This window comes from Erinaceus europaeus, chromosome 11 (genome assembly GCF_950295315.1).
Source record: "Erinaceus europaeus chromosome 11, mEriEur2.1, whole genome shotgun sequence".
Taxonomy (NCBI): domain Eukaryota; kingdom Metazoa; phylum Chordata; class Mammalia; order Eulipotyphla; family Erinaceidae; genus Erinaceus; species Erinaceus europaeus.
In genome coordinates this window covers 15,666,834-15,811,012 of record NC_080172.1, presented here as the reverse complement: position 1 = coordinate 15,811,012, position 144,179 = coordinate 15,666,834, and the positions used below count along the sequence as shown (strand labels likewise).

The following is a 144,179-nucleotide window of genomic DNA, read 5'->3' as shown; positions in this document are numbered from 1 at the left end:
TTTTACCATTTGTGACACCCAGGTTTAAGCCCACGCCAGCTGCACTGAAGGAAGTTTCAGTGCTGTGGTTTCTCTCTCTCTCTCTCTCTCTCTCTCTCTCTCTCTCTCTCCTCTATCACTATCAAAAGAAGGAGGGAGAGGAGGAGAGGGATGAGAGCGAGAAAGAAGAGGAGGTAGGTATGGTGCAGAAGCAGTGACAGCAACACTTCCTTAAAGGACCTATGTTCACGTTCACATAATACAAGCATAACCAAATGGGGTTGGGTAAAACATGTAGCTTTTAGTGGGAAAATAACCCTAAATTAGATCCTGGTGTGTCTCCTAGTTGCCAGTCAAGCAGAGATGAAAGGCAGTGCTTATGTGTTTAAGTATTATACTGTCAACCATCAACCCCCACCCCACCAATAAAAAAAGGTAAAATTTAACTGATACTGATGAACTGTTTTCCAGAATGACAATAGTTTTCTGCATTTCTAAGTGCAATAGCTGAAAACTATCCCCATATCAACAGCTTTTAAAATGGCTGCTTCCAGTCTAATGAATCTGAAGGAATATTTCATGGTTACTAGGTTTCGCACTTCACACAGTACTAGTAGATCTGAGCACCATTTTTATATATCTGTTAACTATGTTGATTTACAATCTATAAATTATATTTTCATATTCTTTGTAAAAAATATAATAATAACCCCGAACCTACCACTGTGTGGAGCTTTAGGTTTTATTTAACATCTGCATGTCTAATGCAGCTCTATGAAATTGAAAAATGACAAATGTATATACCTGTCAGGGTCTTTGTAGGAATTTAATAGGTCATACCTATTTATAAAAGACATTATATAAATAAACATTAAATAATAGGTTGCTTTTAATACTTTTACATGTATTTTGGAACTGCCCTTCCAACTTTGTTTTCCACAAACCCAGAAGAAACAGATGAAGACCATGCTAATGCTTTTAATGTATTTCGAAGAGGATTGTACTGCAAATACTATGTACCAAGTAGATGGTGGATCTCCTCCAGGTAGGAGATATTTAATTTTTATTCGTGGTTTAATAATAATTGACGAGATTGTAAGATAACAAGGGTGCAATTCCATACAGTTCCTACCACCAGAGTTTCGTGTCCCATCCTCTCCCCTGGAAAACTTCCTACTCTTTATCCCTCTGAGAGTATGGACCAAAGATCTTTATGAGGAGCAAAAGGTGGAAGATCTGGCTTCTGTAATTGCTTCTCTGCTGGACATGGACGTTTGCAGGTCAATCCAGCAGAATTTGGACTGGGTATAGAGTGCTACACCAAAGTAAGAGACTCAGGGGAGAAGGGTGGATTTTCAGTTATACTACAGAGAGTTGAGGATAGGGGCATAGATCTTTGGTGGTAGGCATGGTGTAGGAGATATTTTAATGTATCAGGACTTGGCTGAAGAAAGTTCCCACTGGAGGGTGAAATTTTTATTTCCTTAGTCTATAAAGCCTCTTAACTGCCTAGAGTGGTATCTTATTTCTAGCAGGTAACAAAATATTTATTGAGTTACTATGAGATTAAATAAACATAAAATATACTGATGTGCTTTTTACTGCTTTTCCATTTCAAAGAGATTTATTTTTCCTTAAGAGACAAAGGACTCCTTGATATATGAATGTATTGAATGATTTGAGTGGCTGCTGTAGGAACAGAAAGATATTTCACCAGGTAGGGTGTGTGCATTACCATGTGTGTAATTGAGGTTCAAGACATGGCACCACAAAGAAGGTGCTATGACAGGGAAAAGCTTGGTATTGTAGTCTCTGTATCTGCTTCCTCTCTCTCTCTCTCTCTCTCTCTCTCTCTCTTTCTCTCGTTATCTCTTCCTATCCCTAGTGAAAAATGCCCCCAGAGCAGTAAATTAGTACATGAATGAGGCTCTGTTTCATCAGATATATGCATACATGAATACATATATACGTACATATATGCATCTACTGTGGAGTTCTCAATATGGATTTTGTAAGAACATCACAGTTGGCGCATCTGATTGAGTGCACACACTGCAGTGTACAAGGACCCAGGTTCAAGCCCCTGTTTCCCACCTGCAGGGGGAAAGCTTCATGAGTGGTGAAGCAGGGATGCAAGTGTCTCTCTGTCTCTCTCCTTCTCTACCTCCTGCTTCTTCTCAATACCTCTGTCTCTGTGGAATAATAAATAAATATTTAAAAAAAAACATCACAGTTGTGTGTGCAATTAATGGCACTAAAGTGCACCCACAAAAATGATTAAAACAGTAGTTTGTGTTACTCATACTTAGCACAATTTTTTAAGTTTCCACTATAGATCCACGGTAAGAAGAAAAGAAAGTTGTGTCTTTGAAATACAAGATCATGAGAACCAAATATTAATGACCTACCAATGTCCTGTAATAAGAGGAAGATTCACAAAAAGTTTTGCTCTCTTGCCCAGCAGATTTAGATCACAACTTTTCCTGATGGGAACAGTGAGGCCCAGAATGTCCTTCATATTTCTGTTATGAAATAAAGCAGTGCCATCATGTACTTGTACTGAAGATGGTGGTTAAGTCCTGCCAGGAGAAATTTTACAGCTTGATTCCTATTACAATCAATTCTAATATCACAGGTTACAAAATATACAAGGAAGTGCTGGAGAATATTAAAAAAGAAAGATGTGTCATTTACTACCCATTTTGGATAGGCAGCTGTAAGATTCATTTCAAAATAACATGATTTTTTTTCTATTTCAGCTCTAGCTGTATTTGAGTTTATGTGTCTCATTACAAAGTAATTCTGTAAGAGTTGAGGGATTAGAAACTGGAGTCATTAACTCTTCAGAGGAAAACACAATAACCTTCAAAGAATGAAAGCTGCAAATAAAAATTCTATATTTAATATACACCCAGGAGTTTATTTTAAAAATACATATTTCTATTCACCTTCTAATCAGTCTTCTTGTATCTGAGTACTTTTCATCAATTTTATTTCTTGATTGTCTGGGTTAAAATAAATGATGGCATGATCCTGAGAACTTGGCAAGAACATCAGTGGTTTTACATCTGGCATCACACACCAGCTGCATGAGGGAACACAAAGCATTTCTAGTACTTTACCTTGCTTCATTAGTGAGTAGGTGCTGATGTATGTGTTACCGCGCATGTGGGCTCAGCTCCCCATATGGAAAGACATCAGCAATGTCACAGAACTCATGCTTCATTTGCTGTGATGCCAAACCTTCAATATTAATATATTTGCATGAAATATTTTTATCTATAAACATGCATTTGGTTTTGGTTTTTATTTGTTCGTTTGTATTTTGTATCAGTAGAGCCATACATTTAATGTATATCAGGACCTGTTGCAAAAATCTAATGGAGAAATAATTTTAGCTGTCACAGCTGAACATATGTACAGTATGGTATCCATCTTCAAGTCATCATACAGTAAAAAAAAAACAACAATGATTTCTTTGCCAAATCTATGTCCGACACGTTTTTCACTTAGTAACGTGACAACGATAGCACTTACTGGGAAAAATATCTGCACTGTGAGCTTTATGACTGTCTAATTAAAGGAATCTTTACACTGTCCTAAATCCCATCATAATGACTTGCCCTATTCTGCATATCATAAATTTAACATTTTTTTCTCTTTGTATTAGTCATCTATGGCACTGTGACAAATTATTTCCCACTCTGAATGCCTTAAACCAACAATAATAACGTTTCTATGGGTCAGAAGAACTGAGGTGGTTTGGTTGGATGGTGATGGTTTGGGATCTCTCCTGAAGTTACAATTTATGTGTCAAAGCTTCATTCATCTTCAGATCCAACTGTGACTGAAAGATCCACTTCCTCAAAGACTCACTCATATGACTGGCAAGTTATTGCTGATCCTTTGGCAAAAAAATATATATATCAGCTTTAAGAATGTGGTATTCTCCTAAAATCTCTTTGGATGTTCCCATGACTCAACAGCAGAACTTCTGAGGAATGATTGACCCAGAAAAAAAAAAAATATATATATATATATATAATATATATATCACTCTTTTTTATTGACCATTCTTGGACTCCAAACCACCATCACTTTTCCCACATCCTACTGCTCAGACAAACCAAAACTAGTTAATGTTGGGGAGGAGGGAGGGATTACACAAAGCCTTGATAGTTCTAAGTGAAATTGGCTAAGAGTTACCTTACAGGCTAGTTGTCACACCTCTAAATAAATTAAAACTGCTAAATGTATAAACTTTCACTATACAGATTTTTAGTTGAAGTCTGCTGTTACACATGTTCAGATTTCTGTTTTGGGTGAGCATAAAAATAGTGGCATAAAAGTAAAAATAGAAGTAAGTTCTCAACTATAATAACTCAATCAATCTAAAAAATGAAAATACTTCTACTTTTGACTAAATAAAAATATATATTTAGTCAAACTCCAAAGCTGTGTGTATCCCATTGAAACCATTTATCTAAAAATGAAAAAAAAAATCTTTCTTAAATGATTGGCTTAAAATTATAGGTCAGGAAACTAATTATTCAGTGAGATTTTGCTGTTTTGTCTTATCTAATATCCCAAGACAATAATAATCATTAACCTCAAATTATTTTTAATCTAAAAAAATATTTCAATTAATAGCACATTAAGGTAAAAAGAATGCTTTTGTGAGTTTTTTAAATCATAACAAAAGACATGTTTACTCAGTACTTATAGTCGTGCTATTTGTAGGTTATCTAACTTGGCACGCAACCTGTTCTTTAAACAAGTGTGTCTGAATATGTACTGCATTGAGCTACTCTAGAAAAAGTAGGCAAGTTCTTTATTCTCAAGGGATTTATATAAGGCTGTTCACATACACTTTATTTGTAAATACTAAGAAATAAAAGAAAAAGAGCATATGGAAATTATCTTGAATGAAGAAATTATAGTACGTTGCTTTGCTATTTCCTGGCAGAAGACTGCCCAGAAAGAAACAAGAAATTTGTGTTCCTCTGCTGAAGACAGCAGAAACACGTAGTGTGCTTTTGCTTTGCTTGTTAACTGCTGGTAAACAACTCATCAGAACAAATATGTTTTAGCTAGCATGAAATAACAGTATAGGTCATTTCTTAAAAGTAATGCCAGTGACCACAATGCATGTCTTAGAAATAACACAAATGTACCACAAATTGTCTTAGAAATAACAAGTGTAATGACAAAACATGTCTTAGAAATAACGTAATAATACTTGTAAAACATGTTAATTCTAAGATTATTATTCAAATAAACATGGGTCAAAAACTTAGGTCACAGGGCAAGGTGGTGGCGCACATGTTACAATGCTCAAAGACCGGATTTGAGCCCCCCCAATGTCAACCTGCAGGGGAAAAGTTTTACAAGAGGTGAAGCAGTGTTGCAAATGTCTCTCTGTATCTTTATTTTTTACAATTTTTAATTTGCATTTATTATTGGTTAGAGACAGAGAAATATTGAGAGGGGGAGAGAGAAAGGTAGAGAGACAGAGACACCTGCAGCCCTGCATTACCACTCGTGAAGCTATCCCACTGCAGGTGGGGACCAGGAACTTTTTTTTTTTTTTAATTTTTTATTTAAGAAAGGATTAACGAACAAAACCATAAGGTAGGAGGGGTACAACTCCACACAATTCCCACCACCCAATCTCCATATCCCACCCCCTCCCATGATAGCTTTCCCATTCTCTAGCCCTCTGGGAGCATGGACCCAGGGTCATTGAGGGTTGCAGAAGGTAGAAGGTCTGGCTTCTGTAATTGCTTCCCCGCTGAACATGGGCGTTGACTGGTCGGTCCATACTCCCAGTCTGCCTCTCTCTTTCCCTAGTAGGGTGGGTCTCTGGGGAAGCGGAGCTCCAGGACACATTGGTGGGGTCTTCAATCCAGGGAAGCCTGGCCAGCATCCTGGTGGCATCTGGAACCTGGTGATTGAAAAGAGAGTTAACATACGAAGCCAAACAAATTGTTGAGCGAGTCTGGGGACCAGGAACTTTAAACTGTGTCCTTGCACACTGTAATGTGAGCACCTAATCTGTTACATCACCACGTGGCTCTCTTCTTTTTCAGGAGCTTCCTTCGAGATTTCTGGCTGTGTCTTTCAAATAAATAAAGATAATTTTTTTTAAAAAAATGTAATAAAAACTCAGGTCCACCTCAGGTCGCACAGTAGGTCTACACCATTCACCTCCCCCTCTGTTTTTCCAGACTTTCTGTGAGAATCTTAGGTAATCATTCTAATTGCCATTGTGACTTTTGCTAGCCAGCAAGACAAAATGCTGTGCAACAAGTTTTAACTACATGTTAACAGACAAAGCTAGTGTACCAGACTTGCACACCTGAGGCCTCAGGGATCCCAGGTTCAGCCCCCAACACCACACTCCATGTCAAAGCTGAACAATACTCCAGCTCTTCCACTGCTACTCTCTCACACAAAAATAGAATAGAATAATTTTGAAAAAATAAAAATGTTTGAAACAAAAGGAAAAAGACCAAATCCAGCAAACTATTATGCAGTATTGACCTTTCATATGATTCTTTAGAGGTGAAGAGATGTTAACAGTGGGAGATAATAAAGTGATTATGACAATGATAGGAACAAAAAAATTAAAATGCTATTGAAGGAAACTATGAAATTGCAAGCACACATGAAATCCTCCCTAAAGTGTGTACATTCTCCCATCACTGCCGTGTTTGTTTGTTTGTTTTTATTTCTTTATTGGGGGATTAATGGTTTACATTCAACAGTAAAATACAATAGTTTGTACATGCATAACATTTCTCAGTTTTCCACATAACAATACAACCCACACTAGGTCCTCCGCCATCATGTTCCAGGACCTGAGCAATATGCCAACTCCATTCCAAGTTCTGCTTAGTGTTTTCCTTTCTGATCTTGTTTTTCAACTTCCCTCTAGGAGTGAGATCATCCCATAGTCATTCTTTTGTTTCCACTTATCTCACTTAACATTATTTCTTCAAGATGAGGTGAAGAAGGTGAAATCACCATTTTTTTTCTCCCAATAGTGAGCCCTAGATAAGTTTTAAAGTTTATGAAATGAAGCTCTGTGTATCAACATGGAGAAATCTGAGAAATGATACAATCTGAGCCTAGCCTACATGTGGATCTTTTGAAAAGACACTGAACAATAGGACATATTGTTGGTAGATGCCTCCTGATGGGGAGAAAGGAGGAGCTTGAGCCAAGCTCAAGGGCAGCATGGACTTTGGGGGTGGGCCTGGAACTAGGTTTTTTTTTTGTTTTGGTTTGGTTTTTAATTTCTTTACTGGTGGGTTAATATTTTACATTCGACAGTAAATACAATCTTTTCTACATGCATAACATTTCTCAGTTTTCCACATAACAATACAACACCCATTAGGTCCTCTGTCATAATTTTTGGACCTGTACTCTCCCCACCCCACCCCAGAATCTTTTACTTTGGTGCAATACACAGACTCCAGTTCAAGTTCTATTTGTGTTTGCTCTTCTGATCTTGTTTTTCGACATCTGCCTGAGAGTGAGATCATCCCATATTTATCTTTCTGTTTCTGACTTATTTCACTTAACATGATTTCTTCAAGCTCCATCCAAGATGGGCTGAAAACAGTAAAGTCACCATTTTTAATAGCTGAATAGTATTCCATTGTGTACACATACCTCAACCAGCCACTCATCTGTAGTTGGACACCTGGGTAGCTTTCAGGTTTTGGCTATTACAAATTGTGCTGCTAAGAACATAGGTATACACAAATCTTTTTGGATGGGTGTGTTGGGTTCCTTGGGATATATCCCCAGGAGAGGAATTGCAGGGTCATAGGGTAGGCCCATTTCTAGCTTTCTGAGATTTCTTCAGACTGCTCTCCACAGGTGTTGAAAAAATTTACATTCCCACCAACAGTGCAGGAGGGTTCCTTGGTCCCCACTACCTCTCCTGCATTTGTTGCTATTACCTTTTCTAATGGATGACATTCTCACAGGAGTGAAGCAGTATCTCATCGTTGTCTTTATTTGCATTTCTCTGACAATCAAAGACTGAGCATTTTTCATGTGTTTCTTGGCCTTTTGGATCTCTACTGTGGTGAATATACTGCCCATGTCCTCTCCCCATTTTTGGGTGGGGTTATTTGTTTTCTTATTGTTGAGTTTGGCAACCTCTTTATATATTTTATTATTAAATTCTTGTCTGATGTATGGCATGTAAAGATCTTCTCCCATTCTGTGAGGGGTCTCTTTCTTTAGGTATTGGTTTATTTTGCTGTGCAGAAGCTTTTAAATTTGACGTAGTCACATAGGTTTATACTTGCCTTAGTCTTCTTTGAATTGGATTCATTTCATTGAAAATGTCTTTAAAATTTATGCGGAAAAGAGTTCTGCCAATATTTTCCTCTAAGTATCTGATAGTTTCTGGTCTAACATCCTAGTCCTTGATCCACTTGGAATTTACTTTTGTGTTTGGTGAAATATAGTGGTTCAGTTTCATTCTTCTGCTTGTTTCAACCCACTGTTTTCAACACCATTTGTTGAAGAGACTCTGCTTTCCCCATTTAATAGTCTGGGCCCCTTTGTCAAAGATTAGATGTCCATATGTGTGGGAGCTTACTTCTGGGCTCTCAATTCTATTTGACTGGTCAGTGTGTCTATTCATGTTCCAGTACCAAGCAGTTTTGATGACAATGGCCCTATAATACAATTTGAGATCTGGGAGTGTGATGCCTCCAGTTCTGTTCTTTCTTCTCAAGATCGTTTTGGCAATTCTAGGTCTTTTCTGGTTCCAGATAAACATTTCTAGTGTTTGTTCTGTTCTCCTAAAAAATTTTGCTGGAATAGCATTAAATTTGTGTATGGCTCTAGGTAGTATATTCATTTTAATGAAGTTAATTATTCCAACCATAAACATGGAATATCTTTCCACTTCTTTGTGTCTTTTTCAATTTCCTTGAGTAGTAACTCATAATTTTCAGTATGTATACAAGTCTTTCATTTCTTTGGTTATGTTTATTCCTAGATATTTTATTGTTTGTGTTGCTATAGTAAAAGGAATTGATTTCTGGATTTCAATTTCTTCTAACTTAGTGTGTGCATAGAGGAATGCCACTGACTTTTGAATTTTAATTTTATAGCCTGACACCTTACTGTATTGCCTAATGATTTCCAAAAGCTTCTTGTTAGATTCCTTAGGTTTTTCTATGTATACTCTCATGTCATCTGCAAATAAGGAGAGTTTGACTTCTTCTCTTCCAATCTGTATCCCTTTAATTCCTTGCTCCGGCCTGGTTGCTATGGCAAGACCTTCCAACATTATGTTGAATAGTAATGGTGATAGTGGGAAGCCCTGTCTAGTACCTGATCCGAAGGAAAGTGCTTCCAGTTTTTCACCATTGAGTATGATATTGGCTGTAGGCTTGCTATATATGGACTCCACTATCTTGAGGAATAACCCATCTATTCACATTTTTTGTAGCATTTTGATCATAAAAGGATGTTGGATTTTGTCAAAGGCTTTCTCTGCATCTACTGATATGACCATGTGGTTTTTGGTCTTGCTTTTATTGATGTGCTGAATCACGTTGACTGATTTATGTGTATGAAACCAACCTTGCTTCCCTAGGATAAACCCCACTTGATCATGATGAACAATCTTTTTAATATACTGCTGTATTGAGTTGGCTAGATTTTTTTTCAATATTTAAGCATCTATGTTTATCAGAGATATTAGATATTGGTCTGTAGTTTTTTTTTTTTTTTTTGGTTGTATCCCTGTCTGCTTTTATATCAGAGTGATGTTGGCTTCATAGAAGCTGGAAGGGAGTATTCCTGTATCTTCAATATTCTGGAAGACTTTTTAAAGTAGAAGTACTAGTTCTTCCTTGAAGGTTTTGTAGAATTCACTTGTAAAACCATCTGGTCCAGGACTTTTATTCTTGGGAAGGCTTTTGATAACTGTTTCAATTTTGTTGGTTGTGATGGGCCTGTTCACATTATATAGTTCCTATTTATTTAATTTTGGAAGTTCATAGGTATCTAGGAAATTGTCTATTTTTTCCAGGTTCTCTAGATTGGTAGCATATAGTTGTTCATGGAAACCTTGCATGATATGTTGAATTTCTGCTTTGTCTGTTGTGATATCTCCTCTTTCATTTACAATCTGATTTATTTGGTTCTTCTCCCTTTTATGTTTTGTGAGTCTCGCTAAAGGATTGTCAATTTTGTTCACTCTTTCCAAGAACCAACATTTACTTTCATCGATCTTTTGTATGGTTTTCTTATTTTCAATGTTATTGATTTCTGCCCTAACTTTAGTGATTTCTGTCCTTCTGGTTGCTTTAGGGTTCCTTTCTTCTTTTTCTTCTTCTAGATCTTCAGGTGTGCAACCAGGTTGTTTGTTTGTGCTTTTTCTTGTTTCCTAATGTGTGCTTTTATGACTATAAACTTCCCTTTCACTACTGCCTTAGCTCTGTCCCAAATATTTTGATAGATTGTGTCTCCATTTTCTTTTTTATTTTTTTAAGTTTTTTTATTATTTATTTTCCCTTTTGTTGCCCTTTTTTATTGTTGTTATTATTATTATTGTTGTTGTTGCTATTGATGTCATCGTTGTTAGGTAGGACAGAAAGAAATGGAGAGAGGTGGGGAAGACAGAGAGGGGAGAGAAAGATAGACACCTGCAGACCTACTTCACCACCTGTGAAGCAACTCCTCTGCAGGTGGGGACCCAGGGCTCAAACCAGGATCCTTAAGCTAGTCCTTGCACTTCATGCCACCTACGCTTAACCTGCTGCACTATCACCTGGCCCCCATGTGTCTTCATTTTCATTGAACTCTTGAAACATTTTGATTTCTTCCTTTATTTCCTCTTTGATTCAGTAGTTGTTAAGTAGTGTACTGTTGAGCTTCCACATTTGGGGACTATTACTAATCTTTTGTTTATTGTTAAGTATTAGTTTAATTCCACTATGGTTGGAGAAGATGCTTGGGATGATTTTCAATGCTTTTGAATTTTCTGGTGCTGTCTTTGTGGCCTAACATATGGTCTATCCTTGAGAATGACCCATGTGGACTTGAGTAGAATGTGTATTCTAGTTTTTTGGGGTGAATGATTCTGAAAATGTCCAATAGTTCTAGTTTATCTATCTCCTCATTTAGCTTCCTCATGTCTCTATTGATTTTCTACCTAGATGATATGTCAAGTTGAGAGAGTGGGGTGTTGAAGTCCCCTACTATTACTGTGTTGCTGTTAATATATTGCTGTAGCTCTTTCAGTAGATATTTTATATATCTTCTCATTGGGTGCATAGATGTCAATAATTGTTAAGTCCTCTTGATTGACTGATCCTGTGAGCATTAAGTAGTGTCCATCCCTATTTTTTAATTTTATTTATTTTAAAGTCTATCATGTTATGCAAAGTCTATCGTGTTATGCAAAGTGGTTATGCAAAGCGACTCTCACACCCCAAAGAGTCAAAACTCCAGGCTCAATTCAGCTTCTCTGCCAAACCAGGCAGCACTGCTGAGCCCTGTGAGTTTCCAAACAAGTATTGTTTATAATCTGTAGGTTCTGAGGTAATTATTCATCATGTTCTCATCAGGAGAACAATGTGTAAAGGCTCCCACTTTACAGACTTACTGTTAGGCCACCAAGGTGTAGCTCTTCTCCTGAGTTTCCTGGTCAGTTCTCTGTTTCCCAGATGTCAGCACAGGGCCTCCCCACTGCTGCTCCAGCCTCTGAGGGCAGTAGCAATAGAGACTCACAGCTGTATTTGGTGAGTCTTTGGGGAGTCCTCTCCTCCCTTCAGCAGTTCTTTTTTGTTGGTGAAACAGACTGGAGGTTGTGCCTCAACTGGTAAACTGATGACTGTTACCAGCCATTCTATCTCCACCTTAGGCTTCTCCCTGTCCATGAGCCACACGTGTTTTCACTCACCAATGGTTTGGTGAGTTCGTGAAGGCATTCTAGTCCTGCCTTGTTTCGGTCCCAGGTGGTCTCCTGTTATTCCTACTTGACCTGAGAGAGGAGAGAAGAGAAACACAGCTGCTGCTGTTCACAGCTCCGCCTCCAGGAGTCCTTGATTTTTTTATTTTATTAGTGATTTAATATTGATTTACAGAATTATGAGATAACAGGTATGTAATTCCACATGATTCCACCACAAGAGTGTCCCTATTCCCTCTGATTAGGAACTGCAGTTAGTTCTCCCAAGGTCACAGATATGGGTTGACTATTATTTCTATAATATATATATATACATTTATATATATAAATGTATATATATAAGTGTATATGTATAAATATATATACATTTTTTTCCATGATCCTGCCTTGTCTTCCGTTCTAAGTCACATTTCCACCTATTGCTACTTCCAAACGTCCTTCCTTTGTTCCTCTTCTTTCTCACAGTCCTGATGGAATAGGAGTCCAGAGCCCTCTGGCCATTTTCCCTAACATTTCTCTCCCTCTGGGAGGTTATGGACCAAAATTCTTTTTGGGCTTCAGAAGGTGGCAGTTCTGGCTTCTGTACTTGCTTTTCTGATGGACATGGATGTTGGCAGGTGGATCCACACATCTAGTAAGCAACCTTTCTTTTTTAACCTTTTATTTTTTTTAATTTATTTAGTGGAGAATTAATGTTTTACATTCAACAGTAAATACAATAGTGTGTTCATGCATAACATTCCCCAGTTTCCCATTTAACAGTACAACCCCCACTATGTCATTTATCATCCTTCATGGACCTGTATTCTCCCCACCCACCCACTCCCACCCCAGAGTCTTTTACTTTGGTGCGATATGCCAATTACATTTTAGGTTCTACTTGTGTTTTCATTTCTGATCTTGTTTTTCAACTTCTGCCTGAGAGTGAGATCATCCCATATTCATCCTTCTGTTTCTGACTTATTTCACATAACATGAATTTTTCAAGGTCCATCGAAGATCGGCTGAAAACGATGAAGTCACCATTTTTTACAGCTGAATAGTATTCCATTGTGTATATAGACCACAACTTGCTCAGCCACTCATCTGTTGTTGGACACCTGGGTTGCTTCCAGGTTTTGGCTATTACAAATTGTGCTGCCAAGAATATATGTGTACACAGATCTTTTTGGATGTGTGTGTTGGGTTCCTTAGGATATATCCCCAGGAGAGGAATTGCAGGGTCGTAGGGTAGGTCCATTTCTAGCCTTCTGAGAGTTCTCCAGACTGTTCTCCACAGAGGTTAGACCAATTTACATTCCCACCAGCAGTGTAGGAGGGTTCCTTTCACCCCACACCCTCTTGAAAATTTGCTACTGTTACCTTTTCTGATGTATGACATACTCACAGGAGTGAAGTGATATCTCATTGTTGTCTTTATTTGCATTTCTCTGACAATCACAGACTTGGAGCATTTTTTCATATGGATCTCTTCTGTGGTGAATATTCTGTCCAAGTCCTCCTCCCATTTTTGGATAGGGTTATTTGTTGTCTTATTGTTGAGTCTGGCAAGCTCTTTATATATGTTGGTTATTAAACTCTTATCTGATGTATGGCATGTAAAGATCTTCTCCCATTCTGTGAGGAGTCTCTTGGTTTGGGTAGTGGTTCCTTTTGCTGTGAAGAAGCTTTTTAATTTGATGTAGTCCCATAGGTTTTGCCTTAGTCTTCTTTGCAATTGGATTCATTTCATTGAAAATGTCTTTAAAATTTATGCAGAAAAGAGTTCTGCCAATAATTTCCTCTAAGTATCTGATAGTTTCTGGTCTAACATCCTAGTCCTTGATCCACTTGGAATTTACTTTTGTATTTGGTGAAATACAGTGATTCAGTTTCATTCTTCTGCATGCTTCAACCCATTGTTTTAAACACCATTTGTTGAAGAGACTCTGCTTTCCCCATTTAACAGTCTGGGCCCCTTTGTCAAAGATTAGATGTCCATAGGTGTGGGGCCTCATCTGGGCTCTCAATTCTATTCCACTGGTCAATTCATGTTCCACTACCAAGTAGTTTTGATGACAATGGCCCTATAATACAGTTTGAATTCTGGGAGTGTGATGCCTCCAGTTCTGTTCTTTTTTCTCAAGATTGTTTTGGCAATTCTAGGTCTTTTCTGGTTCCAGATAACATTTGTAGCATTTTTTCTATTCTCCTAAAAAATGTGCTTGGGATCTTGATGGGGATAGCATTAAATTTATAGATGGCTCTGGGTAATATATTCGTTTTGATGATGTTAATTCTTCCAACCCATGAACATGGAATATCTTTCCATTGCTTTGTGTCTTTTTCAGTTTCTTTGAGTAGTGACTCATAATTTTCAGTATATGAGTGTTTCACTTCTTTGGTTAGATTTACTCCTAGATATTTTATTGTTTTTGTTGCTATAGTAAAAGGAATTGATTTCTGGATTTCAATTTCTTCCAACTTAGTGTTTGCATAGAGGAATGCCACTGACTTTTGAATTTTAATTTTATAGCCTGACACCTTACTGTATTGCCTAATGATTTCCAAAAGCTTCTTGTTAGATTCCTTAGGTTTTTCCATGTATACTATCATGTCATCTGCAAATAAGGAGAGTTTGACTTCTTCTCTTCCAATCTGTATCCCTTTAATTCCTTGCTCCAGCCTGGTTGCTATGGCAAGAACTTCCAACATTATGTTGAATAGTAATGGTGATAGTGGGCAGCCCTGTCTAGTACCTGATCTGAGGGGAAATGCTTCCAGTTTTTCACCATTGAGTATGATGTTGGCTGTAGGTTTGCTATATATAGACTCCACTATCTTCAGGAATTTTCCATCTATTCCCATTTTTTGTAGTGTTTTGATCATAAAGGGATGTTGGATTTTGTTAAAGGCTTTCTCTGCATCTATTGATATGACCATGTGGTTTTTGGTCTTGCTTTTGTTGATGTGGTGGATCACATTGATTGATTTACATATATTAAACCAACCTTGCATGCCTGGGATAAACCCCACTTGGTCATGATGAACAATCTTTTTGATATACTGCTGTATCCAGTTGGCTAGAATTTTGTTCAGTATTTTTGCATCTATGTTCATCAGAGATATTGGTCTGTAGTTTTCTTTTTTGGTTGTGTCCCTGTCTGCTTTTGGTATCAGAGTGATGTTGGCTTCATAGAAGCTGGCAGGGAGTATTCCAGTGCCTTCAATCTTCTGGAAGACTTTTAAAAGTAGAGGCATTAGTTCCTCTTTGAAGGTTTTGTAGAATTCATTTGTAAAACCATCTGGTCCAGGACTTTTATTTTTGGGGAGATTTTTGATAACTGTTTCAATTTCTTTAGCTGTGATGGGCCTGTTCATGTTATCCACTTCCTCTTTACTTAGTTTTGGAAGTTGGTAGGTATCTAGGAAATCGTCCATTTTTTCCAGGTTCTCTAGCTTGGTGGCATATAGTTGTTCATAGAAGCCTCGCATGATATGTTGAATTTCTGCGGTGTCTCTTGTGATATCTCCTCTTTCATTTACTATCCAATTTATTTGGGTCTTCTCCCTTTTATGTTTTGTGAATCCGGCTAAAGGTTTGTCGATTTTGTTTACTCTTTCGAAGAACCAACATTTACTTTCATTGATCTTTTGTATGGTTTTCTTATTTTCAATGTTATTGATTTCTGCCCTAACTTTAGTGATTTCTGTCCTGGTTGCTTTAGGATTCCTTTGTTGTTCTTCTTCTAGGTCTTTAAGATGTGCAATAAGGCTTTTTATTTGTGCTTTTTCTTGTTTCCTAATGTGTGCTTGTATAGCTAAGAACTTCCCTCTTAGTACTGCTTTAGCTGTGTCCCAAATATGTTGATAGCTTGTGTCTTCATTTTCATTGAATTCTCAAAACATTTTGATTTCTTCCTTTATTTCCTCTTTGACCCAGAAGTTGTTAAGAAGTGTACTGTTGAGCTTCCACATTTTGGGACTGTTACTAATCTTGTTGATTGTTAAGTTTAGTTTAATTCCACTGTGGTCTGAGAAGATGCTTGAGATGATTTCAATGCTCTTGAATTGGCTGATGCTATCTTTGTGGCCTAATATATGGTCTGTCCTTGAGAATGACCCATGTGGATTTGAGTAAAATATGTATTCCAGTTTCTTGGGATGAATCACTCTGAAAATGTCCAATAGTTCCAGTTTATCTATCTCTTCACTTAGCTCCATTATGTCTTTATTGATTTTCTGCCTGGATGATATGTCAAGTTGAGAGAGTGGGGTGTTGAAGTCCCCTACTATGATTGTGTTGCTGTTAATACATTGCTGTAGCTCTTTCAGTAGAAGTTTGATGTATTTAGATGGCTTCTCATTGGGTGCATAGATGCTACTAATTGTTAAGTCCTCTTGATTGACTGATCCTCTCAGCATTAAGTAGTGTCCATTCCTATCTTTTTTAATCTTATCTATTTTAAAGTCTATCATGTCAGATATGAGAATAGCTGCTCCTGCCCTTTTTTGTGGGCCATTGGCTTGTATGATAGTTTTCCATCCTTTCACTTTAAATCTGTGTTTGTCTTGTTGAGTTAGGTGGGTTTCCTGTAGACAGCATATTGTTGGGTTGTGTTTTCTGATCCATCTTCCTACTCTGTGTCTTTTAATAGGTGAATTTAGGCCATTGACATTTATTGATATCAAAAATTGAAGATATTTTAATGCCATTCTTGTAAAGTTTTAGAGTGTTTTGATATATGTCCTATTTGTGGTGGTCTGATTGTTTATAGGAGACCTTTCAGAACTTCTTTCAGGGCTGGCTTGGTGATACTTGATTCCTTCAACTGTTGTTTTTCTGAGAAGGTTTTGATGCCTCCATCTAGTCTGAATGACAGTCTGGCAAGATATAGTATTCTTGGTTGAAAGCCTTTCTCATTGAGCACTAGATAGATATTTTGCCATTCTCTTCTGGCCTGTAGTGTTTGTATGGAGAAGTCTGCTGCTAATCTTATGGGTTTTCCTTTGTAGGTGACTCTTTGTTTTTCTCTTGCAGCCTTCAGGATCCTTTCTTTATCCTTATTCCTTTCCATTCTAAATATGATATGTCTTAGTGTCTTTAGGTCTGGGTTAATTCTGTTTGGGACCCTCTGGGCTTCTTGAATCTTTATGTCTTTGATGTTCTCTAGACTAGAGAAGTTTTCAGCTATTATGGCCTGAAGAATGCTTTCTTCCTCTCCTTCTCTTTCTTCCTCTGGTATGCCAATAATGCGTATAGTGTTTCTTTTAAAGTCATCCCATAGGACTCTGTTGTTGTTTTCAGCATCTCTTAATCTCTTTTTGAGATCTCTTACTTCTTTTTTAGTTGTCTCTAATTCATCCTCAATCTTGCTAATTCTGTCTTCAGCCTCATTGCTTCTATTCTCTCTGTCCTCTACTGTTTTCTGGAGTTCATCTATTTTGTTGCCCTGTTCTGATACTGTTTTAGCTTGTTCAATGAGTTGCGTTCTTAGCTCAGCGATTTCAGCTTTCAGCTCTCTAATAACTATGAGATAATTAGTATTTTCTTGCATAGTCTCATTTGTTGTTCCTGTATTTCTGATTACAATTTTTTCAAATTCTTTACTCACTCCTGTTATTATTTCCTTAGCTAATGTTTGGATGTTGGACTCGTTATTTTGTGCTTCACCCTCTGGAGGACTTTTAGCTGGACTCTTGTCCTGGTTCGATTCTCCAATATTTCTTCTTGTTGTTTTAACCATTTTATATATTATGTTATGAGTTCCCTTTATCAGTACTTTTCAAATTACTGATCGCTATTGCCTGGATTGACTTGTGTCTAAGTAAGTTAATTAAAGGGTTCACAGTGGTGGAAGTTAACAGTTGTTTCAATAGTATTTTAATCCCTGAGTTGGAGCTCAGTGGTTTAAAAGCCTCTTTTTTTTTTCTTCCCTGTAGGCTATGGGAGTCTGAGGGCTTTTAAACTATCAATAGGCTTCAGCTTAATCTGACTCCTGACCAAGAGATAAAGCAGGGTGTGGCAGAGATAATCCAGTGGTTATGCAAAGAGACTTTCACAGCTCCTCAGCTATGCCACCGAGGTATAGGTCTTCTCCTGAGTTTCCTGGTTAGATCTCTGTCCCCTGGTGTCCCTCCCTGTTGCTGCTCCAGATTCTGAGGGTAGTAGCAATGGAGACTCAGAGTTGCACTTGGTGAGTCTCTGGGGAGTCCTCTCCTCTCTTCAGCTGTCCCCTTGTTGGTGAAGCAGACTGGAGGTGGTGTCTCAACTGATAAACTGCTGGGCTGTTAGCAATCACTTTATCTCTCCTTAGGTTCCTCTCTCCTCTCTGTCACCAGCCACACGTGATTGTACTCACCGGTGATTTAGTGGATTCCTGTGGTCATTCTAGTCCTGTCTTGTTTCAGTCTGGGTGGTCTCCTTTGGTATTCCTAGTTGATCTGGGAGAGGAGAGGAGAGGAGAGGAGAGGAGAGGAGAGGAGAGGAGAGGAGAGGAGAGGAGAGGAGAGGAGAGGAGGGAAAGGGATCTGCTGCTGCTTGTAGCTCCGCCTCCGGAAGTTTCCCAGCAATCTTTTTCTAATGAGAAATATGCCAAAGGAACTTTACTCTTGTCTATATCAACTAGTGAAGGGCAAAGATGATCTAGTTACATTTAAATTTTCCAAGAATATATTGACATTATTAAATGAGAAGTTACTGCACTATAATTTAAAAATTATATTTTTAAGCTCACCTATACTGAGCTGTCAAGTCACCACCAGAGTGGGAACTGCCTAGTTGGGCCCAGTTAAGTCCAGAAACATAAGAGAAAAATAAGATTTGTTGTTGTTGTTGTTTAAATTTATGAGGCTGTGGAGTGATTTGTTTCATAAAAGTAAAGAATTAAAAAGGGAGCCAGTCAGTGGCGCACCTGGTTGAACACACATGTCACAAAGTGCAAGGATCCAGGTTAGAGCCCCTGATCCCCACCTGCAGGGGGCAAGCTTTGCGAGTGGTGAAGCAGTGCTGCAGGTTTCTCCCTGTCTCTCATCCTCTCTATCACCCCTTTCCCCTTCTATTTCTGGTTGTCTCTATCCTGTAAATAAATAAAATATTTAAAAGTGGGACACTGACTTAACAAAATCCAATGAAAGTTTGCATTGTCTGTATGATAGGAGTAGGAGCAAAAAACAGGAGGATACTGACAAACCTGTTAGTAGAAACCCAGAGAGCCTCCATGAAAGTGTTAGTGGAAACCTGAAGGTCTCAGGGGTCTCAGAAAAGTCATGCAAAGTAAGGAAAATGCTGCTGGTTGCAGAAGGGAAGGAGGCAATTGTTGAGATGGAAAGTTTGGAAACACTATGGGGTATATGCCTAATGAACTTGGAGATCTAACAAGTACAACTACTAAATAAGATGATAGAAAGAAGGGAACTGAGGGCTGGGTGGTGGTTCACCTAATTAAGTGCACTTGTTACAGTTCAAGGACCCTGGTCCACACCTATAGGGGCGAAGCTTCACATGTGGTGAAACATGGAGCTGGTATCTCTCTTTCTCTTTCTCTCTCTCCCTCCCTATCTCTCTCTCCCTTCTCAATTTCTCTCTGTCTCTATCTAATAAATAAAATATTTTTAAAAGGAAGAAAAGAAAAAATGGAACAATTAGGCACTATTGGTAAAATATATATATGTTATAAATTGGTGCATCAGTCTGAAAAGCAGTATGATGTGACTCCTCAAACAATTCAGAATTTTGTATTGTCCATTCATCCTACTTCTGAGTATCCCTGCCCCCAGACACATTTTTTAAAATACTGATTCAATGGGCTGGGAAGTAGCATAGTCAGAGTCCAGACCTTGCAAGCAAAAAGTCCTGAATACACTTTCTAGCATCCCATATGCCATAGTGATACTCTGCTACTCTTTCTCTCTCACTCACACTCACACAAATAAATCTTTTGAATAAACATTGCTTCAAAGAGATATGTGCATTGTCATCTTTATTGTCTCATTTTTAAACAAGCTAGGTAACCATTGGCTGACAAATAATATGTGTTGTATATATAAACAATGAAATATTACTCAGCTACAAAAAAAAAAGATGAAGTCCTGTTATTTGAAATAATATGAATGGACCTAAAAGGTATTATGTTAAGTGGGGGGGGGGACCAGATGGAAAAATATAAACACCATATGATGGCACTCATTTGTACTATATAGTACTAGCAAACGAATGAATTAAATGAAACAAAAATAAGATTTTTATTCGAGCCCCCGGCTCCCCACCTGCAGGGGAGTCGCTTCACGGGCGGTGAAGCAGGTCTGCAGGTGTCTATCTTTCTCTCCCCTCTCTCTCTGTCTTTCCCTCCTCTCTCCATTTCTCTCTGTCCTATCCAACAACAAAGCAACATCAACAATGGCAATAATAACCGCAACGAGGCTGCAACAACTCGGGCAACAAAAAGGGGGAAAAATGGCTTCCAGGAGCGGTGGATTCATGGTGCAGGCACCGAGCCCAGCAATAACCCTGGAGGAAAAAAAACAAACAAACAAACAAAAAAAAAAAAAAAGATTTTTAGACTATAAAACCAATTAGTGGCAACTGGAAAATTAAGGAAGTTGGTAAATAAGGGCAAAGAGAACAAGTATATTGTGGATTCATTTTTAGTGAATCTAGATAGTGCATGCACATGTTCATTTTCAGTGGTGCACACGTGAAACTTCAATAATATTATAAAGGTAGTACTGGGAGTCAGGTGGTAGCACAGCAGGTTAAGCACACATGGCGCAAAGAGCAAGGACCAGTGTAAAGATCCCGGTTTGAGCCCCCAGCTTCCCATTTGCAGGAGAGTCGCTTCACAGGGGGTGAAGCAGGTCTGCAGGTGTCTGTCTTTCTCTCCCCCTCTCTGTCTTCCCCTCCTCTCTCCATTTCCCTCTGTTCTATCCAACAACAGCAACATCAGTAACAACAACAACAGTAATTACAACAAGAAAACAAGGGCAACAAAAGGGAACAAATAAATAAATATTTTTTAAAAGGTAGTACTGCTTCATTTAAAATAATGGGAAATATTGGGGGTAGATAGCATAATGGTTATGCAAAGAGACTCTCATGCCTGGGGCTCCAAAGTTCCAGGTTCAGTCCTCCTCACCATCATAAACCAGAGCTGAGCAGCGCTCTGGAAAAAAGAAAATAATAATGTTCAGCAGAGAAGCAATTACAGAAGCCGGACCTTCCACCTTCTGTACCCCATAAAGATCCTGGGTCCATACTCCCAGAGGGATAAAGAACAGGAAATCTAACAAGGGAAGGGATTGGATACTGAGTTCTGGGGGTAGGAATTGTGTGGAAATGTGCCCTGCTTACCCTATAGTCAATATCTCCATTTTATAAATAAAAATTTTAAAAATAAAATAAATGAATAAATAATTAATTAATTAATTAAAAATTACAGAGTCTGAAAGATGTTGTTCCATGACTGTGTCATCCTGAGTCCAAACTATAAAAGAGTTTATCTTGAAGGAATAAGGGGTGTGCCTTGGATTACAAAGTGTTACATTTATACATACTCAAGCAAACAATGTTTGAAAGAGAATTATTCTCCTGGAACCACTACTAGAATGTATTTAAAAGAACAGATAAGCACTAAGTAAAGGACTTTGAATCTCTGCTATCTTACAGGAAGGAAACAGACAGAGAAGTCCTATTCAATTGCAAAAACAGAATGATTGCCAAGTTAAAACAAGAGCCCAAGAAACCTAACCAAGGGCCAGGATGAAAACTTGGCAGGTCAATTGAGTCCTAGTTGAGAACCAGGAAACAGTCCAGAAATCAGTGACTATTCCATCTTTCCCATTTCACTCTTGGAGTACTCGCCTACATTTCTATGTGGTGGAAGAGAAAGATTGTCTCTCTAGTTTCCAAGTTTCCAAGATTAGAGGAATAGTACTTAGGAGATGTATTGAAGGAGTCATATTCAAAAACCAGGTACATAGACACAGTCTTTTGGTGGTGGGAATGGTGTTTATGTACACTCCTATTAATTTGTAGTCATATAAATCACTATTTAATTAATATGAGAGTGGGAAAATTGATTGTATGTCTCAAACTTTTTAAAGCACATACCGAGTCTTTTTAATACATAGACTGAGTCTTTGATGTGTTGACTCTCTCAAAAGCCTAGACCTGGGAGAACAGATGCAACTGTTACATGCAACTGGTACAGCTATGTACAAATAATGTCAAAGGACATAAACTATGGTAATGTTGTGTATGACACAGCAAAACCTAACAAAGAGATTTTTTTAAAGTTAACCCAATTGCCAACTAATATAATTATAGCAATAACTATCTATTGTCTTCTTAGCCCTAAGACAGCAGGAACCTCCCACTTCCTCTATAGAGCCTATATTTCCCCCAGTCCTGGGACCTCTAGGGTGGGGCTCACTTTCCTGCATGCTTTTCTCAATTCATACCAAATGATATTGCATTCGCTGATCCCAGTCTAATCAACACAACGAGTAGTACCACTTCAGCATGCTTCACTTCAGACTGTGTCCAGAGACATCAGGCCTGGAATGTCAACACTTTAGCCTCATTACTCAGGTGAGACTTTTCCTTTCATAGTATTCTCTAATTCCATTTCAGGAAGTTCACTTCCTAACAAAGTCCCAAAACCTAGATATAGACCAGGTCCCATGAAATAGAGCATATGTCCACATGTATCCATAAATTAGGGCAAAATATATACCTGAAAGCAAAAGTACACAATAGTCTGCAGTAAGTCAGTATAAAGTTCACAATGAAATAGTGTCTACTTAGACTTAGATACCCTCCTCACCTACTTCCTATTACAGTTCTCTCACTCACTCCAAAGCTAACCTTATCAAAACAAGGACTGCGAAAGCTAATAAGAGCAAGAGACTGGCATACTTTAATAATGACTCTTAAGTCACTATCAGGCCACCCCATCAGCTGGGGCCCTATTCAGAGAGTCCTGAGATTCCCGAATAGACATGATGGGCCCAGACCTCAAATTGTTACTGGTCATCTCTATCAGGAACAACAAAATAGAACCCTTTGTGGGCCCCCCACACGTCCTTGCCCTCAACTTAGATCAACAACGATAGAGAATGTTCCCCATCCTCCTAAGGGAGAATGGACAACATACTCTATGTTGCACCTGAGAAAGATGGATCCTGATACTGGGGCAGCTTGGATGTTCCTACTCATGACCACAGAATGTGAGCTCAGATCTATAGGGATGCAGTGGTCACATAGGCTCCTAAGCTGAATATGGGCCCCAGACCAAATCAAATAGATAAGGTTTACAGTCAACAATATTTGTACCCCTTTCCCATATTAGGGAGCTACTCTCTTCCCTGATCCAGCTTTCTATTCCATGTTTCAGCCATAACATCATCTCCCCAGACAATAACTTGGATCCACCTGCATATCAGATTTCAGGCTCAGGAAAAAAAAAAAAAACTAGTATAGCCACAGGCAATTTGGAATATAACTAAAATATGCCTACTATCTAGCTATCTACAAAATGGAGATCCCCCCAACTCTACATCTGCACTATTCATCTGTACTACTCCAGCCTTTAAGTTCATGACTGATCAACAATTTAGCCTTGTATGTTAACTCTCTTTTCAGCCACCAGGTTCCAGATGCTAACAGGATACTGACCAGACTTCCCTGGATAGACGACCCCACCAATGTGTCCTGGAGTTCCACTTCTCCAGAACCCCACCCTACCAGAGAAAGAGAGAGGCAGGCTGGGAGTATGGACTGATAAGACAATGCCCATGTTAGCAGGGAAGTAATTACAGAAGCCAGACCTTCCATATTCGGCATCCCACAATGACCTTGGGTCCATACTCCCAGAGGGTTAAAGTATAAGAAAGCTAACTCTCACAAGGCTAGACATGGACCTTCCATATGATCCAGTAATTCCTCTCCTGGGGTTATACCCCAAGGACTCCATAACACCCAACCAAAAAGAGGTGTGTACTCCTATGTTCATAGCAGAACAATTCATAATAGCTAAAACCTGGAAGCAACCCAGGTTCCCAACAACAGATGAGTGGCTGAGAAAGCTGTGGTATATATACACAATGGAATACTATGCAGCTATCAAGAACAATGAACCCACCTTCTCTGACCCATCTTGGACAGAGCTAGAAGGAATTATGTTAAGTGAGCTAAGTCAGAAAGATAAAGATGATTATGGGATGATCCCACTCATCAACAGAAGTTGAGGAAGAAGATCTGAAAGGGAAACTAAAAGCAGGACCTAACCAAATTGTAAGTAGGGCACCAAAGTAAAAACCCTGTCGTGAGAGGTAGACATGCAGCTTCCTGGGACAGTGGGGGGTTGGAGTGGGTGGGAGGGATGGGTCACAATCTTTTGGTAGTGGGAATGGTGTTTATGTACACTCCTAGTAAAATGTAGTCATATAAATCACTAGTTAATTAATATGAGAGGGGGAAAATTAACTGTATGTCTCGAAGTTTTTCAAAACACAAACTGAATCTTTTTAATATATAGGCTGTGTATTTGATATGCGGACTCTCTCAAAAGCCTAGACCAAGTAGATCAGAAGCAACCAATAGCACAGCTACATACAAGATACTGGGTACTATACAGCAAACCCTAACAAAAGGACTTTTCAAAGTTAACCCAATTACCAATTAATGTGATGATAACATTAACTATCCATTGTCTTTTTGAACCCTAAGACAGCAGGAACCTCACATCTCCACTATAGAGCCCCTACTTCCACCAGTCCTGGAACCATTGGATAGGGCCCACTTTCCCGTATGCCTCTCCCAATCCATATCAAATAATATTGCATCTGCCGATCACAACCTAACCAACACAACGAATGCCACCTCAACATGCTTCACTTCAGACTGTGTCCAGAGACTTCACGTTTGGAATGACAACCCTTCAGCTTCATTACTCGGGTGAGACCTTTCCTTTCATAGTATACTCTAATCCCATCTCAGGTGGTTCACTTTCTAACAAAGTCCCAAAACCTAGATATACACCAGTTTCTATGAGAGAGAGCATATGTTCACACGTATCTATAAACTAGGGCAAAATATATACCTGAAAGCAGAAGTACACTAGAGTTTGTAGTGAGTATCCCCCTAACACTTCCTCTCCACTATTTCAAGCTTTGGGTCCATGATTGCTCAACAATTTGTTTGGCTTTGTATGTTAACTCTCTTTTCAGTCACCAGGCTCCAGATATCATCAGGATGCCGGCCAGGCTTCCCTAGACTGAAGACCCCACCAATGTGTCCTGGAGCTCCGCTTCCCCAGAGACCCACCCTACTAGGGAAAGAGAGAGGCAGACTGGGAGTATGGACTGACCAGTCAACGCCCATGTTCAGCGGGGAAGCAATTACAGAAGCCAGACCTTCCACCTTCTGCAACCCACAATGACCCTGGGTCCATGCTCCCAGAGGGATAGAGAGTGGGAAAGCTATCAGGGGAGGGGGTGGGATGTGGAGATTGGGTGGTGGGAATTGTGTGGAGTTGTACCCCTCCTACCCTATGTTTTTGTTAATTTATCCTTTCTTAAATAAAAAAAAGAAAGAATAAGAAAGCTATCAGGGGAGGGGAGGGGATATAGAGTTCTGGTGGTGGGAATTGTGTGGAGTTATCCTATGGTTTTGTCGATGTTTCCTTTTTACAAATAAATAAATAAGAACAGCCAAAAAAAAAAAAAAGGTACATAGGACCAATTTTGATGACAAGACTCTGGATTCTAGAAAATACCATAACAGAATAAGATTTAATGAAGGCAATCAAAAGTAAATATACGGGGAGGGAGATAAGTTGCTATGACAAAGAATGGGCTTTGATTGACAGAAGACTATAGCATGGCCACCTGAACCCTCCTATAGCAATGTGACCTGAGAAGTCACTCCTTCCACTGAGAAGATGTGTACCACCTCTTCCTTGAATCTGGACATACTTTTCATTATGACATAAGGGATGTTACTTGAGAGAATCATTATAAAAGAGATACAATGTCTACAAGGACCTCTTGGGAAGTTCTGTCTTGGAACCAGTGACATCATCAATGACAAAGACATGAAAGTGTTTAGATCAGCAGTCACAGCTGAGATCCAGCACCAACCTCCAGGTAAGTAAGGAAATGAACCAGGAGAGGATCCAGTCTACCCGATAAACCCTGAATGGAGATCCCAATAATGAACCACCTACCTACCTACCTACATCCAGTGAGAAGTTGTGAGAGGTGTGTCTTGAGACTGTTGTGATACACTCAACAATAGATAACTAGATAGATATTGACCAAAGTACTTTTTCTTTTCATCTCTTAAACATTTATTCTTGTTTTGGTGTTTGATTTTGGAGGTACCAAACTGACATAGAAGCCACATAAACCCTAATAAGAAAGAGAAAAATAAATAAGTTCTCCAAATGTACTTTACCAGAAAATAATGTTTACAAACATGATCAGTAAAGGACTTTGACTCTCTCTATCACAGGGGGGGGGGGGAATGGCAGTGGATTTGTAGTGCTGGCATGGAGCCCCAGCAACTGGAAGCAAAAAAGAAGACTCTGCTTCAACGTGAGGCTACTTTCACAGAAACTAGGCATAAGGAATTGGAAATCTTTTCAGGGACATAGTTTGATCGATAACAACATCAGGCATGAATTTTTCCATATAACATAATGTAGATTTAACAAAGGGTAGTATTTATCTAATATCAGTGTGGCTTGAACCCACCACTTAACAAAATAATTGCATTGATTGATGATACTAAAAACTTTATGCCTTTTATAGGCCTTGAAATATTCCGTTTTTAGCTATTTTCTGGAGGTTTTAAGTTTACATCCCTTCCACATAATTCAAGTTTACAAGTCTGGAACCACTTGTATTTTTAAGGCAGCTATATAGATACCCAAATGTCGACTTTTAAGTTGTTATTATATTTTTGTTCTCTTTATTTTATTTATTATTATTGGATAGAGACAGAGAGAAATTGAGAGGGGAGGAGAAGATAGAGAGGGAGAGAGACTGAGAGACACCTGCAACTCTACTTCACCACTCATGAAGCTTTCCCCCTGAAGATGGGAACCAGGGACTTGAACCTGGGTCCTTGTACACTGTAGTGTGTGCACTTAACCAGGTGTGCCAATGCCTGGACCCAGTGCATTTTAATTCTCAAAGAAAACATATATGTCAAAACTCTCAAAGGAATGTAACCATAATAACTGCCACATTCTGACAGCATGAAATTTGCTTTGTTTTCTAGACTTGCATGCACTGGTTCAGTGGGTAGAAGTTAATAAAGATGCAGCTATGATTTAATGGCAGGACAAATCTATAGCCATTAACGTAATTTGAAAAGGGACTGGAGACCTGTCCAAAATAGTGAGTAATCTTCCCCAGTAGGTATTTATTCAGGAGATCAAGAGTGATGTGTCAAAGACTATAGATTAAAGAGTGCACAGTGATAGTTCTCACTAAATATTAGCTGAGGCCGTGATAAAGAAACAGTTGCAATGCAATCTTAACCAAATCTGAGATTCTATATTTGCTTGTATTATTTATTTTCCCTTTTGTTGCCCTTGTTGTTTTTTATTGTTGTTGTAGTTATTGTTGTTGTTGTGGATGTCGTCATTGTTGGATAGGACAGAGAGAAATGGAGAGAAGAGGGGAAGACAGAGAGGGGGAGAGAAATACAGACACCTGCAGACCTGCTTCACCACCTGTGAAGCGACCCCCCTGCAGGTGGGGAACCAGGGGCCTGAACTGGAATCCTTACGCCAGTCCTTGCACTTTGCACCACCTGCGCTTAACCTGCTGCACTACTGTTCGACCCCCCAGATTCTATCATTTTGCCAAGTGTGTATTTAGAAGAAAGTTACTTAGTAGTCCTAACTCATTAGACTGTACTTTCATTAACAATATTATTATGACTACTGATAAGAATTGCTAACAAACATTTAAAATTCGTATTTCTAAGACTTTAGATCAAGTACCTAGATTTTGTCTCTTGTAAGTATCTTTTTAAAAAGTATCATTACTGTCTTGTAAACTATTGTGAAATCACTTATTAAAAATTAATAAAAGGGGCCGGGTGGTGGCACACCTGCTTAAGTGCTCACATTACAGGCCCAAGGACCCAGGTTCAATCCCCTGGTCCCCACATGCAGGGGGAAAGCTTCACAAGTGATAAAGCAGTGCTGCAGGTGTCTCTCTGCCTCTCTTCCTGTCTACCCCCCTTCCTTCTTGATTTCTGGCTGTCTCTATCCAATAAATAAATAAAGATAATAATAATACTAAATATTTCAGAGGGTTGAGAGCACTAATTCCAGCACACAAGGACCTGGTTTCAAGTTACTGGTCCCCACCTGCAGGGGGAACACTTCATGAGTGGTGAAATAGAGCTGCGGGTGTCTCTGTCTCTCTCCCTCTCTGTCTCTCCTTTCCTCTTGATTTCCGGCTGTCTTTAGCAAACAAATTAAGATAGTAAAAAAAAAAAAAAAAAAGGAAAGTAAATAAAAAATATTTCAGATAGAAAGAAACCAGATGGCTAAATCAGAAGAGAGTTTTACTTTTGCTGAGCTCCATCACAGGCAACAAAAGTCAAAAGAAAACCCCACCGAGATCTCTTGTTGCCATTTTAGTCTATGGGCCAGAGATGAACACTAGAAGAACTTGCAGACTTCAGAGATTTTGAAAGTGTGTTTATCTTAGTGAACTTCTTTTCCTAAATGATTAGTTGAAAATTCAAAGAGAGAAATACCTGGGTGCTTTTCTTCAGACAGAATAAATAAGGGCAGGGCTAGATAGCTTAATAGTTATGCAAAGAGACTCTCATGCCTGAGGCTCCAAAGTCCCAGGTTTAATCCCTCACACCACCATAAACCAGAGCTGAGGGGTGCTCTAATAATAAATAAGTAAATAAATAAATAGTATTAATAATAATAATAAAGTAGGGGTGCAGTGTATACTTTTTCTTTTTGAATTATTAACCAGGCCCAGAAGGAAGAATAAAGAAGTTGTTTAGTGGTGTCCTTTGCAAAGGAAGCTTGTAAAAAAAGAAACCTTAGTCAAATGGCCGACCCCCTGTAACAGAAGGAGAATTTACACAGCTCGAAGTTGACAGGAATTACCTCTCTAAAAAGTAGAAGGCTTTGGGCCAGCAAAATGGTTCGAGCTTGTTCCCCACCATCCTGGAATAAGGATGGTTGCTGTGGTGGTGTCTTCTTTCTTTGTGTGTGTGTGTCTCTCTCTCTTGCTACCTAAAAAAAAAAAAAAAAAAAAAGTTGATTCAGAGCAGTGACTACAACAATAAAAAGAATAACTTGCTGACACAGAGATGACTAACTACATAGGATAGGCACTCAGAATTATACTATACAAGTAGGCCTGAAAATGTGGTTCCTGGGTCAGTGTAAACATCATTTCCTAGGAGCTCTTTCAATGTGCGAATGATGCAACCACTTTCCTTAGCTACGGAGTCAAAAGCTCTAAGGATGAAGTTCTGCAATCAGACTTTCATAAGTCAGGTGATTCTGATACATGCTGAGGTTTATAAGCCACTGCACTAAGGAATAGGATTTGACTCATTAGAGTATTTCATCTCAGGAGGGACCGTTCCCCTAATACATGGCAAAAACCAAAACAAGTTGATTAAAAGTAACTGTGCTGGAAAAGCTAGAGAATAATTCACCAACCTCACCGACCGAATTTTTTCACAAAAGAAGCAAGGCAAATAATCTCTCAAATGAGTCATTGCTCTCCACAATATCTATCTTCTATGTATATTACTGTACAATCCACATTTGTTTGCTAACAGTTCTACTTGTTAACCAAAACCAAGAATATTCACTATAAATGATATAAAAATAGGCCTTAAAATTAGTACAACTTATCATATCAGTCAGCAATGAATTTGACTGAAAATAGCATATGCCTAAGATAAACATGTATAAACATTCTAGTCAGTCACTTTAAAGAAAAAAAAAAACTTTAGGATAATTTCTGGACTTTAGCTATCACTGGAATAAAAATACTGCTATACTTAATTGAATGTTTTTCATTATTCAAGTGTGCTCATTTGCTTAAAATGTGACAAGTCCTACTACTTTTATTATCCTAGTGTTGGTACATTTTAATGAGTTGGGAAAATACTAAAGAAGATCCTGCTTAGGGGAGTCAGGCAGTAGCACTGTGGGTTAAGCGCACGTGGCGCAAAGTGCAAAGACTGGCAGAAGGATCCTGGTTAGAGCCTCCTGCTCCCCAGCTGCAGGGGAGTCACTTCACAGGCAGTGAAGCAGGTCTGTAGGTGTCTATCTTTCTCTTCTCCTCTCTGTCTTCCCCTCCTCTCTCCATTACTCTCTGTTCTATCCAACAATGATGACATCAATAACAACAATAATAATAACAATAACTACAACAACAATAAAAAGACAACAAGGGCAACAAAACAGAAAATAAATAAATAAACTAAAAAAAAGAAGATCCTGTCATCAAAAACTGCTTGGTACTGGAACATGAATAGACATACTGACCTGTGGAATAGAACTGAGAGCCCAGAAGTAAGCCCCCACACCTATGGACATCTAATCTTTGAGAAAGGTGCCCAAACTATTAAATGGGGAAAACAGAGTCCCTTCAACATGTGGTGTTGGAAAAAATTGATTGAAACATGCATAAGAATGAAACTGAATCACTGTATTTCACCAAATACAAAAGTAAATTCCAAGTGGATCAAGGACTTGGATGTTAGACCACAAACTATCAGATATTTAGAGGAAAATATAGGCAGAACTCTTTTCCGCATAAATTTTAAAGACATCTTCAATAAAATGAATCCAATTACAAAGAAGACTAAGGCAAGCATAAACCTATGGGACTACATCAAATTAAAAAGCTTCTGCACAGCTAAAGAAACTACTACCCAAACCAAGAGACCCCTCACAGAATGGGAGAAGATCTTTACATACCATACATCAGACAAGAGGCTAATAACTAGAATATATAAAGAACTTGCAAATCTCAACAAGACAACAAATAACCCCATACAATAATGGGGGGAGGACATGGACAGAATATTCACCACAGAAGAGATCCAGAAGGCTGAGAAACACATGAAAAAATGCTCCAAGTTTCTGATTGTCAGAGAAATGCAAATAAAGATGAGATATCACTTCACTCCTGTGAGAAGGTCATAACATCAGAAAAGGTAACAGCAAAGGAACCCTCCTACACTGCTGGTGAGAATATAAATTGGTCCAGCCTCTGTGGAGAACAGTCTGGAGAACTCTCAGAAGGCTAGAAATGGTTCTACCCTAAGATCCTGCAATTCCTCTCCTGGGGATATATCCTAAGGAACCCAACACACACATCCAAAAAGATTTGTGTACACATATGTTCTTAGCAGCACAATTTGTAACAGCCAAAACCTGGAAGCAACCCAGGTGTCCAACAACAAATGAGTGGCTGAGCAAGTTGTGGTCTATATACACAATGGAATACTACTCATCTATTAAAAATGGTGACTTCACCGTTTTCAGCCCATCTTGGATGGACCTTGAAAGTTTCATGTTAAGTGAAATACATCAGAAACAGAAGGATGAATATGGGATGATCTCACTCTCAGGCAGAAGTTGAAAACACAAGTAAAAACCCGAACTGGAATTGGCATACTGCACCAAAGCAAAAGACTCTGGGGTGGGTGGGTGGGGAGAATACAGATCCAAGAAGGATGACAGAGGACCTAGTGGAGGTTGTATTGTTATATGGAAAACCGGAAAATGTTATGTATGTACAAACTATTGTATTTACTGTTGAATTAATTCCCCAATAAAGAAATTTTAAAAAAAAAAAAAAAGATCCTGCTTAACCAACCTGAAAACATGATGTTTTGAATCCCAGCTTTCAATATATTAATTTTAAATTCACTTTTCCACTAATAATCAATGCTTATATCACATAGATGCTATCTTCAAACTTTTTTTTTTTTTTGCTTCGGTACTGAGCACATCAAAACATAAATACTTATGTAAGAATAAGGATGAAAGGATGAAAAAGAAAGACAAGACCTCTTATCACTGGTAGAAAATAGTCTCAATAAGTGGCATTAAGAAATGTAGCTAGCTCACAGATAAACACAGACGCCTAACTATACAGAGATGTACAAATGTTAGTCATGCTATCGGGATGCCAAATTCCTCCGCGTAAGAGACTGAGCACAGGAGTCACACACGTTAACATAGTGAAGGCAAAGGGAAACAAAATTCCGATTCTGTTTGTCAGAGTTGAGGTAGGTGGCATTTCCCATCTTCAAGTGCTAAAGGCTTTTCTTTCTTTTTCTTTTTCTTTTTTTTTTTTTTTTTGTAACAATGATAACCTAGAAAAGATACTCCATAGGGAGTTGGGCAGTAGTGCAGCAGCGGGTTAAGTGCACACAGCTCGAAGTGCACAGACCAGCGTAAGATCCAGGTCTAGTCCCCAGCTCACCACCTACAAGGGGATCGCTTCACAAGCGGTGAGGCAGGTTTGCAAGTGTCTATCTCTCCCCCTCTGTCTTCCTCTCCTCTCTAGATTCCTCTCTGCCCTATCCAACAACAGAAATAATAATAACAACAACAAGGGTAACAAAAATGGAAAAAAATGGCTTCCAGGAGCAGTGGACTCATAGTGCAGGCACTGAGCCCCAGCCATAGCCCTGGAGGCAAAAGGAAGAAAGAAAGAAAGAGAGAGAGAGAGAGAGAGAGAGAGAAAATAAAGGAAGGAAGGGAGAGAGAAAGAAAGAGAGAAAGAAAGAAGGATACTGCTGTTGGAGGTGGATAGGTAAGAAGGGTGAAAGGGACACCAAACTGTTTCAATTTTGTCCATACTGTTTTCTTTCCAACCTTTCTATATTCAGAAACACCTAATTATATCACCATATGCTTTGAAAAGAACAGTTTTTTCACTGTATCTAAAACAAGCATATGGTAAAATATTTTCTCAGTGTTAGATTTTAAATGAAGACAGGTAGGATCAATGTAGTATATAATACATCTAATATATAAGCAACTTGAAATCTTTGAGATAAAACATCAGAATAGTTGGATTAATAATTTCCTTGGCATATTTTTGCATGTTTGATTAATTAACTGGTGTCTAGAGACTATGCCATTTTATATCAGGATTTAAACGTACATGGGTTAATTTAGTGATGGACATTTTAATTGGATTTGAAATTGAGGTACATGTCTCCAAGGATCTCAACTGGTCAGGGTAATCAAAAGTATTAATTAATGTACTTCAGAATATGAACTTATTTTCTAGATTCCTTATGATTCTCCTGAGTTCACAGATTTAAGAAAAAATCTTCTCCTATATCATATTACATTTGGATGTCACAAAAAAATTAATTCTAGCATAAAATTATGAAAAACTGAAATTTTATCACAAGCCTTCTGTTACTAATTTTAATTATTTTGTGGAGAAAAATGCACCAACAGTATCTGAAAAATTCAACCGTGTGTTTCTTGGTGGTGGCCAGTGTTATCAAACTGAGTCATTTACAAAAAAAAAAAAGTAAAAAAAAATTTTAATGAGCTCTTGTAATAAGTTGTATCAATCTGTATGAGAAATAGATGTGTTTAAATACTTATTAAGGGTGACTGGACTGTAGCACATCGGGTTAAGTGCACATGGAACAAAGCTCACATGGAGCAAAGCACAAGGAATGGGGTGAGAATCCTGGTTCAAGCCCCAAGCTCCCGACCTGCATGGAGGTCATTTCACAAGCAGTGAAGCAGGTCTGCAGGTGTTTATCTTTTTTTCCCCCTCTCTGTATTTCCTTCCTCTCTCAATTTCTCTCTGCCCTAGCCAACAACAACAAAAGCAATGGCAACAATCACAGCATCAGCACTAACAACAAGGGCAACAAAATGGAGAAAATAGCCTCCAGGAGCAGTGGAGCTCAGGCAAAACTTAGTAATGTCTTGGTCCCCTTAGAATATACCTAAAATAGACATCCTAGATTCTTCCAACACAAAGACCCCAAATCTCATCTGCTATATTTCCCCGTTTAGGTTCCTGATTATTAAACAATTTGTCCTGCTTAATACCTTAATGCTTTTCAGCCACTAAGTTGCAGATGCTACCATGATGCCAACCTGTCTTCCTGGGGCAGACGACCTTGTTCTGGAAACCCACCTCCCCGGAGCTCTACCCCACTAAGGAAATACAGAAACAGGCTGAGGCTATGAATAGATCTGCCAACGTTCATGTCCAGCAGAGAAGCAATTACAGAAGCCAGACCTTCCACCTTCTTCAGGCCATAAAGATCTGTGGTCCATGCTCCCAGAGGGATAAAGAATAGGGAAGCTTCCAATGAAAGAGAGGGGATATGGAACTCTGGTGGTGGGAATTGTATAGAATTATACCCCTCTTATCCCATAATCTTGTCAATCATTATTAAATCACTAATAAAAAAATTTTAATCTCCTTGAAGGAAACAGCCTCTATTTTAAGAAGCCTTCTATTTTTTATTTTACTGTTTTTCTGTTCTCCCTTATTCCTATTTCTCCTGTGTAGAATAAGAAAGCTTCCAATGGATGGAAGGGTTATGTGGAGTTCTGGTAGTGGGAATTGTATGGAATTATATCCCTCTTATCCCACAATCTCTTCGATCATTATTAAATCACTAAAAAAAAAAAAAAGCCAAAAGTTAGAAAACGCAAGAATTTCCTGTGGCTTTTCCCTCCACTGATTTTCAACCCTAAACAAGTTAAACTATTTTCTGTGTTGGGTTAACAGGTCCTGATCTGTAAAAAGATGCTGTGTTTTTCTATGGCCGTTGTACCTTGAGGTTTGGCTCTATGAAGCCTGCAGAGAAATGATTGTGTCTATTTGTGAACACTGCTTGACTGACGGAGATGCCTACCAATCATTCAACAGTAAGTATAAGATGTGGTAACATCCATAAGAGTAAATTCTTGAGTCAGTCTTTCACAGATAAAGTCAACAGATCAAGTTCTTAGCTGCAAGCAACAAAGTTGGTAGAAATCACACACACACACACACACACACACACACATTACATCCAGCTGATTTACATGACAGTATTAGAAGGAGCTGAAACTTGAATCTGGCACTATGTGCCTGGGTTTGAATCCTGACTCTGTCACTTAATTCTTCTATAATTTTGAACTGATTCCTTCACCTCTCCCTCTCTGTGCCTCTGTTTACTTATATATGAGATGGGAAAAGTAAATGGGACTACCTATTAGAAAAATAGTGAGGCTGGGTTTATTCATGTAAGGGACTGAGTAAGAACAGAAGAAAATAAATGTTAAATAAATAGCAGACATAGCAATTATTATGGAGGCAGCAAACAATAGTTTTAATAATAGTTTTAAAATCTATTATTGAAATAAAATTTTTTATAAAAAAAGAAAGCTATTATTGGGCAGAAATTGAGGTCCTTCTAAAGAGCTCTGTTATCTCTTCCATGTAGGCGGAGGTTTCGCAAGTTGCGCCCATGTTCAGTCCGTCGGCTTCTGACATGGCCCCTCATCATGAGTGCTATCTGCTTGACTCATTGGTACATCTCAATCATCGTGTCTTCTGGTGAAATAGAGACCAACATGTTCTTGGTCTTCTGCTTGGGCCCTCTCCCTGCCTGCTATCCCTGTCCCTTTTCCATCTCAGAAGTACTTATTAAGAATAAATCTTCAGGGAGTTGGGCAGTAGGGCAGCAGGTTAAGCGCACATGGCGGAAGGTGCAAGGACCGGCACAAGGATGTTAGTTCAAGCCCCCGGCTCCCCACCTGCAGGGAGTTCTCTTTACAGGTGGTGAAGTAGGTCTGCAGGTGTCTTATCTTTTTCTTCCCCTCTCTGTCTCCCCTCCTCTCTCGATTTCTCTCTGTACTATCCAACAACAACAGCAATGACAACAATAATAATAACAACGACAATACGGGTAACAATAAGGGTAACAAACTGGGAAAAAATAGCCTCCAGGATCAGTGGATTCGTAGTGCAGGCACCGAGCCCCAATGATAACCCTAGAGGCAAAAAAAACATTTCGGGGCGGATGGGCAGTAGCTCACCGGGTCAAGTGCACATAGCTGGAAACCGCAAGGACTGGTGGAAGGATCCCAGTTCAAGCCTCCAGCTCTTCACCTACAGGGGGTTGCTTCACAAGCAGTGAAGCACGTCTGCAGGTGTCTATCTTTGTCTCCCCCTCTCTGTCTTCCTTCCTCTCTCAAATTCTCTCTGCTCTATCCAAAAATAACAACAAAACGATGGTAACAAAAACAATGGTAAGAAAAAAAAAGAGATAGCCTCTAGAAGCAGTGGATTCATAGGGCAGGCACCAAGCCCCAGAGATAACCCTGGAGGCAAAAAATAAAATAAAATAAAGTAAAATAAAATTGCTTCTAATTATGCTGATTTGATTTAAATATCAACAAATATTTAGTAAGAATCAGTATGTGTATATTACGTGGGAACTCTGCCAGACAACCATTGATCTTGATTCTTCAAAAAAAAAACTTCCCCCTTTAACAGAAGAAATCTGTGTATACCTATGTTCATAGCAGCAAAGTTTGTCTTTGTCAGAACTTGGAAGCAATCCAGATATCCAACATCAGATGAGTGACTAAAAAACTGATATGTAGACACACTACTCAACTGTTAAAAATGATGAGGTTATCTCCTTTGCATCCTCTTGGAGGACATTTTGTGTGAGGTAAGTCAAAAGAGAAGGGTGAATATCAAATGATCTCATTTATTATCAGGACTTAATAAAGTAGGGGTGGGGAGGGAGAGCACCAAGTGAACCATGGACTGGACATGGGATATTGCACCAAAGCAAAAGGTTCTGGGGAGGAAGTGGAAGGGAAGAGAGGAAGAAAACTTTGGGGGCCTATCACATAATGAAATTGAATGCATATGTCAATGATTGCACTGAAAAGCATTACCCCTCCATAAAGATGGGGGGGGGGGACTTTCCATGTCTACACACACCTTTGCTTCCACGGCATCAGAGAAGCCCTAATCAGGATTGCTGTGAGAATACACTGAAAGGTAAATTATAAGTCATTCGATCCCTCAAAACCAATATAAATGTTCATGACAATACTGTGGCACAGATCATTGAAATCACTGTGTCCTGAAAGGGTAATACCTCCAAAATACGTTCACTAGAGAAGAAACTACTGCAGTCCTGCGTCCAGCAATAGAACCTCTGGGCTGCATCAAAAATCCTGGGTTCAACCCCCAAGCACCATACATGACAGAATTGCATTCTGATGTCTCTCTTTCTCTCACTCTATCATCAAAATAAATATACTATTTTTAAATTAAAAATCTAGGGAGTCCGGTGGTGGCGCAGCAGGTTAAGCCCACGTGGCGCGAAGTGCAAGGACCGGCTTAAGGATCCAGGTTCGAGCCCCCAGATCCCCACCTGCAGGGGAGTCGCTTCACAAGCGGTGAAGCAGGTCTGCAGGTGTCTATCTTTCTCTCCCCTTCTCTGTTTTCCCCTCCCCTCTCCATTCCTCTTTGTCCTATCTAACAACGACATCAATAACAGCAACAATAACTACAACAATTAAAAAAAACAAGGGCAACAAAAAAAGGAAAATAAATAAATAAAATAAAACAATTTAAAATGTATACTTCTGCCTCATACTTATGTGGTAATCCATGGAAAAGGGCTACCCTTCTGCCTCTTATGAGTAAAGGAATTGTTCATATCATTAGAATTATTCTCATTTCAAAGTTGATCAGTAGCTGGGATACTATTCTATTTTTTTCCTTTTTTCTTATTTTCTACCAGATCACTGCTCAGCTCTGGTTGATGGTGGATGCAGGTAGTTAAATGCTACAGCTTTTTAGCAAAAAAAAAGTCTTTCTGGATAACCATCATGCAATCCCCCCCCCTTTTTTTAACTAGAGCATTGATTAGCTCTGGCTTATGGTGGTCCTGAGCACTGAACCTGGAACACTAGAGCCTCAGGCAGGAAATTTTTTTGCATAAACATTATTCTATCTCCCTAGCCCAAATGGCTACTATGTTTAAAGACAAGAATAGCTTCTTCCTGTCTAATGTTTATGCAAAGTTACATTCATGCTTGAGGCTCTGAAGTCCCAAGTTGAGTTCCCTGTACCATCATAAGCCAAAACTAAGCTGAGTTGTGAGGGGGGAAATATGGAAAAAAATAAAAGCCTTATCACAGTATCTTTATTATAATTCTGTCTCTGTCTAAATAAAGATGTGTACATGATTATAAAAGCCTGTCAAAAGGTCAGAAACGATGCAAACCAGATGCTTTACTTATGGCTGCCATTCAAGGAGGGAACTGGGTTGGGAAGAGTTAGAGACAGCAATGTGATGAGAGATACTGATATTTTCCTCAATGTTGTTCTCAATATTCTTTCCGCATATACAATGAGAATGTATTCATAGATCATATGTAAGTATTTTTAAAGGTAAGGTTTACTTCTTTGAACAATTATAAAAACAACTTGCTGAATATCAGAAAACTTCGGGATAAAAAAGATAGCATATTAAAAATCTACCGAGAGCAATACAGAGAGAATCTCTTTTCCTTGAAACTAAAAATATTCTGTGTTGTGCATTATTATTTTGTACAATCAAGTCCCTTCTTCCTATAATAGTATTTTCAAGAATTATTTGCATATTCTTGGGCAATTTCACATAGGAAAAGGATCAAAGAACAGACATTAATATAAACAGACTTTTGCAGCATATCAAATACAACTTATTAAGTAGAAGCAAAGGAAAAGAGAATATGGAAATTTGAGTTGTAGTAGTACAGAATTTGCTCAGTGATGGGAGTCAGTGCCTGCAGTGCCCTATGACCCTAAAGTAACAAGGAGCTGGAGAGTTTTGCAAAGATAATTTTTCCCTACTGAATTAGTTTGTAGCCCCAAACTGGACTGTTTCCTTATAAAGAAATTACCACAAAAGGCCAGCTGGTGGTGCACTGAGTTAAGCGCACATAGTACAAAGCACAGGGACATGTGCAAGGATTCCAGTTCAAGCCCCCAGTTCCTCACCTGCAGGGCGGTGGCTTCACAGGTGGTGAAGCAAGTCTGCATGTGTCTTTCATTTCTCCCTTTCTATCTTCCCATCCACTCTCAATTTCTCTGTCCTATCCAACAACAATGACAGCAATAACAACAACAACAATAATAACAACAATGACAAACAACAAAGGCAACAAAAGGGGAAAAAATAGCCTCCAGGAGCAGTGGATTCGTAGTGCAGGCACCGAGCCCCAGCAATAACCCTGGTGAAAAGGAAAGAAAGAAAGAAAGGCGCTACCCCCCCCCCCAGCTTTACCTATTTATTTCTGATAGAGATAGAGAAATTGTCAGGGGAGTGGCCGGATGGTGGCGCAAAGGGGCGCACATAGTACAAAGCGCAAGCACTGGCTCAAGGATCCTGGTTCCAACCCCTGGCTCCCTGCCTGCAGAGGGGTCGCCTCACAAGCGGTGAAGCAGGTCTGCAGGTGTCTATCTTTCTCTCCCCCTCTCTATCTCTCTCTTCCTCCCTCAATTTCTCTCTATCCTATGCAAAAAATAAAAAATGGCCTGCAGGAGGAGTGCCAGCACCAACCCCAAGCCATAACCCTGGAGGCAAAAAAAAAAAAAAGTTTAAAGAGAGAGAGAGAGAAATTTAAAAGGCAGAGGGAGATCTAGAGGGAGAAAAAAAAGAGATAGACACCTATAGCCACACTTCACAGCTTGTGACACTTCCACCACCCTTGCAGGTGGGAACCAGATCCTTGCATACTGTTCTTCTAGCGTTTGCCCTTCTTCCGTAGCCAGTCAACAGCGTCAGGTTGAGCCTGATGTAAAGTTTCGAGACCTCCTTTGAATCTGGAGAGGTGGCAGTCGTTGACTATGTGGGTCATAGTCTGTCTGGAGCCGCAGGGGCAGTTCGGTCGTCTCTGGCTCCCCAGCGATGGAACATAGCGGCGCACCGGCCATGGCCTGTTCGAGAGCGATTGAGGAGGGCCCGATCATAACGTGCTAGGTCAAAGCCGGGTTGACGCTTGCAGGGGTCTGTGATGAGGTGTTTGTTCTTGACCTCAGCTGACTGCCAACTCTGTTTCCAAGAGTCTGGAACAGAGAAGTTCAGTGTAGGCGTAGGGGACCAGATTGGGTGACGAGATGTCAAGCGTTGGACAGGGTGGGCGAAGATATCCGCGTATATTGGCAGGTCCGGTCGAGCGTAGACGTGGGAAATGAACTTAGATGATGCCGCATCCCGACGAATATCTGGCGGGGCGATGTTGCTGAGAACTGGCAGCCATGAAACCGGGGTGGAATGGATGGTGCCAGAAATTATCCTCATGGAGGAATATATTTGGAATCGACCAAGTGGACATGGGGGCTACGGAACCATACTGGGGCACAGTATTCTGCAGTGGAATAGCATAATGCCAGAGATGATGATCGTAGTGTGGAAGCGCTCATGCCCCATGAGGAGCTGGCCAGTGTTGCAATGATGTTATTCCTCGCGCCCACCTTTGCTGCAGTTTTTATGAGATGTTCGTGAAATGACAGGGTGCACACTGTAACATGTGCAGTCAACCAGGTGTGCCACCACCCAGTCCCATTTCCTGCTTAAATTTTAAGACATCAGTACAGCTTTCATTTACTTTTTCATCCTCCTGATATTAGAAGTTAAATTGCCTTCATTTTTTTTTTTCTAACATGGGAGTGATTTTCTACTTTCTGGTTTACTTTGCCTAAAAAAAAAAAACTGCTACAATAGTTTTCAAAAGCTTCATAAGGCACAATATAAACTGATCTGGTTATTCATAAAAGTGACATCATCCATACTGTCAGTTTGCCATGTTATTCAGGACATATTAGGATTGATCTTTTACGTCCCAAATGAAGCAGATGGACCCTAGATTTAGGCTAAGAATGGGATCCTCAATAATTCCATCATCTACACCTAAGGAAACTTACAGCAGTCCCCATTCCCAGTCAGAGAGCTAATACTTATTTCACCCAGATACACATCAAAATTCATGATCTCAGCTTTCCTTTCCTTCCCATTTTAGCTTTTCTTTCTCTTCTTCCTTCTTTCTCTCCCTCCCTCTCTTCTCTTCTCTCTCCATGCTCCTTTCAGTCTCTGAATGTTTCCATTCTGATGTTCTGCATCCGTCAATCCCAGTTCGACAACTTGAACTCCCAAATCGAAACACATAGGAAGAGAAAAATGATTAAAACTCACATGGTTATGACTTACAAGGTGCTAAAAAGCCTCTACAGTGCTTTTTTCCATTATGTGATAGTTAACATTGCCTCCAAATTCCCACATTAATAACTAGAGAAGTTTAAGACCTAGTCTCTCCAGATCAACTGTTAACTGATAGCTTGTGAATAGCTGCTTAATTGGTGGTGTTATGTGTGTGTGTGTGGGGGGGGAGATTCATGTTTTAAGTTTGAACAAACAAAGCAGAAAATAGACTAAATCCAGACATTTAGAACTGACATCACCCAGTCATCAATAGAATCATAGATTTAAAGACAGAAGTAAAGAAATAAGATTGTAGTAAAAGAAAGTTATAATCTGAAATAGATAAAAAGTCTATTCAGTGAGTGTACTGCTTCACTGAAAATGACATAGACAGATACAACTCGGTGTGGTAAAAACTCACAAGTTCTTTAAATTTGGCACTAGGAGAATATTTACTTCTAATTAGAAAAATAATAATGTGTTTTTAAATTTTTAAAAGATGATATGTATGACAGATTTTAACCCCATTTCCACATTATCAGCATATTCTTTGACCACAGCTCCTAACTGTCTGTGTACATATTAGAATCACCTGAGGAACTTTTTTTTCCTCCAGAGTTATTGCTGGAGCTCGGTGCCTGCACTACAAATCCACTGCTCCTGGAGGCCATTTTTCCCATTTTGTTGCCCTTGTTGTTACCCTTGTTGTCACCGTTATTATTGTTGTTGTCATTGCTGCTGTTGTTGGATAGGACAGAGAGAAATGGAGAAAGGAGGGGAAGACAGAGAGGGAGAGAGACAGACAGACACCTGCAGACCTGCTTCACCACCTATGAAGCGACCCCCCTGCAGGTGGGGAGCCAGGGGCTCGAACTGGGATCCTTACTCTGGTTCTTGTGCTTTGCGCCATGTGTGCGTAACCCACTGTGCTACCGGCCAACCCCCACCTGAGGAACTTTTGACACTCCTCCAGGCTAGATCACATCTAGACAAATTCAATAGAATATTTTACTGTAAGCTTTAATCACCCTGGGCCAAGAGATAGTTCACGTAGTAGGATGTGTGCGTTACCATGAACCTGACCCAGGTTCAGGCACACACACACATGGAAATACCACAGGACCCCCCAGGGGAAACTATATCTCCTTCGCTGTCCCCTCCCCCTTTTCTATCTCTGTTTCTATCTCACTCTCCCTCACGTGTGTGTGTGTGTGTGTGTGTGTGTGTGTGTGTGTGTGTGTGTGTGTGTGAAAAAGAGAGAGAGAGAAACAGAGAGATCAATCTAGGAGGAGTGAAATTATGCAGATGCAAGATCCAAACTATGAAAAAAAAAAAAAGACCCAAGCATCTGTAATTTCATAGGTCCCAAATGATTCTGATATGTGCCCAAAATCATGAGCAATTGCTGTTCAGCATATTTCTAATCAGTCAGTAGGAAGAGCAAGAAAGAATACATTTAAGTCAAGAATACATTTAAGAATATTCATTATTAAAAAATTTAAAGAATATTCATTATAATTTAATTCAGAGGGGGAAACTACAAAAAAAAAGTTATGGAGAGGAGTAATCCTCAAAATAATAATGGACCTAGTTCAACTATCGTGATGAAATGTGTAAAGTAGGTCAAGTCTAAGTCTAATGAAGAATGTCTAGAGTAACCTGGATGGTGGTACAGTGGACAGTGTTGGACTTTCAACCATGTGGTCCTGAGTTCAAGTCCTGGCATCACATGTGCCATAGTGATGCTCTGGTTAAACCTTAAAAAGGCAGTGACTGAGAAGTGTTCCAGAGTGGAAATTATAATACTACTAGTGTGTCACATTTTTTGGTTATAAGTAGACAGGGGCAGTATATCTTCAGAACCCTGTTACAACTTCCCAATACTACTTTTGAATAAAAAGAGTGTCAGTCTTGGATTCAGATTACCAAATATTATAATATTATTTTATTCTCATTATATATTTTAATAGAATTTTATAATTGTTGCAATTGTTGATTTTCCATTTATGGAAATGATATATATTTATTTTTAGTTTTAAATAGAATTGCTTGAATATGTTACTTATTTGTGATGTATCTATTATTAATAGTAGTTATTAAATATTAAATTATTAATTATCAAATATTAATTAATATTATTTAATAATAGTTATGAGGTACAAGATTTTAGGGCAACAGAGTACAGTTCCACACCATAATCACCACCAAAATCCTGTGCCCTCACCCTCCTGAAAGTAACTATCATAGTTCTTACAAAGTCTTAGAGATGATTTCTTTACTTCTTTTTTTTTTGTCTACTTGCAAGTTCAAGTATTTTAGCTCTCTAGATTCCAATATGAGTGAAACCATCCAGTAGCTGTCTTTCATATTTTTACCTATTTTACTAAGCACAGTCACCTCCAGTTCCATCCATTTTGTCCCAAAGGACATAGAATTGTCTTTTTTGATTGCAGAGTAGCATCCCATGAAGTATGTATGTATCCCTTAACCTCTTCAGCCAGTTATCTGTTGATAAGTGTTTCAGCTACGTTCACTGGTTGGCTATTGTGAATAGTGCAGCTTTGAATATAGAGGTGCATATGTCCTTTTGAATAAGTGTTTGTTCATCCTTCCGATAAATGGCTGAGAGCAATAGTGCTGGATCATAAAGTTACTCCATGTCTATTTAAGAAACTCCATATAGTCTTCCAAAGTATAGTCTGCAGCAGTTGACATCCCCATAAGCAGTGTAATAGAATCCCTTTATGTCCACAATCTTTTCAGCACCTGTCAGTTCCTGTTTTGTTGATATAGACCCATTCTCACAATTGGAATCTCAGTGTAGTTTTGATATGAACTATCTGATCATAAGTGAAGTGGAGCATTTTTTCATATGTCTGTAGGCCATATGAATTTCTTCTTTAGAATACCATTTAGTTCTTTAGCATACTTTTTCATTGAGATATATACTTTTTTCCTTTTGTTGGGTTGAGTTCCTTTTGTTGTATGAGTTCTTTATAGACGTCTGATATCAATCACTTGTCAGATGTGGAGAGAGCAAATATTTTCTCCCAAATACAGGGTTTCCTGGTTATTTTTGTGTAGTTTGCTGTCAATGCATAGAAGCATTTCAGTTTCATGCAGTCTAACTTTTTTCATCTTGTTTTCATTTCACATGCCCATTGGGTTGAGTCCCCAAATTCATTTTTATTATAAATTTATTAGTGATTTAATATTGGTTTACAAAATTACAAGATTACAGGAGTACTATTCACACTGTTCCCACCTCTGTGTCCCCGTTCCCTCCACTGGGAACTACAGTGGTTCTCCCAAGGTCACAGGTATGGACTGACTATTATTTCTGCAACTGTATATATATATATATATATATATATATATATATATATATATATATATCCCATTTTTTTCTATGGTCCAGCCATCTCTTCCTAAGTCACACCTACTACCTCCAAGTGTCTTCCTCCCCCCTCCCCTTCTCTCTCTGGAGCCTAGTGGAGTTGGGTTTCAAAGCCCTCCAGTAATCGTCTTCCCCTAATATTTCTTCCCCTCTTTGGGAGTATGGACCAAAATTCTTACGGCTTGCAGAAAGTAGAAGTTCTGGCTTCTGTAATTGCGTCTCCACTGGACATGGACATTGCTGGGTCAATCCCCAACCTGTTTTTATCTTTCCCTAATGGGGAAGACCTTTGGAGACGTGAGACTGCAACACACCTTGATGAGGTCATCTACCCAGGAGTTCAGGACAGAACCACAATAGCATCTGCAATTTGGTGTCTGAGACGTGGTTAAGATAGCAATACAAAACATTAATAAACAGAAACCAGAAAGTAGGAATAGAACAAATGAGAATAGGGATCTTAGGTTGGAAAGAAGCCAGAAAGTCTATTTTAGATATGTTCCTAGGGGCTCATGACTTTAGTAATTTTTGCTTGAGTTTGCTAGCTAATATGGAAGTAGACAAAAAATATTGTCTGAGAAGATGTAATCGGAGTTGAGAATAGAACTAGAGAGCTAGATTAGGGCACAGAGTAGCTCCCAGACTTGAAAAGAATATATAAATACAATTAACTATTTACCCCATCAATTTGCCCAGGGCCCATATATATTCATATTTAGCATAGGAGTATGTATAAAGCACCTAATCCCTGTCAGTCTGAGCTCACGGTCCTCGGTCACAGCTGGGAACATTCTAGACTGTACTCAATTCAGGATCAGTTTTCCTCAAGTGGCAGAGCAGAGTGACCCAGCCTTCCTTCAGACAGTGGGACAGTCCCTACCATTCCTACTTTATAATGAAAGTAAGGTCCTTGAGAGGCCCTCAAAAAGGCTTATGATGACATTCCAAATACATTTTTGATGTTAAGATTCTGCAATATTTTACTGATGTTTTCATCTATGTATTTTATAGTTTCTGATCTAATATCTAGGTCTTTGATCCATTTTGATCTGATTTTTGTGCAAGATATAAAGTGATAGACTAGTGGGGAGTATGGATCAACCTGCAAAAAAGACCAGAAAGCTGGATCAGGGAAGAGAGTAGCTCCCAAATATGGGAAAAGGGTATAAAGATTGTTAACCGTAAACCCCATCGATTTGATCTGATCCAGGGCCCATATTCAGCTTCTTTTTTTTTTTTTAAGTGAGAGGACTTCCCACCAAGCTGGCAGGAAACTAAATAGGTTATATTTTCTTTCTCTCCCACCAACATAACAAAACTACAGCTGGGCTGGGAAGATAGCATAATGGTATGTAAAAGGACTTTCATGCCTGAGGCTCCAAAATTCTAGGTTCAATGCCCTGCAGCACCATAACCAAAGCTGAGTGGTGTTTGGGGTGGGAGGGGTCCTGAACATAAAATGAGAAGCTATCTTGGAGCTCAGATAACTCAGATGAGATGACCATGGCAGAAGTTCTCCTGTCACCTGTCTATGAAGGAAATAGCAGGCGTAAGCCTTTATTCTATTGCATGTTAACATGACTCAAATCTAAAATCTTTGTAAGGGGCTTAAGAACTTAGGAGCAACGTGGTCACATCCTACAAATCATTGAAAAGTAAAGTAGGTGTTTTGTACATGAAAGAGCCGTACAATTTTTTTATAACACTCCTCTCTCTGAAAGGTAGAGTTGATGTCCCTCAAACTGTATTTGGGAAGCCTAGCCTGCTTAAACTAACAGGGTGTGGTTGAAGAAGTGCTGTGTATAAGTCATGCAGCTCCTGCCTATCGCAATGGAATATCTACTCTCAGAGCTCAGAGCCACCATAGAAGAGCTGCTCCTGTCCTCAAGTCTCCAAGCAGGGAGATGAAGCACATTTGCACAGGAACTGGACAATATCAGCTCTGTACCACAGTAGTTAAGAGCCCAGTCATGTGTGTGAATTGGGTTTCAACCTCCCAGAATCCATTTAACATCATCAAATGGCTTCTGATAATGCTGTGTAAAAGAGATATGACTAGGGGCTGGGTGGACCCAGTTAAGTGCCCATAGTGCAAAGCACAAGGACTTGTCCAAGTATCCAGATTGAAGTCCCCACCCGCACCTGCAGAAGGGATGCATTTTGAGTGGTGAATCAGGTCTGCAGGTGTCTATCTTTCTCTTTCCCTCTCTATATCTCCTTCCTCTCTCAAGCTTTCTGTCTTATCCAAAAAAAAAAAGGACCAGAAGCAATGGATTCATAGCGTAAGCACTCAGCCCCAGCAATAACCCTGGAGGCAAAAATAAAATAAAAATTAGAAAAATAAAGGAGATATTACCTAATAAAGTCCTATTTAAGATTTTGATCCACAAAAGGCAGTGATCTGTTCTCTCTTATAAGATATACATGTGTGTGTGTCTGTGCGTGTGCGTGTGCATGTGTGTGCATGTGTATGTTCCATGTTAAGCCCTTGTTGTCTTATAGAATCTTCAGGAAATCCTGCCAATCCTTTTATTTTAGTTTAATGAAACTCATACTCAACTTTGATCGAGAGAACTGGAAGGTCAAATTTGGGCTGTTTTAGCCCATTAAATTTGTTATGGCAGCAAAGAGAAATGAATATTCAAACCAATAGCAATTCTGAAAAGCAGCTATACTCAGATGAGTTCCTTCCCCTGGCTCCAGTCCTGGGATCATCTCTGTGCTTCAGGCTCTTTACTTCTGCCCTGTATGTAATGTATGTAGTTAATTGTGAAGATTCATCTGTTTTCTACCCCTTGTAGAACATGGGTAATATGTCATGAACAAGTTCTGTGCATGATAGCTTTAAAAAAAAAACATTCTTGATCTTTTAGTCTTGAATTGATACTGTCCTTCTCATATAATTTTCTTAAAAGTCTTGTGGATTTTCTATGAATCTCATTGGAACTTACTTTATTAGGCAAAAGCCATATCTGAAAATTTCTTCTGAACAGATTTATCTCTGACTTACCTGGCAGGGTATTATGAAGAAATTATTAGTCACAGAAGCCTGTTTAGTAGAGTCAGTCTGGAGGACACCCCCCCTTATGTGTCCTTCATAGATGAGAACAGGAGATTAAAGAATACTGGTATAATTATTTAGTTACTAGGTGAGTTATGAAATGTTCAAATTTGAGTCAGTCTGTCTGATGCTAGAACTTGCTATCATTTTCTTTCTTTTATTCATTTTCAACTTCTTTTTAGGTTATTTATATAAATGGTCAAAAGGACACAAATAATGCAAAAACTATGTGAATAAATAAATCTGCATTGCTACTGATTTTGTTATCCTCCTAAATATATCCTATTAATATACAAATATATATAAGTATCCTTTGTGACACAAATGCTAAGATTTTAAACAGCTTTTTTCATCTAACCATATGTCTCCAAAATTCATAAGCAATGTACTAAATTCTGTACACATCAAAGAATAAAAAGCAGATAAATAAATAAATGGGGGCTGGGCAGTGGTACTATTTGCAAAGATACATGCAAGGACTAAGGGTCAAGCCCCCACTACTCACCTGGAGGGGGGACACTTCACAAGCAGTGAAGCAGGTCTTCAGGTATCTTTCTCTATCCCTTTCAGTCTCCCACTCCCTTCTCAATTTCTCTCTGTCCTATCAAATGACAAAGGTAGGGGGAGGCCGCCAGAAACAGTAGATTCATAGTGCCAGCACAGAGCCTCAGTGACTAAAGGAAAAACAAACAAACAAAAAACCAAACCAGATAATTATTTAAACAATAAGAGAATGTGGCCCAAACAAATGAAATATTTTATCCCTTAGAATTTTTCTTCATTGAATTTCTCAAATATGTAATCTAGTCCTTGGTTAGGGGCATCAAGTAATATGTTTATTAAGCAAAAAAATTGTATAATGTGGTTTAAAATAACAAGTAATAATAAAGTCTTAGTAAAGGTATACATACCTATAGAATCTTGAGCAAAGGTTAACTGGTAGACATTTAGGTCTGACATTACTCATTTAACCACTAGCAAAATGATATGAGGTATATGCAATATATATATATTGTTGTTTCCAAGGAGTTACAAGATATTTCTTTATAAACAGACTGAATATACATCTAATTATCATAATAGTTTTGAAGCTGGGAAAAATAGCTTCTGGTAGAATAGAGGACTTGAGTGCCGAGGCTCTTGGTTCAGTTCCCAGATCCACATGTGTAGCAAATAGGATAAATATTTTTTAGTTTTGATGATCACTTATATTAAATTTTCTTCTGTTATTGATATAAAATAAAATTTGGAGGTATTTTCTTTCTTTCTCTTCCTTTTTTTTTTAATTTTGTTCTTTTTTTAGCCAAAGCACTACTCAGCTTTGGCTTCTGCTATTGTTAAGGATCGAGCCTGGAAGCTTAGAACCTCAGACATGGAAATCTATTTATGACCACTGTCTATTTATCTACCCAGCATAAGTAGAAGTTGTCTGAAAAGTAGTAGAACAGTCTTATTAGTATAAAAGAATAAACATAAGTTTTGCAGAAGATGAAAAGAGAATTTTACAACATGAAAGATTAATTTAGTACTTTGTGAATTACTGCCCTGCAATAAGCATTTATGCTAAAAAAAATAAGACAATTATCAAGCTATATCATTCAGGATAAATTCAGCCAATAAATGTCATACAGAATAAAATTATCAATTAATAAAACCTGTCTTTCCCTTGCTAGTAAGAAAACTGGTGTAAATGTTTGATTATAAATTTTTAATCATACCTGAGTAGCTTCTACATCAAAATGACACTCTGAATAATACATATATAAATAATCCACATGGCTTAGTCTGAACTTCCCACAGAAGCATCTTCTGTAACAAGTGTTCTAGTGGAAGAGGTTGATTTGAGAGAAGATTCTAAGGAACAATGTGGTGGGTTGAAATGTCAATGGAGGATAAGAACATCCAGAGTCAATGTCCATGGAAGACTTTGACAGCTGTAGAATATATGGTTAGGGGGGCAGGTGGTGGCACACCTGGTTAATAGCACACATTACAGTGTGCAAGGACCCAGGTTCAAGTCCCAGGTCCCCACATTCAGAGGGAAAGATCCACAAGTGATGAAGCAAGGCTGCAGGTATCTCTGTCTTTTTCCCTCTTTCTCCCCACTCCTCTCAATTTCTCTCTGTTTCTGTCTAATAAAAAACAAATAAAAATAGTCACAACCTGGCCACCCTATCACCTGGAGCCCTAGTCATGAAATCCTGGGGTTCCCACACAGACATGATGGGCCTAGACTTCTAACAGATGCCTCTCTCCACTGTCACTGGTCATCTCCAACAGGAACAACATAATGGACCTCTTTGTGGGTTCCTATAGGACCTTGCTGTCCATGTGGATCAACAATTGTAGGGAATGTTCCATTTTTCTGAAGGGATACTGAACAACATATTCTAGCTACTACCTGAGGGAGATGGAACCTGAAATTAGTGCATCCTGGTATGTTCCTAGCCATGACCACAGAATGCGAGCTCAGATCTACAGGGATGCAGAGGTTACATAGGCTCCTGTGCTGAACATGGGCCCCAGATCAAATTGATGGGGTTTATGGTTAACAATATTTGTATACTTTCCCCATATTTGGGAGCTACTCTCTTCTCTGATCCAGCTTTCTAGTCCTTTTTCCAGCTATGATACCATCTCCCCAGACAATAACCTGGGTCCACTTGCATATCAGATGTCAGGCGAAGGAAAAAACTAGTAAAGTCACGTGCCCTCTGGAATATACCTAAAATAGACCTCTGCTTTTCCCAAAACAGAGACCCCAAATCTTCATCAGCAATATTCGTGCCTTTGGGTTTATCTTTAGTCAACAATTTGCTCTGCATTATATCTTAACTCTTTTTCAGATACTAGGTTCCAGATGGTACCATGATGTCAACCCAATTTCCTTGGGCAGAGGACCCCAACATGTGTCTTGGAGCCCCTCTTTCCCAGATCCCTGCCTCGTTAGGGAAAGACAGAAACAGGCTGAGAGTATGGATCGAACTGTCAACACCCATGTTCAGCGGGGAAGCAATTACAGAAACCAGACCTTCCACCTTCTACACCCCACAGTGATCCTGGGCCCATACTCCCAGAGGGCTAAAGAATAGGGAAGTTATCAAGGGAGGGGATTGGATATGGAGCTCTGGGGGTGGCCATTGTGTGGAAATACTACCCCTCTTATTCTATAGTATTATCAATACTTCTATTTTATTAAAAAAAAAAAAAACATCAGACCTGTCAATTATTCAACAGCACCAATGCAACACAAAGCAGCATGGTAATATATAAACCAGCAAACAAAGCTTTAGCTCAATGAAAATTTATTTATAGGCACTCAAATTGAAATTTCATGTAATTGCCATTTGTGAAAAAATGTCTTTTTTCTTCATTTCTTTTCAGCCATCTAAAAATGTGAAATCTTGAAATCCTTCCACCTGAAAAATGTAAGAGCCTAGAAGGCATTATGCTAAATAAAATGAGCCGGATAAAAGGATATGGTTTTATGGTTTGTGGTACACAGAGAAAACAAACAAGTGGATAGACTAAACAAAACAAAAAGTAAACTTTTGTGGCCCAGGAGGTACCACAGTGGATAAAGCACTAGACTCTCAAACACAAGGTCCCAAGTTCAATCCCTGGCCGCACATATATACCAGAGTGATCTCATTCTTTCTCTCTCTCCTCCTATCTTTCTCATGAATGAATGAATGAATGAATGAATAACTAAATAAATAAATAAAATATTTAAAATTAAAATAAACTTTTTTGAAAAGCTTATAGATCTTTTTGAACTCTGTGAAAAAGGAGTGATTATTAGGACATATTCTGCAGACAATAAAGAGATGAAAAGTCTCTGAGACAAAGTGTGATAGGAGTTTAAGCGCAAGCACCAAGGGTGAGATAAGTATTCAGACAGCAAGAAATATCTGCCCTGAAACTAACAGATGGGCCTTCACTGATTGGATATGAAGTGGTAGACTCAAAATGCTTTCTAGGTAGCCAAAGGGAAATGTGTTGGCACAGATTTTGATATGTTTATACAGAAGGAAAAGTTTGGGGGAAAAAATGGCTTTAGGGGAAAAGAAATGTGTTTAACTGTCCTTCATTCTGTCCAGAATACTCATAGTAAAAGTTAGTCAAACTTGATACAATCTCCCCAGACAATACTTTTAGCCAACTGCATGTTAGCTGTCAGGCCCAAGCAAAAATTAGAAAAGTCATAGGCCCCTTGAAATATACCTAAAATATACTTCCTACTGTCTTCCAACATGAAAACCCCAAAAATCTCACTTGCTATATTCTTACCTTTAGGTTCCTGATTATTAAACAATTTGTTCTGCTTTATATCTTAATGCTTTTCAGCCACCAAGTCGCAGATTCTATCATGATGCCAACCTGACTTCCCTGAACAGAAAACCTCACTAATGAGTCCTGGAACCCCCACCTCCCTGGACCCCTGTCCCACTAGGGAAAGATAGAAACAAGCTGGGGGGGGGGGGGAGCGGTAATGGATCCACCTGCCAACACCCATGTCCAGTGGAGAAACAATTACAGAAGCCAGACCATCCACTTTATGCACTCCATACAGATCCCAGGTCCATGCTCCCAGAGGGTAAAGAATAAGGAAACTTCTGATAGAGGGGAGGGGATATGGAACTCTGGTGGTGGGAAATATATGGAATTGTACCCTTCTTATATCACAATCTTGCTGATCATTATTAAATAATAAAGTTAGCCAAATTTAAAAGAAGTCTCTGGACTAAAAGATTAAATCTAGGAGGCTTTAATCCAAAGAGAACTGTGAGAGAAACAGAAGAGGCTAAAGACAAATCCCTGGTACATATAAAAACATTTAGCTAAGGGGCCAGGTGATAGCACACCTATTGGGGGCACATGCTATCATGTGCAAGGACCAGGTTCAAGCCCTTAGTCTTCACGTGAGGGAGAAAGCTATTTCATAAGCAGTGAAATAGTGCTGCCAGTGTCTACCTCTCTTCTCCTCTCAATTTCCCTATGTCTCTACCTAATAAGTAAATAATATTTAAATATATATTTAGATAAAAATAGAAACGTGTTTGTAACATTAACAAAATGCTATGCCTTTGACTAAGTATCCTGAATGCACAGCCTAAATATTTTAGTTTTGCTTGTTTTTTGAGAGGTTTCATTTAGGATGAATTGTAACAAAAGAACTTTGATGGAGTTTCCTCGTTGGTTCTCTGTCCGCTGGTGTCAGCACGGGTTCTCCCCCCACCCGGCTGCTCCAGATTCTGAGGGCAGTGAAGATGGAGACTCACAGTTGCATTTGGTGGGTCTTATGGGAGTCCTCTCCTCCCTTCAGCCATCTTTTTGTTGGTGAGGCAGACTGTAGGTGGTGTCTCAACTGCCACCAAGTTGCAGATGCTACCATGATGCCAACCTGACTTCCCTGGGCAGATAACCTCACCAATGCGTCCTGGAACCTCACCTCCCCAGAGCCCTGCCCCAATAGGGAAAGATATAAACAGGCTGGGGGTATGGATCCACCTGCCAACACCCATGTCCAGCAGAAAATCAATTACAGAAGCCAGACTTCCCATCTTCTGCACCTCATAAAAATATTTAGTCCGTACTCCCAGAAGGACAATGAATAGGAAAGCTTCCAATGGAGGGGATGGGATATGGAACTCTGGTGGTGGGAATTGTATGGAATTGTACTCCTCTTTTCCCATAATCTTGTCAATCATTATTAAATCACTAGTATAATAAAGTGAATATTTTTTTTTAAAAAAGAACTTTGATCTTCTCAAAATTGCCTCATTTCTTGTGACTAACTGAACTGAGGCAAGATGGACATGACTGGAAAGATGGCAACAGTTGACAGGTCTCCTAGAGTCCATAAAATGTGGGGTTAGAACACAAATGTTTAAAAACAGTCAAAAACACTTCTGAATTTTCAGATTTTGTAAAGTGGATGACTATAAAATTTACAAAGAAATCAAAGACCATAGGAAACACAAATACTAAAGTCCAGAATTTTGTTTGTACTGACCACCACAAAGATGTGTTAAAAAGACACTGAAAGACTGGCAAAATAATTCACCTAATAAATGTACCTGTTGTCATGTGCAAGACCTGGGCTCGAGCCCATTGAACTAGAAGAATCTTCACTGTTGTGTTATCATTTCCTCTCTCTCTGTGTCTTTGTTTCTGTCTCTATCTGAAAAAAAAAAAATGTATACAAGCTTAAAGCAGTGAAGCCCTCAGTCATGAAAACAGCCTTAAAATTAAAATAAATAAAGACATTTAGATGTATGAGTCTAGAGTTCGAAAGAGAGGGTGTGTGTGTGTGTGTGTGTGTGTGTGTGTGTGTGTGTGTGTGTGTGTGTGTGTGTGTGTGGTTTTGTTTTGCTTTTTTTTGCAATTGCTAGGACTTCACTCCTCTGGGTCAACCTTCTCATATAGGAGATGTGAGACAGAGACAGAAGGAGAGAAAGACTAAATAACACTGAACTTTCCTCTAATACAGTGGAGATTAGCTTTAAAACTGGATCACATACACATGAGGAAGCAGGCACAGTAAGCAAGTGAGTTATCTTGTCAGCCTTAGAGGAGATGTTTTGAGGCAAGAAACACTTTGGGGGAGATATTTACCCAATACATGATACTGCAAAATGTAAGAGAAAATGAGATTATCTAAGAGTGATACATCATTTCCTAAATGTCTCCTAAATGAATTAGTGAATGCACACTAAAGAGAGGTGGAAAGAAAGAAGACTGAAATTATATAAAGCTTTTTTTAACATATCTTAATAAATGATCCATTGCAATCATTACATTAACAAAATTAAAACAAATATAAAAGAGCTCACTCAAGTATGAAATCCTGTTCTATAACTATAGTCCCCATTGTACTATACCAAAACATGTCTTCAGTTTATGTGCTCAAGTTTTTTAAATTAATATTAATATTTGAGATACTTTCACTTATTCTCTTAATGGTGGTTATTAGAAAATAGCATTTCTTTAAAAAAGAACTTGAAAATCTTGTGTTTGGCCAGCAGATGGAGCCAAGCTCCCAACAATTTTTGTAACAGACTAAAAAATAAATAAAAATCACAGTTGAAGTTATTGGATTGTTGGAAAATCCATGAAACATTTTTGCATAGAAAAACATACAAAAGTATACCATGTTAGAAAAGGAAATTTAGTCATCTCCTTACTTATTTTTGTACTTTTATGCTCAGTCATCTTGAGGAATTAGGAGAAAATCTTTCTTACAGAGTAAGAGTCCTTCAGATGGTCCTACCAGATACTTACTTTCATCATTTAATCTAACTAAAATATTTCCACTGACAGATCTTTACTACGTAACTTCAGTGAAGTTTCTTTTCATTATATGTAGACCATAAATGAAGACAAAACATTAAATAAAATTACTGCTAACTCAAATCTTAATTACATTAAATCCAAAATAACATTACAGAAACTGATACAAACAGGATTTCTCAGGAATATTGTTTATAGCATAAAGTATTAATGAGACATAAATTCTAGTCTTGAGACTACAGTTATTTTTTGTTTTAAAAAAAAAAGTCTTACCTTCATTTTTAAAATAATTTTCTAATGGTTAATTTTAATATTTTAATGTGTACTTTAAAATTTGTTCTACATATTACTGGATGATACTATGAGTTGTTGAATTTTCACTATTCATTTCATAGAAATTATTCAGGTTTGAACTTCCTATAATATGGACAACCAATGGTCATATTATAGTTTTTAAATGATTAATTTATGTTTCTTTCAACTTCCATTCAGGACGTAGTAAATGAGATTTTACCATTTCGTTCTTTTTTTTTCTCCAACTCTAACTTTATTGGGAAAATGTCTATTTAAAGGACTGTTGTTGGAAGAGTACATTTCCACATTTGCCAAAAAATAAGTGTATAAGCGTATTTCAAACTCAATCATACCATTATCTTGTTCCACCATGGGGAGTTAAGTACCCAATTTCCTTTAATGTTGCTCCCTTTCCCCATGTTTGATATGATAGACTACAGTCCATTGAGGATTCATCCTTTATTGCCCATTGCTTTGTTTCTGATAGCCCACCCATGAATGAGAACATCCAGTATTTATTCTTCTCCTTCTGGCTTATTTCTCTCAGACAGGTTTGGACTTCTGCCTAAGATGGCAGGTGCCACACTCGGTTCTGTTTTCTTTCTTTTTTTTTAATATTTATTTATTTCCTTTTTGTTGCTCTTGTTTTTTATAGTTGTAGTTATTATTGTTGTTATTGATGTTGTCATTGTTGGATAGGGCAGAAAGAAATGGAGAGGGGAGGAGAAGACAGAGTGGGAGAGAAAGATAGACACCTGCAGACCTGCTTCACCGCCTGTGAAGTCTTCCTTGCAGGTGGGGAGTCAGGGGCTAGAACCAGGATCCTTACGCGGGTTCTTGCGCTTTGTGCCACCTGCACTTAACCCGCTGCGTTACCACCCGACTCCCCGAGGGTTCTGTTTTCTTCCATCCTCACCATCACAACAAAAACTATAACATACATAGAAAAATAAGCATAGAGTGCTCTGGGAAGTGGTACAGTGAATAAAGCATTGGGTTGTCAACTATGAGGAACCGAGTTCAATCCCCATCAACACATGTACCAGAGTGATGTCTGGTTCTTTCTGTCTCTCAGCTTATCTTCTCACGAATAAATAAATAAGTTCTTTCTAAAAAAATAAATAAATAAGCATACAAACAAGTTTAGAGTTCAGATAAACTAATAACAAAAGAAAAAAAGGCCAGAACTCCAGCAACAAGGCCACAGTGACGTTACCTTCAAAAGGTAAAGTTCCACAGTACTCTTCCACATTCTCACTGTGTCCTTGTTGCTGGAATTCTGGCCTTGTCAAGCTCACTGCTTCCCCTGCTATTGTCATTGGTCCAGGTCTTAAACTCTGTCACTGCTGCCTCTATGGCCACCAACAGGGGTGCAATTTAATTCTTGCTATTTCTCCTACACCTTCACTGCCAGCAGCCCTTGTTGCTGCTGCCTCCATGTCCAACCACCTTTACCACTACCCATCTGGTCCAGCACCAAACCAGGTTCTGCTTCTATTACAACTCTGTGCCTATACCTTTAAAACAGTGTTGGGGGGTGGGGAGAGAAAGACTGGGGAGCTATAAATCACTTGGTAAACTGCAATAGGACTCTAGAAGTGGAGCTACAGAGAAGCATTTCACTGGTGTAGACAGTCAGGGTCCTCCCACCTCCACCAACTTGTTGTAAGCATGTCTAAATTGATGGGACCTTTACAATGTAGACTCAGCCGAGGCATTTGTGTCTATGGATCCTTAGTTATTGCACCCAAACTAGCTTAAATACAGACTGCTAGTCCTGGTATTAACAGAGGATCAAACACAAGAGGAAAACAGAAGGAAGCACACAATGAGGGATCAAGATGGCAGATTGGGGTTGGGGAAGGGAGATCAAACAGAGCTAACCTGTTTCTAAGGGCTTCAAAACTACAATGTTGAGCATGATGAGCAAATTGTGAAGATCTATGTGGAGGATTGCAAAGAGAGAGAGGGGAAATTGTATTAAAAAATTACAGAAGCCAGACCTTCCACCTTCTGTACCCCATAATAATCCTGGGCCCATACTCCCAAAGGGATAAAGAATAGACAAGCTTCTAGTGGAGAGGATGGGATGTATAACTCTGCTGGGGGGAATTGTGCAGAATTGTACCCCTCTTATCCTGTGGTCTTGTCAATAAGTATTAACTCAATAACAATATAAAAATAAAAAAATAAAAATTGTTACACTGATCAGAAGAGTGAAGGATGAAGTGGTTGAATCTTGGGGAAAAAAAAAGCAAAGTGAAACAAGTATTAAAACAGTTGATAGGTAGTCAGGTGGTAGCACAGCAGGTTAAGCACACCTGGTGGAAAGGACAGGCATAAGGATCCAGGCCCCGGCTCCCCACCTGCAGGGGAGTCGCTTCACAGGCGGTGAGGCACGTCTGCAGGTGTCTGTCTTTCTCTCCCCCTCTGTCTTCCCCTCCTCTCTCCATTTCTCTCTGTCCTATCCAACAACAACGACATCAACAATAGTAACTACAACAATAAAAAAAAAGGGCAACAAAAAGGGGAAAATAAATATAAGTAAATATTTTAAAAATTAAGAAAAAAAAACAGTTGATAATATGAGTATGAGACAACACCAAGAAGAACAACATTTGAATTATTGATGTACACAAAGGAGAAAAGATAGAGCTCATATCTGAAGAAATATTAGCCAAGAATTCCCTGAAATTGAAGGAGATAGACTTCTCAAGATTCAGGACGCTCAGGGGTCCGGCGGTAGTGCAGCCGGTTAAGCGCACGTCGCGCCGCAAAGCACAAGGACAGGTGTTAAGAATCCTGGTTCCAGCCCCCAGCTCCCCACCTGCAGGGAAGTCGCTTCACAAGTGGTGAAGCAGGTCTGCAGGTGTCTATCTTTCTCTCCCCCTCTCTGTCTTCCCTTCCTCTCTCCATTTCTCTCTGTCCTATCTAACAGTGAACAACATCAACAACAACAATAACCACAACAAGGCTACAACAACAAGGGCAATAAAAGGGGGGTGGCCTCCAGGAGCAGTGGATTCATGGTGCAAGTACTGAGCCCCAGCAATAACCCTGAAGGCAAAAAAAAAGATTCAGGAAGCTCAATGATCCTCAAGAAAAATAAGTTCAAAGTTTTATTTAGCAAGACATAGTTAAAATGGTAAAGATCAAAGGCAGAGATGATTCAGAAAGATGCTACAGAAAATCCACGTCAACTGCAAAGGAAATTCTATAGGATTATCCACTGATTTCTCAACATGAACTCTACAGGCTGGAGAGTACTGACCAGATATAATCAAATTTTTAATAGAAAAGACCCACACCTATGAATATTTTATCCTAGTAGGTAAACAATCAGGTTTGCACCACATGGCATAAAGTTTCTGACTTGCATGGGGATATGGAGGGACTCCAGCAAAAGTTGCAGCACTGAGTCCAGAAACAGAACATACGGGATACTGAGACCCAACAGAGACAAGGAGCAGAGACAGTCAGCACTTTCCACACCAGCGGCAACCAGAACAGGGAACAAACAAGTTTGCAGGAAGAGTGAGATGGGCAGAGACAAAGCCTGGAGATGGTCTACAGCAAATGAAGAAATCCTCCCCACCCCCGACACTTGCTTGTGTACCCAAATTTACAGGTGCACAATCTGGTTTTCCTGGGTGAAAAGAAATCTGTCACCCCCTCGCTGCATGGCAGGTAAGTGAGTGGGACCCTTACCCACTCAGGTGGCAGCTGGGAGAGACAGGTTGTGGGCACATTGGGGATGCTCTGCCTTGCAAAACTGGAACCAGGGTGTTTGGGGTTTTGTTTTGTTTTGTTCTTGTTTTGTTTTATTCTTTTCTGTTTTTTACCAGGTGGCTATATATCCTGATCAATTTCCTTTGCCCAAGTTTAGGAGGCACCCTCAACTTCAGAAAAAGCAACCACCACAGTTACCCACCCCTCCTATAACTATGGGTCTAACCCTCCTCCTTCTCCTTCTCCTTCTCCTTCTCCTTCTCCTTCTCCTTCTCTTTCTCCTTCTCTTCCTCCTCCTTCTCCTTCTCTTTCTCCTCCTTCTCTTCTCCCTCTCCCTCTCCTTCTCTTCCTCCTCCTTCTCCTTCTCTTTCTCCTTCTCTTCCTCCTCCTTCTCCCCTCCCTCTCCCTCTCCTCCTCCTCCTTCTCTTATCCTTCTCCTTCTTTTAATTTCTTTATTGGGGAATTAAAGGTTTACAGTCAACAGTAAAATAAAATACAATAGCTTATACATGTGTAACAATTGTCAGTTTTCCACACAACCATGCAAATCCCAGAAGGTCCTCCTCTGTCTTCTAGGACCTGAACCCCCACCCCTTTTACATTGGTGCAGTATACCAACTCTAGTCCAAGTTCTGTTTTGTGTTTTCCCTTCTGTTCTTATTTTTCAACTTCTGTCTATGAGTGAGATCATCCCATATTCTTTCTTCTCTTTCTAGCTCAACATGATTCATTCAAGTTCCACCCAAGATGAGATGAAGAAGGTGAATTCATTTTTAATAGCTGAGTAGTACTCTATTTGTATATATACAACTTACTCAGTCACTCATCTGTTGTTGGACACCTGTGCTGCTATAAACATGGTGTACACAGATCTTTTTGGATGGATGTGTTTGGTTCCTTAGGATATATCCCCAGGAGAGGAATTGCAGGATCATAGCGTAGGTCCATTTCTAGCCCTCTGAGAGTTCTCCAGACAGCTCTCCACAGGGGTTGGAACAACTGACATTCCCATCAGCAGTGCAGGAGAGTTCCTTTGTCCCCACAACCTCTGCAGCGTTTGTTGCTGTTACCTTTTCTGATTGATGACATTCTCAGAGGAGTGAAAGGGTATCTCACTGTTGTCTTTAATTCCATTTCTTTCCAAGGAATGCTGGTGAGTGTGGAGTCATCACTAATCAGGCCTCGCCTCTTCTACAGACTATGCCCATACCTGCTTGTAGCTCTTGTAAAGGGCAGAAAGACTGGCGTCCCACTGCTGAGGTTTGCTACACTTAGGGTTGCAGCACCTACCTCTTGCCACAGAACTTAAGACAGAGACCTATCCCATCCCTCTGGTGGTTTGTTTTGTATTGTTGTTATTTTTCTTTATTTTTTTTTTTAATTCTGTTGCTTTGTGTATGAAGTCTCAGGGCTGTCTTTCGCCCACCATGTGTTCTTAAGTTTGTCTTATTTCCTCTCTCTCTCTCTGAATTTTTTTTATTGTTTTTCTGTTTCTTTTTGTATGTCTTTGCAGCTTTGTCTCTTCTTCATGTCTGTTTTTTTTTTTTATTTGTCTGATTACTTCCTTCTCTCTGTGTGAATTTTTTTTCTTTTTGCCTTTTGTTCTGTTGGGTTTTTTTTCTAATATTTATTTATTCCTTTTTGTTGCCCTTGTCGTTTTATTGTTGTAGATGATATGGTTGTTATTGATGTAGTTGTTGGATAGGACAGAGAGAAATTGAGAGAGGAGGGGAAGACAGAGAGAAGGGAGATAAAAACACCTGCAGACCTGCTTCACCCCCTGTGAAGCGATTCCCCTGCAGGTGGGGAGCTGGGGGCTTGAACCAGGATCCTTTCACAGGTCCTTGCGCTTTGTGCCACGTGTGCTTAACCCCCAGCTCTGTTGCCCTACTCCTTGTTCTATGGTTTCATGCATGTGTTTCCAGGCTTGTCTATCCTATCTCCTTTTACATGTCTGTGTTTTTTGGTTTGTCTGCTTATTTTCTTTCTCCTTATGATTTTTTTTCTCTTCTTTTTGTTCTGTTTTGTTGATTCTGTCAGGTTTTGTTGCTTTTGGTTTCTGTTGTTGTTGTTTTTTGTTTGTTTTTGTCTTATATGTTTTAGTTTTTTCCACAGTTGGAGAGTAGGAAACTCATCTACCTCTGTGGCTGCTACAGTTATCCCGGGCCCTCCTCTGAGGCAGAGGTGCTGCCCTTGAGATCAGAATCTTTGCTCACTGCTGAGATCTTAACCCTTGTGCAGTTTCCCCAGTCAATATGTATTATGGTTGCTGACATAACTATCCCTGACATCTGCAGCATTGGAGGGATCTCTCACTAGTGTGGTCATCCTACCCGTCACTGACATTTCAAGTCATTTGACCCCAAGACTTTCAACATTTCATCTAAGTGATTTTTTAATTTTCAAGTGAATTAAATTAGAAATCATAACTAGAGAAAATTTGAAATCATAACTAGAGAAAATTCAAGTGAATTAAATTAGAAATCATAACTAGGAAAAATTAAAATTGCATTTTTCTAATGAGGTTTGTGCTTGTATCAATAAATTAGGTTATATTGTTAAAGCCTACACCTTCCAAAATCTCTGTGAATTAAGTAATAAATGTTGAATTATTTACAAAGCTTTTTTTTTTTTTTCTTATTTTTGCCAGAGCATTGTTCAGCTCTGGTTTACAGTGGTGCAGGCGATTGAACCTGGGACTTTGGAGCCTCAGGCATGAAAGTCTCTTTGCATGACCATTATGCTATCTACCCCTTACCCTAAAAATGTATTTCATTGACATCCTGCTCACTCCAGGACCCAAGCTATGGACTAGTCATCAACTGAAATATTTCTCGTCTCTATGGCCTAGGGGGAAAAGGTAGTAAATTCATGCTTGCTCTAAAATTTTCCACCTGGAAATATCACATTACACTTAGTTAGATCTCATTGGCCAGAACTATTCACATGGATATACTTAATAACCAGAAAAGCTGGAAAGCTAAAAATGAAGTGAAAAGCCATAAATTCCAAATAGTAAATCATTATAATCACATATAACATAAATTGGGGATGCCATAAGAGATTTTGTACAAATTTGTATGGCCTTGCCAATTTCCCTTGTCTTTAAGGAAATTCAAAAAGGTATTTCTTTTATAAGCGTTACAACTAGCTGGAGAGAAAAGACATATTAAAAAATTCTAATAATAACCAATGCCAGAAGCTTTGACACATATTCCCTTTAATGAAGAGACACAAGGTGTTAAATAAAGGTTAACTGAAGGAGAGTTAATCTGAGCCTTACGGGAAGAATAGAATTTATATCGAATTAGCAGTAGGAAATTTGAGACATGAATGGCTAAGGGGGAAAAAATGACATAGGGGAAAACAGGACTGTCCAGTATGAATTATGCAAAATCACTAAAATCAATAAGTTTCCTAGACTTGCAAAAGGTTTAAAGAAAATATGCACTGTGAATGTGGAAGAAAGGAGAAAGGTCTGGAGTTGGGAAGAAAGAAACCATAAGTTGTCGCCATACACTTTACCCAAATAAGGCCCTTGTTAAATTACTGCTACCATCATTTTATTAAGAAGGAACATTTTATCATTAAAAAAGAAAAAAAGTCCTTTCAACTTTTAAAATTTAAAGAGGTTTGACTTATTCAACTCTGACCACATAAGCTATAGTTTTATTGTTTTACACTGGAGTGGTAAAACTTATTGTAAGCCAACTTTTATAAATAGCTGGCCTGAAAAGGAAAAGTTCAAATTTAGATTAATAAAAAAGCATAGCCTAGCAAACAATTAAAACAGTAATTTTATTTGTCAGCAACCAAAAGCTCCTGTACATCTCTGAATAAAACTGGAAAATGGAGGGGGGAAGGGAGTCTAGAAAAATTCCAGAATGGCCTGTAGGAACGCAGAAAGACATAGAGACCTAAGTTAGGGTGTAAACAGAAAAGGAAAGGCATTGTAGAGGAAAAAATAAAACTTTAAGAATAAAGCCTGTTTCTCATTCCAGACCCACCCACCCTCAAAGTTTTCATTTTAATGACTTTTTAACAAACTGCTATTCAAAATCTGATGCCTTAAAATATGACACAGATCTTGAAAAATGCAATCTAACAAAGTGATATCTTGGCAAAAAGAAATAAAAGTATTTCAACATCCCCTGATGGAGAGCTGTCACTCAAACCTTCAGCTAGTCTCAGGGGAATACAGCAAGCTAATCTTATTTATACTAATCTCACTTGCATTTTTTTTTTTTACTTTCTTTGTGACTCATTCAACAATGAAAAAGATGCTAACTAGGCACTCAATGGTTAGTTATTTATGCTTGTATAACTCTAGAGAAAGAAGTTACTACTTAGACTACAAGTTTTTTATCAAGTGTTACTAGTAAATTCAATTAAAAAAAAAAAACTTTTTTTTTTTTTTTTTACCACAGCACTGCTCAGCTCTGGCTTATGGTGGTGTGGGGAATTGAACCTTGGTCTTTGGAGCCTCAGGCATGAGGAAAAATTCAATTTTTATGTTCAAGTAGTTTTGAACTAGATCACAGTGTTTTCCTTAAAATAAAACAATACTTTGTTTTCCTATGGGTAAAATATTTTATCTCTAATTAAGTTTTAAAATGTATTTTTGGAGGCATAATACTATGCCCAAGGACTCTGGTTTGAGCCCGTTTCCCACCTGCGGGGGGGGGGGGGGGGGGGGGTAGGGAGCTCACTAGTGGTGAAGCAGATCTACAACTCTTTTTCTCTCTCCCTTTCTATCTAACCTTCTCCTCACTATTTCTCTCTGTCTTATCTATAAAAAACAGAAAGGGAAAAGATGGCCACCAGGAGCAGTGAATTTAGTGTACAGGCACCTCTTTCTCTCTCCCTATTTCTCTCTTACTTCTTGATTTCTAGCTGTTTCTATCCAATAAATAAATAAAGACATGTTTTTTTTTTTTTTTTTTTTTTAAAAAAGGCCTTGGAAGCCAGGTGGTAGTGTAGGATCCTGGTTTGTAGGATCCCAGTTGGAGGCCCTGGCTCCCCACCTGCAGGTGTGAAGCAGGTCTGCAGGTGTCTTTCTTTCTCTCCCTCTCTCTGTCTTCCCCTCTTCTCTCCATTTCTCTCTGTCCTATCCAAAAACAACGACATCAGTAACAACAACAATAATAACTACAACAATAAAACAACAAGGGCAACAAAAGGGAATAAATTAAATAAAATATTAAAAAATTAAAAATGGTTATTTTTAGATATATCCCTAAATTGATGTTTACGATCCAGATATTAAGATCTAGAGACATTGAACTAAGCTGCAAAAGTAGATAGGAAAGTTACTAACATTGTCAGCCCAGCTGTATGGGTACGTCTCACAATTTCTCCAGATAGATGGCAGCAGATCCTACCACACACGCTCTCTAAAAGATCCCACAATGACCCTGGGTCCGTACTCCCAGAGGGATAAAGAATAGGAAAGCTATCAAGGGAGGGGATGGGATACAGAGTTGTGGTCACGGTGGGTATTGTGTGGTGTTCTACCCCTCTTATCCTATGGTTTTGTCAGTGTTTCCTTTTTATACATAAAATAAAAATTAAATTAAATAAACAGAGCAGCAACAGTAACTGAAAGAACCTAACCCTGAAACTAATAGTGGAAAATCCTTTGCTGCTAGCCATACCAAACTGACAGGCTCAACTGATGATAGACTGAATACCTGAGAATCATGGCAACCCCAGTCCAAGAATGCCAAGTAAGCTGGTACGACAGGTGGTACACCTGGTAGAGAGCACACCTTACCATGCACAAGGACCTGGGTTCAAGCCCCTGTCCCCCAGCAGCAAGGGGGAAGCTTCATGAGTTGTAAAGCAGGAATGCCTTTCTCTTTCTCTCTCCCTCCTTATCACCCTATCCCCTCTCGATTTTCTCTCTCTCAATAAAATAACAGGGAAAAATGGTCACCAGGAGCAGTAGATTTATCCTGTGAGCACCAAACCCCAGCTATAACCCTGGCAGCAATAAATAAAATAAAATAAAATAAAATAAAACCTATTCAGTTATACTATCCAGTCAGACTTTAAAAACGCAGATGAAAGAAGAGTCACACTAAAGTCCCTTGTCTAGAGGGATCACTGCAGCTCCCTTCTGCCCATTATCTTTTTACACAAATTTTCCATGTACTCTCACTTTCAATTACTATTGAAAAAAAAATTAAACCTCATTTGAAATACTTTACTGGAGGAGGACCTAGAAGGGTTAGACTGGTATGTGGAAAACAGAGAAATGTTTCATATGTGCAAGCTACTGTATTTTATTGTAAACTGTAAACCTTTAATCCCCCCCCCAGCCCCAATAAAGAAAAGAAGAGAAAAGAAAAGAAAAGGAAAGGAAAGGAAAGGAAAGGAAAGGAAAGGAAAGGAAAGGAAAGGAAAGGAAAGGAAAGGAAAGGAAAGGAAACCTCTGCTGGACATGCCGCCATTCTTATCTTTACTTTCTTTTCAATAAACACTAACTTGCTTACAGCACTGTGTTACCCTGGAATTCTCTAAATATGGGACATAAGAACTCTGTGACCAGCAGGAAGGCCCCCAGCAACTTATGTAACCTGCATTCTTACATAATGGTAACAGTTTTTCCTGAGCTCTACAGGACCTATATGGACCTAAGTTCCACATACCAAGATGCCGCATAGTAGAAAAACCTGCTCTCCTCACCTTGGAAAAATCCTTTCTCAACCTTTTGAACATTAACAATACACAAAATAGTAGGCAGAGAACAACGAGAAATGCTGTGTAGGGGTGTCCTCCAGGATCAAGAGTTAAATTCTCTATCAGACAGAGAAGCAGACCAACTGCCATCCTATTATGGGAGAAACATCTGGTGGTCTGTTTTCCTTGCAAGTATCCTCTCATTCTCTATTTTTAATTTTAATGTATGCACATTACTGCTGAGTCACCTCCTAGAACAAATCTTAGTCAACACTTTTAGAGAGAGCAAGGTGCAGAGAGAGGGGAAGATATCAAAACGCTACTGCTCAGCTCTGGCTTATGGTGGTGTAGGGGATTGAACCTGGGACTTTGTGCCCCAGGCATAAGAGTCTCTTTGCATAACCAATATGTGATCTACCCCTGCCTTGTTTTCCTTATCTCTACTGAGGACTTTCAGTTGATTAGGATTCAGCAGGGGCAGGTTTTCGTTAGGTTAGGCTGAACTTTACTCTGGGATGGATTAATTCCTAAAAACAAAGCTCTTATGTGGTAGAGGTCTTCTTGTTCACCTACGAAATCAGCTAGAGAAGAAAGGGGTGTTGATTTGTCTGTGGGATATCTTGAATGTATGCAAGGAGCAGGAATGGTGTGTGAGGGCCCTTGTACTCCTGAAAATGCATATGAGAAAAGGTACTGCAGATTCAACTGGGACGAGGTAATGTAGCTATATTTCAAATTTAGTAATATAAGAAATAAATATCCACTCAGATTAGACATTTTTCTTTTTTAATTTTTATTTATAAAATGGAAATATTGACAAGACTATAGGATAAGAAAGGTACATTTACACAATGCCCACACCCATAACTCTGTATCCCATCCCCTCCCCTGATAGCTTCCCTGTTCTTTATCACTCTGAGAGTATGGACCCAGGGTCATTATGGGGTACAGAGGTGGAAAGTCTGGCTTCTGTAATTGCTTCCCTGCTGAACAGGGGCATTGACAGGTCGATCTATACCTGTCTTTCCCTAGTGGGGAAGGGCTCTGGGAAAGCGGAGCTCCAGAACACATTGAGGTACAGAAGGTAGGAGTTCTGGCAGGTGGGGAGCCGGGGGCTCGAATCAGTATCCTTATGCCGCTCTTTGCACTTCACACCACGTGCGTTTAACCCACTGCACTACCGCCCGACTACTCATAAAGTCTTGATTTCCATTTCTCCAGATTGAACTCTCTCTTACTAACATAATGTAGAAATTGGGGTGGTGGTCTCTAATTTAAACTGCTTTTCTCTACACCTAAATAAACTTAGGTAGCTAACATTTCTAGACTTTGAGCTCATTTTCATTAAATTCTGCAGATTTTTAAAAATAATTCTGATTAGTGATTTAATAATGATTGACAAGCTTGTGGTATAAGAGAAGTACAATTCCATACAATTCCCACCATCAGAATGCCATATCCCGCCCCTCCCCTCCATTGGAAGCTTCCCTATTCTTTATCCTCTGGAGGTACAAATCAAAATTCTTTATGGGATGCAGAAGGTAGAAAGTCTGGCTTCTCTAATTGCTTCTCCACCGAACATGGGTATTGACAGGTCAATCCATATCCCAGCCTATTTCTATCTTTGCCTAGTGGGACAGGGTTTGCGGTAGGTGGGGTTCCAAGACACATTGGTGAGGTCATCTGCCTAGGAAGTCAGGTTGGTGTCATGAAAGGATCTGCAACTAAGGGAAAAGAAGCAGAGTGAGTTCCAGGTGGAGATTTGGCAATGACTTGGGGGCCAGTGTAGCCCCAGAGAAAATGAATGCTTCCAATCTGATCGCCCCTTCCCAACGCAGACATCACTAACTGATCTCATTCTCTGCTTCTGAGATACGATGAGACTTCTCAGCCCATTTTAATACATCATTCTAAGCAGTGTGTCTACATGACAACAGGTAAGATTATGACATCTCAAGTTTAGTTCCAGTCACAAATAAGAGGCAAATGACATTCACAAAGAATTTTCTTTGTCCTTTTTAAAAAAAAATTTTTATCTTTATTTATTCATTGGATAGAGACAGTCAGAAATTGAGAGGAAGGAAGAGATAAAGAGACACCTGCAGCCCTGCTTCATCACCTGTGAGACTTGCCCCCTGCAGGTGGGTACCCAGGGCTTGAACCTGGTTCCTTGTGCACTGTGATATATGTGCTCAACCAGGTGCACCACCACCTGGTCCCAGAATTTTCTTTTTCATTATACATAAAGTAACTTATTTATTCTATTCATCATCTTTCCTTAGTGGTGGTGGTGGTGATGATAATAATGATGCAACTAATATAACAATATTTTATTTTATTTGACTCTCAGTAAGAGATAATTTGTCTTTTCAGTTATATGATGATATGTAAAATAAATTTATTTATTTTGATTTAGTTATCTATTTATTGTGAGATAGAGACCAGAACACTGCTTGCTCATATGTGCTGCTAAGGATTTCACCAAAGAAATTGGTGAATGCATTCTAATCAACTGAGGCACATTCCCACCCCAAATGATGATCTTTTTTAAAAATATTTTATTTATAAAAAGGAAACACTGACAAAAACCATAGGATAAGAGGGGTACAACTCCACACAATTCCCACCACCAGAACTCCGTATCCCATCCCCTCCCTGAGAGCTTGCTTATTCTTTATCCCTCTGGGAGTATGGACCCAGGGAACGCCCATGTTCAGCAGGGAAGCAATTACAGAAGCCAGACATTCCATCGGTCCTCCAAGATAATCCAGATAAATCCGTTTACATGTCTGCCTTCTGATCAGAACTTTGCTGAGGTAATTGGTTGAATTTACCTGTGATTTCATAGGGAAACATAATGAAAAGACACACGGGGCCAGGTGGTGGCACACGTGGTTGAGCACACATGTTAGAATGCGCAAGGATCTAAGTTCAAGCTGCTGGTTTCCACCTGCAGGGGGAAAAGCTTCGAAAGTGGTGTAGCCCTGCTTCAGGTGTCTCTCTGACTCTCACCCTTTCGTTCCCCCCCCCCACCTATCAATTTCTAGATGTCTCTATCTAATAAATAATAAATATAATTGAAAAATTTTAAATACAGGAGTCAGGCGGTAGCGCAGCAGGTTAAGCGCAGTGGTGCAAAGTGCAAGGACTGGCGGAAGGATCAGGGTTCAAGCTCCAGGGTTGTTGCTTCAGGAGCGGTGAAGCAGGTCTGCAGGTGTCTGTCTTTCCCTCCTCCTCTCTGTCTTCCCTCCTTCCTCCATTTCTGTCCTATCCAACAACCACGACATCAACAACAACAATAATAACTAGAACAATAAAAAAACAACAAAAGGGAATAAATAAATATTTTAAAAGTTTAAATACACACACTTATAGGAGTAGCCGGTGGCTGCCATACTTACAGTGAAGTATGTTTTTATACATTACACAGATAATTTTATTACAAGTATAGAACCACCTAACCTACCCTAGATTCAGGATACTAGACAATAGCATCTCAATCTATCAAGGTGAATTAAAATTAGTTTACATTTTTAGTTTAATTTTCACTGTGATGAAAAGAAACAGGCCAGTATGACAGGATACTTTTTAAAATTTTTTTTATGTATTTTTTTTTAAAAAGACATTAACAAAACCATAGGATAAGAGGGGTACAACTCCACACAATTCCCACCACCAGACCTCCGTATTCCATCCCCTCCCCTGATAGCTTTCCTATTCTTTAACCCTCTGGGAGCATGGACCCAGGGTCATTGTGAGAAGCAGAAGGTGGAAGGTCTGGCTTCTGTAATTGCTTCCCCACTGAACATGGGCGTTGACTGGTCGATCCATAATCCCAGCCTACTCCCAGGCTACTTACTAAGTTTGAGTAGAAGGTTCATGGTCAAGAGAACACTGACTCATATGGTCCAACATTACCTTCTCGTAAAGCTGCCTCTGAAAAACACCTTCCCCAAAATAACAGGACTGAAATTGACCTTGGGTAACCATGAAGAGGGATAGACTTTGGAATCATTGCTTTTCATTATCGTACTAGCTATGTGACATATGACGCTAAGCAAGTTTTTAATTGCTAAGAACCTGTAAGATAGAACTTAATATTACCTAATCTGCGAGAATGATGTCCTAAAAATTGAAAGTAAATTTTCTTAAATGTTTAAGACCATTTTTATTGGTTATTTGCGAAACTGTTTTTGATGCTTTTGTTATAAGTGAAGTTGAAAAGCAGTATTTCAGAAGGGCGGGTGACAGCACACCTGGTTGAGTGCACGTATTACAAAGTGTAAAGACCCAGGTTCAAGCCGCCAGTTCCCACATGCATAAGGAAAGCTTCACAAGTGGTGAAGAGGTCTGCAGGTATCTCTCTGTCTCTCTCCCTCTCCATCTCCCCCTTCCTTTCAATTTCTGCCTGTCTATTAAATAAATAAAGATAATAAAAAAAATAAAAAGAACAAGAAATGCAGTACTGAACAAGTCTGGATCTGAGCAATGACCCATGGGTAATTAACAAGAGGTCCATATAGCTGTTTTTAGGGATGGTCCTACTATTTAGTTTGTATATCTGACCTAGATTCTTTTCTTAAAATATTTTATTAGCTATTTAATAATGGCTAACAAGACTGTAAGATAAGAGGGGTAGAATTCCATACCGTTACCACCTCTACAGCTCCCTGTCCCATCCCCTCTATTGGAAGCTTCACTATTTTTTATCCCTTTCTGAAAGTATGGTCTATAATTCTTTACGGGGTGCAAAAGCTGGAAGGTCTGGTTTCTGTAATTGCTTCTCCACTAGATATGGACATTATCATGTTGATCTATACCCCAAGCCTGTTTCTATCTTTCCCTAGTGAGGGAAGATTCTGGTAAGGTGAGGTTCCTGATCACATTGGTGAGCTGATCCAGGTTCTAAAACACAAAACTGACTTATTTCTTCTAAGGAGACATGACTCTATCCCTTGGGATGTACACATCTGACATTTCTTTCCATTCTGTCATGCATGTATCCAATGAAATACAGACAGCACTTTGGATCCGAAAGCAAGTAGGAGCTGACAAAGTGATAGAAGTATAAACAACAAAGGGGTCAACTTGAAGGAACTATTACTGACCAAATTTATTACAAATTGGCAATCAAAATAAATCATGAAAGTAGTGAATCATGATTCACTAACTATAACTGAAACCCACAATATTACTGAAGGAAGCTAATTGTCACATTTGAATACCAAAAAAGATAGTTGCATAATTAAAAATACTCTACCAAAAATACTTGAATTACAGAAGGACCAGGTTAATTGATGGGATGCTATCACCAACTTAATCACATAATCTGATGAACATTATCAGTAATATAATAAATCAAAATGACGTACCATCTGACAAGTTACAATGAGAACACAATGTCTCTTCTGTCATATTCCTGCCAAGGTGTATAACCTGAATTATATAAAAAAGAAAAATTCAAACTAACACATTTTTAACAAAAAATAATACCTACAATATTAAAAAGGGGAAGATAGAGAGGGAAAGAGAAAGATAGACACCTGTAGAACTATTTCACCACTTGTGAAGCAACCCCTCTGCAGGTGGAGAGCCAGGGGCTTGAAACAGGATCCTTGTGCTTCCTACTATGTGAGATTAACCTGGTGCACCACCATCCAGCCCCCTTTCCTTATTTCTCATTGATAAATAAATAAAACATTCAAATAATAATAATTATGTCATATAGACAAAATAGGCCAAAGAGATACTAAGAAAGTCCTCTGTAGTGATAGGAATGATATCAAGAACATATAGTAGAAGTTTTAAAATTAAAGTGCATGAAAATGTGTGTAGCATGCTAAATTTATGTTTAGAAAAGCAGAATTGGAAAATAAAATCCATATCCATATTTATTTATTTATAGGATAGAGACAGCCAGAAATTGAGAGGGGAGGCAGGAAAGAAAAGGAGACAAAGACACCTGCAGCCCTGCTTTACCACTCATGAAGCATTCCCCTGCAGGTGGGGACCACGGGCTCAAACCTGTGCCCTTGCGCATTGTAGCATATGCATTTAACCAGGTGTGCCACCACCTGGCCCCCGACTGACCCCCCTTTATTTAAATTTTACTTATAAAAAGGAAACACTGACAAAACCATAGGATAAGAGGGGTACAATTCCACACAATTCCCACCACCAGATCTCCATATCGCATCCCCTCCCCTGATAGCTTTCCTATTCTTTATCCCTCTGGGAGTATAGACACAAGGTCATTGTGGACCATATTCCAGAAGGTGAAAGGTCTGGCTTCTGCAATTGCTTCTCCACTTCTTCTTCTAGCGTTTGCCCTTCTTCTGTAGCCAGTCAACAGCGTCAGGTTGAGCCTGATGTAAAGTTTCGAGACCTCCTTTGAATCTGGAGAGCTGGCAGTCGTTGACTATGTGGGTCATAGTCTGTCTGGAGCCGCAGGGGCAGTTCGGGTCGTCTCTGGCTCCCCAGCGATGGAACATAGCGGCGCACCTGCCATGGCCTGTTCGATAGCGATTGAGGAGGGCCCGATCATAACGTGCTAGGTCAAAGCCGGGTTGACGCTTGCAGGGGTCTGTGATGAGGTGTTTGTTCTTTACCTCAGCTGACTGCCAACTCTGTTTCCAAGAGACTGGAACAGAGAAGTTCAGTGTAGGCATAGGGGACCAGATTGGGTGACAAGACGTCAAACATTGGACAGGGTGGGCGAAGATATCCGCGTATATTGGCAGGTGGGGTCAAGCGTAGACGTGGGAAATGAACTTAGATGATGCCGCATCCCGACGAGGCGGGGCGATGTTGCTAAGAACTGGCAGCCATGGAACCGGGGTGGAACGGATGGTGCCAGAAATTATCCTCATGGAGGAATATAATTTGGAATCGACCAAGTGGACATGGGGGCTACGGAACCATACTGGGGCACAGTATTCTGCAGTGGAATAGCATAATGCCAGAGATGATGATCGGAGTGTGGAAGCGCTCGCGCCCCATGAGGAGCTGGCCAGTGTTGCAATGATGTTATTCCTCGGGCCCACCTTTGCTTCAGTTTTTATGAGATGTTCGTGAAATGACAGGGTGCGATCGAGAGTAACACCAAGATAGACTGGCTGGGCTTCATGCTGGATTCTCGTATCGCCAAGCTGCACATTAAGCTCACGCTAGGCCGAGGCATGGTGTAAAAACAGATGATACCGTTTTTGCAGTGCTAGGGATTAGTCGCCATTTTTTACAGTAATCAGATATCAGAGACATGTCTTTCGTGAGTGTTTCCTCGAGGATGTCGAACTTGGATGCCTGAGTTGCACAGCAGATGTCATCGGCGTAGATGAACTTCCTTGAAGAAGTTTCTGGGAGGTCATTGATGTAAATATTAAATAGTGTAGGAGCCAGAACAGAGCCCTGGGGGAGGCCACCTGAGACAAGTCTCCATCTGCTAGACTTGTCACCCAGATGCACCCGGGCATTGACAGGTCGATCCATGCTCCCAGCCTGTCTCTCTCTTTCCCTAATGGGGCAGAGTTCTGGAGAATCAGAGCTCCAGGACACATTGGTGGGGTTGTCTGTCCAGGGAGGCCTGGTTGGCATCATGCTAGCATCTGGAACCTGGTGGCTAAAAAGAGAGTTAATATATAAAGCCAAACAAGTTGTTGACTAATTTTGAACCTAAAGGCTGGAATAGTGCAGATGAAGAGTTGGGGTTCGGGGGAGATCTCTGTTTTGTAGATAGCTAGTAGGCATATTTTAGTTACATTCCAAAGGGCCTGTGGCTATACTAGATTTTTTTTCCCTGAGCCTGAAATCTGATATGTATGCGGATCCAAGTTATTGTCTGGGGAGATGATATCATGGCTGGGAAAAGGACCAGAAAGCTGGATCAGGGAAGAGAGTAGCTCCCTAATATGGGAAAGGGGTATAAATATTGTTGACTGTAAACCCCATCCATTTGATGTGATCTGGGGCCCATATTCAGCTTATGAGCCTATGTGACCTTTGCATCCCTGTAGATCCAAGCTTATATTCTGTGGTCATGAGTAGGAATTTTCCAAGCTGCCCCAATATTAGGACCCATCTTCCTCATGTGTAGCATAGAGTATGTTGTCTAGCCTCCCTTCGGAGGATGGAACATTCTCTACCATTCTTGATCCAAGTTGAGGGCAAGGTCCTATGAGGGCCCACAAAGGTGTCTGTTTTGTTGTTCCTCATAGAGATGGCCAGTAACAATGAAGAGAGATTTATTCAAGATCTAGACCCATCACGTCTTTTTGGGAATTTCAGGACTCCCCAATTAGGGCCCCCAGATGATGGGGTGGCTTGATAGTCATCATTAAAGTATGCCAGTCTCTTGAACTTATTCAACTTTTACAGTACTTGCTTTGCTAAGGTTAGCTTGGGAGTGAGGGAAATATAATAGGAAATAGGTGAGGAGGGTATCTAAGTCTAAGTAGAAACTGTTTCATTATGAACTTTATACTGACTCACTATAGACTATTGTGTACTTTTGCTTTCAGGTATATATTTTGCCCTAATTCATGGATACTTGTGAACATATGCCCTATCTCATGGGACCTGGTCTGTATCTAGGTTTTGTGGCTTTGTTAGGAAGTGAACTACCTGGAATGGAATTAGAGAATCCTATGAAAGGAAAGGTCTAACCTGAGTAATGAGTGTGAAAGGTTGACATTCCATGCCTGACTCTCTAGACACAGTCTGAAGTGAAGCATACCAAGCTTGAGGGCTTGAACCTTGGTCCTTGTGCATTGTAACATGTATACTCACTCAACCAGGTACACCACCACCAGCAGCAGCAGCCCCCCAAAAAAGCAACAAATGTTACATGTAAGACAAATTTCTTCTTGGAGGAGGCAGGAGAGTTAATCTGGAAATTTTCCAAGTAGTTTATCAACATTTTTTTTTCTAAATACATAAGTCTATACTCAAGGGAAACTGATGAATGGGTTTTCTCTCACCTTGTCCGGTAAGCATCTCCTCACTAAGGGCACCCCTCCATCCACATACATAACACTTTGCTCTACACCTGCTCTTCATTTTGATGGGTCCTTAGATGCTTGAATCACTGTCCCTTTTATCTGCTGCTGAACTAGTCAGGATCAATCTCTAAATAGACCAAAAGAGGAACAAGGGACAGGAAGATAACACAGTGGTAATAAATAGGCCTGCATATGAGAAGTTCCAGGTTTGGCTCCGAGAACACCATAAATAGTCATAAATCAGAGTTTCAAGTGAAATAAATAAATAAATAGGAAGAAGAAGAAAGAAAAGAAAAGGAAAGAAAAAAAAAAAAAAAGAATCTGCCCAGATGTGCAGAAACATTTAAGTAATCAAAGCAAGGATTTGGGGCTTAAATATAAGATAAGAAAAGATAAACCCTGCCTAAAAGTAATCTAGTTCTGATAGAATTCCCTGTCTTTCTGATTAACAAATGTTTTAATATCTCCCAACTAGACGCTCATGAAATTCACCACGATAGTTTTCCTTTTTAAAGCAGGTGAACTTATATTCATATTGTGAGTAGGCTTTTTCCAACGTGTGCTGTTTTTTCCCACTTGTTTGTCCCAGAGTATTGCCATTCTCCACTATGGCCAGCCCTAGGATCTCTGCTCTCTGACAGACTAATACCTTTGCTCCTGGGGTCTAACAAGTGGTCAAAACATCACCTCACACAGTATCTTGCCTTTTATTTTTTCCTGTGCCAAAGATATAGTGGAGCTAGGAAAAAGGACTCTAGTATATCATGTATTAATTAATATCAAAAATGGAAAAAGTGAAGTCTTCCAACTTGACCACATTTCAATTAAAGCTAACAGTCCTGACATTCATTTCAGCAGTGCATTTCAGAATCCACTGTAGGGGTCATCTCATTTGCTTTCCACAGTTGAGTTATGTAAGTATCTCTATTCCAGAAGTGAAGGAATGAACTCAAATATGTTAAGTGAATTTCCCTAGATCACAGAGCTAAGAAGAAGCAAAGCCTGTAAGATATTTGAATTTGACTTCTCTTCAATAATTTCTAAGTAAATCTCTAGGAGTATTAAGTTAATAACTATCAGTAATGGGCATTTCCAAATTCAAATGAGTTTAAGTTTTTATGAGGCAATCTAACGCCTCAAGAACAATGTCTACAGAGGCTGGGAATTCCAGAAAATAATAGCTAAAAAGGTTAATTTATTCTGACAGAAAGATGATTAATACAAGGTAAGGTAACCTATCTCTAATTAACCTAACCCATTATTGAGTCCTTAACAAGAAAGGTGAGGATCGCAGAAATAACACATGGAAAAAATTCAGAGGAGAAAATTTGAATCCCACTGTGGGAATGATAATCACTATATTTGTTAGCCACTGGGAATGCTTAAAACTACCTTTATATTTAAGTTAGAACCTAAAATATTTCTTTAATCAAAGCTGTGTTTAACCGAGCTATGAGATCAACAAGTATAGTCTAACATCTATTTACATATTTTTAAAAGTATATTTTAAACAACCATAAAGGGAAATCTGTGTACTTTTAATCAAATCCTTGCTTGTGTGTTCAAGATCTTCTAATAAAAAGTTAAAAATTGCTTCCAAATTTTTTTCTTGACTTATCAATGATTTCATTATAATTCCTTTCACACATATAAACATCATTTTTGGGAGTCGGGTTAAGTGTAGGTGGTGCAAAGCGCAAGGGCCGATGTAAGAATCCTGGTTCAAGCCCCCGGCTCCCCACCTGCAGGGGAGTCACTTCGCAAGCAGTGAAGCAGGTCTGCAGGTGTCTGTCTTTCTCTCCCCCTCTCTGTCTTCCCCTCCTCTCTCCATTTTTCTCTGTCCTACCCAACAACAGCAATAATAACTACAACAATAAAACAACAAGAGCAAAAAAAGGAAATAAGTAAATAAATATTTTTTAAAAAACATCTTTTTTATACTTGCCATATGTCAATAGGAAGTCAGACAAAACAACAATAATACATCCATTAAAAGTACATTTGATATCCTTGAAAAACTAATGTGAATTTAATCATACCTGTGTGGAAATGTCAAGCACTGAAAATATATGATTTTCTTTTTTTTTTTTTTTCCTCCCCAGGGTTACCACTGAGGCTTGGTGTGGCACTATGAAACCAGTGCTCCTGACAGCCTTTTTTTTTTTTCAATTTATTGGACAGGACAGAGAAAAATTGACAGGGGAGGGGAAGAAAGGGAGCAAGAAGACACAAACCTGCTTTACTACTTGTGAAGCAACCCAAACAAACCCCCTTGCATGGGAGCCGAGGTCTCAAACCCAGATCTTCAGGTGGGTCCTTGCACTTAACACTATGTGCACTTAATCCAGTGCTCTACCGCCCGGCCACCTCTGATTTTCTATATCATATAAGTTAAAGGGTTTTTTTTTTCATTTTATTGTAGACTGTAGTATTAAAAAAGATTAAATATATCATTTAGCTATATCTTTTTTTGAGAAATGAATCAGTATCTTGTTTTTATTTCTTTTTTAAATTTTATTTATAATATGGGAATATTGACAAGGCTATAGGATAAGAGGGGTACAACTCCACACAATTCCCACCACCAGAACTCTGTAACCCATCCCCTCTGCTGATAGCTTCCCTGTTCCTTATCCCTCTGAGAGTATGGACCCAGGGTCCTTATGGGGTGCAGAGGTGGAAGGTCTGGCTTCTGTAATTGTTTCCCCACTGAACATGGGCATTGACAGGTCAATCCATACTCTCAGACTGTCTCTCTTTCCCTAGAGGGGCAGGGCTCTGGGGAGGTGGGGCTCCAGGACACACTGGTGGGGTCATCTGCCCAGGGAAGTCAGGTTGCCATCATGGTAGCATCTGGAACCTGGTGGCTGAAAAGGAGTTAACATATAAAGCTGAAAAGATTGTTGACTAACCATGAACCTAAAGGCAAGAATACTGCAGATGAAGATTTGGGGGTCTCTGTTTTAGAAAAAGTTAGTAGGCCTATTTTAGATATATTCCAAGGGTCCCATGACATTACTAGTTTTTGCCTGAGTCTGACAGCTAATATGTAGGTGGACCCAGGTTATTATCTGGGGAGATGGTGCCACAGTTAGAAAAGGACTAGGAAGCTGGATCAAGGAAGAGAGTAGCTCCCAAATATGAGGTAAGTATATAAATATTGTTAACTGTACACCCCATCAGTTTGATCTAGGACCCATATTCCCCATAGGAGCCTATGTAACCTCTGCATCCCTGTAGGTCTGAACTTGAATTCTGTGGTCACCGCTAGGAACATTCCAGGTTTCACTAATTTGAGGACCCATCTTCCTCAGGTGGTAGGCAGAATATGTTATCAATCTCCCTTCGGAGAATGGAAAAGTCCCTGACACTGTTGATCTACATTGAGGGCAAGGTCCTATACGGGCCCACAAAAGGGTCGATTATGTTGTTCCTGTTGGAGATGACCAGTGACAGTGGAGAGAGGGATCTGTTAGAGGTCTAGGCCCATCATGTCTGTGTGTAATCCCAGTATTCCCTGACCAGGGCCCCAGATGATGCAGTGGCCTGATAGTGACTAGTCATCATTAAGGTATGCCAGTCTCTTGCCTTATTCAGCTTTTGTAGTCCTTACTCTGTCTGACAAGGTTAGCTTTGGAGTGACTGAGGGAAGTGTAATAGAAAGTAGGTAAGGAGATTATCTAGGTCTAAGTAGAAACTATTTCATTAGGTACTTTAAGGTGTCTTTTTCAGTCCTTCTACTTGCTTGCTTCATTTATTAACTCACTGCAAACTATTGTGCACTTTTGCTTTAAGATATCTATTTTCGGGTAGCGCTGCGGGTTAAGTGCACATGGTGTGAAGCACAAGGACTGGCATAAGGATCCTGGTTCGAGCCCCTGGCTCCTCACCTGCAGGGCAGTCGCTTCACAGGCGGTGAAGCAGGTCTGCAGGTATCTCTCTTTCTCTCCCCTCTGACTTCCCCTCCTCTGTCCATTTTTGTCTGTCCTATCCAACAACAATGACATCAGTAAAACAACAAGGGCAACAAAAGGGAATAAATAAATAATTTTTAAAAAGGAATATATTTCCCCTAATTTATGGATACATGTGTACATCTGCCCTATCTCATGGGCCCTGGTCTATATCTAGGTTTTGAGGTTTTGTTAAGAAGTACACCACCCAAAATGGACTTAAGGAGCACTAACTGTCACCAGAATAATGAAGCTAAAGGGTTGACATTCTACACCTGACATCTCTGGACACAGTCTGAGGTGTAATATGCCAAGGTGGTACTGGTTGCATTGCTTAGGTTGGGATCAGCAGATGCAGTATCAGTTGGTATGAACTGAGAGACACATGCAGGAAAGTAAACCTTAGAGGTTCCAGGCCTGGGAGAAATGTGGGCTTTATAGCGAAAGGTAAAGGTTCCTGGATTTAGCTATATCTTATACGATAATACTAGAATGCTATATGAGATTCTTTTTCCTGTTGTCTTCAAACTGGTTATACTACCTAAAAATGCTAACCAAAAAAATGATAACGAAAATAATCATAAGGTTTCCATGCTATTAATGACTGCTTTCAACCACTGGAGCTAAAAAAGCCTTCCTGAGGACTTCTTCAGAGGCAGTGGGACCATCTCTGTTACTCCCAATCAGCCTCTCTGTACAAGGTAGGCAGTTAAGATTTCCACTTATGGATATTTTGTCTGACTTCCTATTTATCTTCAGAAATAAAGATAAATAGATACCCTTCGACCCAGCTGAATATTTGCAGAGTCAATAATCTAGAGATCAATCCCAAACCTGCCCTGACAGTGTAGAGAGACTTGTGAGGGAGCCTGCGGGAGAATTTGCTTTGTGTCTGCAGCTTAGGAGCATATCTCAGGACATCAAGGATTCTCCCTACTTTTTCTCCAGGAATTTCAAAAGAAGAGGATTTGCTGGATAAGCAACAACAAACTCAAAAGAGGAGGGAGAGGAAAAGGAGAAGCAGCAGCAGCAGCAGCTCTCACACAGTGAATTTAAGAAGGTGAAAGAAGGGGGTCGGGCTGTAGTGCAGCGGGTTAAACGCACATGGCGCAAAGCGCAAGGTCTGCGCAAGGACCGCGCAAGGACCGGCCTAAGGATCTGCAGGAGAGTCGCTCTGCAAGTTGTGAAGCAGGTCTACAGGTGTCTATCTTTCTCTCCCCCTCTCTGTCTTCCCCTCCTCTCTCCATTTCTGTCTGTCCTATCCAACAACAACATCAATAAGTACAACAATAAAATAAGGGCAACAAAAGGGAATAAATAAATACATATTTTTTAAAAAAGTGAATGAAACCTCCAATCCACTTCACATTTCTTTATCAGAGAACTTCCATGCTGAGAGATGCCTCAGCAGGTAAACACAGAACTCACTTGTGTGAGACCCCAGGTTTGACCCCTGGCACCACATGTAGTAGAGAAATGTCCTGGTCTCAGTCTCTCTCTCTCTCTCTCTCTCTCTCTCTCTCTCTTTGTGTCTGTCTCTCATGAAATACATAAATATACAGAAAAGTCTTAGCTACAGAACCTGGACTGGAGTTGCTGTATTGCGCCAAAGTAAAGGACTCTGGGGTATGTGGGTGGGGGAGAGTACAAGTCTCATAAAAGGATGGCAGAGGACCTAGTGGGGGGTTGTATTGTTATGTGGAAAACTGAGAAATGTTATGCATGTACAAACTATTGTATTTACTGCTGAATGTAAAACATTAATCCCCCAATAAAGGGGTAAAATGTTAAAAAAAAAAGTCTTAGCTAGAGAAAGAGAACACTGTAGAGAAACAAAGGCATAATCCAAATAGGGGAGAGGAGGTTTATTACAAAACTCTTCTCAAAGGGAGCTATTAATAAGCAGTCTACTGATTTGCTCTCAGTATGGCCTAGAGCTTAAGATCATGGGTTTGAATCCTAGCATCACCATATACAAGCTGTTGTATGAGTCTGGATCATTCTAAGCTGATTTTCTTGTTTATTAAATGAATGTTATAATTATCAATGTCATAGTACTATTAAAAGCATCAAAAAAAAAAGACAATGAGTAACAAGCACAATGACTGCCTTCAAATGATAACATTCTGATTATTGTAACTTCTCTTTCAAACACACACACATGCACATGCACACACATGCACAGGCACACGCACACCCACACACACACACACACACACACAACCACAGTGGACAACGTGGAGATTTCTGGACCTCTTGGCCAAATTTGCATGTTCTATACACCACTGAAGAAACAGCTGTTTTATCCCAATAATCCCTTCAATCTTCTATAACTAGTCTAGCTTCCCAATGCTAGACTTCTTCACTTTCTGTCAGTATCAAATACGCCTACACAAAGCAAACGTCTTCTCTTGGAACTGAGATGTTTCTGGGATATCTGTACACAGCATTCTCTGTCCCCACAAATACTAGAGAATGTCTTTCTTGTACTTCACCTTCATGCTACTCCTATGGTTCTTTCAGTAATGTTTTAAGTGTTGCATTTAACTATCTTTGCCCTTTGGCTACTGACCATCACATTCTCCAGGTCGGTATTTCATTCCTTAAGGAGTGAACACAACTGCAGAGGCAAAAATAATAGTGGCAAGAACACAAGATCATTGAGTTGAAAGGTGAGAAAAAATAGTACTAAAGGGGGCCAGGTGGTGGCTCGCCTGGTTAAACACACATATGCACAAATGACTCGGGTTCAATCCCCTGGTCCTCACCTGCAGGGGGAAAGCTTCATGAGTGGTAAAGTAGATATGCAGGTGTCTCTCTATCTCTCTCCCTTTCTATTTGTCCCTCCCCTCTCAATTTCTGTCTCTATCCAATAAAAAAATAATAAAAAGAGAAAGAATTTTAAAAAGACTAGTACTGGAAATCAAATAGCATTATGTTGATGTGTGCTTTTTTGGGATCATGACTATCTTATAACCAATCTTTTCTCTGCAACATTGTTTCACTGGCTATTTATTTATAAAACCACTCCTTCCAAAAGGCTTTTTTTCTCCTTTTTCATTGATAGAAAGATCCAAGAATAGGCAAGTTTCACTTAAATTTCTTCTCATACATTCATCTTTGTGGGTCTTCTACTAAGTATCACCAAAATAGATCAAAATAAAACAGATGCCTGGAAGGTAGCACAATGGATGAGGCCTTGGACTCCCAAGCATGAGGTCTCAAGTTTGATTCCCTAAATTACATAGGCTCGAATGCCACTCCAGTTCTCTTTCGTTAATTAATAAATCAATAATTCAAAAAAATTAAAAATAAAATTAAGTTAAGAAGACTTTTTGCCTATTCAAGTGACTCATCTATAATATAAGAGATATGATTTGGATGTTAGAACTATAAAGTAAGCTAGACAGACAGATCACCATGCAGGACAAGTTCACTGACATGTACAGCCCACATTTGAATACTACCACCATATGGGAGGTGCAATGGCATGGCAGGAAGGTCCAGTTGTGAGGACTCTTTATCTCTCTGTTTCTCTCTGCATGTTCTCTCTCTCTCTCTCTCACACACACACACACACACACACACACAAAGTCTCTCTCTATCTCTATCACTATCTATCTATCTCAACAAAAAAAGCGACTCAGAGCTCTGAAATCAAACATGTTCAAGACCCTAACTACCACCCTCACCCCCACCTCCCAGAAAAACGCCTATTAGGTGATTAGGTAAAATGGTATGTACTCTAGATTCCAAGTTTTGTTTGTTTTTAACTTTACCAAAGCACTGCTCCCACTTTATTTTCATTTTTTTAAACATTTTTAGTTATGTATTTCGATTATTGGATAGAGATAGAGAGGAATTGAGATAGGAGTAGGAGACAGAGAGAGGGAAAGAGACAGAGAGACATCTGCAGCCTTGCTCCACCACTCACGAAGCTTTGTCCCTGAAGACGGGAATCAGGGGCTTGAATCCAGGTCCTTGTGCGCTGTAATGTGTGCACTTAACCAGGTGCACCACCACCTGGCCCCCTGCTGCCACTTTATAAAGATCAAGATAGAGTGTATAATTGTTATTCGCCAAGTATTCATGCTTTGCTATACGGTGAACATATATATATATATATACATGTATATATATATATACCCATAGAGTCATTCATATATGTTTCAAAGTCCAAAACACTACAGTATTTAATATGCTCCTATCAGATTCTCTGTAGTAAAATAATTCAAATTTGTACATGACTACAAAAATAACACATGAATTTTGGAAAGAAAATTCCAACTGCCTCAAATTCCCACAGAAAAGCACTGACATAAGGCATTTACAATACATGAACTAAAGAGATGCTTATGTTTAAAAACAACAAATATAAAACCAACTACTGATGGGTGCTGGGTGGTAGTGCAGCGGGTTAAGTGCACATGGCATGAAGCGCAAGGACAGGCATAGGGGATCTGGGTTCGAGCCCCTGGCTCCCCACCAGCAGGGGAGTCACTTCACAGCGGTGAAGCAGTTCTGCAGGTGTCTTTCTCTCCCCCTCTCTGTCTTCCCATCCTCTCTCAATTTCTCTCTGCCCTATCCAACAACAACGATAATAATAACAGCAACTATGATAAACAACAAGTGCAACGAAAGGGACAAAATAGCCTTCAGGAGCAGTGGATTTGTGGTGCAGGCATCCAGCCCCAGCAACAACTCTGGAGGCAAATAAATAATAAAACCAATTACTTACCCACATGTTAGCTTACTTGGTAGTAGGCTAAACGTGTTTCTTTCTTTCTTTTTTAAATATTTTATTTATTTTTAGTGAAAGAAGGATATAGAGAAAAAGATACACAGAGAGAGCTACCAAAGCATTGCTCAGCTCTGGCTTATGGTGGTGCTGGGGACTGAACCTGGGACTTTGGAGCCTCAGGCTTAAAAGTCTCTTGCATAACCATTATGCTGTCTCCCCAACCCAACATGTGTTTCTTAAGTTGTTGTTTATCTTATGAGAGTGAGTAAGCAAGTGAGAGGCAGGAAGTCAGAGCACAGCTGGGATTGCGCTGAAGGCCCCACCCATGGCACCTCTTCCTGCTCAGTCATGTCTCTGGTTTATAAATGTGTGAATTTCAGGTTTAGTTTTCCTGAACCTGGAACAAAAGATCATTTGAAAACACTTAGAGTACTCAGTGAGTCCTCAGTACATTTTTTAAAGTTAAATTACCACCCCTACTCCTTCTCAAAACTTTCCCTTGAAGTGTTTGCTTTGTTCATCTTAGTTAGTTATTCAGTATAGTAGCAAGGAAAAAAAAACAAACAAACAGGGGAGTCAGGAGGTAGCACATGGTGCAAAGCACAAGGACCAGTGTAAGGATCCCGGTTCAAGCCCCCAGCTCCCCATCTGCAGGGGAGTCACTTAGCAAGTGGTGAAGCAGGTCTACAGGTGTCTGACTCTCTCTCCCCCTCTCTGTCTTCCCCTCCTCTCTCCATTTCTCTCTCTCCTATGTGACAACAACAATACCTACAACAATAAAACAAGAAGGGCAACAAAAGGGAATAAATAAATAAATATTTTTTTAAATCTTTTAAAAAGAGGAAAGAGAAATATGAAAATGAAGCTGATAGTAAGAATGAAGAATTCTTTTATTTATTTATTTATTTATTTATTTATTTATTTTTACCAGAAGACCGCTCAGTCCTAGCATTTTGTGGTGCCGGAGATCGAACCTGGGACCTCTGTATGTAAGTCCTGTGTGCTATAACTCGACTATTTCCCGTCCCAGTAATTCCTGCTTAAATTTTATTTTAATTTATACATTAAGAAGGAAATGGAATCAGGATCTTGTGAATGTACAATATCACCTACTAGTCTCCCGGGCCAATTTTGCCATTCTTTTTATTTAGAGGGAAGGCAGGGAGAAAGGATGAAATAAGGAGAAAGACATCTCAGCACATCCCCACCCTTTGGGGAGCCTATACCTCTCTGGTGCTGTCTATGGTGTTCAGATACCATATAGGGACTCACCTCTGGCCTTGATACAGTATGGAGCATGGTACACCAGGTCACTAACTCCATGTCCTTCTTATAAGTTTTAAATTGTTTCCGGTCAAAAGTCATAAAGAGTTCTGAAAAGAAATTCAGTGTTAATGGCCTGATTTGACTTGTGCCTGCACGAATAGTCATTGCCGACTCATCTAATTTAGCAGGCAGTCAATGTTATAAATCCATTCAAGAGACTATCCATTGGAACCACTAATCAAATCTGTTTTCAAAAATTTGTACATGACAAGGAACATGATCACAGTTTAATTGACATTGCTTCCCTTCCTTGTTTGTACATCTAGGTAGAAATGTAGCAAATGTTAATAATAATATCTCTGGATTGACAGTACAACTATGGATAATTTTATTTTTAATAAAAAAATAAAAGATTAAATGATATTACATATTACTTTTTTGTCTTTTTTGTTTTGTTTTGTTTTGTTTGGTTTTGTTTTGTTTTGTCATCACTGAGGCTTCAATGCTCCAGGATGATATTTTTCAAATAAAAGAAACAGACAGAAACAAAGAGACAGATGCAGAGGGAGAGGAAAGGAGAGAGAAAGGAGGATATCAAACACAGAACTGGAGCTTCCTCCAACTTAATGGAGACTGGCTCAGACCTTAGTTACACACATGGCAAAGTTGTGCACTAAGTGAGCTGTTTTCCCTCCCTGCCCCCTCATACTATTTTTTAATGAAGGAGAATAGAAACAAAGTTTGATGTTGATATTTATCACATTCTACAAACATACTTTAAGTGTGTTACATATAAAAAGTAGAGAGAACATAAACACACATGTATAATTAGTCACTAAATATTTTTTATTTTTAAGTTTTCTTACAAACACATACCAAAAAGATCCTTTGAGATGACTTACTTTTTTTTTTTTTGCCTCTAGGGTTATTGCTGGGGCTGGGTGCTTGCACTACGCATACACTGCTCCTGGAGGGCATTTTTTCCCTTTTGTTACCCTTGTTTATTATTGTTATTATTATTATCTTTGTTACTGCTGTCGTTGTTGTTGAACACGGCAGAGAGTAATCGAGAGAGGAGGGGAAGACAGAGGGGAGGAGAGAAAGAGAGACACCTGTGACCTGCTTCACCGCCTATGAAGCGACCCCCCTGCAGGTGGGGAGCCGGGGCTCAAGCCAGGATCCCTTATGCTGGTCCTTGCGCTTCATGCCATGTGCTACCACTGGGGCCCCGACTTGCTTTTTTTAAGACAATATTGAGCATTTTGATATGTTATATGAAAAACCTCAGGCCACACCATTATTCTGATATATTTTCCCAACATTATTTGTCACGATAGTGATTGCCACTTGTCAGTTTTTGACAGAGTACTTGAAATTCAATTTCAATCTTTATAGATTAAAATGGGACAGCCATTTAATTTAAAAGCAAAGAAACAATTTTTTTTGAGATAATGATTTCCACTTAAAAGAAGCTATAAAAAGGGGGAAATGGAACTTGTTCCATCTAGTTTGAATTTTATTCAATTGTGGCAGTTGAATCTAGTGGAGGGGTTTAAAGGAGGAAGAAGAGATAACACAGCAGTGGGGTGTGGTTCTGGGCACAGAAAGCAGCATATAACTCCACACTGGCAACAGTGAAGCAAGCTAACACAAGGGACAGAAGATGCACTTGACAAGGGGATGGAGAGTGAGCAGATGAGTAGGAGGTGATGGCATAGGAGACGGTGGGCTGAGATGCCATAGGAAAGAGTCTTGGGGGTAAAGATGAATAACTTAAAATCAGTGCAAAGTACAACAATGGTACAGTAAAGCAAATTTATAAAACAAGACTAAGGGCTACAAAGATAGCATTTTGATCTGTTTAAAGGTGTACATTTCTACAGGACTGGGAGGTAATAACACTGGAGAAAAGCATTCACGGTTGAACCAAATTGGTCCATTTTCTTTCTGAAGTGAAAACATAAATAAGAATGTAGAAGTTCCAGAGTTATTTGTCATTTCTAGTTTTCATGGTTTGAATAAGCAGAATGAGGAAAACAAAAAATAAAGACCCTGACTTCCAGTTGAGAATTTTTTTTTTTTTTTTAAACCACGTACTCGGACTGGGCAGGTGGCATGGTAGGGAAAATGCTAGACTCAAGCACAATGCCCCAAGTTGGACCTCTGACATTTCATGTTCTGGAATGATAGTCTGATTCTTCACCATGTCCAAATAACTAACTAACTAAATAAATAAATAAATCTATTTTAAGTGACATGATCAAATGTAAGGAGAAGAAAGCCAATAACTCCCTCACTCCTATGGACAATCAATTTTTGGCAAGGAGGCCCAAGAAGTTAAATGAAGAAAAGTGAATCTCTTCAGTAAATGGCTTGAAACACTGGGTTGAAAAATGTAGACAAATTAAACTGGACCACCATATACTACGAATTACTAAAGTTAGCTCCAAATAGATCAAAACATGGAGAGTAGATCAGAAACTATGAAATATACTGCATAAAAGATTGACAAAACACTTCATCATCTATGCAGTAGAAATATCTTTGAAGGGTGGGTATAGATAGCATAATGGTTATGCAAAGAGACTCATGCTGAGGCTCTCAGGTCCTCTGCCAACATAAGCCAGAGCTGAGCAGTACTCTGGTGAAAAGAAAGAAGGGAAGAAAGAAGGAAAAAAAGAAAGGAAGGGAGGGAGGAAGGAAGGAAGAAAGATCTTTGAATACTCAAATCCATAAAGGAAGGAAGGAAGGAAGGAAGGAAGGAAGGAAGGAAGGAAGGAAGGAAGGAAGGAAGGAAGGAAGGAAGGAAGGGGAGATCTTTGACTACTCAAATCCATAAACACAAAATAAAATTAATAAGGGAGTTGGGCGGTAGCGCAGCAGATTAAGTGCACATGGCGTGAAGCGCAAGGACCAGCAGAAGGATCCCAGTTCCAGCACCGGGCTCCCCACCTGCAGGGGAGTCGCTTCACAGGTGGTGAAGCAGGTCTGCAGTTGTCTCTTTCCCTCCCCCTCTCTGTCTTCCTCTCCTCTCTCCATTTCTCTCTGTCCTGTTGAACGACTACAACAACAACAAAAACAAGGGCAACAAAAAAAGGGAAAATAAATATTTTTTTAAAATATAAAATTAAATTAAATTAATAAGACTACATCAAACTGAAAAGCCTCTGCACAGCGAAAGGAATTATCACCTAAACAGAAACATATCCTACAGAATGGAAGATCATGCAGGCCGTACATCAGATAAGGGGCTAATAACCAAATCATATAAAGGACTCACTAAAGGGGCCACCTGGTGGCACACTTGGCTGAGCACACGTTACATGCCCAAGCAATTTCTTAACTAAGAATTTATCCAAAGGAAGCAGGTACACCCATCCAAAGACATCTATGTACACCTGTGTTCACAGCAATAAAATCTGTATTTGTATTGCACCAAAGTAAAAGACTTTGGGATTGGGGCAGTGGTCGGACAGTGGCGCACGGTGTTAAGCACACATAGTAGGCAGTGCAAGGATCCATGTTGGAGCCCCAGCTCCCCACCTGCAAGGGAGGGGGGCGGTTATTTCACAGGTGGTGAAGCAGGTCTTCAAATGTCCTATCTTTCTCTCCCTCTGCCTCCCCCTCCTCAATTTCTGTCCTATCCAATAAATTTTTTAAAAAGGGGAAATGAAGCCACCAGGAACAGTGCAGTAGTGCAGGCACTGAACTCCAGAAATAACCCTGGAGGCAAAAATATAAATAAAATAAAATAAAATAAAATAAAATAAAATAAAATAAAATAAAATGAAAGACTGGAGGGTGAGGTGAGGGTTCAGATCCCAAAACATGATGGCAGAGGAGGACCAAGTGGGGTTATGTGGAAAGTTGAGGTATGTTACACATACATGTAAAAACTACTGTATTTTACTGTCAACTATATAGCACATTAATCCCCCAATAAAGAAATAAAAAAAAAAATTGTAGGAGCTCTTGGAAGCAAACAAATGCCTAATAGCAGATGAATGGCTAAGAAAGTTGTGATATATATATATATATATGTATATGTATATTTATATATATGTATATTTATGTATATATATGTATATATGTATATTTCATCATATATATATATATATGTTATATCATATATATATATATATATATGATGAAATACCATTCAGCTGTCAAAAATTACAGTCATTTCCTTTGCCTCATCTTGATGGGAACTAAAGGAATCCTCTTAAGTGAGAAAAGCTAAAAAAATTAAGGGTAATCTCACTTATGGGTATAAGTCAAGACATAGGATACAAAGAGAAAACACAAAGTGAGAGCTGGACTCATGTGATGTATTGAAGCAAAGCAAAGGACTCCAAGGAAGGAGGGGGAGGCAGGAGTAGAGGGGGCTTTGGGGTCCTGGTGCAGAATGGTGAAAAAAGATCTAGGTTGGGGGTGAGAGTGTTTTGCATACACCTGTCATAGGAGAAAAGAAACTGTACCCATGTATCAACAACTGTACAGTAAACCATTAACTTCCTAACAAAAATATAAAAAATAATAAAATTAATAACTAAGGTAAATGAATAGATTAAGTCAAAATAATAAACTTTAATAATTGATTGGAAACTTATCATTTAAGAAAGAAGTTTAGAGCAAGGATAGATAACATAATGGTTATGCAAAGAGACTCTCATGCCTGAGACTCCGGTTCAATCCCCTGTACCACCACCATAAAGCAAAGCTGAACAGTGCTATGGTAAAAGTAATTAATTAATTAATTAAAAAATTAAAAAGAAAGAAGTTTATAAATATGGAGTAAAAATATAGCAAAACAAATAATAAAACAATGATTTATAATATTCTAAAGGTTTCAAACAAAAAATTATGACATAGGAATGAAATATTCATTGTGATGACAATTTTACAAAATGCAATAAAAGTGTATGGCTTTTTTATTATGCACAAATAAGTACAGTGTTTTTATATAACTGATCCCTAATTTTTATTTATATTAAAATTGGAGACATATTTTCCTGAAAATTTTAAATAATTGATCAATGTTTATCCAGATCTTAACAAGTTATAAAAAATTTAGTAATGAAGGGAGGTCTTCTTTGTTCATTTACTACCATTTTTAAAAAATCAGCTTCTTGCCCAGTATCATTTCAATGTTTAATATTTGACCTTAACGCTGAGCTTACATGTTAACAAATTCACACTTTTACCACTAGGTGGCGAAAAAATCCAAGCAGTGCCTGCTAAGTAAAATAGTACATGTCCCAAGTACTTTAACAACTAGAATTTCCACAAGGTGTCAACCAAGAGGGGAAGAAGACTATTTTTCCCATTCGGATGCACAGAGTCCTATTTTTTTTGCACAGTCTTGATAATCTACTCATTAACTGTCTTGATGATTCTTTATATTCTTTATTACTGTGAAGACCAAGATACTGCGGTGTTGGCTAAATCAAATAGGCACTGCCCTCCAACACAAAGCAAAACGGATAATTTTATTTCATGGTGGTTCAACCTGTCAAACACACTGCATAAAATAATTTAAATAATCTGAAATCCTTTACATAGAGCCAGTCAAAAATCCTCCAGAATTCACTGGGTCAGACATACAGTTCAAGATTCCTTTCCTTCCTTTTTTTTCTTTTAAATATTTCTCGCTTAAAAGCAAGTGTGTTGATTATCCAAACACCAGAGAAGTTTATACTGACTGATAAGCCTTGAATTGCAGTGTAACTTTCTGAAAGCATTGCTATTTGTTGCCTAACCATTCACAATGGAGACACATGTACTTATAAGATGTAGTATGAAAATTTCTGTGTTGAAAAGTTCAAGGCTCTTAGCTGAAAATGAAAAATTAATGCTTAACACAAGCTTGTTATCAAATCATCTCATGTGTTTCACAAACTTCTAACAAAGATTCTTGGATCTTGTGGTAAACACTATGTCAGCTAAAGACATAGTCTTACTACCTTTTCTCAGGTGGCACTTTTAGACCAAATTTATAATCCTCTCAACACAGTAGTTATAATCCTATCTCTCTCTCTCTTTCTCTCCTCTCTCTCTCTCTCTCTCTCTCACACACACACACACACACACCCTGCAAACCTACTTATGGGTGGTGTCTGTAAAAAGGACTTTCTCTTTCTTTGAGGAAGTGGTCAAGCCTACCTCCACGCCCCACCCGTGGCATCATGTAAACATCTGGATTGCTTTTCGTTGCTACCTAATTAAGAGATAAGAGATGGAAGAGAAAACAAGTGAGAAAGCAAAACTTTTGACTAAACTGGACTTAGTTCTTTTCTTTGCTTCGACAACATTCTCTTTTAAGGTTCTTCTGGCTTAAAGGAATTGAGTTCACGGTCACCCTACCTGCAAAGTACTAGCTTAAAAAAAAACAACACAGAAATAAACTAGCAATGTTTTTGGTTATTAACATCCTTCCACATCGGGCTCTTTTATTACGTTTTCTTTAGAAATTCGTTACATTAGCCTTAGCAACCCCGGTCACTTGCCCAACCGGTTTCTCCCCTTCCCCCATTACTCTGCACACATCCCTTTTTCCCTGCCTCCATCTGGGTAGTGGGTTTCCATGCAAGTCAGGTAATGCACGTTTCAGGTGAGGTCACTCAGCTGTCTGTCCTTAACTGGTTTTGCAAACAGCTCCCGACCCAACCCCAGCCTCCTAGTCACTAATTTTTCAATTCCACTGGGTTCGGTATGGAGCTCCAAAAGAGCACGTCGAGGCTTTACGGTAGCCCGACTACCAATAGGAGCCCACAATGAACAGAAGTCAGGTTTACTCTCCCAGCAGCCCTAGTGTCTTCCTCCCTTCTCTCTCTCTCTCTCTCTCTCTCTCTTTCCCTCTCTCTCTCTACACCTACTGTACCCGTGAGCGAGCAAGGGAGCGAGCCCGTCGCGGGAGGGAGCGCGCAGGGAGGGCGGACAGCAGCCGCGGCGTGCGCATGCGCAGCGGGGTTGTTTTTCACAAAGCTGCTCTTAAAGGAGCTGGCAGGCTCCAGCCGCCCGTCTTTGTAAAGAGACCTCTGCAAGGAGCCGGAGCTTGGAGCGCAGCAGCCCCTGCTGCCTTGACTTTAGAAGAAATCTCAATGGACTATTTGTAGGGAATTACTGATCCTGCCTGCAAGCTTTTTGCACGGCAAAAGATATCGATCAGTGTTAAGTGAAGGTCGCATTTTATATGCGATCTTGACTTTTTTTTTTCCTGGGGATTCTCATATTATATTTTTATAGATTTTTGTTATCAACATGGTGCTGGGAAAGGTAAAGAGTTTGACGATAAGCTTTGACTGTCTTAATGACAGCAATGTCCCTGTGTATTCTAGCGGGGATACAGTCTCAGGAAGGGTGAATTTAGAAGTTACTGGGGAAATCAGAGTAAAATCTCTTAAAATTCATGCAAGAGGACATGCGAAAGTACGCTGGACCGAATCTAGAAACGCCGGCTCCAATACTGCCTATACACAGAATTATACTGAAGAAGTCGAATATTTCAACCATAAAGACATCTTAATTGGACACGAAAGAGGTAAGTCTTGTACTATTCAGAAGTCATTGGTCTTTTTTTTTTTTTTTAATTTGCCTTTTCAGCTTTTTTTTCCCCCCTCTGAATTAAGGTGATTCTACTTCTAGCACATTGCAGTTGGAGAAAGATTAGCAAAGTTAGACGATGGGGATTCTCCTTGACATTCATCCTGCTTGCAGGTATCTGCAAAGTGACTGCAAACTGCACTTCTTCAACTACCTCCATACCCAGCTGGGTCGGTTCCATACACACTTGCAGTCCATTTGCACCTTACTTGCAAACTGTGCTTAAATCAGATCCAACAATCACATGTGTATGCTTTCACGTGAATTGTGCTGAAAGCTGTGGTCCAGCATTTGATGTGCCTTCCTGGTGCTTTTACAATCTGAAACCTAAAAATTTAAGCTTCGGTGTAGAAATGGAGTAACATTTCCAGTGGGTACCTAGCTATATTTTATATTTCATATTCAGACACAAAAGAGCTAAGGATTGACCATTGTTCTTTGATGGGTCCTGTGGCTTATTTTGACATATGGTGTTAACACCCCCACGTGTTTTTTTTTTTCCTTCTTCTTCTTCACCATAGCTTTCCAGTTCCTTTAGATATTTACACGGACCATTGTCTATTTTAAAAGACAATTATCTTTCACGATGGCTATAGGTTTTCAAATCAGTTTTTCGAAGCCATTTAGAATCAGTCATTTTTCCCCCCCTTTGCAAAGCATCATGCCTAACTTTGGAACGTGCATTCAATGAAACCCGAGCCAGTCAAATGGAATTGCAAAGTATTCGGCGCTTTGGATTTGATTTTTGCCTAGAAAGGGGGAGAGGAGGGAGGTTGTCAAGGAGAGAAGGGGTCCTGAGATGGTCCATCTATTGTCTAAGTGGATACATTGTGGAAATATAGAAGACTCTAAGCTTGTTTTTCTAAGTTTCCACCCTTTGTTAGAAGCGGTTCAATCCTGTTTCGGACCAGTTCTAGGGGTGGCGAGGAGGGGCGCTTGTTCTGCTCTCAGCAGATTGGTTACACGCGTCAGGTGGTGGCGATGACTTAATTCCTAGCCCGAGAAGAATATAATGTTAAAACTCGTTATGTAATTTTTTGCTGCTGCTTCCTCTTCTTCTTCTTCTTCTTTTTAATGCAGTATTTAGTTCCAAAGCGGACGATGGTTCTTCCAAAGAGGAGGACACTTTAAAAAAAAAAAAAACCTTTTTTTCTTTTAACGTTATAACAATGTGCATCCCCGGGGGGAACTAACCGTGGCAAAATTGGAAATGAAGGATGCTTTGAATCACAGCATTCATATACCGTTTCTTTCTTTCTTTTTTAACTATTGCGATAAAACCGATTCTTTATCTTTAAACTCTTGATTGTTAACACAGATGCCATTTGCAACCTGAAAGATTTTCTGAACCTTTTTCTTTCAGTCTGTAGCCCTGACAAATGCAACTGCCTAATAATGACAGTTCTGGTATTTATGAAAAAGCAGACACATAGTGTTGGCCTCTCAACCTTCCTAAACATTACAGCTTTTACTAAAATGAGTGAGAAGAAACAAAAGGGTTTTTGTTGGGTTTTTTTTTTTTAAGGAATGGAGGTTTGCAATATGGAGTGAAAGTAGAACGAGTTATGGGAACAAACAATTGTATCCCTGAAAATAGCCACGATTTCATGGTAAAAGAAAATGCCTGCATCTCATAAAGATGCACGGCTACTACCCCCCTCACCCCCCGACCCCTGCAAAACGTGGCTGATCTTTTTGAGTCTGGAATAGTTTCAATGACTTAAAACTGGGAACCTCTCAAACTAGCCTGGTAGCGGAGGACCCGCCCCCGGCGCCCGCTGATAGGCGGAGCCGGGTTTGTTAGCCTGTTGCTAAGGCGATGCCCCGCTCTGATTGGATTGGGCGCGGGCGGGTGGGGAGAGTGGGCTGGGCCGGCTGGGCGCGGCTTGGAACCGGCGTGCGCCGGTAAAGGTCCCTCCAGAGTGGCCGGTCTCTACCCCGCTCGGCCATCCGTCCTCGGCTGTTTCCAGCCACCAGGGACCGTGTGCCGTAACCAGCTGTCGTCCTCCTTCAGTCAGCGAGACGAGGGGACTAGGCGATTTGGCCGAGGGCCAAAAAAAATCGCTGCCCTCGCAGGTGCTGCAATAGCCCCTGGGGTGCAATTTGAGTTGACAGTCGAGAGAAAACTTGGGGCTGGGCAGGACCCCGTCTCCCTATGTGCTTGATAAAAGATGGCAGGCAGGCAGGTGACTTTAAAAGAAACCAGTGGACACACACAGCGTGTGGGCCGGACATTGACAGCCACTAGGCCGGCTCCCTGAACTTCACCTGCGGGGACAGAGTAGCAAAAGGAGAATGTTCAGGAGCGGGGGGGGGGGGGGGGGATGAGACATGGCAAGCTGACTGGGGGCCTGGGCTTGCCTTCCCGTGGCCCCCGCCCCGGCTAAGCACACTGTTCTGGCCGCCCTCATTTTGCTCCGGGCAACCATCAAGGTGTCTGGAGTAGATCGAACCGGTCACCGGCTCGGGGTGTGGAAAGCGGAAGCGCCGCGGCTTGGTGGCCCCGCCCCCTTGTGGCCCCGCCCCCGCTCCCTCCCGCCGCCCCAGCAGGCTAGGCTGCGCGGGCGCGAGCGCGAGCGCCGCGACGTATGCCGTATGTATAGCGGGGCGCGCGGGCGGCTGCAGCGGGGCGGTGGCGCGCAGGCGGGCCGGCTGGGATCTGCTCGCGCCGGTTTAGGCCGGTCGTCTCCTGCTCCGGTCTAGTTCTTGATTGACAGCCCAGCACTTGTTTACCACGGCGCGGCCGCCGCTGCTCAGGCAATGGGAGTGCTGAGCTGGCACAAAAAGGGAGCGAGGAGGGAAGAAAGGGAGAAGACGAGCGAACTTTGGTCGCCTTTTGGGAGCAGACCTCAGTGGTCCCTTGCTCACCAGTCAGTTTTTTTTGTTTTTGTTTTTGGGTTTTTTTGTTTTTTTTTTGGTGTTTTTGGTGGGGGGGCGGTGCTGAAATCCCCATTTGCGCAGTGGACATGGGAAATAGTACTGATAATAACGAGTCACCATAGGGTTTTTTTTTTTTTTTAAATATATATATGTGTGTGTGTGTGTGTGTGTGTGTGTGTCTGTATAGCATGTGGGCTCCCCCCCTTAGATGTAAGAAAAATAGCACATTTGTGCATTTAATACTTGGGAGGGGGAGAAAAATTAAATGATGCTGCCAGATGATCATCATGATTGATGGTAAAGGATTCTACACCAAGAAAATTGCATAAAATATGGCACGTTTATTAATTAAAATCAGTGTGGGTTCAGAAGACCCTCCTATTCTCGCTAATTTATTTTGGAGACACTCAAAGAAACCTGTAGCCCACCAGCAGACAGTGATAGAAAATGGAAGGCGGTTGGTTTCATACTAGTCAATGGAAAACAACCGAAATAAATGGTCGTTTTATTTTTTCTATTTTTTTTTTTCGAAGATGGGGATGGGGAGGGGCTGCTGCTTCCCTGTAACCCAGCAAGCAGCTCTTCAGTCTGTAGAAAGTATTTTTACATTTGCCACATTTTAAGACTTAACTCTCGATGAGAGCATCGTTTTAGGGTTTCATGGAGAGTTTTCATTTTTAGCTGGGGAAGCTTGACATCACTGTGGGGTTGGTTTTTTTTTTTTTTTTTATGAACTCGCACATCTGTCTGACAGAAAGTTTCCTGCTGTTTTCCAATGAGCACATCCACATCTGGGAGTCCTGATTTTTTAAGTAAACGTTTGACATTTTTCCTGATTTTTTTTTTTTGTTAAGTGAAACGTTGAAGACACGGTTGACGTTTTAGTGTCGGGTTGGGCTGGAGCTCAGGCGTCTGTGAAGCACCTGCTGTGTTGTGAGCTTGTGCAAGCTGAGCTGTTTTTCGGTTTATAAAACACCTAGAGGTGGGGGGAGGGTGTCTTGCAGACACCTGTCACCGGGAGAGGAGAGGTTGTCACCTGTGTGTCAACCACTGTGGTGTCAGTCCTCTTTCCCACCCCATAAACAGTGAAAAAACAAAAATAAATTCCCTACGGGAGCAATAACTGTGCCTATTTAATAGACAGAGCCACTGAGGGCTCAAGGTGGTTTTTTTGTTTTGTTTTGTTTCATTTTTAATTTTTTTTAAATAGTTTGAATTATTTATTATTATTACTATGATTAGTTTTTACCAGAGCACTGCTCAGCTCTGGCTTATGGCAGAGCAGGGGATCGAACCTGGGTCTTTGGAGCCTCAGGCGTGGTCGCTTTAATCGTATGTAGAGTAAGTGGTGATGTGAGGAGGTCAGCGCTCCTACTTGAAGGCTCCAAACTTGTAGGTTACTTAGTTACTTGGTTACTTAGATGAGCGACTTGCAAGTGGTGCTGAGTCTGTGAGGAGTTTTTAGTAACGATGGTGTCTGTCTGTCTGTCTGTTTACTTCAGATGATGATAGTTCTGAAGAAGGCTTCAACACTATTCATTCAGGAAGGCATGAATATGCATTCAGCTTCGAGCTTCCACAGACGTGAGTATCACAGTCGGCATTGTTCATAAACACTCTTCCTCCTCCTCCTCCTATTCTCCTCCTCCTCCTTCTCCTTCTCCTCCTCCTCCTCCTCCTCCTCCTCCTCCTCCTCCTCCTCCTTCTCCTTCTTCTTCTTCTTTTTATTATTCTAAAAGTAGACTTAATGAGGATTAAAAAAAACACCTTTTCATTACTGGAACTTTCTGGAGGAAAACAATGTTTCATCCAATGAAAGCTATTCTTTAATCTACTGTGGCAAAATTATAGAAAACAAAGCGCAGTGTTTTTATATTTCTGTCTCCAGACTTAAAGAGATTGGCTTTTAACATGTACTAGCTCTTGAGTTAGTTTGAATGAACAATATATATACATATATATATACATTTACATTATTTTCAGAGTATTGTACATACTATATAATTTGAACATAACTTGACACAATGCTGACATGCTTTCTGAAGGAAATATCTAAGTGTGTGTGTGTGTGTGTGTATATATATATATATATATATATATATATATATACACACATACATATGGCTAGTAGTGGTCCTTAATATTTTGCAAACATGGCGATCCTGAAATATATTTTTAAAATATCTTAACTGCCACAATTGATTAAATTGTGGGAGTGGCATAGTTTTCTTATTTTGGGGTGCTCTAGAAGTTTGCATAGGAGTCTAGAATACAAAAACATTTATGAAATAAAACATTATGAGCTGTCTCCTGGGTAACATTTAGGCATTTTCATATTCTAGTTATGAAAGGGAGGGGACAAAAGTCATGAAAATATAACTTTCTGAGTAATAAAATTTGAAAGAAAGTTGAATTATAGTAGTAATGTCTCTGTTCTGGTTCAGTAGAAATAGCTCTTTTGCTTTTTTAAAACCTATGAAGTAAGAAAACTTGGACCAACCAAAGAGAACTTGAGTTAACTGGGCGAGATAAAATCAGTTGTTTAGAGTTTCAGTGGACTTCATGAAATGTGGCATTTTTGAAACTATAAATGGGTATTCTCACTCTTGGCGACTTTCATAGTCAGTTGCTATAAAATGAGATAACAGTTCCCACCTCACAGCAAGTAGAGCACTGTAGGGAATTGAGCCTAGTGTTGAGCCCCTGTCGAATTTCTCCTCAGAAATAGGTAGGAAACCATCCTCATTCTCATTCTTTTTTTTTTTTTCTTTTTTTTTTTTAATTAAATTACCTTTTCTAGAGCTGTACATTTTCAAACTTTTTCATAATTTTACCACCAGCATTAAAAGTAGCCTCTTAATTAAAAGGAAGTTATATTTGTGTGGCCTTTTTAAAATAAACAAACAATAATAACTGTATGATACTGAACTATTATCAATTGTTATTTGGAAACAACGTTGTTTGTTTTTTTTTTTTTTTTCCCCAATGACATCCCTTTGGAAAAAAAAATTTTTTTTAATTATCTCTTTGATACCTCATCGATATATAAGCAGTACAATATACTTTTATGCTTACCAACTACATCATTATTAGAAAGAGGTATAAGATTGATGTAACGACGTTTATATTCTACACAGACCACTTGCTACCTCATTCGAAGGCCGACATGGCAGTGTGCGCTATTGGGTGAAAGCCGAATTGCACAGGCCTTGGCTTCTACCAGTAAAATTAAAGAAGGAATTTACAGTCTTTGAGCATATAGATATCAACACTCCTTCATTACTGGTAAGAATTGATTGAAGTCTTCATTCCTTGTTTTTTTTGGCATAAATACTAAAGAATAGTCACTTAAGCTATGTGATCTTTTTAATTAGTAATTTTATCTTAAAATTCCATGAATGCTACTTTTAAGTCAAAGGCTTAAAAAAAGAATATGCTCATATTTTCTATTTTAAAGTAAGCCAGTATATAATATGAAATATATCTTACTGGAAAAAAAAAAAATCACAGCGACAACAAAAAGCATATCTGTTCCCTAGGTAATTTTAGTGGAAGAGGAACAGTAGCCTCAATTGTCTTATATTAATAAGACCATTTCATGTAACTTAAAAGTATAATATGAAATTTGTAATATTTGTAAAAAATTGTTGCATTATTCCAACATAGGGATATACTTGTCAAATAATTGGGGAGACTATCAAGTTTAAGGAAAAAAAACTCTTATAAAAATCTTTTTTATTACATTTTTTTCATGAGTTTCAGATATGACCAAAAACTTTTGGGGGTATAAAGAAATGATAACATCTTACAAGCAGATCATTACTTGATCTTAAAATGAGTTGTTTTCCTTACTGACTTTGTATTCTGAAAGAAAAGTTCTTGGGATTACAACTAAATTGCTTTCCAAGCTGCCTTTTCTGAAGGCAGTTTGAGTAAAATGTGGAAAGGGATTTTTTTTTTGTGATTACTTATTTCAATGGTTGTTGGCTTGGTTAGTTTTTAATTATTATGTCTATAAATAGTGTGGGCTAATACTCTGTTTCTGAACTAGGGTGTTAAGCCTCGTACATCTTTTTGTTGTGCAGACTTTATAATTCAGAAGCCACTGACCTGTTTTTTTTGGATTTTGTCTTATTTGTTTTGCTTTAGTACATTGCTGCCCAAGAAGCGGTTGTGCCAAAGTTCAGGATTCCTCCTTGTGAGGTCCTGAGCGATACTCCGGCAGGCTCACACGCATACTCCCTCATACTCATAAATCTTTAAAATCGATATGTTAATATCTTCAGTATCTATTCAAAGGATATTTAGGTGTGTGGGGGGGATTCTGCATTAAGCTTTTCAAGAATTTAGTCTTATATTTTAAAATTCTTTTACTGCACCAAATCAGACATTGATCTTTCCCTATATATTTATTTCTTATAGTCACCCCAAGCAGGCACAAAAGAAAAGACTCTCTGTTGCTGGTTCTGTACCTCAGGCCCAATATCCTTAAGTGCCAAAATCGAAAGGAAGGGATATACCCCAGGTACGTATGAGTCGGATTCCTTAAAAGCCCTCTCTTCTCTACTGAGTACAAAATAGTGTAATCGATTCTGTTTTAATAAAAATTTTAAAAAAGTAGTAATGTAAATTAACCTTACCTGGCTTCCTTCCATAAATTGAAGTATCATCTCCTTTTTTGTTTTGTTTTGTTTAACAGATGCTCTAAGTAGTTAAATGTTTTTATTCTTGATAGGGAAGAGGAAATATAGAGGGATGGGGGAAATAGGGAAAGAGATAGCTGCAACTTACTTTACTCCTTGTGAAGCTCTACCCCTGCAGGTAGAGACTGGGGGCTTGAACCAGGGTCCTTAACCAAATAAGCCACTGCCCACCCCCAGAGTAGTTAATTTTTATAGTTCGAAATGACTTGCTACTCCTAGAACAACTTTTCATGTGTTATAGTCCATTGAACTTTAAACTTTAAACCAAGACTCTGCCTCTGTTTGGAGAATGTTTTTTTTAAACAGTCGATTGTTTGGAGAATGTTTTTTAAACAGTCAATCTGTATTTTTTCCCACCAGGTGAATCAATTCAGATATTTGCTGAGATTGAGAACTGCTCTTCCAGAATGGTGGTGCCAAAGGCAGCCATTTACCAAACACAGGCCTTTTATGCCAAAGGAAAAATGAAGGAGGTAAAACAGCTTGTGGCGAATTTGCGTGGGGAGTCCTTATCATCTGGAAAAACGGAGACTTGGAATGGCAAGTTGCTGAAAATCCCACCAGTTTCTCCTTCCATCCTTGACTGTAGCATAATCCGCGTGGAATATTCACTAATGGTATGTATGGATTGAAGGGTCATTGCCGGGGTTTCACGGACCATGTGACTTTTGTCAGAGAGGGAGAGACACTGCTATTCCAGAGCTTCAGTGCTGTGAGCACTGGACTCATGACTGGGTCATTCACATGACAAGTTAAGTTTACTCTCCCAAGTGAGTTACCTGAGCAGTCCAAGAGTTGTTTTCTTTTTTCAATTTTAAAGTTACAAGGATATCATTGTATCTTATATTCAGGATTGGATTTTCATGTAGTTCTACATAGCTTCCTTTATACTGTTTGAATTAAGAATTTTAACATAGAGGGTAGATAGCAAAGGTTATGCAAAGAGACTCTCCTGCCTCAGGCTCCAGAGTCTCACTCAGATTTAGTCCCCCACACCACCAGAAGCAGGAGGTGAGCAGTGCTCTGGTTTGAAGAAAAAAAAAAATGGGGCTGGTAGGGAGTGGGGATAGATAGCATAATGGTTATGCAAAGATACATTCCTGAGGCTCCAAAGTCCCAGCTAGGTTCATAAGCCCCCCATAAGCCAGAGCTGACCAGTGCTCTGCTTAAAAAAAGAAGAAAAAGAAAGAAATTAGCATAAAGTTTCAGTTATAAGTTTTCAAAGTAAGCTGTACTTGGTATTTAAAACTTAACGTCTCTCTTTTATTTTTTAGGTATATGTGGATATTCCTGGAGCTATGGATTTATTTCTTAATTTGCCACTTGTCATTGGTACCATTCCTCTACATCCATTTGGTAGCAGAACCTCAAGTGTAAGCAGTCAGTGTAGCATGAATATGAACTGGCTTGGTATATCTCTACCGGAAAGACCTGAAGGTAATTTTATAATACATTCTCTAAGCCTTTTTTTACCTTACGCTCTAAGAACTGCAGTCATTTTGCTTCTGATTTCTTATGATTAGATAGCTTTCTATTTGTTTTTTTAAAAGAGAGTAAATTCTGTTTATTTATTTATTTATTTATTGTGGTGGCTTCACCACCCTGGGCCAACTTTTTCAGATAGAGAGTCAGCACCAAAACATCCCTCCACCCAGTGCACTAGGAGCCCCGTTAGAACCTGGGTCGCGTGGATGACAGAGCAGATGCCCTCTCAGATGAGCTGTCCTCTGCCAAGCCATAGTATTTGCCATAGTATTTGGTTTTGGTTGCTTTAGGATGTATTTCTTTAAACGAGAGAGCCTAGCACACTACTGCTGTGTGTGCTACTGAGGATAGTACCCCAAGACCCCCATACACAAGTCCTATGCTGTGCAATTGATTCACGCCCTGCCCTGATGTTAGATTTAAAATGTGTTGTCTACCTAATTGTATCACAAAGCAAATTATTATTATACGTTGACATTATTTTTTAATACCTACTATTCTGTGTATTTTGACATGCATAAGAACATGTTGTTCGAATTGCGTGTATCTTTTTCCTTCAGCACCACCCAGCTATGCAGAAGTGGTAACAGAGGAACAAAGGCGGAACAATCTCGCACCAGTCAGTGCTTGTGACGACTTTGAAAGGGCACTTCAAGGACCATTGTTTGCATATATCCAGGAGTTCCGCTTCTTGCCTCCACCTCTTTATTCAGAGGTAAGCACCAGCCCCTCAAGTATGTGATGAGCTGACCTTGTCGTAAAATAGTGTTGTAAGCTTTTAAAAATACTATTAAATTTTTTGTCATCATGGGGGAAAATTATAAAAAGTTAAAATTGAGATTGTCTCTATATATCGGAAGTGGAAGTGTTCACTTATATTTGGGGAGAAAGAGAGACTGATTTAGACTCATGCTTGCATAATGCCTGTTGAAGGAATAAGTGATTCTTTTTATTTGATGGGACTGAAAGAAATGGGGGGGTTACGGAGAGAGAAAGATAACTTGCAGACCTCTTCTACTCATGAAGTTCTTCTCTGCAGGTGGGGAGCAGGGTCTTAAACCCTAGGTCCTTGTGCGTAGGTCCTTCAACTGGTGTGCCAACACCCAGCCCCCCAGAATAATTGATTTTTTTTAAAAAAATATTATTCAATTTTCCTTTCTTTTTGCCCTTGTTGTTTTATTATTGTAGTTATTATTGTTGTTGTTATTGATGTCTTCGTTGTTGGATAGGACAGAGAGAAATGGAGAGAGGAGGGAGAGAGAAAGATAGACACCTGCAGACCTGCTTCACCGCTTGTGAAGCGACTCCCCTGCAGGTGGGGGCTTGAACCGGGATCCTCTCGCCAGTCCTTGTGCTTTACGCCACCTGCGCTTAACCGCTGTGCCGGACTCCCAAAAATTGAAATTTTAAAGCTCCAGTGGAACTGGTATTTTAATTTATCTTACTCATGATCCTTTTCCAGTTTGGTGCTTGAGTGTTTTGACGTGCTCAGTCATAGAGAATAGCATTTGTAAACCATTTCCCTATGCCGTTAGACTATTTTTCCCTTACCTCATATTGATAACTTTGCAACTAATGAGAGTAAAACAGCCCTTACTTGGGAGGTGCTCATGAAGACTTACAAGTATAGGATTATGAAACAATGTGATAGGAACATGCAGTTAATTTGAGAGAGCAGCTTGCTAGGCTTAAGGAATTAAGAGCATATTTCCTGAGAAGATAATAGTTAAGTTCAGTCTGGAAGAAAGAATAGTCCAGGTAGGTCACTACTATAAGAGTTCATCATATCTGAGTCTTAACCACTACTAAATACTGAACCATAACTCCATTCATGATAAATGTTTGCCATTAGTTTAAAATAGCTGTTCAGTCTTACCTTTGTGAGTCAGACTGTTAATCTTGTAATGAATATCGAACACCTTATAAATAATACTAGTACCCAAAAATTTAGTAAATTGCTGTGCTCTCCTCCTAGACCTCACCAAAATACTTAGTAGTTTTTCTCTTTGTTTCCAGATTGATCCAAATCCTGATCAGTCAACAGAAGATAGACCATCCTGCCCCTCTCGTTGAAGGAACACTTGGTGATATCAAGTTGATATGGGTTCCGAACTGTATCTCTCCCCGACTGAGGACAGAGAAGTATCTTGGAGACACGCTTTCAGAGGAAGTGGAATTGCTTTTGCCCAGAAAAATGGCAAATGTATGAAACAACCAGTGGTCATGCTTTAGAAGCATATTGCAACATTCTGGGACTGCTCCTCATGCTTGAAGATCTAAGCTTTTCTCCTTTCAAACTGGCACATACTAAGAGCAGTCAACCTTAGCCTATGGTCATATGTGTCGAGACACCACATTATAAAGAGGGATGACTTCCTTCTTTTGATTTGAAAATTTGCACATGCTCAATGCTTACATTGTGCAGTTCAATGTCACTACAGCTTTTTTTTTTTTTTTCCATTTATGCCAGACTCTTGATACTCTTAATACTTGCTTGTGATCAGCACAACAAGGAACAAAAGAAAGCTTTGGGGGGAGGGGAAACAAACTGCAACATGGAAAAAGCGCACTGACATTTATTTTTAATTTAACATAGCCTGGACTCTGCCTGCATATGCACATGCTCAGAATTGTCCTACTAGGCTGACCATGTCTCACCTCTTCATCTTGGATCCTATTGTGGATTTATTTACAAACATCAAATGCCTTCAAGCCAATCCTTGCTGTATGTTTTGCAGCCTACTGTAGTAGATAACGCAACCGATACATGGGAAAAGAGATAAGAGGAGGAAGCTAATAAGAGACTTTGTCAAGATTGTATACCTTCTTGGTTTCTTTTAAGAATTTGTTGCCTTTCTACTATTACAGCAAAGCAGCATTTTGTTACTGACTGCCTAAAATCACTTAATCTCAGGTGAACGCATCACTTGCCAAACTGTTGGAATGCTATTTGTGTTTTGTTGCACTGTTATTTTTTTGTTGTTGTTTGGTTGGTTGGTTGGTTGGTTGGTTGGCTGGCTTTTTGGAGAGGGAAATTTGAAAAAAGGGACATACACAAAAGTGATAACCCACCCACATTCCCTTTTTATCATTACATTTAAGAAGAAAGTAGCAGAGCTAAGAATGGAGTAAAGAAAAGGCAGTGTGGCAGGCACCAGCAAGAGTTAAGGGCTGTTGCTCTTAAAAACTATTATTTTTACTATTTCAAAAGTATGGGAGTTTTCCAGTCACTCAAGTGGAGGAGAACGTACATTTATTTTTATACAGAGTTAATTACCTCCAAAGCACATATGTTGAAAATCATTTTTGCTGGTGCAAAGTATTTTAATGAGCAGGGAATCTATGTTCAGGTAATAATTTGAAAGCTCAGTTTGTATGTTTTCTATCCTGCTCAAGCTTGAAAGAGCGTGAAAACCAAGTTTATTAGTGGTTAACTTCAGAATTAACAAGTACTCGAATGTTGCTGGATTAATAACTTTTATACTTGTGTGGGTTTTTTTTTTAATAAAAGTATTTTTTCCACTACCTAAAGATCATTTTGCTAAGCATGAGAAATCAAGTTGAGTTTATATAGGTAGGAAAGATAACATCAGTAAATTATAATTTATAGTAAAGATAATTTACAGTCTACTCATAACAAATATACCAGCATTCATGACTCTTCAAACTGCATTTTCCAAACTACCACTGTACTGAAGATCTTATTTTTGAAGGCATTAAGCTCTGACGGTTTTAAATGAAAATCAGCATCTCTGAGGTTGCAACATATGTGTGAAATGGGTGTTCCATCTGTCCTGCCATTTAGCCCCACATTAATAGAAGTGGCTGAAAATAATAGTAACTCTGGCTTGGTGCTTGACCTGGTTAAATACTGTCTTAAAGCTTCATACAAAAAAAATAAATAAGTAAATAGGCTTTTCCATAAGTGGCCTTTAAGAAAACATGGAAGACAATTCATGTTTGAAAAATGCTGACAGGGTGAAGAAAGCCCAGTGTAAAAATGAATCGCGTTTTAAGTGATTCGGTTAAAGGGTTTGGGCTCCCATAGCAAACAAATACTAGATAACAAGGAAATGGGGGTGAAATATTTTTTTATTGTTCTTAAATCATTTTGTGAATGTCCCCCCTCAAAAGAAGCTTATGTAATATTTGGCATAAAGGGCATTTGGTGGTTTTATTTTTGTTGGGGGTGTTGTCAGAAAATCCCTTTTCTTTTCTCACTTACATCTAACTGACTAGGGAACAATTGTTGATATGCATAGCATCGGAATATTTATCGTCATGTACTCTGATAAATAACATGACACAAGAATGACCAATATTCTTATAATTGGCACTAGACCACAAAATGTGATCGATTTTTAAATAAATAAAACTTTATCAAATAAAGTTTTATTTTCCCTACTAAAGTACTCTTTACTTTCTTCGTGGCATTACTTTACTCTTTTCTAAATATTGGTCTATTCCTGACATATGATGTGAGGTTCACAGTTGTGTTCCAGTATTCAAGATAGATTCCTGATTTTTCAATTAGGAAAAAGTAAAATCCCAGAAATGTTAGCAAAACAAAGTGCAATATTATGTGTTTGCTTTAGGGATTATATTCTATGGCTGTTTGTAATTTCTCATTTTCCTTTTTTTATTTGGTGCTGAATATGTCCTTGTAGGCTCTGTTTTAAGAAAACAGTATGTGGGAAATCATTTAATTTTTCCAATTGCTCTTCTTTGTGAAAAATAAAGTGTTTTTTTTTTCTTTTTTGTAAAATTGTTTGGAGATTTATTTTTATCTTGGTCATATTAAATCATCACACATCTAAACACTGTTAAGACTACAACTAGGCACCCCCGGCTCCCCACCTGTAGGGGGGCTGCTTCACAGGCGGTGATGCAAGTCTGCAGGTGTCTTACATTTTTCTCCCCCTGTCTTCCCCTCCTCTCTCCATTTCTCTCTGTCCTATCTAACAACGATGACATCAACAATAAAAAAGGGGCAACAAAAGGGAAAATTAAAAATTTTTTTTAGAAAGACTACAACTAGACAATGTGAGCTGTCCTGAGTAAAGACTTTTACTAAGCAGATTACCAAAAGACTAAAGGAATTTTCATAATAATTATTACTTCATATATTTAAATACGCTTTTTTAAAAAAGTGTTAAGAGGACTGGCAAAGTTGCTTACTTGGATAGTGTACCTGCTTTGAATTGCAACTAAAGTTTCAGTCCAACTCCTGTCACCTGAAAGGAAACTTTGGTGCTGGCCCCCATATGTACGTACACACACACACACTCCCCATCCTGCTTTCCCCCTACACACACACACACACACACTTCCCCACCCATGGATCCATGTCTTTCTGTCTGAAAAACCACGGCAGTGAAGCCTCAGCAATGATCCCCTCCCCCCCAACCCCCGCAAAAAAAAAAAAGTACATAAATTTACTTCTTTTCTATAAAACAAACTAGGTAAATTGTTTCACTTTCAGGTACTTCTCCCTCATTGTGATGCCTCTAAGAGTTTGGTTTTTCACAAACATAAAATTTTAAATTACTTCATTAATCTGATCTTAGTTTTTTTTCCTAAATCTTAAAAACAACAGCATTCTTTTTCTCAGTATCTGAATTTTATAGTGATTTCTAGAAAAGCATTTTTAATCATACTTAGAAATAACCTGTCAGTATTCATATGATCACACATGAACTGCCAAGTTGTATGTGTTCTTAGTATGTAATTATTCTCAAATATACATGCATATATTAAATAATTTGTTTTCTTTTTTGGATAAAGAGAGTAATTGAGAAGGGAGAGATAGAGGAGAAAGAGAAAGACACCTGTTGGAGTCGGAGTCGGGTGGTAGCACAACAGGTTAAATACAGGTGGCGTAAAGCACAAGGACCTGCGTAAGGATCCTGGTTCAAGCCTCCAGCTCCCCACCTGCAGGGGAGTCGCTTCACAAGTGGTGAAGCAGGTCTGCAGGTGTCTATCTTTCTCTCCCCCTCTCTGTCTTCCCCTCCTCTCCATTTCTCTCTGTCCTATCCAACAATGACAACAATAAAACAAGGACAACAAAAGGGAGTAAAAAAAAGTACTTTTTTTTTTAAAAAAAAAAAAAGACAACTGCAGCACTGCTTTACCTCTTGTGAATTTTTCCCTGGCAGGTAGGGACAATGGGCTTGAACCTGGGTCCTTCTGTATTGTAACATACACAGTTACTGTGGTCCAGGAGGTGGTGCAGTGATAAAGCTTTAGACTCTCAAGCATGAGGTCCCGAGTTTGATCCCCGCCAGCACATGTGCCAGAGTGATGTCTGGTTCTTTCTCCTATCTTTCTCATAAATAAAAAAGAAAAAAAAAAAAAGCACACTTACTGAGTGCATCACCACCCAGCCCCATTAAAAATATTTTTAAGGCATTTAGACAAATTTACAATCAACCTTATAGAAATATATACTGTAATTCTATTTTTTATTATCTTTGTTTATTGGATGGAGACAGCCAGAAATTGAAAGGGAAGGGAAAGAGAGAGGGAGAGACAGACATCTGCAGCACTGATTCACCACTCACAAAGCTTTCCCCCTGCAGGTGGGGACCAGGGGTCCTTGCGCATTATAATGTGTGCTCAACCAGGTTATACTGTAATTCTATACACTGTCTTTATAATGTAAGGAATTAAAACAACTGTTGAGAAGAACCTAACATGAGAAAGGGAGACCTAGATTTTATGTTCAGTGACTGTAGATACAGTCTTGAAGATGTGTTGATTTTGGTTTCTTCATCTACAAAGTGGAAACATGGTTATTCAGTCTTTTTTGTCACTGATAAACAACCTAGTAAATGACTGAGCTGAGTATATTTGTCAACACATTTGGTTTGGGTTTTAACAGGAAGAAACTCAGACTAGATTAAGATTAATCTGTAATCCCAGGGAATGATTATATTAAGCACATTTGAATACAGAAATCCAAATAATGCTCATAGGGCACATTCTTTTTTTTTTTTTTTTGAGTCAAGTATTTTGTGGGTTTACACTTAATTTTTTATTAGTGATTTAATAATTAACAAGATTGTAAACTAATGGGTACAGTTGCACACAGTTCCCACCACCAGAATTCTGTGTCCCATCCCCTCTATTGAAAGTTTCCCTATTCTTTTTTTTTAATAATAATAATTGACAAGATTATAGGACAATTCCATACAATTCCCACCACCAGAGTCCCATATCTGAGCCCCTCCATTGGAAGTTTCCATATTCTTTATCCCTCTGGGAGTATGGACCAAAGATCTTTATGGATAGCAGAAGGTGGGGGTCTGGCTTCTGTAATTGCTTCTGTTTTGGACACGGGTGCTGGCAGTTTGATCCATACTCCCAGCCTGTTTCTATCTTTCCCTTAGTGGGCAGAGCTCTGGAGAGGTGAGGTTCCAGGACATATTGGTGAGGTCGTCTGCCCAGGGATGTCAGCTTGGTGTCATGGTGGCATCATGTAACTTGGTGGCTGAAAAGCATTCAGATGTAAAGCAGAATAGATTGTTTAATAATCAGGAACCTAAAGGAAAGAACAGAGCAGATGAGATTTGCAGTCTCCATTTTGAAAGAAGCTAGGAAGGCTATTTTAGGTATATTTTTTAGGTATAATTTTAGGTATAATATTTTAGGTATAATTTTTGCCTCAGTCTGATAGCTAACATGCAGGTACACTAAAGGTATTATCTCAGGAGAGTCAGAGTTGGAAATAGGACTAGAAAGCTAGGTCGGGGAAGAGAGAAGCTCCCAAATATGGAAAAGTTATATGAATACCATTAACTGTAAAATCCCATCAATCGGATCTGGAGCCCATGTCCACAAGTTTGTGTAACCGCTACATCCCTGTAGTTCTAAGTTCATGTTCTGTCGTCATAGCTAGGAACATTCTAGGCTGCACTCATTTCAGGACCAATCTTCCACAAATGGCAGAGTATGTTGACCCAGCCTCCCCTCAGAGAGTGGGGCAGTTCCTATCATTGTTGTTCTACAATGAGGGCAAGATCCTGTAGAGGCCCACAAGAGTGTCCACGATGCTGTTCCTAATGGAGATGACCAGTGACGGTGGAGAAAGAGATCTGTTAGAGGTCTAGGCCCATCATATCTATGTGGGAACCCCAGGATTCCCTGACTAGGGCCCTGAAATGATGGGGTGGCCTGGTAGTGACCAAAAGGAACATCATTAAAGTGTGCTGGTCTCTTGCCCTTATCCAGCTTTTATAGTCCTTACTTTATCTGACACAGTTGGACTTGTCCTTGTTCATACTAGTTATGTTCCTAACACCCTTACTCTTTCATATAAGGTGGGGAAGGAAAGATGATATAAATTTTTGCTAGAGAAAGGTTATTTGAATTTGAGCTCAATAATAAGATTGAGCCTGTAATTACTTGGTCATTTTTCAATGAGTTAATAGTTTTAATAATGATACACATGCACATGGTTATAAGAAGCAGCCAGTGAGGACCGGGTGGTGGCTCAGCAGGTTAAGTGCACTGGTGCAAAGCACAAGGACCGGCATAAGGATCCTGGTTCGAGCCTCCAGCTCCCCACCTGCAGGGGGTCACTTCACAAACAGTAAAGCTAGTCTGCAGGTGTCTTTCTCTCCCTCTCTCTGTCTTCTCCTCCTCTCTCAATTTCTCTGTCCTATCCAACAACAACGACAGCAATAACAACAATGATAAAACAAGGGCAACAAAAAGGGGAAAATTAGCCTCCAGGACCAAAAACAAAAATTAAGAAAAAAAAAAAAAGTCAGTTTGATTTACTTGATTTTTCAGTGAAGGAAGTCAACATCACCACTTCTAGAGCAAAGCACAATTTTATTTTATTTTTATTTTTTATTTTTTATTTTGCCTCCAGAGTTATTGCTGGAGCTCATTGCCAGCACTACAAATCCACTGCTCTTGGTAGGCATTTTTTCTGTTTTTATTGGATAGGACAGAGAGAAATTGAGAGAGGAGGAAGAGAGAAAAAGATAGATACCTACAGACCTGTTTTGCTGCTTGTAAAATGACCCCCCCCACACAGGTGGGAAGCCGGGAGTTCAAACCCAGATCCTTGAGCAGGCCCTTGTGCTTAGTACTATGTGTGTTTAACTTGGGTGCACCACCTCCTGGACCCCCAATGCACAATTTTATAATCTAAAGATCTTCGGTCTAAAAATCACAAAAATGGCATTCTAGACATTTAGGATAATAGAAAATAACAAGAAACTAAGACAAACACGTGCATGGTGTTGTTTACTGGCAACCAATAAAATCATACTCAGAATACATATGACAAAATCAAACATACTTTCTTCTCCAAATTATAAACTCCAAAATGACAAAAGCAGAAGCTAAGTACACACCTCAACAGTAGAGCATGTACTTTACATATATGGAGGCCCTGTGCTGGATTCCAGATACTGGATGAGAGAAAAACAACCACAAAAATATGTGGAATTTATAAAAGGTGGAGCAGTGCTTTGCTCCCTCTCATCAATAAAATTTTAAAGTTCGGTCAGGAAAATGACTCACTAGTATAGACCATGCTTCCTATGTGTGAAACCCTACGTTTGATCCCCAACACAGCAACGTTTCAAAATCAGAGAAGCTATTTCCTCCCCTTTGCTTTTCTTCCTCCCAGCTGGAAAGTCAGCTCTAGGAATCCTGGAAAACAGAACAGTCATCAAGCACTTTAGCGTACAGGAAAACTGTGGATCAATGCCTCCGGTCAGCATGTTTTTATTAGTGTCCTGAGCAAACTGATTAGGAAAAGCCCAATAAATCTTTTTATTACATTATCCCTCCCCTGTATTCTTTTCTGTGACTGCTTACCCAAGTCCCACAAACTGGGAGACTGAAAATGACTGAAACATTATTCTCTCTCAATTCTGGAGACCAAAAGTCCAAATTCCGGGTGTTGGAAGATCATGTGACTGCTAAAGACTAAAGGAAAACATGTTGTCTCTTCCGGCTTCTGGTGGTGACTGTTGTCATTTCATGGCTTGTGGGTGCACACTGAACTCTGCCTTGTGTGTCTCATGACATCTTCTCCCAGTGTATCTGTGGCATTCTACTCTGTGTTCCTCCTGTTCTTATAAGGACAAACTTGCATGAACGGAGCTCTTCCTCCAGTATGGCGTTATATTAACTACTTATATCCGCAATAAATAACCCCTGTCCAAATAAGGTCACATTCTGCAGCATTAGGGATTAAAATTTAAGCACATCTTTTTGGGAAACACAGTTCAAACCTTAAGAGCCTCCTTCCTGGGAGTCAGAAGTGCGGTAGCACAGTGCATTAAGTGCACATGGCACAAAGCACAAGGGCCAGCATAAGGATCCCAGTTAGAGCCCGTGTCTCCCCAACCTGCAGTGGAGTCCCTTCACAGGTAATGAAGCAGGTCTGCAGGTGTCTTTTTCTCCCCCTCTCTGTCTTCCCCTCCTCTCTCCATTTCTCTCTGTCCTGTTCAACAACAAGGACAGCAAGGGCAACAACAGAGAATAACTAAATATTAAAAAAAAAAAAAAAACTCCTTTCTTAACAAAAAGAAAACATGGCTACAATGTAGTAACTGAATGAGCAGGGGGAGATGAAGGAGGGACACTACCTCTTTAGAGTAAATACTATTATCTATTATTTGTTCCTAACTTTTTACAGCACATTTTATCCTAAACTGTAAAATCGTTAGAACTCAGAAGAACTCCTCTCCTTCAGTCCCTTTTCCTTTCCCCCCCTCTCTCCAGCCCCCCTCTTGAAGAAATACTGTGGAAAGTAGAGGTACTCATCTAAAAGATATTAAAAAAAAAAAAAGTCTAAGTACTGGCCAACAGAGAAGTGGCGAAACAAACTTGCACTAGTTATTTGAGTTTTCTGGAATTCTATTTCCAGAAAAATATTTCCATGTTTTTTTCATCTAAAAACAAAGGTGTCTGGAAGTCCTTCAAGTAGCACCTCCCTATTTAGAATACCTAATATAATTAAACCAATACTTTGTTTGGACTTACTCTGGACTTCCAAATCTTATATCACTGTAATATTTATAATTCTCCAATATTTAAACCAATACTGAGTCTTAAAGCTATTCAATTACACTCAAGGAAATAGTCAATAATACTATGAAGGCCACTACCTTATTTGCAAACAGTGAAAAGTCACCACATTCTTTTTAACTTAAACATAATACCATCTAATAATCATAGAGTATTTTAAAAGGCAAATCATGTCAGGAGTAAAGACTCTTCAATCTCAGTCTTCCTCCAATTAGTTGTTCATAGTGTGCATATCAGTTATCACTCTAGACCTAACTGGTTTTTTAAAAATATTTTTTATTTAATAGAAACAGAGACAGATTGAGAAGAGAGAGGGAGATAGAGAGGAAGAAAGAGAGAGAGACACCTGCAGCACAGCTTCACCACTTGTGAAGCTTTGTCCCTGCAGGTGGGAACTGTGTGCTTGCACATGTAATGTGTACTCAGGTGCACTGCCATCTGGCCGCGTAGACCTAAAGGTCTTTAACCTTGATTAATAAAAGTGAAACTTTTCCAGTACTTACTCCTTGGAGATTATCTTTGACGCAAGCAATATTAAGATGAACAAGGGAATATTCAACCTCTCTTTGAAGAAGTGTTTCAGTTAGCTTTATCACCTTCCTCTTTGTTTTCAGAGCTTCCATTTATACAAGCCACTCATTTGTACATTTACCCTAAAATATATGAATGACTGGTTTATATAAATGGGAGCTCTGAAAACAAGGAGGAAGATAATCTCCAAGTTAGTGTTAATATTAGATGCTTTCAAGAGGGAAAAAAATAATAAACAAAAATGAATCTGAGATATTTCAATTTGGGACAATGCTCTGAATGTACAAAACAGAAAGAGAGAAAGAAAGAAAAAAAGAAGAAAGAAAGGGAGAGAGGAAGGGAGGGAGGGGGGAGGGAGGAAGGAAGAGAGGGAGGAAGGAAGGAAGGAAGAGAGGGAGGAAGGAAGAAGCTGGGTTAAACACAGTGTATCAGCATGGCTATTGTCAACCTCTCACACACAGTGCCCTGCACCCCCCACCTTCACACACTACATACTGAAATTTCCTTCCAAAATACTCTTGCTCACTGCTAATGAAATACAACATAATAGAGTTTTCTTACCTTGGGGCATTATCTGCATCATTCTCTGCCTCTCTGACAATTAGTTTTCTCAATTCAATAAAGGAGAAGAAAATTGCTCCAATTTAAAGAAAATCTATTAACTCATTTAGTTCTCTAAGGTACTGTTCTTCAGTAGGCTGAAGCACTTGCTTACAAAATATCATAGAAATAAAAAATATATAAAAAAACTGAGCAGGTAGTATATATAAAGTACATATTCGTAAATTAAGGGAAAACGTGTATGCCTGTTCTCCTCAATCTCTTTTCTCCTACACCTACATAAAGCGATCGTCGAGGTAGGGAAATGACACAAGTGTATTTTACTTTAGCCTGTCATGTAAACACTAACCTAGGAAGCTCTGTATTATCTTATTTTATTACAGTAACTTTCAAAGTAGCTATTACATCTATTTTTTTATCCAAAGAAGCTACTTTCGACTAACAGTTGAGGAACTGTCTCAAACCACACCTGTCTAATTAAAAACTGACAGTTCACACCCAGAAATGTTCAGAGCTAAAGTCCTTGTATTTTGCTATAACACTGCATATATTGAGAAGCCCTCAGGGAGCCAAGATTTTGTTTCTAGAAAGCCTCTGATTAACATAACGATTCACTCATCCACAGAAAGATGCCTACTCAAAGTGGGCATGAGGGAATGCCAGGCTAGCTCACTTCAATAGTGTGCTGCTTTGTCATATGCATGACCCAGGTCTGAGTCTGAATCTCTCCACAATGGAAGAATCTTTGGTGCTTTGGGTTCTCTCTCCTCTGGAGGAGAAATGAGAATGAGAAATATTGCCAGTAGGAGAAAAGATTTTAGTACACTGAGTGCAATTGTGAGCAGTGTACTTAGTGAGCAGTGTACTCAGTTCCAGTTCCTACTGCAGGAATAGTAAAGTTAAGGACAGATCACTGTGTAGATCATTGTCTTTATTTAGCTAACTAAGGCCTGTTGGATCAGAAAGAAAGGTCAGTGAAAGCAGGATTGCCAAGGGAAGGGCTAAGGTAAGCCCAGGAGAGAGGACAGATTCCAAGGGGAAATGTAGGTTGTAGGAGATGATTGCTATGCTCTCCCAGGCTCCATGCTCTCTGGGAATGCCTCGGTGAATATACCTGAACTAATCTGACAGTTGATTCCTCTGAAAACTAATCTCATTGATTCCTTCATGCACAGGCAGAACCATTTTAGCACATACACTCTTTCAATACATGAGTAGTAAAAAAGGTCCAAAACACTTAGCTAAATGGAAGTGAGGCTACTATGACTGCTACTTGATTTTGCATTACCCCCTCATGAGCATTAAGCATTCTGGATTTTAAACTTGTAACTTTCACTCACTCAATCATCAAGTCAATCAACAAACAAATTTTACATAGCACTAAGGGCCTTCTATATCTTAAGAAAATAAAAAAAACTAAATCCATTATATTTTCATATCTAATAGCATCATGCCACTTGCTATTAAATCCTTCAGAGTAATGATGGTGATTACTAGCTCTTTTTCTCCCATATATAGATGTCTATATATCTTTTTAAAAACTATTTATTCCCTTTTGTTGTCCTTGTTTTATTGTTGTAGTTATTATTGTTGCTGTCGTTGTTGGATAGGACAGAAAGAAATGGAGAGAGGAGGGGAAGACAGAGAGGGGGAGTGAAAGATAAACACCTGCAGACCTGCTTCACCGCCTGTTAAGGGACGCCCCTGCAGGTGGGGAGCCGGGGCTCGAACCGGGATCCTTATGCTGGTCCTTGCGCTTTGCGTTATGTGTGCTTAACCTGGTGCGCTAAACGCGGTGTGCTACTGCCCGACTCCCTTTTTTTTTTTGCCTCCTGTCACTGGAACTTGGTGCCGGCACTACGAATCTGCCACTTCTGGTGGCCTTTTTTTTTCTTCCTTTTGATAGGACAGATAGAAATTGAGAAACTGGGAGTTGGGAGGTAGCACAGCGTGTTAAGCGCATGTGGCTCAAAAAAAAAAAAAAAAGCAAGGACAGGTATAAGGATCCGGGTTCGAGCCCCCGTTTCCCATCTGCAGGGGAGTCGTTTAACAGGCGGTGAAACAGGTCTACAGGTGTCTTTCTCTCCCTCTCTCTGTCTTCCCCTCCTCTCTCCATTTCTCTCTGACCTAACAATGACATCAATAACAATAACAATAATAACTACAACAACAATAAAAAACAAGGGCAACAAAAGGGAAAATAAATAAATTTTTAAAAAGAGAAAGAAATTGAGAAACTGAGAGGGTTGGAGAGAAGACAGAGCAGAGCGGGCGAAAAAGACAACTATAGACCTACTTCACCACCCAGCTACAGGTAGGGAGCCGGCTCTTGAACCGGGTTCTTTGAGCATATCCTTGTGCTGTAGGACAAGGTGCACTTAGCCAAGTGCACCACCACTCAGGCCCTACATATCTTCTCAAAAATATCATTTCTTCAGCTTCAACTGTCCACCTTATGATGATGGTCTGAATTTCTGTCATCTCCAGTTCTACTATTTGTCACTCCTTTGGACTTGTTTTTAATGAAGTTATGGAAAACTGCTATTACTCAAATGAACTCCTCATTTCCCCTAAACTGTCTTCTCCTCTCTCCCGAATTTGTTAATCTCTTTAAAAGAACCACTCTCCTCACCTGTTCACTCCACAGCTTAGCTGTGGATTTCTCTACATGCTAATCAATGATGAAGTCCTACCAGTCCTCTGTGTAAAAAAGACCTCTATGGTACTTTGCCTCCATTCTCATTGCCACTCTCCTAATCTAAGATATTCTCATATTACACACTGTTTGCTTATACCTACTCTCAATAGTCTTAACTCCAAAACATTTTCTGGTCCCTAGCACAACCCTCACTGACCCCACAGTGTTTGTTCTAGTGTATAGTCTATTGATCTTGTCTCCCAAAAGAACAAGTTCCTAAAGGCTGGAAACAAATCTGTTACTTTACGTCTCATCCAATCTACTCTTGCTTCAGGACAGATGTTGGAGGAATATCTGGGCAATGGTTTGTGTTTATGTGTGTGTGTGTGTGTGTGTGTGTGTGTGATGTGCCTCCTCCCATATTTTAAAAAAATATTAGTGATTTAATATTGATTTATAAAATTACAAGATAACAGGAGTGTAATTCTGTACCATTCCCACCACCAGAGCTCATTACCCCATTCCCTCCATTGGAACTACTATAGTAGTGCCGGGAGAGCCTGAGGGTGCTTCTTCCCGAGCTAGTGCTCTCTGGGTTGGAGAGAACTCAACTGGAGCCAATCTAGGCTGCTGCGTGGGAGAGGGATCAGGAACTCGTGCTGCACTAACTTCGCAGGAGATACACTCTGGAACCCTCAGAGCTGGAAAGCAATTTCCAAGTGTCTTTAATCAGAAGAGCAGCTGTTTTTATACTCTCCAAGTAGGGTGGAAACAGGATGTGACATAAAGAGGGTAGAGCGAAAAGTGACTGGTAGAAGATCAGGGTGTGACAAGGAGAGGGGGCAGAGCAGGTGAGAATTCTATCACTGAACCACCAATGCCCTGGAGGGAAGGTGGTGCTTTATGTAAATGTAAAAGTGATTTATGTAAATAGACCGCAGCTTTGAATGGGATCAAATTAATCTCATACAGACATACTGGTGTTTAAGCTGGGGGGAGCTGGCATACTATCCAACACAGTAGTTCTTGTAGGGTTGCAGATTTGGATAGATTGACTATTATTTCTATAACTATCTGTGTATATTTTTATATATCTGTCCTTTTTTTTTTCTCCTATGTTCCTGCCTTCTCTTCCTTTCTAAGTCACACCTACACATATTACTACTTCCAAATGTCCTTCCTTTTTTCCTCTTCTTTCTCTGGGTCCTGATGGAATTGGAGTTCAGAACCCTTTGGTCATCTTTGCTCTATCATTTCTCCCCCACTGGGAGTATGGACCAAAATTCTTCATGGGGTACAGAAGGTGAAAGGTCTGGCTCCTGTAACTGCTTCTCCAATGGACATGGGCATTGGCAGATGATCCATAACCCCAGTCTGTTTCTATCTCTCCCTAGTTAGGTGGGGCTTTGGGAAGGTGAGACTCTGTGACACATTGTAGAAGTTGTCTGCTCAGGAAGCTCAGGTTGGAATTACAATAGCATCTGCTACTTAGTGGCTGGAAGGTGGAAAGATATAAAGCAGGACACACACAGAGAAGTGTCTTTCTCTCTGCTTATTCCTCTCCTTCAATTTCTTTTTGTCCTATCACATAAAAAGAACATTTAACAAAAATTAAAAAAGAAAGAAATTACCCCTGTTACCTTACAATCGTGTTAATCATTATTAAATTACTACTAATTTTTTTAAATCCTGGGGGAAAAAAAGAGAGAAAGGAAAAGAGATAAGGAGAAGAAAAAAAGAAAGGAAGGAAGGAAGGAAGAAAGGAAGGAACTACCACTGGGAGCAGTGAATTCTGTGAAGACACCAAGCACCAGCAACAACTGGGGGCAAAAAATATAAAATAAAATTTAAAATAAAAGAATAAGTCTTTCTTATTTATTTATTTATCCCCTTTTGTTGTCCTTGTTTCTTTTTATTGTTGTAGTTACTGTTGTTGTTGTTAGATAGAACAGAGAGAAATGGAGAGAGGAGGGGAAGACAGAGAGGGGGAGAGAAAGACAGACACCTGCAAACCTGCTTCACCACTTGTGAAGTGACTCCCCTGCAGGTGGGGAGCCGGGGGCTCAAATCAGGATCCTTATGACAGTCCTTGTGATTTGTGCCACCTGTGCTTAACCCGCTGCGCTACCGCCCGACTCCCAGAATAAGTCTTTCTTAGCTAAATCCTTTCACAATGAGTCATTCTACAATGGATAAATGACACAGTGGTGACCAGGTGACTATTCTTCTTCTAGGGTTTGCCCTTCTTCAGTAGCCAGTCAACAGCGTCAGGTTGAGCCTGATGTGAAGTTTCGAGACCTCCTTTGAATCTGGAGAGGTGACAGTCGTTGACTCTGTGGGTCATAGTCTGTCTGGAGCCGCAGGGGCAGTTCGGGTCGTCTCTGGCTCCCCAGCGATGGAACATAGCGGCGCACCGGCCATGGCCTGTTCGATAGCGATTGAGGAGGGCCCAATCATAACGTGCTAGGTCAAAGCCGGGTTGATGCTTGCAGGGGTCTGTGATGAGGTGTTTGTTCTTTACCTCAGCTGACTGCCAACTCTGTTTCCAAGAGACTGGAACAGAGAAGTTCAGTGTAGGCGTAGGGGACCAGATTGGGTGACGAGACGTCAAGCGTTGGACAGGGTGGGCGAAGATATCCGCGTATATTGGCAGGTCCGGTCGAGCGTAGACGTGGGAAATGAACTTAGATGATGCCGCATCCCGACGAATATCTGGCGGGGCGATGTTGCTAAGAACTGGCAGCCATGGAACCGTGGTGGAATGGATGGTTCCAGAAATTATCCTCATGGAGGAATATAATTTGGAATCGACCGAGTGGACATGGGGGCTACGGAACCATACTGGGGCACAGTATTCTGCAGTGGAATAGCATAATGCTAGAGTTGATGATCGTAGTGTGGAAGCGCTCGCGCCCCATGAGGAGCTGGCCAGTCTTGCAATGATGTGATTCCTCGCGCCCACCTTTGCTGCAGTTTTTATGAGATGTTTGTGAAATGACAGGGTGCGATCGAGAGTAACACCAAGATAGACTGGCTGGGCTTCATGCCGGATTCTCATATCGCCAAGCTGCACATTAAGCTCATGCGAGGCCGAGGCATGGTGTAGATGGAAAACAGATGATACCGTTTTTGCAGTGCTAGGGATTAGTCGCCAGTTTTTACAGTAATCAGATATCAGAGACATGTCTTTTGTGAGTGTTTCCTCGAGGATGTCGAACTTGGATGCCTGAGTTGCACAGCAGATGTCATCGGCGTAGATGAACTTCCTTGAAGAAGTTTCTGGGAGGTCATTGATGTAAATATTCAATAGCGTAGGAGCCAGAACAGAGCCCTGGGGGAGGCCACTTGAGACAAGTCTCCATCTGCTAGACTTGTCACCCAGATGCACCTGGAATCTTCTGTTTTGGAGAAGAAACGATATAGTGTTGGCCACCCATGGAGGCAGGCATCTTGAGATCTTGACTAGGAGACCACGATGCCAAACCGTGTCACAGGCTGCTGTGAGACCAACAAAGACAGCACCCGTCTTTAAATTCTTTTTTTTTTTCCTTTTTTTTTATTTAAGAAAGGATTAATTAACAAAACCATAGGGTAGGAGGGGTACAACTCCACACAATTCCCACCGCCCAATCTCCATATCCCAACCCCTCCCCCAATAGCTTTCCCATTCTCTATCCCTTTGGGAGCATGGACCCAGTGTCATTGAGGGTTGCAGAAGGTAGAAGGTCTGGCTTCTGTAATTGCTTCCTCGCTGAACATGGGCGTTGACTGGTCAGTCCATACTCCCAGTCTGCCTCTCTCTTTCCCTAGTAGGATGGGTCTCTGGGGAAGCTGAGCTCCAGGACACATTGGTGGTGTCTTCAATCCAGGGAAGTCTGGCCGGCATCCTGATGATACCTGGATCCTGGTGACTGAAAAGAGAGTTAACATACAAAGCCAAACAAATTGTTGAGCAATCATGGACCCAAAGCTTGGAAAAGTGGAGAGGAAGTATTAGGGAGGTACTCACTGCAAACTCTAGTATACTTCTGCTTTCTCACTTTGGTGCCATACTCCAAACTCAGTCAATTTCTGCTTTGCGTTTCTACTTCTTTTTTTTTTTTTTTTTACATGCATAACATTCCCCAGATTCCCATTTAGCAATAAAACCCCCACTATTTCATTCATCATTTTTCATGGACCTGTATTCTCCCCACCCACCCACCCACCCCAGAGTCTTTTACTTTGGTGTAATACTCCAATTCCATTTCAGGTTCGACTTGTGTTTTCTTTTCTAATCTTGTTTTTCAACTTCGGCCTGAGAGTGAGATCATCCCGTATTCATCCTTCTGTTTCTGACTTATTTCACTCAACATGATTTTTTCAAGGTCCATCCAAGATCGGCTGAAAATGGTGAAGTCACCATTTTTTACAGCTGAGTAGTATTCCATTGTGTATATATACCACAACTTGCTCTGAATGACTCTGAAAATGTCCAATAGTTCTAGGTTATCTATCTCTTCATTTAGCTCCCTTATGTCTTTACTGATTTTCTTCCTGGATGATCTGTCAAGTTGAGATAGTGGGGTGTTGAAGTCCCCTACTATGATTGTGTTACTGTTAATATATTGCTATAGCTCTTTCAGTAGAAGTTTGATGTATTTAGATGGCTTCTCATTGGGTGCATAGATATTAATAATTGTTAAGTCCTCTTGATTGACTGATCTTCTGAGCATTAAGTAGTGTCCATTCCTATCTTTTTTAATCTTATGTATTTTAAAGTCTATCATGTCAGATATGAGAATAGCTGTTCCTGCCCTTTTTTGTGGGCCATTGGCTTGAATGATAGTTTTCCATCCTTTCACTTTAAGTCTGTGTTTGTCTTGTTGCGTTAGGTGAGTTTCCTGTAGACAACATATTGTTGGGTTGTGTTTTCTGATCTATCTTCCTACTCTGTGTCTTTTAATAGGTGAATTCAGGCCATTCACATTTACTGATATCAAAGATTGAAGATATTTTAACGCCATTCTTGTAGAGTTTTAGAGTGTTTTGATATATGTTCTATTTGTGGTGGTCTGGTTGTTTATAGGAAACCTTTCAGAACTTCTTTCAAGGCAGGCTTGGTGATGGTTGCTTCCTTCAACTGTTGCTTGTCTGAGAAGGTTTTGATGCTTCCATCTAGTCTGAATGACAATCTAGCAGGATATAGTATTCTTGGCTGAAAGCCTTTCTCTTTGAGCACTCGATAGATATCTTGCCATTCTCTTCTGGCTTGTAGTGTTTGTATGGAGAAGTCTGCTGCTAATCTTATGGGTTTTCCTTTGTAGGTGACTCTTTGTCTTTCTCTTGCAGCCTTGAGGATCCTTTCTTTATCCTTATTCCTTTCCAATCTAAGTATGACATGTCTTGGTGTCTTTAGGTCTGGGTTAATTCTGTTTGGGACCCTCTGGGCTTCTTGAATCTTTATGTCTTTGGTATTGTCTAGACTAGAGAAATTTTCAGCTATTATGGCCTGGAGAATGCTTTCTTCCTCCCCTTCTCTTTCTTCCTCTGGTAAGCCAATAATGCGTATATTGTTTCTTTTGAAGTCATCCCATACGACTCTGTTGTTGTTTTCAGCATCTCTTAATCTCTTTTTGAGATCTCTTACTTCTTCTTTAGTTGTCTCTAATTCATCCTCAATCTTGCTAATTCTGTCTTCAGCCTCATTGATTCTATTCTCTCTGCCCTCTACTGCTTTCTGGAGTTCATCTATTTTGTTGCCCTGCTCTGATACTGTTTTAGCTTGTTCAGCTAGTTGCCTTCTTAGCTCAGCAATTTCAGCTTTCAGCTCTCTAATAACCATGAGATTATTAGAATTTTCTTCCATATTCTCATTTGTTGTTCCTGCAGTTCTGATTACAATTTTTTCAAATTCTTTACTCACTCCTGTTATTATTTCCTTAGCTAATGTTTGGATGTTGAACTCGTTGTTTTGTGCTTCACCCTCTGGAGGACTTTTAGCTGGACTCTTGTCCTGGTTCGAGTCTCCATTATTTTTTCTTGTTGTTTTAACCATTTTATATAAGTTAAGAGGTTTTTCAATCCCTGAGTTGGAGTTCAGTGGTGTAAAAGCCTTTTTTTTTTTCCCCTGTAGGCTATGGTAGCCTGAGGGCTTTTAAACTATCAATAGGCTTCTTGGCTTAATCAATGACGCCTGACCAAGAGATAAAGCAGGGTGTGGCAGAGATAATCCAGTGGTTATGCAAAGAGACTTTCACAGCCCTTCAGCTATGCCACCGAGGTATAGGTCTTCTCCTGAGTTTCCTGGTTAGATCTCTGTGCCCTGGTGTCCCTCCCTGTTGCTGCTCCAGATTCTGAGGGTAGTAGCAATGGAGACTCAGAGTTGTACTTGGTGAGTCTCTGGGGAGTCCTTTCCTCCCTTCAGCTGTCCCCTTGTTGGTGGAGCAGACTGGAGGTGGTGTCTCCACTGACAGACTGTCGAACTGTTAGCAGTCACTTAATCTCTCCTTAGGCCCCTCTCTCCTCTCTGTCACCAGCCACGCGTGTTTGTACTCACGGGTGATTTACTGGGTTTCTGTGGTCATTCTAGTCCTGTCTTGTTTCGGTCCGGGTGGTCTCCTTTGGTATTCCTAGTTGATCCGGGAGAGGAGAGGAGAGGAGAGAAAGCGATCTCCCGTCTTTAAATTCTTCTGGAATCCATTTTCAATGTAAGTTGAGAGGGCCAGGGCTTGTTCGCAGGTAGATCTTCCTGGGCGGAAACCAGCTTGGGCGGGTGATAGGAATTTCTCTGTAAGATGAGAAATACGTGACAGAAGCAGCCTCTCAAGGAGTTTGTAACACACGGAGAGGAGAGAAATTGGTCTATAGCTGGCGGCCAGTGTTGGGTCTTTCTTTGGTTTCAAAACCTCTATAATCTTCTCACGACGCCAAACTTTGGGCATAGACTCAGATTCCAAGATGTGGGACAGGAATGAAGCGAGCCACTTCTTTGCCGCGGGACCCAGGCTAAGAATGAGTTCTGGGGTGATGTTATCATAGCCAGCAGCTGTTCCCGGTTTAACCCTCTTCAAAACGTCAGGTGACTATAAGAAGCAGGGATTCAGAGGTCATACAGGCTCTTGTGCTAAATATGCATATATACCAGCCCTAGGTCAGATGGATAAGGTAAAATGTTAATGGTATTTATATAGTTTCCTCATGTTTGGGAGCTACTCTCTGCACTAATCCAGCTCTCTAGCCCTATTCTCAACTCTGACAGTATCTTCCCAGACAATATTTTGGTTAACTATTATGCTTACATAAAAATTCTGAAGTCATGGGCCCCTCGGAAAGTACCTGAAATAGACTTCCTCACTTCTTCGCACATGAAGACCATTAATTTTATCTGCTCTATTCCTACCTTTGGGTTCCTGCTTATTAATCACCTTTTCCTGCTTTATATCTGCTTTATATTTCAGCTACCAAGTTACAAATGCTACCAAGATGACCTCACCAATGTGTCACGAAGTCTCCCCTCCCCAGAGCCCTACCGGACTAGGGAAAGACAGAAACAGACTGCCAATGCCCATATACACTGGAGAAGCAATTACAGGAGCCAGACCTTTTACCTTCTGTACCCCATAAAGAATTTGGGTCCATAGTCTCAGAGGGATAAAGAATAGGGAAACTTCCAAATGAGGGGTGGAGGAACTCTGGTGGCAGGAACTGTATGAATTTATACCCCTGTTATCTTACAATCTTGATAATCATTATTAAATCACTAAAAAAAATTTTAAAATTTGCTTGAGGAATGTAGATCAGCAGAGATGATAATAGCTAACAGGGATTGAACACTTGCTATTTTTTCAGGAGTTGGTTAAGCACACGGGCTCCAGAACCAACTGCCAGATTCTAATCCCAGCATAGTCATTTCAAGCTGTGAAACTGTGGGTAAATTACTTAACTTCTCAGTATACCAGTTCCCACAGCCATAAAATGGAGATTTTATGCCCAAATACCATACTAAAAATTGTCATGGTCCTTGGGCAACCAAGACGGAGGCCAGAGGAGAACAAAATGAAAGAGACACTCAAGGATGAAGGTAGGAATGGCTGTCATTTCTATTACAGGTAAGAGTGGGGGTGGTCAGGTATAAAATAAACAAAGAAAATTTCAATGTTACACTTGGAAAGCTCCCTGTTCCTTATCTACTATGCTACAAATCCTCATTTTTACAAAGCACACGATTAATTTCTAATTCTCTGGAGATATGAACTGGTTGATATGGACAAAACTTCCATAATCAGCTTTCCATTTCAAGACCTTTAAGGTCAATTAAGGTAATTATTACATAAGCAGGGGAGATGGCTCAGAGGTAGAGCATGTGGCTGCATGCTTGAGGCCTTGGGTTTGGTTCCTGGCACTTCAATACGATGTGTAAGTACTCTGATCTCTTTCTCATAAATAAACATTAAAATAAATATTAAAAAAAATAACTTTTAAAAGATTTGCTAGGGGTAGATTGTCTCTGATCCTGTTTGTATGTATGTACAATACCCATATAGTGACTCTGTGTCATGCTCCATTGGTTTGTATACATGTATTATTTTGTATTCTCTCACTTTTTATTACATGGTTATGGATTAATTTCTAAGTAAGCGACAATTATATAATTACACTAATAAACACCATTAACCCAGGGTGTTATTGATTGGTAATAGATTAATATTGACTGGTAATAGACTAATTGGTCAACTGGATTATCTGTTCTTTTCTAACATTAGATTGATTTTTTTCCCCCACCAGACCACTGCTCATCTCTGGTTTATGGTGGTGCAGGGAATTGAACCTGAGATCTTGGAGCCTTAAGCAGCAGAGTCTTATTGCAAAACCATTATGGTATCTCTCCTGCCCAGATTGTTTATGTGTTTAATGTAATCTTACCTGATAGTATTTGAATATTGTGTAATTTCAGAGACTGACAACAGTATCAGAGATATTGGGCAGGGAAGAGCAAAGTGACAACTTTGACCCTTGCCCCCTCCTTCCAATAACAGTCCTTATATACCTTGGGCTCCGAGTCTGAACTTTTCCTTCTAAAATAGCAGGTATGATATTCTTCATGGCAATGCCTGGGTCCATGTTCCCAGAGCGATAAAGAATAGGAAAGCTTTCAGGGAGTTGGGCGGTAGTGCAGCGGGTTAAGCGCATGTGGCACAAAGTGCAAGGACTGGTGTAAGGATCCTGGTTCAAGCCCCTGGCTCCCCACCTGCAGGGGAGTTACTTCACAGGCAGTGAAGCAGGTCTGCAGGTGTCTGTCTTTCTCTCCCCCCTCTCTGTCTTCCCCTCCTCTCTCCATTTCTCTCTGTCCTATCCAACGATGACGACAACAAGAATTAACTACAACAATAAAACAATAAGGGCAACAAAAGGGAATAAATAAATAAATAAATAAATAAATGAAATTTTAAAAAAAGAATAGGAAAGCTTTCAAGGAAGGGGAAGGGATATGAGCCCTGGTAGTAGGAATTGTGTGGAATTGTACTCCTCTTTTCCTGTGGTCTTGTCGATAGTTTTTATTTTATGAATAAATTTAAAAAAATTCTTCATGATAACTTCTCTTAGTATTCTACTCAACACAGGAATACTTAAAAAAGACATTCAGAGTTCTGGTGGTAGTAGTTGTGTGGAATTGTTCCCCTTTTATCCTATGGTCTTGTTGGTGTTTCCATTTTATAAACAAAAAATTAATAAAAAAAAAAAAAAAGAAAGAAAAGAAAGAAAAAGATATTACACATGTAGGCAAGATGTAAAATTTGGTAAGTCATTTTACAAACTCCTAAGAACCCATATGCTTATTAAATCAGTATTTTAATTCTTCTTTTCTCCCTTTTTTTCTTTCTCTTTCTCTTCTTTCTTTCCTTTGATTTATTTATTTATTTAGAGAGGAGAGAGAACCAGAGTATAACACTGGTATCAGATGCTAGAAATTAAACTCTGGATCTCATACTTGTAAATCCAGCACTCGTCACTACATCACCTCCCAGGCTACAATGTTAAAGAGACACTTATTTCAGATTTTAACATCTTATAATTTAAACAGTGTCTTGTCATCTTTATTGATGAAACAGTAATCATGATGCATTTACCACTGACAATATCTACATGAAGAGTTACAAATCAAAACTAGAAAACAAGTGTCAGGGGGCCAGGCCGTAGCACACCGTGTTTAGAGTACATAGTACAAAGTCCAAGGACCCTCGGAAAGATCATAGTTCCAGCCTCTGACTCCCTATCTACAGGCAGGTCGCTTGACAAGCAGTGGAGCAGGTCTTCAGGTGTCTATCTTTCTCTTTCCCTCTATCTCCTACTCCTTTCTCAATTTCTCTCTATCTTATCCAATAAAAAATGGCCTCCAGGAGTGGTGGATTATGCATAATGCAGGTGCCCCAATGATAACTCTGGGGGCAAAAAAAAAGAAAGAAAGAAAGAAAAGAAGAGAAGAGAAAAAGAGAGAAGAGAAGAGAAAAGAGAAGGAAAGAAGGAAAGGAAAGGAAAGGAAAGGAAAAGAAAAGAAAAGAAAAGAAAAGAAAAGAAAAGAAAAGAAAAGAAAAGACGTGTCAGAAGTTTGGTGGCATGGGTTAAAATGTTTTATTGCCATTGATTGAGCATTACACTCCATCCTGCTCACCATATTTTTACCAGATGTTTGTTTCACAAACCTCTTGAAAGAGATGAATCTGCTGTATAGTCTATCTTGAAGTTTTACAGGCCACTGGTTCTGGTAATGTATTCCTCTAGACAGGACATTGGATAGTTGGACAAACAACTTTGGAAAAATAACCGGTGGCATGCACCTTTCAGCCTAACAGCTTCAGACAAACAACCTTGTAATGAGAACCCTTCGCAGCTAGACAAACCACCTTGTGACCAAACCCTTTAAGCCATCCAGATGGCTGCATGACTAAACATCTCCTTCCCCCTTACTCCCCATCCCCCACCCCTGCCACAGTATTGATAACTTTTTTTTTTGGTCATGACTGAGACTACCTCTCCAAGCTAGTTTTTTAAGATAGAAAGAGATTGAAAGACAGAGAAAAATGTATTACAGCACTGGAGTTTCCTCAGTGCACTCGTTATGAGGCAGGCTTGAACCTTGGTGGTGCTCATAATAAAGAGTGCTAGCCAAGTGATAACCACTCACCCCGAGGATAACCACTATAGTTTCACAAAGTCTTAGTGACAGTTTCTTTTTGTTCTTTTTTTAAAAAAAAGTTCATATGTTTAAGTTCTTTATAATATTGCACATATGAGTGAGATCATATAGCAGCTGTCTCAGAAAAATGCAAGTCATTTGGTTAACATATATACACTATAGCAACATGAGTAATTTTTTTTTTTTTTGCCTCCAGGGTTATTTCTGGGGCTCAGAATCTACTGCTCCTGGAGGCCATTTTTTCCCCTTTGGTTGCCCTTGTTGTGGTTATTATTGTTATTGTTGACGTCGTTCGTTGTTGGATAGGGCAGAGAGAAATGGAGAGAGGAGGGGAAGACAGAGAGGGGGAGAGAAAGACAGACACCTGCAGACCTGCTTCACCGCCTGTAAAGCGACTTCCCTACAGTTGGGGAGCAGGGGCTCAAACCAGGATCCTTAAGCCGCCGGTCCTTGTGCTTTGGGCCATGTGCGCTTAACACCGCTGCACCACCGCCTGCCCCCCACAACATAAGTCTTTGGACACTAACACCAAATTAAAGAAACTCAAGATATTATATGTGATAAGAAGAATGAGAAAAACAAACAAAAAGATGTAAGAAAGATAAAAAAATTAGAGAAAAAATCACATCATTTAACAAAACATTGAGGACTATATGTATATAAATGTGCTATGCATAGAAACAGCACACATAAAATGTATATGCAAATGTATCTAAGAAAGTCTTAAACTGTTCTTATCTCATTCTTTGCTTGAACATCCTCTATCCATTTTTTTTCTTCCCTTACATACTTCAAAATTGTCTCATATTTCTATAGCTTGTGTTTCTGGGTCTGTTTCTGTGTATCAACTTGTTGAGAGTTAAATGTTCCTTGTTTCTTTGTCTGTGGCATGCCTTGTTCTGGTTTACAGTAGTGTGGAGGACTGAAATAGTATGTGGAAACTCAGGCTTTATAATTTGTCTGCATAACCATTGTGCTATCCACCCCCACCCAACATTTATCATTTCTTAAATTGCTAATATGAGTCTTTCTCACTGGTTTGACGCCGTGTCATGCCGTGGTTTAGTTTGCATATCTCTAATGATAAGTGAAACGGAGTATTTCTTCACATATCTGTGGGCCCTACATATTTCTTCTTTAGAAAATTAACTGTTTGGGAGTCGGACGGTAGCACAGTGGGTTAAGTGCTCATAGCGCATGCAAAGCGCAAGGACCCGTGTAAGGATACTGGTTCTAACCTCCGCTCCCCACCTGCAGGGGAGTCGCTTCACAATCGGTGAAGCAGGTCTGCAGGTGTCTGTCTTTCTCTCCCCCTCTCTGTCTTCCCCTCCTCTCTCCATTTCTCTCTGTCCTATCCAACAACTAAAACACCAATAACCACAACAATAATAACTACAACAATAAAACAAAGGGAACAAAAGGGAATGCATATTAAAAAAAGAAAGAAAGAAATGATCTATTTGCCCACATTTTAAAAAAAAAAATTTTTTTTTTCTTATTTATTTTATTTTTTACCAGAGCACTGCTCAGCTCTGGCTTATGGTGGTATGGGGGAATTGAACCTGGGACTTTGGAGCCTCAAGCATGAGAGTCTCTTTGCATAGCCATTATGCTATCTACCCCCTGCCCTTGCTCACATTTTTATTAGATTATTTGATTTGTTGTTGTTGTTGTTCTTTATAAGCTCTGAATGCCAGCCTCAGAGTAAGATAGATATTTGAAACAAAAATTTGCCATTTTCTCAAGTTTGGCTGGCACTTTATTCAGTCTGATTTTCTCACACTGATTTTTATTTAAAATAATTTATTTATTTACTAGTACAAAACAGAGAAGTAGGGAAGCTTAGAGAAGTGGCGGGGGTGGAGGGTGGGAGTCAAAGCATCACTCTGACACATGGAACTCAACAAACATCTGAAAAGGTGAACTCCAAAGGAATTTTGGGAATATTTTAATGCTTCCGTCTCTATTTTTCTTTTTCTATATACAAGAGTAAAATATGACAGAAAAATCTTAAATATAATAAAACAACTGGAAAGTTAAACTGACACAAAACTAATAATTATAATTGATAAAAGGAATGTCATAGTTTTATTGGTGTCATATTTGTCTTAATGCTATCTTAAAAAATGTACATCTTCAAGTCAATAACATCTAAAAGTCTAAATATACTGTTCAGAAAAGAGCAAACAGGATTAGACTAGAGCTAAATAAAGATGAGGGAGAGGGAGTTCATTCCCACAGGACTAGAAGACATTTTGCCTTTGGTGAGAATATAGGCATGGACCAGAATCTCAAGTTTCTCTCATATAAAAATTATTTTGAAGGGATCATTTACTATCCATGAAAAATGAAATGCCACCCCTTACTTTATTTTTAAATTTTTCTCCCTTTCTCCCTTTTCCTTCCTTCCTTCCTTCCTTCCTTCCTTCCTTCCTTCTTTTTTTTTGTTATCACCAAGGCCTCACTGTTCCAGGCCTACTTTCTGAGTAAGAGAAAAGGGACAGAGAAACAGTGGGAGAGGGAAAGACTTCACAGCATCACTGTGGTGGGGGTCACACTCTAAACTGGATCATGTATAGGCTAGCCGACTTTTCAGACTATCTTGCAGTCCCTGCTCAATCCACAGTGTAAAGGAAATGGAAATAACATAGTAAGGAAAGTATTTTCTCTTAATAATTTCTTAGTGAATCACTAAGAAAGAAGAAGTTGATCATATTATGGACAGGAATTGTGGCTGTGAAACAGATCACACATTAGAGGAACAAACACATTGTGTATGTGTGTTCGGCTGCTCTCACAAGTATGGTCCATTAACATCTATCAGGCCCTAGAGAAAGTTAAATGTTTTTGCTATATTAACGTGCAAAACTGTTCAATGATCTCTACACATTATATTTTCTTTTTTTAAAAATATATTTTATTTATTTATTAATGAGAGGGATAGGAAGAGAGAGAGAAAGAACCAGACATCACTCTGGTACATGTGCTGCCAGGGATTGAACTCAGGACCTCACGCTTGAAAGTCCAACATTTTATCCACTATGCCACCTCTGGACCACACTACATTATATTTTCTTATTTAGCATCAATGATAAATCATGAAAAGGAATAATCAAAATCTCCTAAAATTTTTTTTCTCCTTCTTTCTTCTTCTTCTTTTTTTTTTTTTAACCAGAGAACTTTTCACCTCTGATTTATAGAGGTGGGGGGAGGGGAAGATTGAACCTGAGAATTTGGAACCAGCCTCAGGCATGAGAGTTGCTTTGCATAACCATTATGCTGTCTAGCCCCCACCCACCCCTCAACTAAGGTTTTAAAGTCTGAAAGTGCCTAAGGGAATTCTGATTTGATCTCACAGTATTTATAAACTCAGAGTCTTACAAGCCCCTGCTAAACCACAATAAATATTTCTTTGAAAGGAAGAAAATGCCCTGGGAGAAAATTTTGGAATAATATACAGAGTGATGGTACTTAAGGAAGAAGTTTATCAAAGATTATGCTGTATTCTCTATGTTCTAAAAGCATTTTTATATTAAAAAACTATTTATTTATTTATTTTTTACCAGAGCACTATTCAGCTCTGGCTTATGGTGCTACAGGGGAGTGAACCTGGGATTTCAGAGCCTCAGACATGAGAGTCTCGTTGCATAACCATTAAGCTATCTTCCCTACCCCAAAACAATATTTTTTTCAAAAAACCATTTGAATGACTTGGAAATACGCCATCCATTTCTGAAATATATATATATATGTCAAAACCCAACAGTAGTTTGTCTACTACCAAAGTTTTAGAGGGCAGTCTGCTAAAGGGATAGCTTACAAGTTGTACTGACTTGAAGGATCAGGAAAACTGTTTTTAAAAAATATTTATTTATTTATTCCCTTTTGTTGCCCTTGTTGTTTTTTATTGTTGTAGCTATTATTGATGTCATTGTTGTTGGATAGGACAGAGAGAAATAGAGAGAGGAGGAGAAGACAGAGAAAGGGAGAGAAAGATAGACACCTGCCGACCTACTTCACCGCTTGTGAAGTGACCCCCCTGCAGGTGGACAGCCGGGGGCTGGAACCTGGATCCTTATGCTGGTCTTTGCACTTTGCACCACATGTGCTTAACTCGCTGCACTACTGCCCGACTCCCCTCCCCCCCCTTTTTTTTTTTGCCAATAGTACTATCTATTGCTGAAGTTTTGCTGAAGTTCAGTGCCTGCACTACAAATCCACTGCTCCTAGATGCTATGTTTTTCTTCCTTTCTTTTTTATTCTTTCTATTATACTTGATAGGACAGAGGGAAATTGACAGAAGAGAGGAGATGGGAAGGGAGAAAGATACACACCTGTAGACCTGCTTCATAGCTTGTGAAGCATCCCCCCTATAGTTGGGGAACAGGGGCTCAAACCTGGATCCTTGCATGTGGAAGCATGTGTGCTCAATCGGGTACGCTACCATGTAGCACCCCGAACTTTGCATCTACTACAAAAATATTAAAAGGAAAAGAAAAAGAACACCCCAATAAAAATCGGGCAGAAGATATAAGTAGATAGTTTTCTAAAGAAGAGATATATATATGGCCCACAGACATATGTGCAAATGCTCTAATTCACTCATCTTTAGAGAAATTCAAGTTAAAACACATTGAGGTTCCACCTCTCACCTGTGGGAATAGTCCCCATCAATAAAACTAGAAAAGTTAAGTGTTGGAGAGGATGCGGAGAGGGAGGAACCCTACTGTACTGCTGGTGGGAGTGGGAATTGGTGCAGCCATTATGGAGAACACCATGGAGAATCCTTAAACAGATACAAGTGGAAATATCTTATGACTCAGCAATTAATTCCATGCATAGGCATTTACCCAAAAGATATAATAACATTGATTCCAAGGGATATATGCACCCACACATTCATACTATTCATAATAGTAAAAAAAACACGGAAACAACCAAAATGCCATTCAGCAGATGACTGGATAAAAAAAGTAAGGGACACATACTTAATAAAGTATTCCTCAGCAGTTAAAAAAAAAAAAAAAGATAGCAGTAGATGCAAAGTTTTGTCCTTTGGGATAAAGTAGATAGAACTGGAGAAGATTATGCTCAGTGAAGCAAGTAAGGAGGTAAAGGACAGCTACAGAATGGTTTCACTCATATGTGGAATATAAAAAATTGAACATAGGAATGTGAAAAAAAATTTCATCCTCTAAGATTGTGGGAGAACTATAGTGATTATCTATGGGACTGGGGATGGGAACACAGAGCTTTGGAGACAGGAGTGGTGAGAGAAAAAAAAAAGACTATACTTTAAACCATTAAGCCCTCAATAAAAAATAAGTAATAAAAAGAAAGGAAGAAAGAATTCATAATTGCTTAACAAATGTAAGAAATAGCCTATCAGTGGCTCATAAGTGATTCAACACTTAAATAAAAATATTAACAGATTCAGATTCACTGTCAGTGAGACCAATGATGTTAAAATATTTCTACAAAGGGGCTGGTAACATAGCTCACTTGGGAGGGTATTTACTTTGCTGTGCATACAAGCAACTTAGGTTCTAGTCCCTGGTCCACCACATGGGAGTGCTTGGTCACTGGAGGAAACCTCAGTCTCCTCTCCCTTCCTTCTTTCCTCCCTAGTCTTTTCCTTTCCTTTCCTTTCCTTTCCTTTCCTTTCCTTTCCTTTCCTTTCCTTTCCTTTCCTTTCCTTTCCTTTCCTTTCCTTTCCTTTTCTTTTCTTTTCTTTTTTCCTTTTCTTTTCTCTTCTTTTCTTTTCTCCCTTTTCTCTTCTTTTCTTTTCTTTTTTTTTTGGTCTCCAAGGTTATTTCTGGGGCTTGGTGCCAGCACTACAAATCCAATGTTCCTATTGGTCATTCCCCCCACCCCAATTTCTATTAGATAAGTCAGAGAGAAATTGAGAGAGGAGGGGAAGATAGAGAGCGGGATAGAAAGATAGGTACCTGCATACCTGCTTCACCGCTCATGAAGGTAGGAAGCAGGCACAGGTGGGGAGCAGGAGCAGGAGCAGGAGCAGGAGCAGGAGCAGGAGCAGGAGCAGGAGCAGGAGCAGGAGCAGGAGCAGGGGGCTCCAGTCTGGGTCCTTGAGCTTGGTACCGTGAGCTCGTAAACCTATGTGCCATCTCACTCCCTCTCTCACTCCCTTCCTTCCTTCCTTTCTTCCTCTCTTCCATTCTTCCTTTTTAAAAAATTTATAGTACCTTTATTTACAACTGTCAAAACTTGAAAATGGTCAAGATATTTTTCAATAGGGTAATGAATAAATAAACTATTATCCATCCAGATATTAGAATATTATTCAGTGGGTGAGGAAGATAGCATAATAGTTATGCAAAAAGATTTTGATGCCTCGGACTCTGAAGTCACAGTTTCAATCCCTTGCACCACTATATGGCAAAGCTGCGCAGTGCTTTGGTAAATAAGTAGAATTAGTTGCCAAGCCTTGGAAAGGTATAAAGAAATTTTTATTATCATTATTATTATTATTTGTTGGATAGAGACAACCAGAAATCAAGAGGGAAGGGGGAGGTAGAGAGGGAGAAAGACAGAGAGACAGCTACTGCCCTGCTTCACCACTTGCAAAGCTTTCCCCTGCAGGTAAAAACAGGAACTTGAACCCAGGTCCTTGCACATTGTAACTTGTGTGCTCAACCGGGTGTGCCACCACTCAGCCCCGGCATAAAGAAATCGTAAGTGCATTTTACTAAGTGACATAATAATTTCTCCATCTCTCTCTCTCTTTTTTGACCAGGGTTATCTATGGGAACCAGTGCCTCCATGGCTCCACCATTCCCAACTACCATTTTATTTTTCTTTGATAAATGGTGAGAAAGAAAAAGAAGAAGAAAGAAGAGAGATACCTATAGGATTGCTCCACTGCCCATGGAGCTTCCTCCCTGCAAGTGAGTACTGGGTCCTTGAACCTGAGTCTTTGTATATATCATTGTATACATTCTGCTGGGTGCATAAATTCCTGGCCCCGCCCCTTTCCGTCTGAGAAAGTTGGTTTGGAGTAGCGAAGTGATAATGGCAACAAGAACAAAAAATTCGTACACAGTTTAACTTTCTTCAAATTAAACTATGGACCACTTATAAAGTCGATTTACAGCTAGATTTTTCTCCCCGATTTCATCTCAATAGCTGGTCAATTTTATAAATTTTTAGAAAGTACTTTATTCAAAAATTATATAAAGTGTGAAAGGGAATCTCTAAATGCCTTAAATCTGAATTACTTTTTGTACATATATAAATACTCAAGCCCTATTTCCAGTAGAGGAAAAAAAGAGTCTGCAGCCAAAATCCTTCTGAGTTGCTCTCTGTATCTATGTTTGCAATATGCCTGTTTCTACTTAAGGAAATATTATATAAATAATCAGGGGAATATCTCATTCATTCTGAGGGATTATGTCAGACTTAAAGGAAGAATGAATGGAGAAAAAAATATGCATATAACCTTTATGCAATAAAAGTTTTTGCTTTGGTTTTATTAAAATAAGATACACAGAGAAATACTAGAGAACCACTCAGTTTGTTTTTTTTTCCTGTTCCCTATTGATGAACAAACCAGGGTCTCATGCATTCAAGGAACTCATTCCATCGACTGAACCACCTCCCCAGCTGTTAAAACAAAAAGCAACCCCCCAAAAAAAAACAGCTTTTTATTCTTCATTACACAAGAGAAAGAAAAACCAGAGTACTGCTTTTCTCTGACATAGGTGATAGTGGAGATGAAACCCAGAGTGCTCTCTCTCTCTGCGAGCCAGCTACCTGGCCTTGTTCCTAGCTTATCTTTGTGATCTAAACTCAGTTGCAGCAAACCCTTAATCCATTTTCACTAGATGAGGTCAATCTGCTACTCTCCATTATCTCCTGAATTTTTCTCTTAGTAAGCTTCAGTTTGCATTATGTACTTGTGTATTAAAAAAAAAAAAATTCTGACTCTGTTAGCTGACTACAAGTTTCATGAGTGCAGCAGCACCATCTAATTTGCTCATTGGTGCCTCGCTATGCCCAGCACAGTACTTGATGTGGTTACTCAGTACTATGAAATGAATGAATCCTGGGTTCTGTTTTCTAGGATAGTGAGCACAACTGACTGTAGTTACAATCAATGACTCTTATTGTTTATCAGTGTCACTTAGTGTGTCTGCTTATTTTGAAAATGAAACACCTACAGGGAGGACACAATGGCTATGCAAAAAGATGTTCATGCATGAGGCTTCAGAGTCCCAAGTTTTATCCTTGGCATCACCATAAACCAGTACCGAGCCGTGTTCTGGTAGAGTAATAATAATAATAATCTGGGCTGTGGTGCACCCAGTAAAACATGCACATTATAGTCTGCAAGGATTTAGACTAAAGTCCCCACATGCAGGAGGGAAGCTTACTGAGTGATGAAATAATACTGTTGGTGTCTCTCTCTCCTTCCTTTTCTGTCTACCTCTCCCATTCTTCTCAATTTCTTTTTGTCTAAGTCAAGAAAGAAAGAGAAAAAAAAAGAAAGAAGGAAAGGAAATAAAAATCATAATGAAATACTGAAGAAAAGAAGAGTAAAGCTTTGAAAAGATGGCTTAGTTTGGCTGAACATAATTTAACTCAAGTATTAAACTTCAGTGCATAATCAAATGCAAATTAGAAGATTTGCAGATTGGAAGTAAGAGAATCCAAGAGTTTCAAAAATCTAAATGGAAGTGATATGCTCAGGGCAAATAGAAATTTTCTATGACGGAGCAAACTGCTGGATTTTTAAAGGGTCATGAGAAAGATTTTGGCTTTTCTTTTTTTAAAATTTTTATTTATAAAAAGGAAACACTGACTAAAACATAGGCTAAGAGGGGTACAATGGCACACAATTCCTACCACCAGAACTCCATATCCCATCCCCTCCCCGATAGCTTCCCTGTTCTTTATTCCTATGGGAGTATGGAGCCAGGGTCATTATGGGGTACAGAAGGTGGGAGCTCTGGCTTCTGTAATTACTTCCCTGCTGAACATGGGCATTGGCAGATCAACCCATACTCCCAGCCTGTCTCTCTCTTTTCCTAGTGGGGCAGGGCTCTGAGAAAGCAGGACTCCAGGACACATTGGTGAGGTCCTCTGCCCAGGGAAGTCTGGTTGGCATCATGTTAGCATCTGGAACCTGGTGGCTGAAAGAAGAGTTAACATATAAAGCCAAACAAATTGTTGATTAATCATGAACCTAAAGGCTAGAATAGTGCAGATGAAGATTTGGGGGTCTCCATTTTGTAGATGTAGGCCTATTTTAGTTATATTCCAAAGGGCCCATGACTATACTAGTGTTTTGGTTTTTTTGTGTGTGTGTTGTTGTTGTTGTTTTTTTCTGAGCCTGACATCTTATATGCAGGTGGATCTAAGTTACTGTCTGGGGAGATGATGTCATGGCTGGAAAAATGACTAGAAAGCTAGATCAGGGAAGAGAGTAGCTCCCTAATATGGGAAAGGTGTATAAATACTGTTGACTGTAAACTCCATCAGTTTGATGTGCTCTGGGGCCCTTATTCAGCTTAGGAGCCTATGTGACTTCTGCATCCCTGTAGATCTGAGCTCACATTCTGTGATCAAGAGTAGGAACGTTCCAAGCTGCCCCAATTTCAGAACCCATCTTCCTCAGGTGGAACATAGAGTATGTTGTCCAGCCTCCCTTCAGAGGATGGAACATTCTCTACCACTGCTGCATAGAAAGGCTTTCCTTTTCTATGCATCTCTGTAATTCTTTATTGCTCATACAAATTTTAGAAAGATCTTTGCCTACTTGACCTGGTATTTGTTCTTTGTGAAGTGGGACTGATCCAGGCTATGTGCAGTGTTGGAAATAGTGGGGGAAAGGATGTCAAGGGTAGAGAGCAACATGAATGCAGTTTCCTAGAGGAATACTGAAGACATGGAGATAAATGCTGAGTTTCCTCTATACTTATAAAAAGGACTTAAGTTAATCTTCTGTCAATATTAGAGGTCAAACTCTAGCAGGTGGCTGACTACTGAGCATCCTGGTTCTGCAACAATGGACAAAGATGAGTAAGGAGATAATAACTAAAATGTCTGTTTCAAACATTTCCCCTTCTAATTCTTTCTAACATAATTAAAGACTGAATTATGGTTCTGAGAATTATTGCTCTTAATTTTAATAGTTGAGTGTGTGCATTTCCTCTGGCCTGTCCAAGTGTTCTTTCTTCTGTTCCACAAATACTTATCTAACAAGTGGGAAAGTTGGTGTCAGGATTACCCATTATTCTGAAGTTCCCAGAACGGTTTACAACTTCCTAGTTAAACATCGCCAAATGACTCATTATGGAAAGAAGTGGGGAAAAACCAACCGGCCTCAGTGAGGCATGGGTAAAAGAGTTACAAAATGATGAAATTATACTGCTAGTTAATGTGTGTGTGTGTGTGTGTGTGTGTACACCAGGTTCTGTTCTGAAGTGCCTTCACATACATATTTACTGTACCTTACCAACTACATATGAATTCACTGAACTTTATCAACTTTATGAGAAAGGTACTATCATTATCCCCATTCCACAGGAAAAGAAAACAAAACAAAAAAAACTTCTAATGCATGGAAAGTTTAAATGTCTTGTTCAAAATCACACAGCAAGCTAAGATTAAAATCTTAGCAGTCAGTCTCAGTAAGCAACATATTTAAATGAATGTCCAATCACAGTTCAGCTGGATTCTCATATTAACTGAAAGGCTTTTGATTATAGCGCAGTGCTAGGTAAAACACAGGATGACTTCTCAGGCAGTGCTACTATTGAACAATTATTTGCTCAGTTCAGAGAAACCTCCTTGAATTCTGTTTCTTTCACTCCCTACATCTAATCTGTCTGAAAACTTCTATTATTCTTTCTTTAAAGTATATCCAGACTTAACCACTTCTTTACCTGGTCTAAGTCACTGTAATTTCCCAACTGTATTACTGCCCTAACTCCCCAAACGCTTTTTCTCCTCTGGTTCTAACAAGCAGTTATCAATAGAGCAGTTAGAAATCTTCTAAAATAGGGAGTTGGGCGGTAGCGCAGCGGGTTAAGTGCGCATGGCTCAAAGCGCAAGTACTGGCGGAAGGATCCCAGTTCGAGCCCTATGTGAGACAGGTCTGTAGGGGTAAAATAGAAAGGGGATTATTTCAAAAAAGGTCTCCTTCTTCCCTAAGATGGAGGGGGTCTTTTTTCTTGTAGGAACTGAAACTACAACTGAATTGGTTATTAAGCCTTGGTTTGATGACATAGGCCTTGTCACGGATTATTTCATTTTGGACATATCATCTATTTTGAAACGTGTGTGTGTGTGTGTGTGTGTGTGTGTGTGTGTGTGTGTGTGTGTGTGTGTGTTGTCATCAGTGGAGTTTCATCACTACAAGCCAACTTTTTCAGAAAGACAGAGAAAGAGACAAGATAGCACTGAAGTTTCCTCTAATATGGCGGAGCCCACCCTGGAACATGTGGACAAAGCAGGTACAGGATCCAAGTTAGCTATTTTGCTGCCCTTATTTGTTATATTTATCACTCATTTTCTATACTAGTTTAATTAATATAGGAATCAATTTCATCCTATCAGCACTAAGATATGTTAGGTAACATACAGATTTGTGGGTGAATTAAAAAAAAAGTATGTGGTCATAGCTAATGACTCTAGAGAGTAGTTGCAACTGGAATTCTTTCTTTAGATAGAGGCAGAGAGAGAGAGAGAGAGAGAGAGAGAGAAGTCCTTTATTTAATGTAGTGGGGCACAAGCTGGTCACACATAAGACAAAGCAGTACACTATCCAAATGAACTATTTCACCTGCCCACAAATAGGTTTTTTTTTAAATTTCTTTATTGGGAGGAATTAATGTTTTCCAGTTAATGTAAATACAATCATTTTCACATGCATAACATTTCCCAGTTTTCCACATAACAATACAATCCCCACTAGGTCCTCTGCCATCATGTTCCAGGACCTGAACCCTCCACCTCCCTCGAATCCACCCCAGAGTCTTTTACTTTGGTGCAGTACTCCACAAATTTTTAAGTGGAGAACTTCTTCGTGGAAGTATATGAAATGTATTACTATGGGCAGACCAAACTTTTTGACTTGTAGATATAAGTGTTTGGCATTTTAGGTGTCTAAATTTTATTTTTGCCATGATTTATCAACATTAAAATCTACATTTAGGGGTGGGAGGTAACTCACTCAGAAGAGTGCATTTTGTCACAGGAGAGGACCCAGGCTTGAGCCCCACCACCACGTGGGAATATTACATACTGCACCAAGGAAAGCTCTGTGACTGATAGAACAATATTGTTATGTTTCTCTCCTCTCTCCTTTTCTCTTATTTTCATTCTTGCTCTCGTTTCCTTCCTTAATCTGAAATTTAAAATGGAAAAAATAAAAAAAATAAAAGTCCTCTGGGTTCTGCGGGTTTGTGCAAGTGTAAAGAGTTATTTTTTGCTAGATTAAATATGATTTTTATTTTTATTTATTTATTTTTTGCCTCCAGGGTTATTGCTGAGGCTCGGTGCCTGCACCATGAATCCACTGCTCCTGGAGGCCATTTTTTTCCCCTTTTGTTGCCCTTGTTTTTTTTTAATCATTGTTGTGGTTATTATTATTGCTGTTATTGATATCATATTATTATTGCATATATTGATATCATGTTGTTGTTGGATAGGACAGAGATTAATCTAGAGAGGATGGGAAGACAGAGAGGGGGAGAGAAAGATAGACACCTGCAGACCTACTTCACCACTTGTGAAGAGACCCCCCTCCATAGGTGGGGAGCCCGGGGCTCGAACCGGGATTGTTTCGCCAGTCCTTGTGCTTTGCGCCATGTGTACTTAACTTGCTGCGTTACTGCCCGACCTCCTTAAATATAATTTTTAGAAACAAGAATTTGTTATCTCTTTAGTCCTGAAATATCTCACCAAAGTTCCACAGTCACTTAACTTTTGTCTTATAGGTCTCCAAAAGGAATTGGAACAATCAAGGAAAAATTGTACATAGATCAATTTTGTATTCAGAACCCCTTCATCCTTTCAGTGTTTTCTGATATCGTTCTAGGTTGCCTCTTCTTAGAGAATCATTCCTTGTCGAAGTTATAGCTTCAGGGTAACACTTAGAAATTCTTTCTGCTGAGCGGTCATTTGGAGGTGTCACAGGTCCTCAAAGCTCAGTGCCCAGTTCAGCTATAGCTCAGCACTATCTGCACCAAGATTCCCTGGGCACTGATAAAAGAGGCCACAGCCCCAAAGCTTCCTTCAATGTGACGGAGATCCGGTTGGGATCTAGATGACGTAGGTATCAAAGCAGTGCATTATCCAAGAGAGCTCTTTCGTAGCTCTCCCTACATTTTTTAAGTTATTCAAATTTATAGTTGAAGAAGTTAGAGTGTTAGCAGCATTAGTGACTTTTTCTGGCCCCTCCCCAACACACAGACTCTGCTTCACTCTGTAGGTGCTGAGGATTAAAACTAAGGACACAGCCTTAGGTAGAAATACCATTTGCATCACCAGTATGCTGTCTCCTCAGTTCTTTACTGTTGATTTTTTTCAGTATCATTACATTTTAAGTATCAAAGTGGGGTTCAAAACTTTGAGCTACAAATTTTAAGGGAACTTAAATACTCTTCCAAAGCATGCAAATGATCTGGGTTGGTTTTTTTTTTTTTTTTTTTCATATTTGAAAACTGAATTCAGACATTATTAGTTTGAAATTAGTGGGAAGAATTTTTCTGACATTACTTCATATCAATGGGAAAATCAGAGTGTAAAAATAGGACATTAGTGCCCATTTGTTATATGACAGCTTTTAAACATAGGAGATAATACAATGCATAGTGGTGTTTTTTTTAATTTTTATTTATTAAAAGGAAACACTGACAAAAATTATAGGATAAGAGGGGTATAACTCCACATAATTCCCACCACCAGAACTCCATATCCCCTCCCCTCCCCTGATGCCTTCCCCATTCTTTGTCCCTCTAGGGATATGGACCCAAGGTGGGTGGAGAAGGTCGAAGGAAGGTCTGGCTTCTGTAATTGCTTCCCCACTGAACATGGGAGTTGGCAGGTGGATCCATACTCCCAGCCTGTCTCTCTCTTTCCCTAGTGGGGAAGGGCTCTGGGGAGGTGTCCAGGACACAATGGTGGGGTTGTCTGTCCAGGGAAATCTGGTTGGTTGGCATCATGGTAGCATCTGGAACCTGGAGGCTGAAAGAAGCGTTAACATATAAAGCCAAACATGAGCCTAAAGTCTGTGTAGTGTTTTTAATAACATTTATGGTTTTTAATGAAAGGAAATATTGGCAAAAATGAAGCATAAGAATTGCTCTTCAGATGTATTGAAATTTGCATTTGTGTTATATTCTAGGCAAGAATGAGGTGCAGTATAATGGATTCTTTTCTGGGTGAACCTCAAATATGCAAGACTTGACTGAAGTAGAGATATGGAATGATCTTATTTTGTCATGGAATACAGTCATGTCTTTTTTTTTTTTTTTTTTTGATGTTGTTGCTATTGTTAGTATCTCTGAGTCTTCACCACTCCAGGCTGACTTTTTTCAGATAGACAGAGGGGGGTGGGGAAGGAGACACCAGAGCACCTAAATTTCCTTCAGTGCCATGAAGGCTGGTCATGTGCATAACAAAAGCAGCATATTATCCAGCTGAGCCATCCTGCCAGCCCCCATAGGTCGCTAATTAGCAAAATTTGGATTAAATCTTCCCCCAAAATCAGCACCAGTGAGAAGCATTTTTCCATACCTACATACATTTTTCAATATTTCAGTATTTATTAATTGGGGGAGTAATGGTTTACAGTTGACAGTAAAATGCAATACTTCGTACATGCATAACATTTCCCTGCTGTTTTTTTGTTTTGGTTTTTTTTCAGGTGAGCAGGAGTCAATCTGAGGGAAAAATAGCCCCCATGGTTTCTTGATGTGTACAGGTGAGACTAGACTGATTTCAGTAACACTGCCTAAGATGTGTATATATATATATATATATATATATATATATATATATATATTAATGTAGTGAGGATCTAAGGGGATTGGCCAGTATGAATACCACAATGGAGAGAGAAATGTAATGCCAATTTTGAAAAAGAAAGGACATTTAGGAAAAAGACATTCCAAGTTTTAAGGGTTCTATTTTGTTTTAGTTCATTTTGGGAAGTGATTTGATAATTTTGGAGGAGGATTTATATCTTCCTCTTTTTTTAGATTTGGAATGTATCTTTCAGTGAGGTAAGAAGAACGTACTGTAAATGCATGAATCTATTTTTCCTCTTTGCTGAGAAAATTGCCATCAAACTTGCTGTTGCTGCTTCCTTATTTTTGCACTAAGCAAATGTTTAACTATTTTAAAATAAACATGCTACAGCTGACTGCTGGGTGAGATTCATTACACTGAGGAGGACCTCAGTGGAACTCTTCAAGGAGATCTGGTTAATATCCCCAGGATTTATGCTTGTGTTAGAAATTGCACTAATATTTACATGAAGGGCATGGTTTGGGGCAATAGTAAGCTTCGATTCAAGTGGGAATTTGCACAGTCAGTGCTCACTAATGAAAATAACTACAGTTCAATGCCCTTTCAAAAAGCATAATTATGCCCTTTAAGTGACCTGGTCTTTTCATAATTTTGGTCTTAAGCTTGCAGCCTTTTATTGCCACCCAGTGACTGTCCTGAGACTATTATTTTACCAAAGCAATTAGGCAAGATAATACTAGGTTATTGGACAAGTGAAAAAATCATTCTGTTTTTTCTTTTAAAAGCACTACCAATGGGAAAATTATTGCTTTCCTGATGGTTATATTACAAAACATGATGTAGGAGTTATTTTTATAGTGTCTAATTAATATTGTAGAACTGTATGACTGGACAGGTTTAACAGCTGAATGGCTTCTACTTGAATGGGGAAAAAACTTCAAACCCGAAGTCATACTGAGCATACAGTTCAGTTGTACTAAACTTCTTGTAGGTTTCCTCATTTGAGTGATGCATGAACCAGTAGGAAATCTCTAGCACTGAATTTGCCAGGCTTTTACTTGTATTTGTCCTTGATTTTGAAAGCACAATGGTTCTCTGATTTGTTCAGGAAGCAGAATATCCTGGAAGTCAAGGTGCTCTTCGATGTCACAAGGTAAAATATATACACATATTTGTTCCAATACAAAATTAACCCTCTAAGTACAAGAAGATTAACTTTGTGCCTCTATATCTTGACCCAGACACCTATCTGTCTATAGATACATAAATATTTATGGTTGAATAAATTTATTTTTAAGACTATTCAATATTGATTTTGTAAATCATACTCCATTGATCTTATAAACAAAACAAGCTGTTTCCTGATTTCCAGTGAGGCCTGTTTCCATCTTTTCCTGTTAGTATTTGCTACTTGCTCACTCAGTGTGTGTGTGTGTGTGTGTGTGTGTGTGTGTGTGTGCACTCAGCAGATAAGAAGCAATCTCTGATGTTTTACAAAAAATTCATAAACAATCTAAAAATTTCATGGTTTTATTCATTTATTTGTGTTTTTTTTTTCTTTTTCTTTTTGTGAGTGTTGGGGAAATTCCATTACTTGACTTTATCACTGAAGACATTAATCTAGCAATAATAGCCATGGGTACAACTTGAGAACTGTTATTTTAATTTTTAGTTGAAGCCCCACTACAATATTTAATTACTACCCAGATGCTAAAGGGAAGGAATTAATATAGGACAAAAATTAACAGAAAGGTAGTTGTGATCAAATTTATCACTAAGAAACTAACCAAAACTGGACCAACACAATAGATCACTTGGATAGAGAACTGCTTTACCACTGCTTCACCATGTGGGCCATGTTTGAGCCCAGCCCTCACAGCATTTAAGAAAGAGTCCACATTGTGATTTCTTTTTTTTTTTTTCTTTTTTTATATTTATTTTCCCTTTTGTTGCCCTTGTTTTTTTT

General features: G+C 39.4%; 1 protein-coding gene and 2 long non-coding RNA genes across 6 annotated transcripts; 1 reads left to right on the top strand and 2 right to left on the bottom strand.

Moving 5' to 3' along the window:
• Nucleotides 1-48,144: 48,144 nt before the first annotated feature.
• Nucleotides 48,145-90,902, bottom strand: LOC132541201 (uncharacterized). 2 transcript variants are annotated; one of them, XR_009552371.1, is made up of 3 exons: nucleotides 90,692-90,902; nucleotides 84,595-84,695; nucleotides 48,145-48,309 (listed from the first exon to the last, which is right to left on the bottom strand). It is a non-coding gene; the product is annotated as an uncharacterized LOC132541201 (long non-coding RNA). The 2 variants fall into 2 exon arrangements; XR_009552372.1 differs by lacking the exon at nucleotides 48,145-48,309 and adding an exon at nucleotides 76,863-77,495.
• Nucleotides 90,903-91,592: 690 nt separating this feature from the next.
• Nucleotides 91,593-104,760, top strand: ARRDC3 (arrestin domain containing 3). Of its 3 annotated transcripts, none has more exons than XR_009552469.1 (8): nucleotides 91,593-92,128; nucleotides 96,573-96,654; nucleotides 98,208-98,355; nucleotides 99,493-99,595; nucleotides 100,134-100,390; nucleotides 101,048-101,210; nucleotides 101,781-101,973; nucleotides 103,275-104,760. XR_009552469.1 is itself a non-coding variant. In XM_007518962.2 (8 exons), exons 1-8 carry the CDS (start codon nucleotides 91,849-91,851, stop codon nucleotides 103,329-103,331), a joined length of 1,245 nt encoding a protein of 414 aa, XP_007519024.1. In that variant the 5' UTR covers nucleotides 91,594-91,848; the 3' UTR covers nucleotides 103,332-104,760. The 3 variants fall into 3 exon arrangements, 2 of the variants coding, with proteins under 2 accessions (XP_007519024.1, XP_060057146.1); XM_007518962.2 differs by having other exon boundaries at nucleotides 91,594-92,128; nucleotides 101,819-101,973; XM_060201163.1 differs by lacking the exon at nucleotides 98,208-98,355 and having other exon boundaries at nucleotides 92,080-92,128; nucleotides 101,819-101,973.
• A 3,454-nt stretch (nucleotides 104,761-108,214) lies between these two features.
• Nucleotides 108,215-111,131, bottom strand: LOC132541200 (uncharacterized). The gene is made up of 3 exons (XR_009552370.1): nucleotides 111,093-111,131; nucleotides 110,793-110,924; nucleotides 108,215-108,798 (listed from the first exon to the last, which is right to left on the bottom strand). It is a non-coding gene; the product is annotated as an uncharacterized LOC132541200 (long non-coding RNA).
• Between the last annotated feature and the right edge of the window lie 33,048 nt (nucleotides 111,132-144,179).

What these genes read in the sequence shown, in the direction of transcription:
- ARRDC3 (XM_007518962.2), top strand. Translation starts at nt 91,849, where the DNA reads ATGGTGCTGGGAAAGGTAAAGAGTTTGACGATAAGCTTTGACTGTCTT. An exon ending in AGCTTCGAGCTTCCACAGAC is followed by an intron (nt 96,655 to 98,207) that starts GTGAGTATCACA and finishes TATTCTACACAG; the next exon opens with ACCACTTGCTACCTCATTCG. An exon ending in TCAACACTCCTTCATTACTG is followed by an intron (nt 98,356 to 99,492) that starts GTAAGAATTGAT and finishes TATTTCTTATAG; the next exon opens with TCACCCCAAGCAGGCACAAA.